The 109108-nt window shown below is 43.2% G+C and overlaps 4 protein-coding genes across 7 annotated transcripts; 2 read left to right on the top strand and 2 right to left on the bottom strand.

Annotated features, from left to right (window-relative positions):
• Window positions 1-4011: 4011 nt before the first annotated feature.
• On the bottom strand, window positions 4012-21085 carry snrnp48 (small nuclear ribonucleoprotein 48 (U11/U12)). 2 transcript variants are annotated; one of them, XM_056286271.1, is made up of 9 exons: window positions 20851-21085; window positions 19872-19985; window positions 18961-19021; window positions 10208-10288; window positions 8591-8776; window positions 8161-8282; window positions 7727-7824; window positions 5031-5177; window positions 4012-4595 (listed from the first exon to the last, which is right to left on the bottom strand). In XM_056286271.1, the coding sequence occupies exons 1-9, from the start codon at window positions 20995-20997 to the stop codon at window positions 4559-4561; spliced, it is 993 nt and encodes a 330-aa protein (XP_056142246.1). In that variant the 5' UTR covers window positions 20998-21085; the 3' UTR covers window positions 4012-4558. The 2 variants fall into 2 exon arrangements, 1 of the variants encoding a protein (XP_056142246.1); XR_008810731.1 differs by lacking the exon at window positions 4012-4595 and adding an exon at window positions 7250-7448 and having other exon boundaries at window positions 5048-5177.
• A 1336-nt stretch (window positions 21086-22421) lies between these two features.
• On the bottom strand, window positions 22422-29108 carry LOC130118635 (uncharacterized). 3 transcript variants are annotated; one of them, XM_056287075.1, is made up of 6 exons: window positions 28975-29108; window positions 28351-28601; window positions 27679-27786; window positions 26376-26693; window positions 23961-24042; window positions 22422-22564 (listed from the first exon to the last, which is right to left on the bottom strand). In XM_056287075.1, exons 2-6 carry the CDS (start codon window positions 28535-28537, stop codon window positions 22495-22497), a joined length of 765 nt encoding a protein of 254 aa, XP_056143050.1. In that variant the 5' UTR covers window positions 28538-28601; window positions 28975-29108; the 3' UTR covers window positions 22422-22494. The 3 variants fall into 3 exon arrangements, with proteins under 3 accessions (XP_056143050.1, XP_056143052.1, XP_056143051.1); XM_056287077.1 differs by lacking the exon at window positions 27679-27786; XM_056287076.1 differs by lacking the exon at window positions 28975-29108 and having other exon boundaries at window positions 28351-28659.
• A 186-nt stretch (window positions 29109-29294) lies between these two features.
• sri (sorcin) lies at window positions 29295-44763 on the top strand. The gene is made up of 8 exons (XM_056286034.1): window positions 29295-29530; window positions 34546-34611; window positions 38474-38543; window positions 39536-39579; window positions 40710-40857; window positions 42672-42785; window positions 43049-43107; window positions 44333-44763. The coding sequence occupies exons 1-8, from the start codon at window positions 29480-29482 to the stop codon at window positions 44357-44359; spliced, it is 579 nt and encodes a 192-aa protein (XP_056142009.1). The 5' UTR covers window positions 29295-29479; the 3' UTR covers window positions 44360-44763.
• Window positions 44764-50304: 5541 nt separating this feature from the next.
• LOC130117990 (uncharacterized) lies at window positions 50305-83551 on the top strand. The gene is made up of 10 exons (XM_056286279.1): window positions 50305-50805; window positions 57704-58066; window positions 58832-59200; window positions 63488-63505; window positions 64886-64949; window positions 70747-70790; window positions 71329-71479; window positions 72241-72354; window positions 77186-77253; window positions 82277-83551. The coding sequence occupies exons 1-10, from the start codon at window positions 50413-50415 to the stop codon at window positions 82298-82300; spliced, it is 1608 nt and encodes a 535-aa protein (XP_056142254.1). The 5' UTR covers window positions 50305-50412; the 3' UTR covers window positions 82301-83551.
• Window positions 83552-109108: the final 25557 nt, after the last annotated feature.

Here is a 109108-nt window from a genome sequence, read left to right as displayed (position 1 = left end):
GTTTTTTATTTCTATTTATTTCTATTGTTATCGTTAGTTTTTCTTTACTAGAGCATGAGTATCTGTAATAAGACCCAATTTCACCTTGGGGATGGCCCTATAAAGGGAGCGTACAAGTCTGAGTCAGCCCCCGCTCTCGGATCTTCCGATCGCAATACGGTGTATCTTCTGCCTGTATATAAGATTGTGTTGAGGAGAGAGAAAGTACATGTAAGGCAGGCAAAGGTCTGGAATACTGACTCTTCTCTCACCCTGCAGGGTTGCTTCGACTGTACAGACTGGTCGGTGTTTACTGAATCCTCAGACAATATTGACGAGCTAACGGACGTTGTGTGTAGCTATATCTCCTTTTGTAAAGATAATGTGATTCCGACCAAGGCTGTCAAGATTTTCCCTAACAACAAACCATGGGCTTCATCAGCCCTTAAGGGTCTGATTCATAAAAGGAAAAACGCTTTTGAAGAGGGCAATGATACTGTAGTTAAGGAAACAAAGAAGGAAATCAGGTCAGAAATCAAAACATCTAAACCCAGGCACAGAGATAAAATAGAAGCTGAGCTGAGCAGTAACAATTTAAGGGTATCTTGGAACGGTATGAAATTAATGACTGGGTGTAAAAACAAAGGCATCAGGAACACTGCTCTGGCTGGTTTTAATTCAGATAAACAGTTAGCTGATGAGTTAAACCCATTTTACTTAAGATTTGATAATCATGACTTCCCAGACAAACTGAATGCATTAAAGAACAGCACTAGAGCTCCCCCAGCTTTGACTACTGATAGCAAAAGTGTGGAAAAACACTTCAAAGTCACCAAGCCTAGCAAAAGCCCTGGATCTGATAATATCTGTGGCCAGGTTCTTAAAACCTGTGCTGAACAGTTGTGTGGAACTTTCACACCATTTTCACACTATCCCTTCAGCAAGAGGGTCCCTAAATTATGGAAACATTCCACAAATGTACCAGTTGCCAAGACTAAAACCCCTGTGACATTAAACGACTATAGGCCAGTAGCGTTGACTTCTCTAATCATGAGGAGATTTGAGAAGCTCATTAAAAACGAACTTTATCGCAGGTGGGGAAATCCCTTGATCCACTGCGATTTGCATACAGGCCCGATAGGGGTGTACAAGATGTCATGATAACACTTTTAAATGTTCTGTACCGCCATCTTGAGGGGACAAATGCTCATGCCAGGCTGTTGTTTATAGATTTTTCCTCAGCTTTTAACACAATCCAGCCACATCTGCAAGCAGAAAAGCTAATTTATCTTTTCAAACTGGATCTTAATCTAGTTGGCTGGATACTGGACTTCTTGACTGATAGGTCCCAGTGTGTGAGGGTTAATGGCTCTTTTTCCAATCAGCTGTACTCTTCAACCGGTTCCCTTCAGGGCTGTTGCCTCTCCCCATTACTCTACATCTTGTACACTAATGACTGGCGCAGCAACCACACCAATAGACACATATTCACATTTGCGGATGATTCGGTGATTGCAAGTCTTCTTGAAGGGGAGAAAGAACAACATGCACCTGTGGGCGATGATTTTGTATCTTGGTGTGATAAGTCCTTTCTCCACTTAAATTTGTCTAAAACTAAAGACATGATAATCCGTTTTAGAAAGACTCCTCCTAGTCCTGTACCAACCAGCATTAAAGGTGCTGACTTTGAGCTTGTGGATGACTACAAATATCTGGGGGCTGTTCTTGACATAAATTGTGCTTCGAAACTCATGTTGCTTCCACATCAAGGTCCAACAAAGACCGTTTTTCCTGAGGAAAATGTGTACATTTAATGTCTTCTCCCAGATGATGACTCTCTTTTCTAGACGTTTTATTGAAACAATTTTAATGTATGGTTGCTTGGTTTGGTAACTTGACTCTGGCCCATAAAAAACGGCTTGATAGACTCATCTAATGGGCTAGTAAGATCTCAGGGAGAAGCCAAGCCCAGCTTACTGACCTTTATAATAGGAGGGTATTCAGAAAGGCTACTTCCCTTCTGGAGTGCCAAGGTCACCCCCTTCAGCCAGAGTTTGAGCTGTTACCTTCAGGTCGTCGGTTGAGGATGCCTGTATTAAGACTAAGAGATATAGGACTTCCTTTGTCCCCACTGCCATCCAACTGTTAAACAGTAGATAGTATGCATCTGTTGTCTGCAGTTCGCTTGTTTCCTTGGTGAGTATATTTTATATTTGAACTACTTTGGTTTTCCTTGCCCACTATGTCCTGTTGTCAGTGCCACCTTGGTGTTTGTATGTTTTGTCTTTGTGTGAGAGTTTTTAATACTGGCTGCAAACTAATTTCTTTGCAAGGGGCAATAAAGATACTTGGACTTTAACTTAGAAAATAGGATGGGTTAAATGCAGAAAACAAATTTCATTGTAACTGAACTGTAAAATGACAAAATAAAGTCACTTTCTTCTTGTATATAAGGATGATTTTAAATTTGGTTTTAAAATTTCAACCGACATTTCAAATAGTGATGTTTTCTACTTTAATATATCGTATTTAGATATACAATATCTAAGAACATCAAACCATATACATAATATTTCCATGCTTGAACATTTCAATTCTGAAATTCCATGACTTTTTAAGGCTTTCTGTGACCATAGAAATCCTGCATAAAGGTTTGCACATTCATAGCACCAGGAAGCCCATTCTCTGGTCACCTTTTGACCTGGTGGTAAAACTGTGCCAGCTATGACACTCGTGTCCAACATTCCATACGGTCAATACCTGAAGACCGCCCTCTAGGGGAATTCAGCCAATCAGATGGATGCAGGAGAACACTGATCAAACCAAGCTGCAATACCTGGCTTTTGTGTGACTAAACAGGAAAGATGTAAGAATACAGGCTGAACATTAAATACTGAAATTATGTCAATTGGAAAAAAATAGATAAGGATTCGTGGTATTAATATTGACCTCAACATGTAAAAAAGTGTTGGAAAACAATCAATGAAAATTCTGGATTCATTTCAGATTGCTAATGGGAACTTTTATAAAGGAAATCACTGTGCATGGTCTGGAGCTATTTAAAACTGAATCTATTTACTCTGTTATCTGATGAGAAAACGAGAAGTAGCTATAAAGCATTATCTTACAATCAGTATTTGTACCAAGCAAAGACAACTGTCACTCAGTTCTAGCAAAGATGTAAATCAGATAGTGTTTGGTTGGTATTGGATTGGTCATCTGCCTGTTCCACTCGCCACAAGCTCCACAACACAATTAGATTATAGAGGCAAAGGGAGAATTGTATTGAAAGAAGGGAATAAAAGGTTGAAAAAGGAAATTGAAATGGTCTGAATTCAATGGCTTTTCCCCTCAATTGCAAGAGAGTTTATCTGTGCAGTCAATGAACTGTAAATGTTTATAGTGATGAATTAAAACAAAGATTTCTTATTTTTGTTTTTGTCATGGAGGCATTTCACAGCCCCCCCCAGACTTATCTACTTAAAAAAGATAAATAAAAAAAAAAGATCGTAAACTTGCTCAGGGACTAAGCTGAAAAAAACTTTATTAACATTTTTCTGTTTGCCATCCCTTTGAATACTACAATTTGCAAATTAAAATATCATTAATTTCCACAACATGATGGCTGAGACGTTTCAACGTCAGTCCCTCCAGGATTTCACAGGCTTTTTTTTAGGATTGTTGCGGCCTAAAACGCCGGATTTTGCGGCAGCTTTTCTGAAAAATTCCAATGCATGTTGCAATATTATTAGCCTTTTTTTTTGCAATGAAATTGCGGGAGCAAGTGAAAATTGCAAAAATAGTTGCGATTTTTTTGTGTGTACAAAATTCATTAAAAATCGAAGGCAACTTGTTCCAGTGAGAATAAAACCGCACTGTTCTGAGTGTTAGAAGTAACCTTACCAAAACCACCTTACTTGGCTCTTGCCAACTAGCCACATGCTGCTAGCTCTCTCCACCTAGACCAGCCCATTGTTTCAACACACACACACACACACACACACACACACACACACACACACACACACACACACACACACACACACACACACACAGTTTGTCATGCAAACAGGCAAGCACGCGTTACCACTAACCATGCATACTGAATCTAACTCAGCTTGATTCTTTCCACGCTTGCAATAGATGTGGATGCAACAGCCTCTGTCATGGTGATTTGTCTTGTCTGTTGTCCATGCATTTCAGCCATTCTCCAGGTGTGAATGTTTGCACGTGGTACAAAACAGTTTACCCCCGCTTTCGTGCAGAACATCGGGGAATTGCATTGCATGGTCTTTGACTGTAATTTTAGTTGGTAAATGTGAGACGTTTGCTGTGCACGTCTGCATCTTCATAACCCGAAACAAGGAAGTGAGTTTGGATGACTGGACGTATTGCTCAATGGTTTGCGCGGGGGACTGCTATGACTTTGCGTTAATTGTTGTGATCACGACATTGCGAAATCCTAGAGGGCCTGTAATGTTGTGAGGTATCATGACAACGTCTGACTTCATCTTAATCTATCGTCCAAGATACTGATCTGGGAGTTTCACTTCTCCTCATCTCTCTTCTTCTTTTTCTTTCACTCGTGATGATGGTCATCTGGGGAACGGGAATCCCTGGGGGGGGGGGGGGGTGGCCAAACACAAAACCAAACCATTATTCCAGTGAAAACAAGTCAACTGTGCCTTCCTGCTTTTTAAAACAATAGATCCTTTTGTGGACATGGTTTTGGTATCCAATAAATGTCTCTTCCACATCCATCAGCTCTACATATGCCTAAAGGCAGATTTAGATACACACTACATACATAAAGCCAGATAGACAGACAGATACACAGATTCAAATAATGGACAAAAATATGGAGAGTAATGAATAAACAGATTTTGTTATGGTCAGGAAGTGCTCTTATCTGAATCAGGATACAAGCAGCCAATAATAAGGGCAATAAAGGAAATAGCGGCAGAACCAAAAAAAGAACAGAACATTTTTTTTTTTTACCTGAAACATTTCTGAACCAAACTGAATCTCTTTGTCTCAACCAGATAACTCACCTTTTCTTCTTCTTTTTCTTTTTTCTGCTCTTCCTGTCCTGGCTGCGCTCGCGACTTCGGTGGGATCTGTTGTGAGAACCATGTCTGTCAAGGTGGTCGGAGCCATGGGACTCGGTCAAGGCTGAGTGCCGGTCATCTTGCCTCTGGCTGAGAGGAAAAACAACGTGAGACTTATAGCTGATGCTACTATCCAGAGCCCATTACTGTACTACAATTGCAACGGGTAGATTAGCTTATATCCCAAATGTTACAAGTGGGCGATACTACAGAGGTCAAGGGTCAGCAGCACAGAGCTCTGTTGACAAAATATGTGACAGGAGACATATATGCAGAAGAAATTAGTCTTGTTAAATTTCAAGACAGGAGCATTTTCAGAGCAAGAACAGAAGGAAACCTCGAAGAGAGATGTTATTCAGTTGCGCAGGCGGTCTGAAGATTTCTTGACCTACATTTGCTCAAATTAACAAACAAGGGTTTCTTTCCATTAGGAATTTTTGCTGTCAGCCAAAGTGACTGCAAACACTTTTATTTATTTTGGATTTTTCTCCCCAATTGTACTTGGCCAATTACCCCACTCTTCTGAGCCATCTTAGTCGTTGCTCCACCCCTTCTGCTGAGCCGGGGAGGGCTGCAGACTACCACATGCCTCCTCTGATACATGTGGAGTCACCAGCCGCTTCTTTTCACCTGACAGTGAGGAGTTTCGCCAGGGGGACATAGCACGTGGGAGGACCACACTATTCCCCCCAGTTCCCCCCGAACAGGTGCCCTGACCGACCAGAGGAGGCACTAGTGCAGCGACCAGGACACACAACCACATCCATCTTCCCACCCACAGACACGGCCAATGGTATCTGTAGGGACGCCTGACCAAGCCTGAGATAACATGGGGATTCGAACTGGTGAGCCCCGTGTTGGTAGTCAATGGCATAGATCACTACGCCACCCAGATGCCAACTGCAAACATTTTAAATTTACCAAACATTTAAGAAATTTACTGGACATCCATATACATTTTCTGCGTAACCCATTACGACATCTGTCCATAGTACTTGGAACAAAAGTCACATTGACATGATGGTAATTCATCTAAATACAACAGAAATTAGTGTGAAGCTGTAATAAAATGAAACTGAATGTTGTTTTTGATGGGACTTTACTGAAAAACAAAAGTTTGCAATATGCAACTTACTCGTGTGATCTTAATGCCACTTCTATTCTGTTTTAGAGAGAGAGAGAGAGAGAGAGAGCATCCTCTCTCAGCTGGCGCGCTGGAAACAGGGATAATGAGAGCAATCTTGGCCAATTTGCTCACTTTGGATTAACTTCACTGAAGTAAACGTATGAGGACCTCACGAGCTGGACTGAAATGTAATCGACCATGCCCATCATGGGCTCCACATATGTGCTTTGCGCATCAACCATTGACATGCTTTTAAAAATAGAAACACTCCCATCCCAAACAACAGTTTCTCATAAGTGTGAGGATGTATTAGCCTGCAAAGTACGACATTTGGCTTTAATGCTGGGGCACATGAATAAAAATATAAAATTCACAGCAGTGTTTTTTTTTCCTGTTAATTTTACCAGCAACAGTTGTAGTTACCTGCTTTCGAGTTTTAATTGGCCAAAAGCCAGCTATGGCCTGCTAACCAAAATGCTGCCACAAACATACAATTGATTTTTGTGGGGCTCATTTTAGAGCCCAGTACAGCTGGTTTTCTACTCTGCCAGGTTTTCCAGCATTTAATCAGGGATGTTTAAGACTGGAATGTAATGAAGTACCTGGCAGAACAGAAAGCCAGCAGTGCTATGTGGCCCTGAGGACTGGAGTTGAGCGCCACTGATCTGTACGCCATGACAAAAAGTCTTGAGTTGATAATGAGTAGACATGTCTAGTTTTCAGCTAGTGGATCCTCTCTGCTGGTCCTGCATGTCACATGACTTTTGGTCTGCGACATTAGGCTATGTTAGTTTGACAGGCCAAATAAGGCCTGGTAATGTCATGACGAGTCTGATCTTGACAAGGTACATCAGTAACTTATGCATTGTGCCAATAAATACTTTGCCCTCTTTTACCTGCTGTTATTTCTTCCAGAAGAAAGTGCACCATGTGAAACGATTCCAGCACAACTCAACATTGTTATTAGACGACAAATAAGAGAGACACGAAATGGTGAAGAGAGAAAGACATGCAGAAAGGGATCTAAGGGACGTACGGGTAGCATAGTGCCTATTCCGTTGCTTTCCAACATGGGGATTGCCAGTTCGAATCCCCGTGTTATGGTCGGGTGTCCCTACAGACACACTTTGCCATGTCTGCGGGCGGGAAGCCGGATGTGGGTATGTGTCCTGGTCGCTGCATTAGCGTCTCCTCAGGTCGGTCGGGGCGCTATGTTCCCCTGGTGAATCTCCTCACTGTCAGGTGAAAAGAAGCAGTTGGTGACTCCACATGTATCGGAGGAGGCATGTGGTAGTCTGCAGCCCTCCCCAGATCGGCAGAGGGGGTGGAGCAGCAACCGGGATGACTCGGAAAAGTGGGGTCATGTGGGGCCAAGTACAATTGGGGGAAAAAAAAGGGGGGGAAAGGGGGATCTAATCCAGGTTTGAACAAAGGATGCTGTAAATGGACCTGAGTCAGTCAAGAGCCATATACTTTTATTTTGATATGTGAAGAAGGGAAATGTTTCTCTTACCTGTGGGAGTGCAGTACAGCTCTCTTCTCTTCTCTCTCCTCCTCTTTCCACTGTTTGGCCAGCTCCTCAGAATGGACTTCAATCACCTCCCGAATCACCTGCGAGACAGAGAGGCAGTGAACAAATGTATAGGTGATAAAGCATCTGGTTGGTAAAAAGCTGATGTTTTGCTGAAATGTAAGCAATGACACAATCTGGCTAGTTCAAGTTTCACCTTCCAACATGGGACAGGTGTTCATGTGATTCTTACCTAATAAGTGAGACAGCACTGGAACACATAGAACTCAATGATTTTGGAGCTGTCTAAATCTAACACAGCGCTGCTTGTTGCAGATGTAGAGCCAGTTTAGTTTTCTGAGCCACAACCATTCTGATCATAAGCCACACGTACACAATCCTTAACCCCATCGAACTCGGTCCTAAACCCTACCCACCTCAGTGTAGGACTTCTTGGTGATATGGACGTTTTTGGCTCTGTAGGACTGGCGCCGCCTCTTATAGTCTCTCATCTCTGCCATCAGCTCCAGGTGAGACTTAGGCTCATTCTGCCCCTCTTCTGCAGCCACACAAACACAAACACACACACACACACACACACACACACACACACAGAAAGAAACCCAATATATATGAACATAGTTACAGACAAAAAATGTACAAAAATTCTCTGATATATTTGCAGATAATCTGACAACTCGTGCTTAGTCAATATTTGTTGGGTTCAGTCTAGTTGGCCTTTACGCCAAGGGTCATCAAACAGACTTAACTGTGGGCCAAATTCCCCCTGCGCAAACACTCTTTGGGCCACCCCCATGACCCAAACATCACTGTAAACAATAAATCAGTCATGCAAACAAGCCGTACCCTTTTTCAGTTTGGCCACCAGATCTACAAAAAGATCCTCATTACTAGTCGAAGCTACTTCTTCCTGCTGCTGGCTGATCACCTTGGTCACATGATTGTACAGAGCCAATCGGTCGGCCACGGTGAGGTCACAGACTGCTCGCTTGTGGTTTTGAGGAACTTCAGGTGGTTGGCTGGAGTACTGACCTGGAGGAGGACAGCGATGATAAACACTGGGGCAAATGGATTAACTTACACACACACACACACACACACACACCTCTTACAAAAGTATACATTCTCTCTCTCACACACACACACACAAACACACAACTGAATATAACCTGTCTCACCTTTATATATTCTGTTTTCCTCTTTCTCCCTTACGCACACACACTCACGCACGCACGCACGCACGCACGCACACACGCAATCTTAGGGAAATGACTGGCTGATTGTCTTGTTTTGTCAACAACTCTTTTCTTTGCCCCCATTAACCCACATAGAAACACTGGACGACTTAAAAACATTATGGTGTGGTTTTGAGATAATCAGAAAACAGTTGTCATCTTTTCAAATATCCCTGAATGTGAAGCCTTTCCCCAAGATGTAGTGGGAAAAGTCTGTGTTTCCGTGTAAGTGTGTGCCTTTGTGACTATGACTGAACCACAGGCCTGAGGTTTGAAAGGATATGGCGTTAAAGGATACTGCATGTAAGCAGAGCAGCAGAAATTTTTAGTGCTCTCCTCCTCTCTAAAACTCACCACAGTCGCTGTAAACAGAACAGACAACACATACATGGATCAAAAAGGTCAAAGGTAATCAGAGTGGGCTCATTTAAATGGGTTACATGAGCCGAGGTATGTCATATTTGGTTTGTATTTACAGGTGTTTGTGGCTTGTAGATATTATGCCTTGTAAAGGCAAATAAAACACATGATGTTGTCACACAAAAATAGCCAATCAGTGGGGGAGATGGAATGGTGCTAACTCTCACTGAAGAACACCCATGTCAATTTTTAAATGATGTACTGGAATTTCCACGGGGTTCAAAGCCATAGGGTTCATAAACCTCACCCTCCATATTAAAGGACTGTGCAAATTAAAAAGAGTAGCACTGTGGATTTTCAGAAAACCAATGTTTCACAAACAGCCTTGGACAAAGACTGTGCTTTACTGGCACCTATTGGACTAATTCGGTAACTGCACGTTATCGTCGTACCAGAATCAGAATCAATTTTATTGGCCAAGTGTGCCTATGCACACAAAGAATTTGACTCCAGTACACAGCAGCTTCTAGTATTTGCCTTTATAATTCACAAAAAAAAAAAACAAGAAATAAAAGGAACAACAACTGGACGTTGGAGGCTTGTTTATGTGTTGTTTACATTGTCAGTGGAACTCAATCATTTGCCATGGGGAGTGAAGTGTATCCAAGTTTTCATTTCAGCCCAACACTACACCATCCGATATTACTGATCGGCACACCTTCAACCTGTCAGGGGAGGACTATTTAGTGTAATCAGCTGGTGTAGTGTTGGGTTTGAATGAAACTAGGCATTCACATGGCATCTCCACAGCATATGATTGAGAACCACTGCTCTAAGTCAAACAAACTGGTCTGATATGGACAAATACCTTGCCAGAAAACTCCCTCCATTCTCATTAGTGGAGCAGCGGCTCTAGCCTGGAGAATCATCTGGTGCTGGGTGGCTTTATCTGGAAAAAAAGATTAGGACTCTGAGAATAGGGTAAATGACGAGGCTCCCGACGCCAAGGTTCACCATAGGGTACAAGCAAAGCATGAACGCAATGATACTTCACAGTGAATCATCAGTGTGATGGACCAACTTTATGTGAAGATAACTTTTCAGGAAATACATAACAACAATAATATACTCTTAATCATATTTAACTTCTTAAATAACGAACTTTTAATATCTTGCAGTACATCCAAATAAAGATTGCTTGATTTTAGGGTCCTGAAAGAGTTAAAATCACGATTCATTCATACATTTCCCCTCGGGGATGAATAAAGTATTCTGATTCCGATTCATATGTTTATCTTTCAGTTTCATTAAAGATTATTGTTGGTCTAGTTCTACAAGATCACTGTTGGCAAAGGTTGTGGATGGTAGGGCATCACAACCCATTATTATTCTATGTGCCACTTTGACACACAACTAAACATCCTTTTATTGTTCTTTCCTTTCGTATACATTTATTACATCCTTCCAAGGCAATGGAAAGAAGAAGTGGAGCTGGCCCCGGGCACTGCAGCTTCCCACTGCTCCTATACAACAGGATGGGTTAAATGCAGAAAACAAATTCATTATAATACAATTCGTTGTAAGAATACAATGACAAAATAAAGTGACTGGATGAACCAAAAATAATTTGCCTTGTTCACCTCGCTGCCACGCAGAAGTGCAATAGTGTCCAATGTTAAAACTCCACTATAAAAGTACAATTTGTAAAGAAGGATTAATCACAGTCACAGCTGGAAATCACCCCAGTAGTCACAATAACACATTTCCCATGGCTGAGCTGTTTTCTTACTGTTGTTTTATGAATGAAAGTCAATAAGTAGAGCAGTCGTTCGCCGTGATTCAGTTTATATCATGAAAACCGCGATGGTTAAACAAATTTGAAGTCTTTTCTTACTCTTGTTTTATTGCTTTAGAATGAATGAAAGTGTATCAGCAGTAGGGATGGGTATCGTTAAGATTTTAACGGTACTACTGCTCTTACTGATACTGCTTAACCAGCACTTTAATGGTACTCATCAGTTCTTTTTGTTATTTTTTTTAAGAAAAATTTTTTTTTTAAATTAAGAACAAAATTAACATTGCTTTATTCTCTAACGTCTGGTCAGAGCATTTCTTTGTATAATTGCATAATTTAGTTAGCTCTGTGTGGGCTCCAGGCTGCTAGCATACATAACATACCTGAGGTGAATGGGCCACTGAGAAATTAATTGCAAGCTAGGCAGACGAAAACTGCATTTCTCTGCCTGTATTTGATGCGCTTTCGCTAGATATTTTGAAAAGATCACTTGTGTTTCCGCCCTTATGTGGAAATGACTTTTTGCACTTGTGATGAGCATCGTCAGCATCGACTCTAGTGAAGTATAACCAGACTTTTGACTGTTTAGTTCTCTCTCCGCCATTGTCACTAAGAGTAGGCTCTGTGTGTGTGTGTGTGTGTGTGTGTGTGTGTGTGTGTGTGTGTGTGTGTGTGTGTGTGTGTGTGTGCGCGCGCGCAGAGAGGAGAGAGCTGGCCCCACCCCTCAGCTTGCACAAACAACAGGCTCAGAGAGACAGACCTCTCTTCTGGATTGGGAATAGCAAAAATGCATCATAGACAAATGTCTTAATCTTATTGCTAATTAGAAACAGAGTTGGTGAGATAAAAGGTGCAAGATAACATTTGTGTAGCCTAAATAAATGGGAAATTTATTTTCTTAATTTCTCCAATACCGGCAGCAGAACCGTTAACGCCGGCACTTATCAATACTACAGTCTTAATAATAATTTAGTACCGGTGCCCGTTTAATACCGGGTTTCGGTACCCATCCCTAATCAGCAGAGCAGCCATCCACCTTGATTCATTTTATATCATGAAAACGGCGATGGTTAAACAAATTTGAAGCCTTTTATTAAGGGCTTTGAAATTAAAATAGCCTGACCTCTGTCATTTAAGACTTGGTCACTTTTGTGTGAGGGTCCGCCTTGGAGGCTGTGCATTCACAGGCTGACAGGCAAAATGTTTTCATTATAACCACCAGATAGATACCCTGGAGAGGATAATAAAAAGATAATCCCCTCCAGGTGGATAGTCTGGGGGTATTATGCGTTTGGTCGTGTGTGTGGGTGTGTGTGTTTGTTGGGACGTGGCTAATCTCACAAACTACTGGACCTATCAGCCTAATTTTTTTTTGTTTTTTTGGTGCAGTTATGACTTTATGATGAAGAACCTCTTGTGGTTGTGGTGATTCAAAACCTTCGAAAAATGTTTGCTCTCACTATCAACTCAGAGAAAAACTAATGGAGGGCATTGCTGAGCCTTATTCTCTGTACCTGGACGAAAGCACTGACATATGTATCAGTGAACAAACTGCTCTGCATGTGTGTGAAATACCACACAAAAAACCACAAGTTTATCAGTACCTATCTTGGACTTGTGGATCTCATGGATGCCAATACTAATGGGATAGAAGATGTCATTGCTGCCGTTTTAGCCCAGAAAGGTCAGCAGATCAAAAACCTGGTGGACACTGCCACAGATGGTATTAGCGTTATGGTTGGGAAGAACTATTCTGTTTTCACCCTACTCAAGCAAAAGCAGCCAAGCATGCAGATTATTCAATGTGTTTGCCACTCACTCGATATTGTTGCAAATAAGGCAATGCAGCATCTCCCCAGCAATCAAGAAGACATGATTAGGGAACCATACAACTGGTTCGTCCATTCAGCCAAAAGCAAGTATGAATACAGGAATATCGATGAGACTATAAGCAATGGGGGCTGCCCATTGAAATTGCCTCTACATGCACTTTCTCCAGCCTGTTCTGATAGAAATCAAAACTGAATATGCCTCCAATTGGAAACAGGAGACTGAACATGTCCACTATGTGGCGAGTTGTCAAGCCAAAGGTGGAATTTACGAGGGTGCAGGGGGTGCTGTTGCACTCAGGCCGGGAAAAATTACAAGTAGAGCTTTGAACACGGTCCCCATGCACCAATTGTACAAGACACCATCCAAAGTCGAATTTATATAATCACCTAATGTGGGTGTAGTCTGGGACCTATACATTGCAGACATTATTTATACGTCATGGTTTCTCCGATGATTTCTTCACACCAACAGTGACCACATAGCCTAAGCCTTCATGAAAGATCCATTAAGTGAGAATAGAAATAATTCATTATGACTTTTAAATTCTTGTAGAAAATGTTATTTCTTTTCATTATGATGCCAGAGGCTGCTGGGAAAGTGGCATAACCAAATAGAATTATTTTATTGCTCACCAATTTTCACCAGATTCCTAGGTCCATGAGTGTTTATTCTATCCAGCTTTGAAAATTGGCTTTGAAAATTAGGTAGCGAGTGAAAAAGTACTGTATCTTCTGTAAGTTAGGGGGAGCAGGATGTCTTCTGGATATAAGTACAAAAGTGGTGCACAGAAAAGAAAAGAATGTGGATGAGAGAGATAACCTTCAAAAATTGGATGTTTTTTAGTTGACAGACAGACTGTCATTCAGAAGAAGCTGGAGCCAACTCTTACACTACTGCTAATTCATGGATCAAGTAAAACTTTCAGACAGTTAGTCAAATAAGTGATTAATTCAATTTGCATTCATATTTTAATCAATTTGATATTGATCATGGGCCTGTGACCAATTCATGCACCCAGGCATCACTCGCTTCTTCTGCAAGTGTGTCAAGCTAAGGGTCTTGCTCATTGATAGAGACAGTCAACTCAGGGAACTAGACCTGAAATCCTCCAGCGTATCCCTCTCACCTCTAGATGCAGACCTGGGTACCAAATTCCTGAAGAGATTGGAGGAAAGCATGTTGGAGTTTAAAATGAAGGAGAGAATTACACCACAGTGCATGAATTTCCTAAAAGAGGTACTCACACTGGAGCAAATGTGCTTACCTGTTTCTATGGAAATGTTGCACAAATTACAGCTCCTTAGCCCAAAGTCTATTATGTCTACTATCAATAGGCCAGGATAAATGACTTGTCCATGAAGCTTTTTTAATGCCTGATTGACAAATTAGAAGCCCACCTGACAAATTAGAATCCCAGTGGAAGAATGTGGCATCAGCTGGCTTCTCAAGTAATCAGCCAACAATTGAAAAATTTGGATGGAAGTCAAGGCATTCACAGATGCCGGAAGGAACAGGTGTTTTCAGGTCAGGGTGTCATCACACTTCTCACCCTGCCCGTATCCAATGTGCACATCGATTGAGCATTTTCCTTGGTGACATCACTCACTATTACTAAGATGATACAAGGAATCGAATAGGACTCCTGCTAGCATTATGTATGTATGCAATAGCCTGACCAGAAATTGATGGACTTCTGCAACTTTCAAACCTCCCCAGCAGCTGTTTGGAAATTCAACTCATTGATGTTATTAGTCAGTTGAGCTGGCTTCGACTTGAGTGTACAAACTACTGCAATATTGAAGACCTTCAAGCTCAACAAAGAGTTCAAGTTCAAATTCTTCATAAAGGTGAGCGTGTTTTTTAATGCATGCCTGTTTTGTGAGAGTATTGTATCATGTCAGCTCATTTAGCAAAAGACATTTTCTAGGGTATCTGGGTAGCGTGGCGGTCTATTCTGTTGCCACCATCACGGGGATCGCCGGTTCGAATCCCCGTGTTACCTCCGGCTTGGTCGGGTGTCCTTACAGACACAATTGGCCGTATCTGCAGGTGGGAAGCCGGACGTGGGTATGTGTCCTGGTTGCTGCACTACTTCCCCATGGCAAAACTCCTCAGTGTCAGGTTGGGCTGGTCGGTACATAAACTTTTTACATTATATCGATATATTTTCAAAAACGACCATGGGCGGTCAAATTGGCGGCCGGATTTTAAACTATATTCTGTCAAGATAAACGCCCAATTGAGATATTAATGCATTGCATATGTTAGTACGTCTGTTAGGAAATGACTGACACCAAAATGAACATTTTAACAACTAGAATACTCTTTTTAAACAATTTAAACTTCAGCGAGACATGGTTGAACTTGAATAGCAAAATTGAAAAAGTGAACATTTTACCTGAAAAACAAAACAGAAAATACATATTGCTAATCTAATAAACGTAACAAGGCCTATAAAATGTGAAATGTAAAAAAAGAACGGAAAATAAATATTGAAACAGTCCCAAACAACGACCGGAACTTAAAAACTACCAGAACGACTGTGGGCGGTCATTTTGACCGCCACGGTTTTTAAACTCTATATTCTGTCAAGATAAATACCCAATTGAGATAATAGTACATTACATATGTTAGTATGTCTGTTAAGAAACTAACTGATACCAAAATTTTAACAACTTATAATACTATTTTTCAAACAATTTAAAATGGCCGCTGTCCAATGCCTGTAAATACTGCAACGCCTCGGTGGTAGTCACGGTGCGTCTGAAACAGCGTGTGTAACTAGACATGTCAAGATAACACCAAGGGCAGTCTGGCGGCAGCCTCACCTAGCGTCGATTGTGCAGTGTTTTTGTCAGCGTCTGCGTTTGTGTCGTCGTGTCGAGTGTGGGGGAGGTGTGTCGAAGGTATCTGGCTGAGAGAGTTGGCGCTGGATTGGCTGAGGGCGCTTGGTCTGCTGTGTCCTGTGGGCCCAAAGACCACAGCCCTGACTGGGGCTGTGCCCAAAGAGGAAACACCGTGGGCGGTCTGACAGGACGCGGAAGTGGGGCAGGCTAAGCTAACTGCTGGTCAGTCATCCTGGCTGGCGTTCGTTCTCCGGACAGTGAAATGTTTGAAGTGTGTTGCAAATTTACTGAATGGACTGTGATGTTGACTGTGTTTTTTTGCTTTGTTCTCTCCCGTTTTGTATGTTTTTGATGGTGTCGTTTTTGGGAGGTTTTGGATATGTGTTTTTGTCTTTTGTGTTGCACTGCTGTGGGCTGAGAGAAAGGAAATTTTGTTTCTTTTGTGTACGCAAGTACACGAATGAGATGACAATAAATTATTCCTTATTCCTGATGTTGGAAATAAGCAAAAATCAAATTTAGACTATTTCTCTGCACTGGAGAATGCTAGTTTTTTTCTAGGACAGAGCAATGAACTTCGCAAAGTAAGCGATACGACCAAAATACATCATAAATAGTGACATGATGTGCATGATCACGCGCAAATTACGAGCAGCCATTTTGACCACTCATGGTCGTTTTAGGTAGATCTTATCATAACTTTTTTGTGCAATTGATCTAAAACTCACTTTAAATGCAAATATATGAAATTTTAGGAGGATTCGGTGAGTGGCAGGTCTGTGTCTTTTTCCCCCCCAAAGTTATTAAACTTTGAAAATCCAAAACGAATACGGTGTTCATCCTCAGAGATAGGCCTATTTTTATTTAATATACACAATTTATTTTAGGTAATTTTTCATTTACATGTTGATATATTGTGCAGCTGTATATTTTAAAACAGGGAAGGAAACCCTGTCTTTAAATTTTATTTTGATCGGTTTGATCCATTTTAATAAAAGTGCTTGTGACATCTCACATGTGCCTTTGACTTACAACTGAACATTTAGCCCACTTCGTAGAAAATAGCAAGATATATATCGTGTATCGCCATTCAGCCTAAAAATACCAGGATATAATTTTTGGTCCATATCGCCCAGCCCTACCGTCAGGTGAAAAGAAGCAGCTGGCGACTGACTCCACATGTATCGGAGGAGGCATGTGGTAGTCTGCAGCCCTCCCCGGATCAGCAGAGGGGGTGGCGCAGCGACCAGGACGGCTCGGAAGAGTGGGGTAATTGGACAAGTACAATTGGGGAGAAAAAGGGGTAAAAAAAAAAATCAGTCCAAAAAAAGAGACATTTTCTGTGGTTTTCATGGTGTGAGTGAGATTGATGAGAGAGAGAGAAAGCGAGAGAGAGCGTCATCAACTTTTATTTAGCCTATTAATGAAGTCTGCTAATTAATAATGAAATGATTATCTACTCATTTTTATGTTAGCCATATTGTTGCTGTTGGCACTTTGTTTGGAACTTGTTTCTGAGGGTTAAAGCTGTCTTAGCCGAATTTATTCTTTGTGGCATGCAATCGCAGTTTGTAAAAGTCACATTTTCATGGTTTATTAACGGAGGTTTTTTTTTTTAATCATATTCTTTTTTTGCATTTGTTTGATTTTATTACATTCCCCCATGTTTCAGCTTTTATATTTATTATTTGTATTAGATGTGTTGACTTACTTGTTTTTATGTAGATTATTGTGTGATGTCTTTGTTCTGCTTTTAATGAGCTGCACAAGGACATGGCAATGAAGCATTATATTTATCACACTTTTCAGCAGTACAAGTTTTGGGCTGGTTTTTGTTGGAGTAGGCAGTTTATAGACTGTGGTTGGGCTGGGAATCGTCAATCCAATCTGGCAACCCTGGACTCAGATTGGGCAACAATATGATCAAAAGTTATTTAAAGAATTCTGATAATCCAAAAAATGCCAAAAGTTATAAAAGGAACAACTTCCTCTAGGTTGCAGTCAAAAGAGGAAGTGTGGCATATTCTTGTTGCTGCCCAATCTGAGTCAACCGTAGATGCGAGTCCCACATGCACGACTGTAAACAAGTTTACTCAGCTTTATTATATTATGAAAATAAGGACAGGTTTAGGGCATAGCAAAACTTTTCTTTTTGGAAAGTGCAAGTTCATATTAGACTTGGTTGCTGTCATGCAAGGGTCCGCCTAAGAGGCTGCGCATCCACTGACTGACAGGCAAAACATTTTTATTCGGTAGATTTTTTTTTTAGCTTGAGCACTGCATATTAAAAACTTTTTTTGCCTATATTTCATGTTCAATCGACTTGGGTGCTACACAAAAGTCTTATAATGGTAGGAAGAACACTGGTTTTTCCGTCCGTGTGTGAGTCTATCTGTCCACTGCTAATCTCACATACTACTGGGCCTGTCAGCCAAATAATTTTTGTGCAGTTATGACTGTATGATCAAGGGCCTCTCGTGGTTGCGGTAATTGAAAACCTTTGAAAAACCAGTTTTATACTGCAATTGAGTACTAACTCCTCACCTGGGTTTTCGCCTGAGTCCAAGTACCGGAGAAGGGGAGATACTTAGTAGGCAGTGACTCCGTATTTTCCCTTCTCCCGGTAGGCGTAAAAAGGGGTGGTTTGTTACCAAGTCCGAGCATCAGAGAAGGGGAGATATGCCAGGCAGAGATCTGCACTCTTCTGAGTGCACTCTTCCAGTTAGGTAGATTTTTTTAGCTGGAGCGCAGCATAGCAGAAGCTTTTTTTCCCCATTCCATCGACTTGGGCACTGTGCAAAAGTCTTACAATTCAATGTGAAGCGCTTTGGGTGTCTAGAAAAGTGCTATATAAATGTAATGATTATTATTATTATTATTATAACGGCAGGAAAAACACTGGTTTTTCTGTCCGTGTGTGTGTTTATATGTATATTTCCCTTTCTCCGGTAGGCAAAAAAAGGGATGGTTTGTCACCAAGTTTGCCGAAGAAGGGGAGATACATACGCCTGGTGGAGATCTGCACTCTACTGAGTGCACTCCTCTAGCTATGATGGTAATACAGCAAATGTGGCTAGTAAACTTGGAAATCCACCAACCAAAGTAGCTAATGGAGAGCAAGAAAGCTAGCCTTGAATATTTACTCACCCATTGTGACGCTCCTGACACTGGTATTCTCATAGCACACTGTAGGGTCATACATCTCTGCCTGAAAGTGGAGTTACAGCTAATTTTGCTGGGTACTTATGATAAAGCTTGACAATTGCAATGAAATGTAGTAATGCTGATGTAAATCCTGTGTATAGCATTATACCAGTTTGTAAACACTGTAAGTACAACCTGTAAGAAACATGGTACTGGCGGAAGACTAATAAAAGGTTTCAGTTAATCATACAAAGTTGTAGAAAGTTGAATCAGTTCATCTGGACACATCGCTTATTGGAATAAACGTTTCATCACTCATCTAAGTGACTTCTTCAGTTTGCAGGTATCCCCACCCTTATAAACATCATAGTTGCATAACAACCAAACCAATGATCAGTTTCATATGCATATTGCCATGACCACTAACTAGAGTTACAATGGCCATGTGTCCAATTCACAAAGGATTGGGCAAGAGTTGCAAACACAGCATTATAAGATGGTGACAGATGTCTGTGAATGTTCTCATTCATCCAGGTCATGGTTATCCAAAGAGTTGAATCAAGTGCAACTGGACTTGGTATATATCCCTGAAATATATATATATATATATATATATATATATATATATGGCAATTTGCATATGAAACTGATAGCTGATTCAGTCGTTATGCAACTGTGCTGTTCATAAGGGCGGGGATACCGGCAGGCAGTTGAGACTGAAGAAGTCACTTAGATGAGTGATCAACGTTTCTCTCAATAAATGTTGTGTCCAGACGAACTGATTCAAGTTTCTGCGATTTCTTTCCCTGGATTGAGCATACATCAAGATGTTTCAGTTAATCTTCAAAATATTCATTGTGCTACTGAAATCTTCATAAGAAAAAAGTTTGTTCATGTGTGTCTGTGTCGGTTACCTGTTCCTCGTGCGAGTACCCCAGTTTTCTGAGCTGGCAGGAGGCTTTATGTTTCTCCATGGTCCTGGTGGGGACCCAGTGATTGGGGTCATAAGGGCACTGCTCCATCTCTTCCTGGGGAGCCGATAAACAGGACCAGAGTAATATCTTATAGGAACACTTAGCTACCAACGAACTATATAGTACTGTAACTTACTATCACCTTCATCAAGGTTTTAATGGTCATGGGAGTGTTCTCTTTACAGCAAAAGCAGAAACGTTTTAAAAAGTGCTATATAAATAAAGTTTTATTATTTTTATTGTTTTGTTCAAAAGGCACCATAGTTCAAAAACTTCCCTTTAAAAACGGTCCCCAAAACCCACAGTTAATTACTGTCAATGTATTTAAGGTCTCAGTGTGAAAACAAAGTGCCCCTGCCCCGTGTGTTATGTGGTGGTGCAAGTGTGAGCTGTCTCTCCACCTCTACAGTAGGTCTTTCCTGCCGCAACATTATTCCACATCATTTAAACAGACAATCAAGTGTCTAAAGGCATGTTATGGTGGGCGCTTTTACCGATGATGATATTAAGGCAAGATTTGTGGTTCCGCGTCGAATATGACCGTGGGCTCACAATGTGGGATTCACACTATCCACATCACTTTGAGAGGCACAAGGCAAGCTAACTCTTGATAGGACCACTTGATATGAAATTTTAGATCACCTCTATTCAGATGAGAACTGTAATCGACATATGTACAGTTTGGATTTATTATTTACTTTGGCTATATTTACTTAATTAGGTTTGCTATACTGGAACTGAGACCAGGAAGAACGGGAGTTGTGCACGAACCAGCGGCTGGTGGTATGCCTTGGATGAAATCGGACAGCCATTGCTCTAAACATACCGTCTGCTTAGCTATACAGAGGGACAACCGTGTCAACGCACTGGCAATGTATAAATAGAGGTAGTCACAAACCATCTAACCAACTCAGCTTACCTGCGAGGAGCCCTTGTAGTCCTGCGACCATCCTAACGTTTGGAAAATATCGTTCAATTTCTTCTGGCAATTCTCCGTAAATTCAGTCAACTCCTGGAGACGGTCCAGGCGGTCCTGGAGTGTTTGTGTTGCTAACGATTCCGTCATTTTGACTAATTGGCCAAATTAAGGAAGAATTTAGCACCAAATAAAGAGAAAATTCATTTCATCCTCGTGTCCCGCGTCAACAGCGCAGGAAAATGACGTACCGTAACTACCGGAAGTAATCTCTTCTTCTTTGTGAGGTTGAGTGCGGCTGGCATCCAACTTTGATGGCATTACCGCCCTCCGCGGTGTCTAACGTCTGAATACGTCCATGCTAATGGTCTTACTCATCAGACGGTCTTGTCCCGTCTCTCCTAATAGAAAAAAAGCTAATTGAATTCTACAACCTGTACTGCTGTCTGTAAGCTCAGTTCCCTCCACTTTTCTCCCTTATCATTTGCTCTCTCTCTCCCTCTAACTGCATGCTACGTTCCACTTATTCAACCTCTTAACATTAACCACATTTTCTTGTTGGATCTTTTCCAATTATATGTAAATTTGGTTGAGTCCACTCTGGTCTATTCTTTGAAATAATTGAGACTTTTTTTGGTTTCCTCTCTTTTTCTGCTTCTGCAGCAGGTTTTTTTTTGTTGCATGATGTACAAGTGTTTTCCATTGGTCTCAACCCCATTATTCCCACCATTTCCAGTTTGCTTCTCTCCAAATTATTCTTTTTGCCTCTGCCTTGCACAGTGCCATTGACACTTTCATTTCATTTGGCAGTATTCCTGGCATGTGCGTCTACTTACTCAATGTCCACTACCCCAGTATAACATAAACATTTATTCTGGTATGATCCAGTGTATTATATAATGTCCATGGGCTAATTCAAATAAAATGTCCTGACGATGACAAGCTCCAAATGATTCAATACTCATTAATACTGATCTTGAATCAATACAAACAAGATCCCTGGCCTAATCTCCTCCAGTCATGGAATGACATCTGGACAGTATCCATCTCCAAAGTACATATTCAAATATTCTGATGTACATTTTCATATGTCACTTTCAGTTTCAGTTGGGTAATAGTGCACAAGTCCCTGTAGGTTGACCAGTTAGTTGGCATTTAACTGCTTCCTTCCAGTAGACAATAGCGTTTCCTGTCTCTACCGCAGCGAATGAAGAAGTTTTAACAACTCCAGCATATGTTCTCAATGCTTCATGTACTTTGTCTAGACTCTCCAACAACATTCTGGCAGTAGATCCATAAACAAGACAACCATTTCACCAACAAACAAAAGAAAAGGGTTGCCATTCTGGACCTAGGCACTCTCTTGTTAGATATCCCTGATCTGAATCATACCTACTCTAATATACCCACCTTTCCCACAGCATTGTAATGCTCACTCTTCCTTCCAAGTTTTCCTCTCTATCTCCACTTTCGCATTCCAGAACAAGTATGCATTCACATGTTAACTGCTCTATTCTCATTTTGTGACCAAACATAATAAAGTTGATTAAACAGTTCAGATATAATCCTCCTTTATTACAAAATATAGACCACAAACACAAATCGAGACTAGTTTGTGAAAAAAAAGCCTTCAATGTTAGTTTTTGCTCACATTGGGAGCAAATGGCCATCATGCATCACAACATTCAGTAGATCTTGTGTGAATGATCCATCCGATCTGGAACAAGAAATGAACAAAGTCATGGGATATGTTCTCCAATCCAGCTGACATCAATTGGATTTCTATTAGAAAACATACTTTATTACCCTTTTTATGAAAATGTCATAAAAATATAAGTAATTATAATTTCTAAATTATTACTATTACTATTATTATTATTATTAGTTGTAGTAGTACTAGTATTATTATTATTAGTATTAGTAGTAGTAGTAGTAGTAGTAGCAGTAGTATTAGTAGCAGTAATAACAGTAGTAGTAGTTAAAAGTTAAAAGTAGCAAGAGTTAAAGGGAAGGTTTACAAGATGGTAGTGAGACCAGCTATGTTATATGGTTTGGAGACAGTGGCACTGACGAAAAGACAGGAGGCGGAGCTGGAGGTGGCAGAGTTGAAGATACTAAAATTTTCACTGGGAGTGATAAAGAAGGACAGGATTGGGAACGAGTATATTAGAGGGACAGCTCAGATTGGACAGTTTGGAGACAAAGCAAGAGAGGCAAGACTGAGATAGCTTGGACATGTGTGAAGGAGAGATGCTGGGTATATTGAGAGAAGGATGCTGAATTGGAGCTGCCAGCAAAGAGGAAAAGAGGAAGGCCAAAGAGGTTTATGGATGTCAAGTCAAGTCAAGTCAATTTTATTTGTATAGCCCAAGAGAGGACATGGCTGGTATGACAGAGAATGATGTAGAGGACGGGAAGAAATGGAAACAGATGATCAGGAATCAGGAACACTTTATTTGTCATTTCACCTCATGTACTTGCGCACATGAAGTGAAACGAAATTCTGTTTCCCCCAGCCCACAGCAGTGCAACATACAGACAAAAACACATTCAAGAACTACAAGAACACACATATTCAAACTAACACATATATCCAAAAAAAAAATCACCATCCAAAGGAACAAACGCCAGCCAGGATGACTGTCGGGAACCACCGGTCGGCATGGACTAGCAGTTAACCAAGCCTGCCCCGATTACGCGACCTGTCAGATCACCCTCCGTGATCTGCTGTGGTGACCCCTAACGGGAGCAGCCGAAAGTAGTAGCAGTGGTAGTAGCAGTAGTAGTGTTGGTAGTAGTAGTAGTAGTAGTAGCAGTAGTACTACTAGTAGTAGTAGCAGTAGTAGTAGTAATAGTAGCAGTAGTAGTAGTAGTCATAGTAGCAGTAGTAGTAGTAGCAGTAGTAGTAGTAGTAGTAGTAGTAGTAGTAGTAGTAGTAGCTGTAGCCATTACAGTAATAGAAGTCTTACTATTATTAGTATTATTACAAGCAGTAGTGATTGTAATAGGAGGCCAAGTAGACTCAGTGGTAGTGAAGTTTAAAAGGAGAATTACCATAATTTATCATTACCAGTATAATTATCAATATTATTTATAATCTAGCTTATACTTACATAACTTCAAGCATCTCAGTGTTTTCAATGGCTACCTCTTCTACTATGTCCACCTCTATCCCAACTATCATGGCCCTGCTCCCTGTGGGAACAGCACACAGTAAGTAGATATCACACTGACTGCCTTAAGAATACATCCTACTGAATGCTTGTAATACTGTCAATCAATCAACCAACCAACCAATCAACCAACCAATCAATCAATCAATCAATCAATCAATCAATCAATCAATCAATTATGTAGCAATTTTTATATATAAAAATGTAACACAATGAGCTTTGCATGTAAACAAATAACAAAATAAATACAGGCATCCTTTCTATCCATTTAATGAGTTTGTGTGTGTTTATAGAGGGTTGATATGGACCCTGGTTAGGGTAAGGATCAAGTATTAGTATGTATAACTGTATGCTGGTACAATATATGAGTGAGGTGTGTGTGAACACACACAATACAGCCAGTCCATCTCAGAACTCATCATCATCATCAGTGGTCATTCAGGGTCAAGTATGGTTGTCCTCCTTCTAGGTCCTTATGGCTCTTCAGGTGGGCATAGAGGCCGAAACTGGTGCCGCAAGGGTGTGAAGAAGCTGTTGAGGATGTGGTTTGGGCCTTTCTGGTAACTTGCTCCTTTCTGAGATTGCACTTGTTTTCAGCAGCACGGTGGAGGTCATGGTTGTAGCGCCCAGCACCCTAACGGACAGCCAGTCTCCAGGCCTCCCTGTTTTTTGCAGCTTGTTCCCAGGTGTTAAGGTCGATGCCAAACCTGTGGGCCTTGATGTTATCTTTATATCGTTCATTTTGTCCTCCTGGGGCACAGCGCCCTGTCACGAGCTGAGCATAAAGGACTTGTTTTGGGAGGCAAGAGTCAGACATGCGGCGGACATGGCTAGTCCATCTCAGCAAATGTTGTGCAATGATGGCAGTTATAGTAGTAGGCATATTGACCTCCTCGGGGACGCTGCTGTCGATGCACTTAGCTTCCCAGCTGATCTTAAAGATCTTCCTGAGGCATCGCTGTTGGTATGCCTTGAGTGCCTTCAGGTGCCTGCTATATGTGGTCCAGTTTTCTGACCCATACAGTAGGGTGGGCAGCACTGCCACTTTGTACACCAGAATTTTTGTTCTAGCCTGAAGGCCGCGGTTTTCAAAAACCCTTTCACTCAATCTTGAGAAGGCCTGGCTGGCACAACTGAGATGGTGGTGTATTTCAATATCAACGTTAGCGTTGGAGGCAAGAAGGTTGACAAGATATGGGAACTGTTCCATGTTTTCAAGTCTGGTGTTGTCTACAGAGATGGATGGGGCAGATCAGGCATATTACTGTTAGGTGGGGGTTGGTAGAGGATATGAGTCTATTTATGTTAATTGCCAGGCCAAACTGCTTGTATGCCTTTGCAATGGCACCCAGTATGCTCTGTAGTTCCACTTCTTTTTTCTTTTTCTTTTTTTTTTTGATTTCAACCCCCCCCCCCTCTTTTTTTTTCTCCCAATTATATCTGGCCAATTACCCCACTCTTCCAAGCCATCCCGGTCGCTGCTCCACCCCCTCTGCTGATCCGGGGAGGGCTGCAGACTACCACATGCCTCCTCCAATACATGTGGAGTCACCAGCCGCTTCTTTTCACCTGACAGTGAGGAGTTTCACCAGAGGGACGTAGCACGTGGGAGGGTCACGCAATTCCCCCAGTTCCCCCTCCCCCTCCCTCTTGCTGTGAGGGAACATATGTCAATCACTCACGCAATGTGTCGCCATATTGTATTATATTGTAATGCACTGTTTTGTATTGTATTGTATTGTATTGTACTGTATTGTATTATACATTTTCCTTTTCTATAGTTTTATGGTCTTCTGTAATGTTGGTTGTTGTTCTGCTGCTATTTTCATCCAACATGTTGAATGTTGGAGTTTTATACACAAGTATAATCTTCATCCACATCTTTTAATTAATGTATTCTTGTCACCATATTGTATTGTTTTGTTGTTGTGATGCCATCAGGTTGTATCGCTGCTTTTGTACATCATGCACACACAAGCTATTATTTAATTTATCCTCTTCCTCATTTCATTTATTATGAACTGTCTACTACTCTGATAGTTGGCTGCTCAATGTTGTTGTTATCTCCATTTCCATCTTTTCATGTTTTTCATATAGTCATGCCCTGCTCCAGGCCGTATCCCATTATACTGCCCCAGTGGGTCAGATTACCCAAAAGTGTCAGTAAAGTTCACAGTAATTCCAGTCATGTAAATCAGAAAGAAATCTGTACTGAGGATTGTATCTGTACATTTGTGAGGAACTTCTTTATGGTGAACTACATTTAATCCACTGTTGTAAAACAATAGCAAGTACTACGTATTACACGTCACAGTAACAGAAATTAAATAAATATATGAGCAGGTGTAAACTTACCTCCATCATAATAGAGTGGGGGTACGCCCCAGCAGTGACTCAATCTCCCTGTTCTGCCCTGCCCATAAACACACACACAACCCTGGGACTCGGTGCACGGATCCAATTGGTGACAACAGCCAATGAGATACTGTGATGAGTCGCCGCCATCTGTTCCTAGGGCTGTTACAGGCCGATGGACTGAGGGCCCGCCGACTGCCCACGGATCAGGACCCTCCGGCGCCGTGTAGTTGAAGGGACCTGGGATGTCTGTTTGGATCAGAGCAAGGGAAGGTCCCCAACTGCAATGCCGACTCTGGGAGGTGCAGTTATGACCACCTGTACAAAAAGATCAAATCAAACCATTTTTTTTCATATGGCTCTTTAAAACGCAAACAAACTTTGTGCAAAGTGCACAAGCAAGCAAACAAATAGAGACATTTACAAAAGAAGTTGAACAAGCAAGCTGATATGTAAAAGAAGAAAAGTGGGAAGAGCCGCTAAAACATGGGAGAGGTGTATATGAAATGCATCTAAAGGCTTGTGACTGAAAACAGGTTGTAAGTTTGCTTTCTAAAATGTCTTGGGTCATTTTAAACTCTCAGCACTGTGATGATGAAGGGGAGACCCCGTCGTCAAAAAGATCAAGCAAGGCCCCTGGCCAGGGGACCTGAGAGTGCAATGAAGAGCTGAGATATAACTTAGCGCATGGGATTGAAATCTTTATAGATAAAAATTTGATTTTAAAATGTGTCCTATATGGAACTGGTGGCCATTGTAAGGATGCCAGGACAGGGGTGATGTGTGGTCCCATTTTTAGTTTTGGTGAAAAGCTTAGCTGCAGTAACACGTTTAAAAAACAAACAAGGGCGTCCAGGTAGCGTAGCAGTCTATTCCTTTGCCGTACGCGCTACATCCCCCTGGTGAAACTCCTCACGGTCAGGTGAAAAGAAGCAGCTGGCGACTCCACATGTATCAGCATGTGGTAGTCTGCAGCACTCCCCAGATCGGCAGAGGGGTGGAGCAGCGACCGGAACGGCTCGGACGAGTGGTGTAAGTGGCCGGATACAATTGGAGAGAAAAAAGAGATTAAATTAAAAAAAAATCAAACTGTCGTCATTATTATTATTATTATTATTATTATTATTATTATCATTAACAATGGTTGTGTCATAATATCACTTAAAAAACAAAATGTATATTACCATTATCATGCTGAACATTGTTATTGTCATTTTAACACTGTTGTTAGAATATATTGCAATGGACAGAAGAAAGGACGTAGAGCAGCCATAAGGTATTAGATTTAGCACACATCACCAACCTTCACATGCTGTGTATGTGTGAAGGCAGGAAGAGCTTGGTGTTGAGTCACACTGAGAGTCTAGATCACGTGTGTGGTCCATCTGTGTCCTGCACCAGTCGATGGGCCCTGCAGGGTTTTGGGCAAGGTTTACAGTCAAAAGTCATCTGCGTGCATTGGCACACTTACGGAGAGGTGCAAGGCGTGAATAAGGCATACACAGAAACATACCGTGGTGATGCACCGTTTGCATTTTCTTTAGCAAATCCAATTTAAACAGTGTTGAGGGCAAACTGCAGAGAAAGCACCTCGCCCCGTTCTACCCCATTCTCCTACTATATTTTCTTTCTGTTGATTTTTATGCTTTTGCTCTTACATTACTTTGCTTTTTATGTGCTTTTACACGGCATCTAGCTTGTAGCCCCTTATTTGTTCTTAGTTAAAAGCGTGTTATACATAAAATGGGTTAATATTATTATTAGTTGTAGTAGTAGTAGCAGTAGTATTGGTATATAACAAGCCTTCATCAAAGGGCAGATGGATGGGCAGTTAAGGAAAACATATCTCTAAATTAGAATTTCATTCAAAACATCTTTTTAATTTTGAACTGGGAAAACAACTGCGTCTGTGCACTGTTACACTGCACCCACATAAGACCTACATCATGTTACACCCCTGATAGAGTTTACCTACCTGTTGTGTAGCAACCAACAGCAGGATGCCCTCCTGCCAGGGCACGCTGTCCCACGCCCACCCTTTCTTCCCTTACATTTTCCCAGCACCCCGGCAGCCCTGAGCCCAGGGTCCCCAGCTGTCCACAGGGACACAGAGGTGACCTGCTTTCCCACCAGCGCCGGGTAGAATCTTCTTGTCCATGCATTCCAGTCAACGCTTAGCCCACCTCCCCGCTTCCCCCTCAAGCGATTCCCTCCACAGCTTTACTTCTATAAATAAAAACACAACGTGAAACTATGGGAGCGATGTAAGCCCTGGTTTTGTATGAAGCAGGGTTGGACACAGAGGATACAGAGAGACTCAAACTCAGAGGAGATTGTGATTGGACCGGACAGGAGGTCCAGCTGAGTGGGCTGTACTCAATGATGTAATGGCTACTTTGTTTTAGCTGTTATTGTCAATAGCAAATTCATGAAAGGCCCTTTGAATGGGTGGGCTTAGACAAAAGCAAGGGAGGGAGGATACAGACACCCAGCCTGCACAGTGGGTGTCAGCAAGAAATGGGTAAACCAGCTCAGTTAGGATGACCCAGAGAAAGAAAAGAAAGCCTCTTAACCAAAACGACAAAGGTTCGAATCCTACCGTTGACATCCATCAAACAAGCGTCGCAGCCCAGTTGCTCTGGAGAGAAACACCTGCTAAATGTCTGATATAGAAATAATATGACAAATAACTGCATTTGAAAAATTAAAGACCCCCTAAAACATGGTATCTCGTCTGACTTTTTTTTGAGAAAAAAAAATAATTGACGTAGTAGACCATTGCACGCAGCGCTTTAGACTTAATTGGTCAAAACTCAGTCACGTGGTCAAACATCTCCAATCAAAGCTTAGCGCGCTGGCTCTCTCTAATAAGGTGATGATTAAAACTACAGCTCGGCTGGCTCCGTTAGGTCCCACCTCCTCTCTCTCTTCCTGTGTTTAGACATCTGCGGGGGAACTGCAACCTCGCTATGCACTAGTGTTCATAGGCTCTTCTAACGGTGTTTTGTATTGGTTTTATACCAAGCTTGCATACGCAGGAGCCCGTGGGAAAACGGACACACCCCGCTGCCGAACGATATAAAGCTTTCACTTCATTTAAGGAAATGGCTTTCCCGGGATACGGCGCCCCTCCCCCGGGCGGACATCCAGGAGGGGTAAGAAATTGTTTAAAAAAAGCGGTGGGTGCGCTATGTACGGTGGTATTACGTCTGGATTTTGGCGCTTTGACTCGTTAAATCTGGCAGGACGTTGCTTTGGTCACGTCATTAAAGCAATTCATTCTCAAATAGGCTAACTCTATAAGGGCCTGTCACTCAAATGTCCGTCCGTCAGTATTCCGAAGTCGCAGACTTTAAAGCCTACTTTCGATAAATCAAGATGATGATGATGATGGATTACATTTATACAGCGCTTTATCTTGACACCCAAAGTGCGTCATTGTGAAGGGGGAAACTCACCTCAGCCACCACCAACCAATGTGTAGCACCCACCTGGGTACACAGCAAAGCTCATCATCCAGTAACCGTCTCTGTGTCTGGTTCACACATTCACTAACGGCGGTCCATGAGCAGTTCTATTCTCTTGCTCGCTGTCTTTTAAGAGTAGCTATTAAAAAGGGGAATAGTTCGTTGCAGAATAAAATTCTCAACTTTCTTTGCTTCTCGCGCAGAGGCGGTAGCCAAGAATTTCTGTGTGGGTGTGTAGGGCTTTTACTGTAGGTGTTGTAGTTGCCCTAGATTACATTTTTCCGAAAACGATTTCTTTTTTTGACTCCTTACAATCACTCTGTGGCACTTAATTTGAAATGAACTTGATCAGTGTTGCGGGTTATCCCGTGGGGTACGTGAACCTCTGACCTGGGACACGTTCAGTCTGAAAAGGGCGTGCACCCGTTTTGCTACGGTTTCCGGGTTGAACGAGACGTTTCCTCGAAGCGGTGTGCAACGGGGCTTCTAGGTGCGTTTTCTCTCGTTTTTTTTTTGGGGGGGGGGATATCAGAGATGTTACCCAAACAAGCAGCGACGTGGTTGTAAACCCCCGCCGTATTAAAAAGGCAGCGCGCACAATGGATCCAGATAAAGTCCTTTACAAATGCGTCCACTGCAGCTTGGTGTATGCAACGGTTGAGGGCATTAGAAGACATGTGTCGTGAATATTTCATAGCATTAGACACGTATCTAAAGGAGTTGAATCAAGTGCAACTGGACTTGGTATAGGCGCCGAAAAGAACGCAAGGACTCAGCAGCTGCCATAGTTGCACCGTCTATGGTTACACAAAAGGGCTTTCAACGCACCATCGTTTCCGATTAGATAAACGCTTTGCAATGTTTTGTCGGGGCGCCCCTGTTTTTAATTGTCAATTGGCCTCCTTTTACTTTCTCAACCAATCATATCATAGCACCTTATAACGCGACCTGTGCCAAGTCTACCACCAGTAAGCACTGACTGGTTGAGTAAAGTACAAGCAAGGCTCACCGATGCAGCGTTACAATAAACTCTGCAGGACAAGGATCCCTGGGGACCGGGTTGGGCAGAGGGGACACGCAGGCCTATAGCACAAACTCTTGTGTCAGATCAAGACAACATCCGGTCCAACTGATTCCAACACTGCGTGTTGAGCTGAGCTCTCTGATGTGTGGAGTTATATGAAAAAGCAATAGACACACAACACCCTGAAGATACTTACATACTTTATTATTATTGCCACACAACACTGTTGGTGGTGATTGTTTCGGTACAGCATGATGGCTTAAGTTCCAGTGCAAAAAGAAAGAGTGGACAAACAAGCAGCACCATAAACCATTACAACAACAAAAAAAGAAACACATGAATGTGAGAATATGTACAGTGAAATATATATATTTAAATGACTTTGTTAAATGAAACACTCAACGGTAGGGAAAGTGCTCAGCAAATAAGGGGCAAAATAATCCAGTGAGTCGAGTAAATTCTTTAATGGACAGTGCAAGCCTGTTTCATGCCATAAGCAATTATCAGCTGTCAATTGACAGCTGATGCTTGACTATGGCATGAAGTAGGCCTGCACTGTCCACCAAAGAAACCACTTGAACCACTGGACTATATACACACACACATATACAATCCAGCGATTCAAACAAACTCCTCAATGGACAGCACAAGCCCATTTCATGCCACAAGCAACCATCAACTGTCAATAAAGCTACAGGGGAAAGAACATAACATATTAACTGCCTCGTCATGCACATCACGTGCACAAAGTCCAATGGGGAAGGGGCAGGTGCCTACATTAAAAAAAATGTGATCACTAACCGTCCGGTGGGGGGTGGGGTAGGTTGCACACAAGGTTACTGGTATGTGTCTATTGGCATTATTTATTTATAATTACAAAATAGGTGTTTATATCTGCGTCTGCAACTGCTGGCCAATTCATTCCTGTCATTCCATGTAGACATTTCTGGTTTGCAAATGATAAAATATTTTCCCCTACCTGGCATGTCCGTTTGTGATGAAGGTGTCTTTGAAACAACCGTGTGAACGACTCATGCCCCCTCGAAAGAAAATACCAGACGAAAGGAGTTATCTACCAAGCTACGGTGACGAGAAATGACAACGGCAAAATAGAGACATGCGTCGGTCTAACAGACGGAACATTCAAAAAGAGGTTTAATGCACACATGTAGCTTTAGAAACAACTGTTTAAAGATTGTAACATCTTTAAGCTGTTATATTTGGTCGTTGGTGGACAGAAACATAAATTATCCAACCACCTGGAAAATCCTCTCAAAAAACAAAGCATATTCAACCAGTAGTAAAATGTGCAATCTATGTCTAACTGAAAAATATTTGATCATTTGCAAACCAGAAATGTCTACATTGAATAGCAGGAATGAACTGGCCAGCAGTTGCAGACAGAGATATAAGCGCCTATTTTGTAATTATAAATAAATAATGCCAATAGACACATACCATTAACCTTGTTTGCAACCTACCCTTCCCCCCTTACTGGACAGTTACTGATCACATGTTTTTTAATTTTTGAAGTTAGGCATCTCCCCCATCCCAAGTGGACATTGTGCACGTGATGTGCATGACGAGGCGGTTAATATGTTCTGTCCCGTGTAGCCTTATTGACAGCTGATGATTGCTTATGACATGAAACAAGCTTGTACCGTCTCATAAAGAATTTACTTGAATCTCTAGATTATTTTGCTCCTTATTTGTTGAGCACTTTCCCTACCATTGAGTGTTTCTTTTAATGACGTTATAGATAGACACGTGTGTGTGTGTGTGTGTGTGTGTGTGTGTGTGTGTGTGTGTGTGTGTGTGTGTGTGTGTGTACACACACACACACACACACACACACAGTTCAGTTCAGTTCGGTTCCCCAGCATATCAAATAGCCCAATAGACAGAGAGTACAATGATTGTACTGCTGCCAACAAGTCCAGCCTGATACAACAACAATAGGGTCAGGCCATTGGTGTAATTCCATTACATTTTATTCGCTTCCAGAGCTTCACGATTTTGATTTATCCTTGTAATTTTGCTGGATATTGCAATCATGATAACGTTCACAGTAATTCAAGTCAAATATATTTAGGAACAACATTGTTCCACTTCACTTTTGGTCGTTGACTACAATATGGGCCAAACCCGTTACCCTGTCCCTAGGTTACCCTCGGTTGTTTTGTAAGCCATGTAAGTAAGTTAGTTTTATCTACAAAGTCAGCTTTTTTGTAAAAGAATTTGTCTATAAATATGGACTGCAAATCAATTAAATAACAGGACTCTTCTGTGGACCATGTAATTAGCCGATATGTCTGGTTTACAGTATCCACACTGAACTTTATTACGTATTCACACTGTTTATTATTTACACCCTGTATTATTTGCACTTAAGATTATCATGCTGGAAGATATATTATATCCAAAAATGTGTACCATACTTTGAATGATATTTACAGATAGTAAATATTGATCACTAAATGACTACAGAAGAGCTTTTTCTACCCATCTGTGATGAAGAAGGCCTGCCCCAGGCTGCATCCACACAGAGGTTTACACACTTTGTTATTCACATAAGGGGATATTTTCATCCCAGTTTGGCATGTCCAATACCCCATTCTCCCTAAGTTCAATGCCACTATCGCTCAGGTAGTGTGGCAGTCTAGTCAGTTGCCTACCAACACAGGGATCCCGGTTCGAATCCCTGTGTTACCTCCGGCTTAGTCAGGCGTCCCTACAGACACAATTGGCCATGTCTGTGGGGGAGAAGCTGGATGTAGGTCTGTGTCCTGTGTCCTGATCGCTGCACTAGCGCCTCCTCTGGTCAGTCAGGGTGCCTGTTCATGGGGGAGGGGGAACTGGGGGGAATAGCGCGATCCTCCCACACACTACGTCCCCCTGGTGAAACTCCTCACTGTCAGGTGAAAAGAAGCAACTGGTGACTCCACATGTATCGGAGGAGATATGTGGTAGTCTGCAGCCCTCCCTGGATCGGCACAGGGGGTGGAGCAGCGACCGGGACGGCTTGGAAGAGTGGAGTAATTGGCCAGATACAAGTGGGGAGATGGGGGGGTAAAAACAAAACAAAAAAAGTTCAATGCGATTGTTTGGGATCTCCTCACTGTAAACTTACTCTAAATGCACAAGAAGTAACTTTCACTCATGGCTGTGATACTATTATTTAGTGCACTGAGATACCTGTAGTTTATCTACTGACTCTCTTTGTAAGTCACTTTAGAGAAAAGCATCTGCTAAATGAGAAAATGTCTAAGTAAAATGTAACTCATCAGTTTATTTTCACTGTAGTCCTATAGGTCCAACTGTAGATTGTGTAGATGTCCGTCTAGAAAACAAGTAGACAGATGAATGGATTGGTTGATTGATTATTTCATACATAATTGAGTAATTATGGGATGTATTTATAACCTTGCAAAGATAATAAAAAAAGGTGTAACTCAAATAATAAAAAATGGTAACTCTTGAAATTTGAACAAATTAAAAGCGAAAATTAAACATGATATCTAACAGTTTACAGATAACAGCCATGTTAATAATCTCTCTCTCTCTCTCTCTCTCTCTCTCTCTCTCTCTCTCTCTCTCTCTCTCTCTCTCTCTCTCTCTCTCTCTCTCTCTCTCTCTCGCTCGCTCGCTCGCTCGCTCGCTCTCTCTCTCTTTCTCTCAGTACGGAGGTTTTCCTGGCCAACAGCAGGACCCACTCTATGGATATTTTGCAGCTGTAGCTGGACAGGTAGTAATAATGATAATAACACTAGATGTCACAATGTTAACATTTTTACAGCAGTTTTGCTGCTTTTTTAATATAGTTGCTAACTGGCATTACTTCCCATTGCCACAATAGGGGGTCATTGGCCTTCCTCATTTTGCATTGCAAATCCTCGGCCATCATGTTACATCTTAACTGTCAAAGTTTAGAAACACCTCTGCGAATGTGACACCGTGATTCAGCCAAGGTTACATTAAGAGTGTTGCCCAGTCTGATGTTGTTTTGTAGTAACATAAGGTAGTCACAAGATGGCGGATGGTTCACTGTCCTAAACCCAATTCACAGTCACCTCGAACAAGTTCTGTGATTAACACAGGGAAAAGCCACAGACCAATTTTTTTTTCTTCATTGAGTTAAATGCCATCTTTTGAGGGTGCACATATGAGTTTTGAAGCTGTAATTTACTCACAAGGAGCCTATTGCTAATGAGCATCGGTGGATTACTGAACGGGACTACTGGGCCCAGGCCCAGGGGCCCAAGGGCTCAGGGGGCCCCTAAGCGAGAGCCTCTGCATGGAGTCAGTTATTAACGTTGTATTTCTTGTCGCATAGTCAAAGGGCCTAGTTATTAATGTCAATAACAGAGCCCTAAAAGTTTTACTGAAAAACTGAAGGAAACTGCTTGCGCTTTTACTTTAGCACTGGTTTTGCCCTTAGATTCTTGTTTAGAGAGATGTACTTATGACCTCTGATGAGTAGTAGTTCTCCTGATTTCCTACATTAAATGCACTTATTGTAAGTTGCTTTGGATGAAAGCGTCAGCTAAATGACTGTATTGTAATGTAATGTCTTAGTTAATATGTCGTTGGCATTAATTGTGTATATGTGCGGGGGGGGGGCATTGTCTCATAATCCGCTGGGTTAACGTGATGCTAACTGTTGAGAAGCACATGTAACTTGGAACTACAGCGTAAAGTTATTTTGTTAGCAATATTGGTCTTGTGAGTAAATTACTGCTTCAGAATTCAGTAGTGCCGCCATAAGACTGCATGTGACTCAAACAAAATTGGCAAGTTACTTAACCCTGTGTGAAACACATATCTTATTTGGGCAGGTTTATTTTAATGGTAATTTTTGCTGTGCCAACCATCCGCCATCTTGCGACTAATTTTGCACTACAAAGTGTGTCATGGGGTGGCACGGTGGCACAGTGGTTAGCGCGGTCGCCTCACAGCAAGAAGGTCCTGGGTTCAAGCCCCAGGGTAGTCCAACCTTGGGGGTTGTCCTCTGTGTGGAGTTTGCATGTTCTCCCCGTGTCTGCGTGTGTTTCCTCCAGGTGCTCTGGTTTCCTCGCACAGTCGAGAGACATGTAGGTCAGATGAATCGGCCGTCCCAAGGTGTGTGTGTGCGCGTGTGCGCGCGCGTGTGTGTGTATACACTACCGTTCAAAAGTTTGGGATCACATTGAAATGTCCATATTTTTGAAGGAAAAGCACTGTACTTTTCAATGAAGATAACTTTAAACTAGTCTTAACTTTAAAGAAATACACTCTATACATTGCTAATGTGGTAAATGACTATTCTAGCTGCAAATGTCTGGTTTTTGGTGCAATATCTACATAGGTGTATAGAGGCCCATTTCAAGCAACTATCACTCCAGTGTTCTAATGGTACAATGTGTTTGCTCATTGGCTCAGAAGGCTAATTGATGATTAGAAAACCCTTGTGCAATCATGTTCACACATCTGAAAACAGTTTAGCTCGTTACAGAAGCTACAAAACTGACCTTCCTTTGAGCAGATTGAGTTTCTGGAGCATCACATTTGTGGGGTCAATTAAACGCTCAAAATGGCCAGAAAAAGAGAACTTTCATCTGAAACTCGACAGTCTATTCTTGTTCTTAGAAATGAAGGCTATTCCATGCGAGAAATTGCTAAGAAATTGAAGATTTCCTACACCGGTGTGTACTACTCCCTTCAGAGGACAGCACAAACAGGCTCTAACCAGAGTAGAAAAAGAAGTGGGAGGCCGCGTTGCACAACTGAGCAAGAAGATAAGTACATTAGAGTCTCTAGTTTGAGAAACAGACACCTCACAGGTCCCCAACTGGCATCTTCATTAAATAGTACCCGCAAAACACCAGTGTCAACATCTACAGTGAAGAGGCGGCTGCGGGATTCTGGGCTTCAGGGCAGAGTGGCAAAGAAAAAGCCATATCTGAGACTGACCAATAAAAGAAAAAGATTAAGATGGGCAAAAGAACACAGACATTGGACAGAGGAAGACTGGAAAAAAGTGTTGTGGACGGATGAATCCAAGTTTGAGGTGTTTGGATCACAAAGAAGAACGTTTGTGAGACGCAGAACAAATGAAAAGATGCTGGAAGAATGCCTGACGCCATCTGTTAAGCATGGTGGAGGTAATGTGATGGTCTGGGGTTGCTTTGGTGCTGGTAAGGTGGGAGATTTGTACAGGGTAAAAGGGATTCTGAATAAGGAAGGCTATCACTCCATTTTGCAACGCCATGCCATACCCAGTGGACAGCGCTTGATTGGAGCCAATTTCATCCTACAACAGGACAATGACCCTAAACACACCTCCAAATTGTGCAAGAACTATTTAGAGCAGAAGCAGGCAGCTGGTATTCTATCGGTAATGGAGTGGCCAGCGCAGTCACCAGATCTGAACCCCATTGAGCTGTTGTGGGAGCAGCTTGACCGTATGGTACGCAAGAAGTGCCCATCCAACCAATCCAACTTGTGGGAGCTGCTTCTGGAAGCGTGGGGTGCAATTTCTCCAGATTACCTCAACAAATTAACAGCTAGAATGCCAAAGGTCTGCAATGCTGTAATTGCTGCAAATGGAGGATTCTTTGACGAAAGCAAAGTTTGATGTAAAAAAAAATCTTATTTCAAATACAAATCATTATTTCTAACCTTGTTAATGTCTTGACTCTATTTTCTATTCATTTCACAACATATGGTGGTGAATAAGTGTGACTTTTCATGGAAAACACAAAATTGTTTGGGTGATCCCAAACTTTTGAACGGTAGTGTATATAGTATATATGTGATGGCCTGGCGGCCTGTCCAGGGTGTCTCCCCACCTGCCGCCCAATGACTGCTGGGATAGGCTCCACCATCCCTGTGATCCTGAGAGCAGTATAAGCGGTTTGGATAATGGATGGATGGATTGAAGTGTGTCATGGCTGGGCCACTTTATCTAACACCATAAAACAACATGCTGCAGCTGGCTGGGCAGAGACACCAACTCTTTTCAGTGGTATTGATGTGATCAGCACATTGAGTGCATTTATTTACTAAACCTTGTCTCGAAACATTAGTGCTGGAACACAAATATGCTATTTTTTATTTCAACAAGCGCAATCACAACATTCCTATAAAAACCATCCATCCATTCTATTCATTACCCAAGCCGCTTATCCCAATTGTGGTCACGGCATGCTAGAGTCTATCCCAGCAGTCATTGGTGGCAGGTGGGGAGACACCCTGGACAGGCTGCCAGTCCATCTATAGTATAAAACACTTAATTAATAGAGAGTTTCAGATTGACGAGGGCTAAGCAGTGTTACTACAACACTTTTTTTTCCTTTGCTTCCCAAACTTTAAACCAGTGCTGCCACCAGCATTGAGCTTTTTATAATAATAATAATAATAATAATAATGCAGTCTATTTTCCAGCACTTTTCAAAATACTCAAAGATGCTTTACATATGTTAAAATATACATAAAAGCAACACACCAATATACTGATTTAGATTATTTTATCAACTGGGATTCAGAATGATTAGACCTACTCATCTTTGTGTCTGTACAATGGTAATCTGCACAACACAAACCTGCTTCTTTCCTGCTGGATCGGACAGGATGGACATATCTCTGCAGAGGAGCTCCAGGCTGCCCTCTCACAGGCCGGCTTCGCTGGCAGCTACAAACGTAAGAGAACCACCCCACGCTGTGTCATGTCAGATATCTATCATTTGTCACTGTTATGTTTAAGTCTATCGACAGCAAGGCAAATTTGCACATATTTTGGGGGTATGCTTAAGATAAAGACACAAGGGCATGAAGAAAATATTTGAGAGTATAAAAAGAAAAATCTTGGAGCATCAAATGTAGTTTGCAAGTATGTAAGCACCATCAGGGGATGGATATAGTCCTGTACACAGTGCAAGAAAAATAAGAATTAACAATTGGTAACAGTTAAAATCTGTATTACTGCAGGACTCTAGTCAAGTCGAGCAAGGTTTATTTGTATAGCCCAAAATCACAAGGTAGTCCTGAAGGGCTTTACAATCAGTACAATATTCGACAATATGTGATACTATACTGTACAGTATTCACGTTTCATGATAAATGTACATCAAGATGAAAATGTGATGCATCCGTGAGTTGGTAGTATTTTCAAACTGGACAAGTGTATCCAGTGGCATGATGGAGATAGAAATGGTGAGCAAGGCCAACGCACCATCAAGGGTCATGTGCACGCAGGTTTTTGTATGCTGGTCATCCTCTCAGACTGAATTCAGTGTTTCCATGCAGATGCAGGGCTCCAAAGGTTTCTCCAGTGTTGTTTTTGGGATACTTAGAGAGCAGTAGATACAAAGTCATTAGTCACTAGAGTTCTCAATCTCAAGAATGACTTCTGTCGCTTAACTTCAGGTTTTAATCCTTTTCCTAAGGACTGTTAGTGTTTGAATGGTATTGTTTTATTTGTGATTGTCTTGTTGTACTGTCTTCTAAATGTGTTTTATCATTTAGAGTTATATGAGCTTGGATAGGAAACCCCACCCACCTGGGACTCCCCACAGTTTAAACTGTCATTAAATTTATTTCCAGCTGTCGATTGAATTGTTGTGATTCTTAATACTGTGACTGTAAACTCACCATGTGAAACTAGTTGTGTCTCTCTGTTTTCTGTTCAACAGCCTTCAGTCTGGAGACATGTAGACTGATGATCAACATGCTGGATGTATCCTTGGCTTATCATTTGTCTGTCTAGCTGCCTGTAGTTTGTCTGTCAGCCCGTCTTTCTACTGGTCTCTCTTTTGCCTTCCTGTCTGTCTGGGTTTCTGCATTGTACGTTTTATTTAACTGATAGGATTATGCTTTACAGTGGGTGCATTGGTGGAATAAACTGCAGTTCAAGGATTGCCAGAAGCAAGTTGGGTCAAGGCTGCAGAAACGTGACAAATATACTGCGAGGCCAGAATAACAGTCTAACAGGGCCCCCCCAAAGTCCGGACCTCAGACCACATCCGTACCGAACAGCAAGTCAGTCTGGACCCGGCCTATACCTCTGTTGCTGCCGGGTTCACGCATTAATGTTACACCAGAGAATTTGCTTTGGGGGGGATGCGAAGCTTTTATTGCACTTATAGTAATATAACGAGTGTAGTTGTCGTCCACTCGAGTAATGCCATCTTCACTCTACCTGGTTCACTGTCTCTCGTGTGTGCATGCGTGTGTGCGTGCGCACGCACACACATGCGTGCGCACGTGTGTGTAGGGGCTGAGCCCCACCCTTATTGAAAGAGACCAGAGGAGAGAAACCAGCGCAACCATGAATGACAGTAACGATGAGCCTACCGGTACTTGAGTTTTTGTTAGGGTTAGAGCCAATCAGAGGCAGAGTAGGGCGGGTCTTCGCAGAACAGTGTCAGTGTCTCTGGCTGGCAATCACACCTTTTGTGCCTCGGTTCAAGCAACTGATTGCAGGCAAACAATGCCATTTTCCCCACTGGGCTCGAATGTATTTTGACTGACTTGACTGTCTTGAACTATACTGTGTGTTGTTTAAAGGTCAAAAGCATATAGACAAATAAATGTTCCTGATTCATGATAAGCGAGTTGATTAAATGTTATTTTGTTATCGCTAATCATTCCAGAACTCTGACATTGAACAAAAATCAGATTCGGACCTTTGAGTAATAAGTGTGAGAGCCCCTGATCTAAGAGATCATATGCCAGAAAAAGAAATTGAATTGGAGGCAAAGTATAGAGATTAGGAAAGGAAAGAGGAGGAGAGGAAAGGAGAAAATGAAGTAGGGGAGAGGAGAGGATGGGTGATGTGATGAGTCCTTAACTAGAGCTGTTTCTCAGAGGGACATGTCCTGCACCATGGGCTTCGCTGAGTTTAAGGAACTGTGGTCGGTTCTAAACGGCTGGAAGCAGCACTTCATGTCCATTGACCGAGACCGCAGTGGGACTGTAGATGGTCAGGAGATGCAACAGGCGGTTATCTCCATGGGTAAGGGGAAATTGAAGGTCTATACTTGGACCTATGTATTCTGTCTGTTATTTTTGTTTTGTTTTCAAGCTTTGCTTATATAGAGTTGACAACAAAAAGCAGATTTGTACCAAGGTACTATAAAAAAAACCAATGAAATAAAAAGAAAAAAATGGAGAAGTGCAATAAAAATATTAAAAGCAAGAACAAGAAGCAAGAATATATATGCAATACAAAAGTCAATGACAGACTTATTGAAAGACCAGAGAATAAAAACATTTAAGAAAATAAAGGGGCATCCGGGTGGTGTAGCGGTCTATTCCGTTGTCTAACAACACAGGGATTGCTGGTTCGAATCCCCATGTTACCTCTGGCTTGGTCAGGCATCCCTACAGACACAACTGGCCATGTCTGCAGGTGGGAAGCCGGATGTGGGTATGTGTCCTGGTCGCTGCACTAGCGCCTCCTCTGGTCAGTCGGGGCGCCTGTTTGGGGGGGACGGGGAACTGGGGGGAATAGTGTGATCCTCCCACGCGCTACATCCCCCATGTGAAATTCCTCAGTCAGGTGAAAAGAAGCAGCTGTCAACTCCACATGTATCGGAGGAGACGTGGTAAACTGCAGCCCTCCCCAGATTGGCAGAATGGGTGGAGCAGCGACTGGGATGGCTTGGAGGAGTAGGGTAATTGGCCAGGTAAAATTGGGGAGAACCCCCCCCCCCCAAAAAAAGAAAGTTTCTTTTTATCCAGGGAATGTTAACTGAGCCTGCTTGCTGGTGTTCAGCCAAGCTGTGCTTCACATGTACAGAGTACTGTGCATTCATGTGTGAGTGCTTCCCAGTAAGACTAGTCCTCTGCTGTTGACTGCTGAGCTGCTCCATATATCTAAATGTGTGCTATCCAAAATATGGACACAAAGGAAGTTGGTCTCAGTTTGAGTATCGAGCTTAGAGAACATTCCTCGGATTGGCTTAGCAATTAATTGATTGAAGAATTAATTGATTGTTATTCCATTTACATTTTATTTATTCACAACACTGCAGCTGTGTACAATAAACATATTCCCAATCAAATTCCAGCCTTAGGTAAAAAAGACAATAGAAAAATGTAGTTAAACATCCAGTTTGTTATGTAAGAAGCCCCTGCTCTGTCAGTTAATGTTTCTCAGGTTAGCTCAAAGTCCTCAGCTGGCAAATGCAACAGTATAGTTTTTCAGTTCATTTATTTCAACATTTCTTGTGGGAACAACAATGGTTGGTGTGTCATGGAGTCTCAAGGCATCTGAATACATGCACAAAAAACAAAGAGAAATGGACGACTCTCAGATGCCTCTCCCTGGGTAATGTGAATGTGACACCAGGAAAACCAGTGATCTTGACCTCAGTACTGCTTTACAGCGAGAAGCCTAAATGGATGGCTCCTAGCCAAAAAGAAAGTTGAGCAAGAAGGGCTGGCCTTAATAAAACGATACTCCTTCTTTATGGTCAAGACTCAAAAATTATCTCGGGCGTATCGGCTGACGAAAACGTTTTTTGCTTGGCTTGTAAAACATGACCCAGCTGTCCCCCACTGTCATGCTTCATCATGCAACACCTGCACTAGTAACTGTTTGTAGGACTTCATCAATTAACCAGATCATTAAATATACATTTCTCAGATGAAATTTTGATGGAATGCACTTGACGTAAGAACGAGTTAAAAGTTTGGAAGAAAACATAAGCATGCAATTTAGCATCCTTTTGACTGCTCATTGCTTTAGCCGTTTATCTCTCTTAGATAACATAAATGTTCCCCACAGTAGTTTTTTTTTTCATGTTTTGTTGTGTTGGTGGACAGGTTACAGTCTGAGCCCCCAAACCATGAACTGCATTGTGAAGCGCTACAGCACGCATGGCAAGATCACCTTCGACGATTACGTGACCTGTTGCATCAAACTGAGGAGCCTGACTAGTGAGTGCCCTTTGAAACATCTGCACGTATTTTAACATTTACATTTCATTTCTAATTTTTGCTTTTCCATACAGCTCTACAGAGGGCATTATAGGTTTTATAATCAAAAGAAAAGATAAATAATGTGTGTTAAATGGGACTATGACAAGAAAAAGAAAGGTTGTCTGAGGAAGTTCCTCTGGCTTTGTGCGTGCGTGTGTGTGTGTGTGTGTGTGTGTGTGTGTTTGTGTGTGTGTGTGTGTGTGTGTGTGTGTGTGTTTCAGACTCATTCCAGAGGAGGGATACAAACAGACAAGGCACAGCCACGTTCCAGTATGATGACGTAAGTTCCTTCTTATCAGAATATTTCTTTAAAAATTGTCTCTTTGCTGTTGTGTTTCATATGTTGTCGGGTGATAATGCTTATGAATTTCATTTTGGCAGTTGTCATCTACAGGCCCCTCTACAAACACACACACAAACACACACCCACGGCTCTCGCTCTCTTCCGTCTTCTCAGCTCTCAGAAAGACTGTGGTAGATGTTTGATGTAAATTACAGTCATGATTTCTCCTACGAGAAGTGCAAAAGAGAAATCAATGTTCGAGTCACAAAATGTTCGCAACCACCAAGATTCATTCTTCCAAGTAACGGTGAACGCCATGCTTTTAAAAAAGACCACATAAGTACAACTGCCATGGAAAGGATCTAAAAAGAGTGTTACATGTTCAGAAATTAAAGTGCTGCCATCAGAACCGATATAAAGGAATAAAAATCTTTATCAGAAGGTTTTTATACTGTAACATTAATGAAGTTTCACCAGTTCCATTCATGACGGAGCACAGTGTGCAGTAGTTGTTTGTTTTAGATAGCTTTGCTTCAGTCCTTTTCGTGCTGTTTGCATTTGGACTTAATAATTGTTGGGCCTGCAAAACATTTTCTAACAACTGAAAAAAAGGAAAAGAATTGACCGATCCTGTGCTCCGTCAACCCTTAGTTAATATTGCTAAAGGTTATACCATTTAGCGAGCTACCACAAGTTATAACTGACAGTTTCTGGAGGTCAGGAAATCTTTTTATAAAAAGCCGGCAATAAACCCTTCAGTATACTAACTGAATGCTAACTTGATATAAAAATATATCAATGGCTCACTAGTGATGGCAAAGGGAAGAGAATCATTTAGGCTAAGTCATCCAGCTAACAACAAAAAAAAATGAACATTTCCATCAGTCGTTAGTTGACGCTGAAGACGGTGGTTGATGATTTCCTATTGCTAAAGTGGCATTGAAAAGACTCTCCTTTAGAGTAACAGAGGACTGCATCTCCACAGTGGGCTAAAGGAATTAGGCACAAAGCAAGGAGACACTGGGGACAGTTCGGGACTTGCAGGAATTGAACCTAGGACCACGTTGACGAGAAGAGGCGGGTTTTAACTCCTAACCCACGCTGTGACACTCACTCACCCCCGCTCTTATCCTCTCCCATCTGTCTGTCTGTCTGTCCTTTTTAAAGACAGCGTGTTGGGTGACAGAGTCTAACAGTATGCTGGTCTCCTCTCTCTTTGCAGTTCATTCAGTGCACCATGAGCACATAAAATGGAGGAGGCTGAAGAAGACAGACCCTGACCTTTTAAATGTGCTCATAATCATGAACAACTGTTCTTTGTCTTTAATACTTCTGACATTCTGTTGACATGTATTTTATACTGTTTTTAATCTTTTTAGTATATAAAATGATTAGTTAAAACCTAATAGTCATTCCATTTTGAGAGAGATATTAAAAAATGAATATGATAACCAAATGAATAGAAATATAACCAGCAAGCTTGGGTCTTACCAAATGATAACCACTACCATGCCTATTTATGGCAAGTTATTTGTTTAATAGATTTATTTCATTGTTGCACTTACTCGTGAGTATTATGAGATTTTTTTTTTTTGGTCTGAGGAGTCTGTTACATGTATGAAATGAATAAAAAAATGGCCACTGGAAACATTACACTTCTTAAAATATTGTTAGTTTGTTCATTTTAATCCCCTCAATAGATAATGTTAAAATTTTTGTGGAAATACTACTACTTTTGGCTGCTCCCATTAGGGGTCGCCACAGCGGATCATCCATTTTCATCTCTTCCTGTCCTCTGCCTCACCTTCTGTTACACCATCCACCTGCATGTCCTTCCTCACCACATGCATAAACCTCCTCTTTGGTCTTCCTCTTTTCCTCTTCCCTGGCAGCTCCATATTCAGCATCTTTCTCCCAATATACCCAGCATCTCTCCTCCACACATGTCGAACCATCTCAATCTTGTCTCTCTTGCTTTGTCTCCAAACTGTCCAACCTGAGCGGTCACTAATGTACCAGTTCCTAATCCTGTCCTTCTTCATCACTCCCAATTAAAATCTTAGTATCTTCAACTCTGTGCAAGAACAGATCATAGACTCGGGAGTGCCGCTAAGAGGGAAAAGACAGGGGCACTTTCACAACACAAAAGAACAATAAAGATGGCAAAAACAGAGGTTAAAGAATTAATAGACGAAACTATGAGAGCTCACATTAGGACCCAACATGCAACAATACAGAATATGCAGCAATACAAAACATGCAACAACACGGGGATGACTGGACACAAAAAACAATGAAGAAACACCTGTTTGTGTGTGCATGCTTGCGTGCAAAATACCCAAATTAATACCAGATGGAGCATTTCCAGCGACTAGGACAGACTTGTAAACATTCAGATATGAAAGTTACGCAAGAACCAGGCCAGTGAAATTTGAAGCAGCTGAGATCGGGAAAACAAGTCTTTCAACATGTCAAACCAGACCAAAACAGTGAATTGTCATATTACAGGCAAAATATTGGCAATCATGAATCATCCCCTCCGAGTGAAGATCGTACTGTGATCTGTCAATGTTCCTGTTTCATTTCCAAATGTTCAGTCACTTCGGGTGGTTTCACTTGATATTATCATAATGATGAGGGAAGTACCAACATTATTTTGGTGGTGTCACTAATCTTTTTTTTTTCTTCATGTAGGTTTCCAGGTGTTAGTTTTCTCATTTACTTTATGACCACACTCTGCAACTTCCCCTCTTTCAGCTCTCCCCTACTTGAATGTTTGCAAAGTTTGTGCTTCTCTTCCTCAGCATGTGGCCCTTTTGCATTTAAAAGATTTGTGTCCTGATGCAAAAGCTAAGGTTTTCAGATGTGCCAAGCTGTGTTCTGTGCTGCGTAGTAGGCTCATAGTGACACAAATAACAACCAGATGTTGAGCTCGAAAAAATAAATATATTGTACAGGCTTGATGGTGAAAGAACTACCAATCCAATAGACTTGGGCCTTTTGTCTTATTTAAGATCGTGTCGCCATGTTATCTTACCCATCAGAGCTGCATCTTTCCTTCTGGAAAGTTGTTCCAGCCCCAGGAGACTAATGGAGAGGAGAGGAAATATATATGCCAACACATGAAAGCAAAACATACTGCAGATATTGCAAGGCAGAAATCAGAGCACATCACAGTAACCTACACAAACCACTCGGTGTCTGCTGAGATATGAAGAGATGCACAAAACAACGCCGGCGAGATGCATTTTAAAGGCCCTGCGGGAGACAGGCGCATGTTGCCACAAGTTCAAACGAGAGGGCTGCGTTGGGGTTGTGGTGCCGACGCAAATCTCGCGGGAGCGGCGGTTTTAACGTTGCTGCGGGCGGGAGCGGCGGTTTTAATGTTGCTGCGGGCGGGAGCGGCGGTTAAAAAAACAAAACTTTCGGTTGCGTTTAATGGCGCAATGTTTTTGATACATCAGAGTGTCATGTATGAATACACCCGATCAGTGCGTTAAAAGGCACAGGGAGACGCAAAACAACCTCAGCAAAACAAATAACAGGTTCTAAAATAATAAATCGAATAAATAGTTTAATTTTGCCCTAGAATATGTGTACTTATTGCACTGGAAGATCCGTAATTATTGCATTAGTATCAATGTAATTATGCACTAGAACGTAATTTCGCTCCGTTACTACCGACAGGTATATACCGCTTTATTAATAGTACACAGCACAATGGGGCGTTTTCTCTGCGGGACGGGAGACGAAACAAGACCAGTGGAATTCTGCTGCTGTGTGGGCCTGAATGGTCAGAATGTGTGCGGGAGTGTAACAAGCACATTGCGGGAGTGTAACACGCACATTGCGGGAGCGGGACTACAAAAACAGTCCCGGGCAGGGCTCTTGCTCAAACCGCAAGCATGTTTCCCCTCCTCGCTGCAGACGTTCACTCAGCCATACACCACAAGCTGAATCAGATGAGACCGCTCACACCAGAGTATAGGAGGAAACCACTGTAAATAAATCAAGACCTTAACTGTTATCGCAAAAAAGACAAATAAGAAAAGATGGGTTTCACTTGCGGCAGTGTTCAAAAAGGAAGACGAAAAAGGATGAGTTTAGTTTTCTCAGAGAGGTGAATGTCATCTTTGTTTGCTCTTTTTATTAAGGTGACTTTATTAATCTGCACGTTGACTCCGGTTCTAAGGCCAGTGCCTTGGTCAAGGGCAATGGCAGGAGAATCAACCTAACACACATGTCTTTTCATTACACTTTCAAATTAATGCTATTCAAAATTAACGTGGTAAATAAAAAAAAAACGTATTTTCCTCTAATGGTCTTTTCAGACGGGGGGCAATTGGCGCGCCTGAGTAGTTCATTGTCAATGAGACGCCAGCTCGCAGGTAGGGAGGCACGGGCAATCCGTCAGGTGGCGCGACAAGCGGGCGCAGTCCCGTGAAACTGTCGCGGTAGTGCTCGTCTCACGCACACGCCCACCCGCTGCCAGCGTGGAATTGTCTTGAAGTTTTTCCTCGCGGCGCGCAGTGTGACGCCATACAGTGGCCCCCCACAAAATGGACGAGAGACTGATCCTCGCCGTGTGTGAGCTCCCTGAGCTATATAACTGTCCTGAGATATATATCTGTTTCCTAACAGTTATATCTTTCTTCAGCTCACTAGCCAACTGATTGACTGAACTAATTTGAAAGTTAGTAGTTATGTATTTCAGTTATAGATTCTTGCAATATTTCTATAAAGGTATATTTTGATATGTAGCTGAAGCCTATAAAGAAAATACAGTTGTACCGGCAAGGATACAGTGGCGCACAGAAGCCGTTTCCATAGTTACCACGCGTAGCCCGCCTGGCGTTTACTCGCGGAGCGCTTGTCTCCCTGTCATCGGGGGTACACTGAGACCCCGCGGATCCAAGCGGGTACGCAGGCGGAGTGTCACTTACTTTGAAAACACACACACACACACACGCACGCACGCACACACACACACACACAGTAGTGTAGTAGTACAAGAGTACGGGTACTGGACTGGCCTGCCTGCAGTCCAGACTTGTCTCCCATTGAAAATGTGTGGTGCATTATGAAACGCAAAATACGACAACGGAGACCCCGGACCGTTGAGCAACTGAAGTCGTACATCAAGCAAGAATGGGAAAGAATTCCACCTACAAAGCTTCAACAATTAGTGTCCTCAGTTCCCAAACGGTTATTGAGTGTTGTTAAAAGGAAAGGTGATGTAACACAGTGGTGAACATGCCCCTGTCCCTGCTTTTTCGGAACGTGTTGCAGACATCAATTCAAAACGAGTGAATATTTGCAAAAACAAAAACAAAAAACAATAAAGTTTATCAGTTTGAACATTAAATATCTTGTCTTTGTAGTGCATTTAATTGAATATATAGGTCGAAAAGGATTTGCAAATCATTGTATCCTGTTTTTATTTACGTTTTACACAACGTCCCAACTTCATTGGAATTGGGGTTTGTAGACGGGAGGTTGATCAGCTGGCCCTCTGGTGCGGCCATAACAACCTGTAGCTGAACATGCTCAAAACAATGGAGATGACAGTGGACTTCAGGAGGAGACCCTCAACACTGCCCCCCCACCACCACACTCACAGCACGGTGTCTATGGTGAAAACCTACAGATTTCTGGGTTTCACAATCTCCCAGGACCTAAGGTGGGCATCCAACAGAGACACAATCATCAAAAAGGCCCAGCAGAAGATGTACTTTTTCTGCCAGCTCAAAAAATTCAACCTGCCTCAGGAACTGCTGACTCAGTTCTACACTGCAATAACCCAGTCTGTCCTCTGCACATCAATCACTGTCTGGTTTGAATCAGCCACCAAACAGGACAGGGACAGATTATAACGTACAGTTAGGTCTGCAAAGAAAATCATTGGTACCAACCTGCCCTCCATTCAGGATTTATACACCTCCAGAGTCAGGAAACAGGCGGGCAACATCACTGCAGACCCATCACACCCTGGTCACAACCTGTTCCAACTCCTCCCGTCTGGTAGGCGCTACAGAGCACTGTACCCTAAAACAACCAGATATTTTAAAAAAAAGAGTTTATTTCCGCGGGCTGTCATTCAAATGAACGCTGAACACTGTCAATAAACCATTTTGTATATACTGTATTGACCATTGTATGTATACTGGTGTGCTCTGTCATGTCCATCTATATGTATAGTAACCTGCTAACATTTATTTCAGCATTTTTGATATATTCTCTGCACCATTGCACTTTATCATCTCTTATTTCACCTGTATAAGTCAAACCTTGTGTATATATTTGAAAATTGTTGTGTTGTAGTATTGTTATTCTATGTTAAGTACACAGAGAGAGAAATGAAACGGAGTCACATTCCATGTTTGTGCAAACCTACATGGCCAATAAACATGATTCTGATTCTGATTCAGACAATACAGACAGTGACTGTTTCTAAAGTGATGCATTATCAAAATTCACACAGGCACACTCCTTTCACCTCCCTACCCTCTGTATGCCAAATGACAAAATCCATGCAATATGCAGCAACAGAAAAGTATTCCTTTTTTTGTTTTGTTTTGGGGCATTTCGTTTTTTTCTTCAATGATCTGTAATTCTCCATTTGAGGAAGAAACTCTCCTTCTATGCTGGGTTGGGAGAATAATCTGTGAGTTAGTGTAGTACCCCTGGACAGAGTATGGCCTAAATATGTTGCTTAAGAGCACATTAACCAGTATGTCCACATGTGGGATTAAATGCTGCCCTTCTGTGTGGGAGGGTGACTTTATGAAACAGTGGCGCATCCTCTCTTCATGGCTGGTGGCGCTCCGTGTGTGTGTGTGTGTGTGTGTGTGTATGTGTGTGTGTGTGTGTGTGTGTGTGTGTGTGTGTGTGTGTGTGTGTGTGTGTGTGTGTGTGTGTGTGTACACACACACAAATGAATTTTATAGTAAAAAAACAATTTCATTCCAAGATAAACTGCGAACTAAAATGTAACATCAGCTGAGGGAGATGTTCCAGCTGATGCCTTTGATTCAATTGACACCACATGTATGCTGGAATGGTCTAGTTTGGTCTAGTTTGAGGACTGTTTGGGGCGGGTTTCAGGGGCTTTTGTGCTTTTTTCTTCTTCTTGACATCTGCCTGGATTATCCCCAGCCCCCTATAATAAAACGGCAGGAGCAGCAGCTCACACAACACAACACAACACAACACAACACAACACGAACACACGCTCCAAACAGCCAAGGGGGAAGATTTATTTCAAAAACAGCTCAGGACGGTTTCCCGAGATCACCGACAACTATGATCTTCTTGCTATCCTTGGGATTGCTACTGTCCTCTCCGCTCGTCGTTTGGGGAAGAAAAAACAAAGACGGGCAGCTGTCGTGCAGGCCGGTGACGGTGGACTTCTGCGTGGACGCGGGCTACAGCACGCCGCGCCCCGCCGGCCTCCGGGATCACGACCTGCGGCTCATGCGGCAAATCGTGATGACACACTGTTCCCCGGACATCGCCGCGTTTGCGTGCCGCGCGGTTGCACCGGAATGCGTCGCGGGGGCTGGGCGCGCCACTGGGCCGTGCCGCGCGCTCTGTGAGCGTGTGAAGCGCGACTGCGCGTCCGCCCTCGCGGAAAGACAACTGGGCTGGCCGGAAGCGGCCCGCTGTGATGTATTTCCGGACGACGACTGTTTCAGCGTAAGTAAAACATGATAATGTGCCGGCGGTGTGCGCCTTAAAGTGGTTTGCGATCCGCCAGTAAACCGAGAGAAGAAGCTGTCGGCAGGCGTTGAAAACATCTTCGGACTTGCGGCTTTTCATTTATTCTATCTCATTTTAGGCAGACAGCGTTTATTGAGCGACACGGCCCCCTTCTTCAACAAGTGTGCGAACGAACACTGACCGTAAATGACATTCTCCACTGCAGCATCCATCCAGCTGCTACCCCCAACGTCTCTGTAATAGACTTCTAATAATCTATTAGATATGGCTTTGCCCTTCTTGAAGAGAATTGAGCGGGGTTTTTTTGTTTTGCTTTTTTTGTTTTTTTACAAGTTGAGCATTACGATATGAAATATTAAAACAGAAATCCGGGATCTCCAATCTGTCCCTCCCTCCGGCTGCAAGAACTACAAACAATAAAAGGTCGTGTGCCGCTAAACTCGACGGTAGATACTTCCCGCCCTTGTAAAACTGGCATCCTCAGACCGAAGCTAACAGGCAATCGAACGTATTGTAACGTGCATGGATAAGTAGACACGTTGGTCCTTGACTAACAGGTGAGACCCTTTAGTCGACTGGTTAACGTTGTCGCTTGCGGAGTGGGAGACATGGGTTTGCGTCCCGGCTGTGCCGACTGTCTCCCAGATTGCTCCCTGAATTCTCGCTACATTGGTGTTAGAAGTGGGACGGTGAAACTGAGGTTATCGGAAGCGCGTGCGCCCAGAGCCGTGAGGGAACTGATATGCTTCCCGAAGGAGGGGGGTAGTGTAACGTGCATGGATAAGTAGACACGTTGGTCCTTGATTAACGGATTGGAGCCCTTAGTTGACTGGTTACCAATATCTTACGGAGTGGGAAATACGGGTTCGCGTCCCGGCTGTGACGATGGTTTCCGGACTGCCCCCTGATTTTGCTAGGTGCTGTTCAACTGTAATGTACGATTGTAGAATTGCTAGACTGTCTGACAAAAGTATCGTAATATCATCATCACATTTAATTCATGCCCGAGTAGGAACACGTTTACTGTTGCACCATTGTTCGCCCTACCCGGTCAACATTTCAACAGCGGACTATGGAGAGGGTCTCCAGCTATGATAAAGTAGCCAAATGGATAAAATAATATATTAATGGGTAAAACTCCCAGATTTCAGCTTTGCCGGCACATAGTACTTTAACAAAAAACACAATACAGTTAAAAATCACTAGAACTCCCGTTAAACCCACAGACATTAATATCCTGACATTTCTAGGCGTAGCACAGAACAATGTGGAACACAGTCTTTGGCTCAGTCCCAATGTCCACACTTACAGACTTGGACACGCGTTCCCGCTACATCTGTGAGGGTTCAGGGCTGTCGTGCTGTCAAATCGTCGTGTGTTGGCGTCAATAGCTTGTATGGCGGCAGCGATAGTGTTAGGCGGCAGCTCCTCAGAACATTCTCTCACTTGACTCTACATCCAGCAGCATTCTCGACAAAGCATCAGCGTTACTGTTCTCCCTCCCAGGTCTGTACTTAATCGTAAAGTGGAAATGAGTGAACTCAGCAACCCACCTGAAAGTGATCGCGTTCAGTTTTGCAGTCGACAGAATGTAGGTGAGCGGGTTGTTATCACTGTACACAGTAAAAGTTGGAGCATAGTACAGATAATCACGGAACTTGTCAATGATTGCCAATTTTAAAGCCATGAATTCTACCTTGCCTGCATGGAGATCATAGTGTAATCGGTTATTTTCTTGCCCGGTGCGGGATTCGATACGAGGTGTACTGCACCACAAGGCGACATCGCTAACCGCTCAGCTAAAGGGTCAGACCCGTTAGTTAGGGGCTAACGTGTCTTATTAGTAGTTTACAATAGTTCTTTTCGGCTGCCATTTATGTGCGAGAGCCATAAGCAATGACTCTAAGCTTGCCATCTTGTTTTTGATATAGTACTGCTCCCAAGCCGTGGTGTGAAGCATCAGTGTGTACAAGGAATGGCTGAGTGAATTCAGGGAGGCCCAACACTGGTGGATGGAGCAAACAGTCAATCAGATGTTCAAGTACCTGTTGGTGCTGGTCTGTCCAAATGATCGGCTTGTGTGAGGGCACCACATGGCATTTGCTCACTTTCTTTAACTGTGTTTTTGGTTTCCTGTTGTTGTCAGGAGCGCCATCCGAGTCAGCTTTCGTGAGTTCATATGTACTGCCTATAGTAGATGAGTAGACCCATAATTTTTCCGAATAGGCCCACAGGCTGAGGTCTGATGTCTTCTAGTGAGCTTCAAAATCGGCTGGATCAACTCTACTGCCCTCTGCAGAGACTATTCTGCCCAGATAGCGGACCTCGGGTTTGAATAGATCACACTTACTTGGCTTGAGTTTGATGCAATATTTTCTGAGGTGTTGTAGCACTTTCTGTACATCTTTCACATGGTTGTTGGAGGTTCGACTGAAGACTAGTGACATCCAGATAAGGAATGCGGATGTTGTCCCGAAGCCCTTCCAAGCATTCCTCCATACAACATTGGAAGGCCGCAGGGGCATTCATGAGGCCGAATGGGATGTGAATCCACTCATAAAGCCCCCATGGTGTAACAAAAGCTGTCAGTGGTCTGCTTTTTTCTGACATGAATCCCTAGTGGTAAGCTTTCCCCTGGTCTAGGAGAGAAAACCAGGGCTTACCACCTAGAGTGTCCACGATGTCTTGGAACTGGGGGATAGGCTGCTGGTCCGGATGGGTCTTGCTGTTCAGGTCTCTGTAATCTATTGCACAACCAAAGGGTGCCATCTTTTTTTTCTAATGCGCACAACAGGAGTATGAGAAGTTTGACTTTCTGACCCAGCCCTGTCCTATTAGGTCGTGGAGGTAACCCTTCATTTCCTGGTACAGGGGACCAGGCACTGATCTGTATGTGCGTTTGACTGGTTCAGTGTCTTTGAGGGAGATGGTCATATGCAGCTTTTCAATACAGCCAATATCATCGTCCGACTTTGAGAAGGACTGACACTGTTGCCTAAGCATCTGTTTCACTACCTGTCTCTGATCCTCACCAAGGTGACTTAAATCTACAGGTGGATCCCACTGTTCACATATATTACCTGTGGATTTCATGCTGGTGTGACTCACCAGAATGAAACTCACAGACTATAAACATCCCAGCAGTGCCTACAAAATGTTGTACCTCTGAAGAGGGGGAAGACAGGCATGAGTAACCGATCTCAGGTTAGCTGATTAAGGTTACTTTGCAGATCACTGATGGTATGATAGTTTGTCTTTTGACAACGATTTTTAACCATGAGGAATATGAGTTTTTACTGGGTTTTAAGCCATTTCAAATCATGAATCCACTGTGGCAGACCATTAGTGTGTTACCATTTTAACTTGTCACAAGTGCATGAGGGTTCTCGCAGACATTTTGAGCCCTTTATAAAAGACTTTGCCTGAGGGAATTGCCCACCGTTCATAGCGTTTTGACGTTAAACACAGAGCTACCAGGGGAAGCCCGAAAGCATTCAAAAAACTAAACAAACAAGCATGGAAGGACAAATGGGTGTTGAGCCTGGCAATTTGGGTGCGCTGATATGCCTAAATCTACAAAGAAACACCACATTAACATGGATATAAGATCCATCCATCCATTATCCAAACTGCTTATCCTGCTCTCAGGGTCACGGGATGCTGGAGCCTATCCCAGCAGTCACTGGGCGGCAGGCGGAGAGACACCCTGGACAGGCCGCCGGTCCATCACAGGGCCGACACACACATAGGGACAATTTAGTATGGCCGATTCACCTTACCTACATGTCTTTGGACTGTGGGAGGAAACCCACGGAGCACCCGGAGGAAACCCATGCAGACACGGGGAGAACATGCAAACTCCACACAGAGGACAACTTGGGACGACCCCCAAGTTTGGACTGCCCCCTAGGACCTTCTTGCTGTGAGGCGACAATGCTAACCACTGCGCCACTGTGCCACACAGATATGAGATGGTACATAAAAACATATGAAATCAGGAATGCAAGCATATGCTATATTACACACCTAGTTTATTCCTGAACAGTTTCTTTTATTTATGTATTTTGCTTAATGATGCTGTTTTGATAAAAATTAGTAAATTTATTATTTGACAATTATCTCTCATCCAACTCTGTAAGGCAAGAGCCCACAAGACGTTCAAATCATGAAGTCAGTCCCTTAAGTACCTTGGCCGTGAAGAAAGTAAAAAACTAATAATGAAATTTTTTATTTTACGTTTTTACCCACAATAGTACCAAACATGTTTTGGCGTCGTCACAGTAATTTGATATGTCGTAAAGTTCTGTCCCATTCCTATTTATACCATTTCGAGCCTGTGCAGCTGGGAATGGGCGATACCACTGATTTTCTTTTCGATCCAATACCAAGTAATACCAAGGCTAGTATACCGATACCAATACTTTAATGTCTTCTTGTGTACATAAAAGCAGTAAATATTTGTGATTTTTAGAGTGAAAATAGGTAAATGCAGACACCAAAATGTTATATCTGAAAGCCTTTGCAATAGTATTAAAGGTAGAACGAATAGGATTCTCCTACAACTCAATGTATAGACTCATACAGAAATAATCCCTCTCAATCATCACTTATGACCCAGTAGACGTGTGTGGCAGTGTCTGTATCTGCAGAGACCCTGTCCTCTGTATTTACGTATTTTGCTGTGTACGGGACGTTTCTGGGCGTTTACCTTTGGGCAGCGGGACTCTATAAAAACGTAGTGACCAGGTGCCAGATCAAAACCTTAATCACACATCCAAGAGGAAGCTGCAACAATGGCGGACACAGTACAGAAATGAGACAAATATAGTGGGGTGAACACTAAGTGGACAAAGCTCATTCCAAACTGAGAGTGAATTCGGAGGGGGGCATTGGGATTGGACATTTGTATGCACTCATTCATTTTTTCATTAATCTATCCAGGACTTTGAGATGCCATGAAAATTCCCAGATGAGGGGTTGTTCGCTACATGTTTGGCTAGCTTGCTGGCTATGTGCTGTCAGCTCTTGTGATTAGCTTCGAGGGTTTGTTTACAATAGTCTTTTGCTGCTCTAAAGACAAAGCCCACTTGATCTACACTAACTTGGAAACCGTGACATACTGAACAGCAAATGGTTAATTTTACGTCGTCATTTTCCATCAAACTGTTGTTTCCAGGATGGCAAAAATGTTTTTCTTGTCTTCACTTTGCATCATTCGTCCATGTTCTACTACTACTATTTTCGGCTGCTCTCATTAGGGGTCACCACAGTGGATCATCCATTTCCATTTCTTCCTGTCCTCTGCATCTTCCTCTGTCACTCTGCCCTTATTCTTAAAAATTGGTACCAGTATGTTTCTTCTCCCTTCCTCAGGCATCCTCTCACTTTCCAAGATTGTGTTGAACAATCTAGTTAGAAACTCCACTGCCATTGGGTGTGTAAGAAGTGGGGTTGTTGTGAAGCGTCTAGTGTGTTGGTGTAGTGTTCTGTGCCTGTCATGTCTCACTCTCAACCTTCACCGTTGGCTAGCAGAAATGCGAACAAGAGAGCTGAGCGTGTAAGTCTCTCCCTGCCAGTACATAGCCTCTCCAACAGCAAGCCCTATGTAGTGCCTCCTCATGGCGACACATGGTAACTGGGTACACCTTGACCCTGGCTGATCTACAAGGGACTCGGAGGAGGTCTGGCCCCTGGACGTGCAGTACGCAGGCCCACCGGTGTGTGGATATTCCCTGATGCCCACGAACCAGCCCCCAGCTATGGGTTAAATAGTGCCACTGGTAACCTCGGGGGAGGAATAGGCTACAGGAGTAAACCCCTACACAAAATCAACATCTGCAGTGCTGTTGTTTTTTGTTTTTCTTGCCCTTCTGTGTCTGTTTAATTCGGAGAGTACTGCAGGCATCGTGTGTGGCTGCTGCTTCTCCCTCTCGTAGCCCCCGCCCATCCACCCCTGTATGTCTGTGTCATGTTTATCTGTTGTCTTGTTTCACCCAGTTTATTGTAAAGCAACTTTGAGTGTTAGAAAAGCACTATATAAGATTGATTTATTATTATTACTGTTAGTGTTTTTCCCAGACCATGAGCTCACAATATATCCAAATCAACAAAGGAAAGGCTTCACCAAAAGAAGTTCAATGTTTTGGAATGGCCCAGCCAGAGCCCAGACCTGAAACCAATAGAAAATCTGTGGGGTGACCTGAAGAGGGTTGCTTGTGCACAAGAGATGCCCTTGAAATTTGATGGATATGCAAGGTTTTTGCAAAGAAGGGTGGGATTATATTACCAAATCAAGATGTGCTGAACTGATAGACTCTTACCCAAAAAGACTGAGTGCTGTAATGAAATTAAAAAAAAAAAAGCTCCAACAAAGTATTAGTTTAGGGGTGTGCACACTTATGCAACCACGTTATTCCAAGTTTTGTGTTTTTATTTTATTTCCTGAAAATGTTTTGTTTTTCACTTTATTTTTATGGGTTGCAATTTTACATTAAGGGAGTACAAAGTTGACATGATTTATCTTGGTATTTTTTTACATCAGAAAAACCTGCCATTTTAACAGGGATGTGTAGACTTTATATAGCCACTGTGCATAATAAGATAATCATTGTTTTTGATTATTTGTGGAACATTTTGTGGTAATTGTGTTTTATCATGGAAAAGGGTTAGTGGTGATCATTTTGCATTTAAGTTATCAGCAAAGTAATCAATGCCTGTGGTCTCCTTTTTCTTCTTTGATTTCACAATTCTATGGTGATACAGGGATTGGAGGTTAGGGAAAGTCATCATGGATGAATGTTTCATCTCAGTGCTGAAAATGTATACACAAAGATAAATGGATAATTTTCAAACTCATTGATCTCTTCTCACGCAGGGTCTGGGAAGCTCTCCTCCAACCCCCGCTGGGACATGTCAGCCGATCACTATTCCCCTTTGTTCGGACCTGCCTTACAAAGAAACGGTCATGCCCAGTCTATTGGGCCACAGAACTCAGGAAGATGCCGGTTTAGAAGTCCATCAGTTTTACCCGCTCGTCAAAGTGGAATGTTCCCCTCAGCTGAGGCCTTTCCTGTGCTCCGTGTACGCTCCTGAGTGTGTGTCAGGGAGAGCACGCCCGGTCTGCAAAGTGCTTTGTGAGCAGTCTCGGATGGGCTGTCAGAGTCTCATGGAGAAATTTGGCTTCACTTGGCCGCAGCAATTGAACTGTGAAGCATTCACAACAGAGTCATGTGAACATGTAAGTTCATGTCTGAGAGCAGTGAGATTACAAACAACAGTTCTCATCATTAAAGAACACAGGTGGGGAGGGGGGAGTGCTCCAATCCACTTGATGTTACGGCACTTATGAAACTGTTACTTGTACAGACCAAAAAGACATCACTTAAGACTTAATCATTAGTACATATTGTAATGACCTACTTTTCACTCTCACAGATGATAACACCGTTTCTGAATTAGCCGTGGAACTTCGGCATGTTTATTTCGCTCCATGCATAATGTGCACATAATCCGACTGACTCTCGTCTACCTTCCCGCTCCCATGGCTGCTCTGTTTACTATCCCATAACTCCCTGTGTCCTTAAAGGTGTATTCCCCTAATACTGAACATCACACATATATATTCAAGGAAATGTTAGTGGCTTATGTTTAGGAAAATAGTGACTAGTGTTGAATCTGTGGAACACTGGAAATGCCACAATAACTAAATTAACTGTGGCAATATAAGGAAAAAAATTATTTGAAATTATATTAATAAATAGATGAACAAATTTAATATTTTCACTTTTATTGGTTCATTTATTCCCCTCTGCATTGCCTGGTGGGCACAAATTGTCAATCAGCTTGTTTTGGTCCACTTATCACTCCAACTCTTCACTTCCAAATGTAATCTTTTCAGCTTTTCACGGTGTTCAATTCTGAGTCACACAAAGTCATATTTCTATACAGACTTCCTAAACATATTTTCAAATGGTGTTTTTGTGCTTTTGATTTATATTTCTAGTTTAACTTGACACAGTCTGAGGTGAGCAGTACTGGGGGGATGTGCCAGCCCATCACAATCCCAATGTGTGAGGGAATTTCCTACAACCAAACCGTAATGCCAAATGTCCTGGGACACAAGAGTCAAACAGAAGTTGCCACCAAGCTGTCTTTTTGGGACTCGCTGGTGAAATTGGTCTGCTCTGTGGATATCCGCTTCTTCCTGTGCTCGGTGTACGCCCCCCAGTGTGTGGGAGGGGAAATGCTGTGGCCCTGCAAGTCCCTGTGTGAGAGAGTCAAACAGGGCTGTGAGAGTTTAATGAGGAATTTTGGCTACTCATGGCCAAACGAGCTGAGCTGCGACTCTTTTCCAGAGGAGAAGTGCATAGAGGTGAGTCAGCAAACCTTTCTGAGGTGTAACGAGTTGGTGAAAATACGATTTACAGGTAGGAAATGCAATGCAAAGTCAATTCACTGCGTTATCCTCCAAAATGCCATAACAGGCAAAAATGTAAGTCAGAGGGAATAAGTGAACCTTCATTGATGTGTGATGTTCTTACATAAACCACATGTGTATCAGTTCCACTCCCATCAACTGGTTTTAAGAAAAATAATCTCTATGCTCGATAGTGACTGATAATATTCAAGATAAAAGTGGAAAAGGTTTGACAAGACCTAATGAAAAAAATTCTACTGCCTTTATATGTTTATTTAACCGCTTTAATTGGTAACTGCCAATTCAAACGAGTGTGAAAACTTATTTCTGCAATATCTAGGCTGTTTTTGTTATCTCAGTACAACATTTGTTATTCAAAGTTTGTTATTCAAGTTTTCCATTTACACCGATCAGCCAAAACATTAAGACCACTGACAGGTAAGTGAATAACATTGGTTATCTCATTACAGTTGGATCTGTCAAGGGGTGGACTATATTAGACAGAAACTGAACAGTCAGTTCTTGAAGTTGATGTGTTGGGAGCAGAAAAATGGGTAAGCGTAAGGATCTGACTGACTTTGACAAGGGCCAAATTGTGATAGCTACACGACTGGGTCAGAGCATCTCCAAAACGGCAGGTCTTGTGAGGTGTTGTTGGTAGGCAGTGGTCAGTACCCACCAAAAGTGGTCCAAGGAAGGCCAACCGGTGAACTGGCGATAGGGTCATGGGCACCCAAGGCTCATTGATGTACATGGGGAGCGGAGGCTAGCCCGTCTGGTCCGATCCCACAGGAGAGCTATTGTAGTTCAAATTTCTGAAAAAGTGAATGCTGGCTATGATAGACAGGTGTCAGAACACACAGTGCATCGCACCTTGCTGTGTATGGGGGCTGCGTAGCCGCAGACCGGTCAGAGTGCCTATGATATTCCCTGTCCACCGCTGAAAGCACCTACAATGGGCATGTTGAGTGTATGAACTGGACCATAGAGCAATGGAAGAAGGTGGCCTTGTCTGATCTACTACTACTACTACTACTACTACTATTACTACTACTACTACTACTTTCAGCTGCTCCCATTAGGGGTCGCCACAGCGGATCATCCATTTCCATTTCTTCCTGTCCTCTGCATCTTCCTCTGTCACACCAGCCAGCTGCATGTCTTCTGTCACCACATCCATAAACCTCCTCTTTGGCCTTCCTCTTTTCCTCTTCCCTGGCAGCTCCATATTCAGCATCCTTCTCCCAGTATACCCAGCATCTCTCCTCCACACATGTCTAAGCCATCTCAATCTTGCCTCTCTTGCTTTGTCTCCAAATCGTCCAACCTGGGTGGTTCCTCTAATATAATCGTTCCTAATCCTGTCCTTCTTCATTACTCCCAAAGAAAATCTTAGCATCTTCAACTCTGCCACCTCCAGCTCCACCTCCTGTCTTTTCTTCAGTGCCACTTTCTCCAAACCATATACATAGCTGGTCTCACAACCAACTTGTAAACCTTCCCTTTAACTCTTGCTGGTACCCTTCTGTCACAAACCACTCCTGACACTCTTCTCTATCCACTCCACTCTGCCTGCACTCTGTTCTTCATCTCTATTCTGCACTCCCTGTTACTTTGGACAGTTGACCCCAAGTATTTAAACTCATACTCTTTCGTCACCTCTACTCATTGCATCCTCACCATTCCACTGTCCTCCCTCTCATTCACATATAGGTATTCCGTCTTGCTCCTACTGACTTTAATTCCTCTTCTCTCCAGTGCATACCTACACCTCTCCAGGCTCTCCTCAACCTGCACCCTACTCTCGCTATAGATCACAATGTCATCCGCAAGCATCATAGTCCACGGAGACTCCTGTCTGATCTCATCTGTCAACCTGTCCATCACCATTGCAAACAAGAAGGGGCTTAGAGCATATCCTTGACATAATCCCACCTACACCTTGAACCCATCGGCCATTTCAATCGCACACCTCACCAGTGTCACACTTCCCTCATACATATCCTGCACCACTCCTACATACTTCTCTGCAACTCCCAACTTCCTCATACAATACCACACCTCCTCTCTCGGCACCCTGTCATATGCTTTCTCTAAATCCACAAAGACACAATGTAATTCCTTCTGACCTTCTCTATACTTCCCAATCAACACTCTCAAAGCAAACCTTATCTGTAGTGCTCTTTTGTGGCATGAAACTATACTGCTGCTCGCTAATTGTCACCTCTCCTCTTAACCTAGTTTCTATTACTCTTTTGCATATCTTCATGCTGTGGCTGATCAATTTTATACCTATGTAGTTGTTACAGTTCTGCATATCGCCCTTATTCTTGAAAATCGGTATCAGTATGCTTCTTCTCCCTTCCTCAGGCATCCTCTCACTTTCCAAGGTTATGTTAAACAATCTAGTTAAAAACTCCACTGCCATCTCTCCTAAACATCTCCATGCCTCCACAGGTATGTCATCAGGACCAATTGCCTTGCCACTCTTCATCCTTTTCATAGCTGCCCTCACTTCCTCCTTGCTAATTACATTACTTTACATTACAGTCATGTAGCCGACACTTTTATCCAAAGCAACTCACAGTAAGTGCGTTTAACGTGGGAAATCAAGAGAACTACTAGTCATCGGAGGTCATAAGTGCATCTTCTCTCTAAACAAGCATCTAAGAGCAAAACCAGTGCTAAAGTAAAAGCGCAAGAAAGGGATTTTTTTTAAAATTAGTGAATACAATAAGTGCTACAAGCAAGTAACAGGGTAGTAGTTCTTGAAGAGGTGAGTTTTCAACCTGCGCCGAAAGATGGGCAGTGACTCCACTGTCCTGACATCAGTGGGGAGTTCATTCCACCACTGTGGGGCCAGGACAGAAAAGAGACGTGACCGGTTTGATCTGCAGCAGGGGCCTCTGAGCGATGAGGCAACCAGGCGTCCCGAGGCAACAGAGCGAAGTGGTCGGGCGGGGGTGTAGGGCTTGACCATGGCCTGGAGATAGGAAGGAGCTGTTCCTTTCACTGCCCTGTAGGCTAGCACCAGAGTCTTAAACTGGATGCGAGTTGAATCCGGATCTGGGTTGAAAATCTTATCCATCATCGGCATATTTGATTTGGCAAAGATTTTATGCCAGATGCCCTTCCTGACACAACCCTCCCCATTCATCCTGGCTTGGGACCAGCACCAAGAATGCACTGGCTTATAAATCCTCAGTGGTTGGGTAGTGGCCTGGTCTGATGACTCACATTTTCTTTTACATCATGTGGAATGCCAGGTCCGTGTGCATTGTTTACCTGGGGAAGAGATTGTACCAGGATGCACTATGGGAAGAAGGCAAGCTGGCAGAGCCAGTGTGATGCTCTGGGCAATGTTCTGCTGGGAAACCTTGGGTCCTGGCATTCATGTGGATGTTACTTTGACATGTACCACCTACCTAAACATCATTGCAGACCAGGTACACCCCTTCATGGCAACAGTATTCTTTGATGGCATTGGCCTCTTTCAGCAGGATAATGCTCCCTGCCACATTGCACACATTGTTCAGGAATGGTTTGAGGAACATGACAAAGAGTTCAAGGTGTTACCTTGGCTGCTAAATTCCCCAGATCTCAATCTGATCGAGCAGCTGTGGGATCTGCTGGAAAAACAAGTCTGATCCATGGAGGCCCCACCTCACAACTTACAGGAATTAAAGGATCTGCTGCTAATGTCTTGTTACCAGATACCAGAGGACACCTCCAGAGGTCTTGTTGAGTCCATGCCTCGATGGGTCAGAGCTGTTTTGGTGGCACGAGGGGGACCTACACAGTTTTAGGCAGGTGGTTTTAATGTTTTGGCTGATTGGTGTAAACAGCTTGATAAAAACCCTAGTGAAATTCAGCCAAAATATTCTGTCGTCTGTTCAGTTTGCAACCAGCTGAGAAAGGCGGTGTAGTCTTTAACACATCATTCATTTCATCACATAGATATTTGATATATCATCCCAAGTAAATAGGGGCGATATATCACAATTCTATAAAATGGAAAATTCTCGTTGACCTTTGATTTATGGAGGTTGTTTCTGACTTAAGTTATGAATCAAATAAGTGCCTGTAAACATTGGTAAAATGTGTGTTATCACCTGCAACAATGTGTTTTACATTGTTACCTTAAACTATTATCATAATTGAATTTGCTGTAGATCTCCTCACAATTGCCTTTGTATAAATACATGTCTGACATCATCTTTGTTCTTTCCTCTTCCTCCACAGGAAGACAGTGCTCATGAGGTGTGTTTCATCATTTAAACCACTTTATTTTAATTTAAAGATACAATCCTACAGTTCATCAATTTTTTGAACTAACTGACACCACCTATGGTGATATAAGATCACTAATAATTAGTTTGACCACACTGAACCCCAAAGATCCCCCCTGAAATTAAACAGAGACATCGGTGCTGTTACGTTGGCACCTTCCCCATTGTCGAACAGACACATAAAACCTTGTTCTGCCATATCTGTGTTTTCACAACTTCACCTCTTCCTCAAATGTTGTCCCTAACTGCCTGATTCTACTGCATTTGGCTGCCATATTGAAGATATAAAAATAGACAGTGCCATATAATTTTTCTCTGGGAAGTCCGATTCAAGAGTAACCATTAAAATGAGCCAATGTGGGGGCGTCCGGGTGCCATAGCAGTCTATTCCGTTGCCTACCAACATGTGGATCGCCAGTTCAAATCCCTGTGTTACCTCCAGCTTGGTCAGGCATCCCTACAGACACAATTGGCCGTGTCTGCGGGTGGGAAGCCGGATATGGGTATGTGTCCTGGTTACTGCACTAGCACCTCCCCTAGTTGGTCAGGGCGCCTGTCCAGAGGGGAGGGGGAACTGGAGGGAATAGCGTGATCCCCCCACACACTACGTCCCCCTGGCGAAACTCTTCACTGTCAGATGAAAAGAAACGGCTGGTGACTTTACATGTATCGGAGGGGGCATGTGGTAGTCTGAGGCCCTCCCCAGATCAGCAGAGGGGGTAGAGCAGCGACTGGGATGGCTTGGAAGAGTGGGGTAATTGGCCAGATACAATTGGGGGGGGGGTGAGCCAGTGCAAAAATGCTCATGATTTGGATATTTTTGGATTAGCTATTGTCATTAACAGCCCAGAGGCTTCTTTGCGTGATGATCTTTAGGACTGTTAACTTGATGAGAATTCAAATGTTCTCCAAAAGTTAAGTTCAGAGATTGCATCAACAGCTGGAACTGTGGTTTAATTTCAAGAGTGTAAGACTTTTTTTTGTTTGTTTAAAAAATCTCACTAGGTGCTGAGCTAAATTCTTGTTGTTGACTTCAGAGAGTTTTGACTCTTACATTACTATGCACTGTTGTTTTCTTTTATGCTAGCAACCATTTTGCCCGAGCAGTTGTCTTATATTTTCCAGCATATATTCAGATTTCTTTCTTATGTGGGTTTGTTTGGGTAATTATTTTGGGACAACACTGTAGGCACGTCTTAAGACATTACATTAATTTGTCGATGAATAAAGATCTTGTGTCATCTGTTTAAAATATCTGGTTTACTGCGAAGACAGTAAAATGTCCTGGGTGTGAACAGTGGAGAGGTGTTCTCTGATTTTCTCTAACCATATTTGTTCTTATTCCCAACAGGAACTGGATGTAGAGGGTATTCTGGCCAAGCTGAAGAACAACCGTTACACTGTTCGTGATCAATGTAAGATAATGTTTGACTATTTCTACCCACGTGCCATCTCAGTTTAAAATGTTGCATTTGACTCATTCTAGGGGCTCAATTTATACACTGGTTTTGCTACACGTTAATGTTCTCAGTAGCCAGCATTACTCACTTTCACTACTGGTTTGAGTAGCTGGTTTTGCGTTCTGTGATGGAGTGATTTTGATATGAGAAAGCAACTTCATATTTGGACAGTGAAAACCAACTTTTATGCTGTCACCTGAAGACAGCGTTTGTTTCATGCATTAATTCAAATTCACATTCACGTTTATTGGCATAACGAATAGGTGCTTGTATTGCCAAAGCAGTCATTACAAACCGAACAAAAAAACTCAGAAAGAACATATACCGAACATGTACTTATACATAGACAGATACAAGGAATCAGAACATATACAGGTGCAGTATAAAAACCAGATTGGTAATTAGTTACCAGTAGTACTTATTAATTATTATCTAACTATTGTTATTATTATTATTATTAATTTTATTTTATTTATAGCAGTAGGATAGTTAGGACAACTATCTGTGCCCATGCATGTGCATTTATGAGTCTCTGTGAACTTGAGTGTGTGCATGTGTGTGTGTGTGTGCATGTGTGTCTGAGGTGGTCTTGGGCTTCTTTGTGTAAAAATTAGGAAATATGTGTGTGAATATGTGTATCATTCATTGTCCCTCAGATGGTGGCAAGTGAAAAGATATTGTGCAGCTATAGTACAGTTCTCTTTGTCTTCACCCAATAAGTAGGGTAGTTTACTGTGGTTTGGTACAGTGTCAAATTCGGGGTGTTTTTCTTCAAATTTTGGGAAGAAGCAATCACGGATTGATTAAAATGTTTTGCACTATGTTAAAAAGTGCAGCTCTATCTCAACTACGCTGTCTTTGCACTGCTGACACAGATGTTTGTCTCTTGGCAGCCAAGTTTTTTTTTGAGTCTGCCAGTTTCTATTGCTAAGTGGTGCTCACTGAGCCTGTATTTCATCAGTGTATTTCTCAAATTTGTTGCTTTTATTTTAGTTAGGTAATCTGCTAATGTATATTCTCTGTCTAGGGGCAAATAGTATTGCATCTTGCTTTGCGATTTTGTTTTGGATTGCCAATATTTGTAATAATTGTCTTTCAGGTTTGAGGAAATTTGTTTAAGCCAAATATGTTGTGTAGTCTGGACCTGGTCTTGTGCCTTTAAGATGTTAGTATATGTTAGTGGAACAAGGTGGCTGAAGACCAGGTTGGTACGAGAGTTCTTATCTTTGCTCAACTCTTGCCATTGCAAGGCTTTATAATGGAAAGAGTGTGGGTCACTGAATTTTAGGCGTTTCCAGAATTTGATTGCCCTTTTTTGAATTTTAATCAGAAGAGGATATTGGCCTAATTCTGCCCTGCATGCATTGTTTGTTGTGTGCCGATGGACTTTTGGGATGTTTTTGCAAAACTCAACATGCAGGATCTCAATTTGATGTTTTTCCCATTTATCTAGATCCTGACTTGCAAGTGGGCCACACAATTCACTGCCATAAAGGGCAGTTGGTTCTATCACTGGTGCAAATATTTTTCGTCAAATTCGGATTGGAATTTTAAAAGGAATCTGTCTTTTTATGGCAAGTAAAGCTCTGCATGCCTTGTCTCTTAGTTCATTCACTGCCATGTTGAATTTTCCTTTACAAATGATTCTAAAACCTAGGTAGGTGTAATCTAGTGTATGTTCAATTTCGTTTGGTCCTAATCTAAATATGTGCGGTCTAACCTGATATCTGGATCTTTTCTGAAAGATTAATATTTCAGTTTTGTTCATGTTAACTGCCAGGGCCCAGGTCTGGCAAAACTTTTGAAGAAGGTCTATTTGAATCTGAAGTCCTTCCTCCGTTGGTGAAAGAAGGACTAGGTCATCTGCATAGAGTAGGAATTTGACATCACTGTTGTGCAGAGTGAATCCAATTGCCATCAGTACTTATAAAGTCATTTTGGGTGCCTGTCTGTGCGTTTAGGTCTCCATAAACAAGAAAATTTCCCTGGGCCTGGAAATGGCTCATTTCTGTCTCTAATAATTGAATGTGTCTTCAGTGTAATAAGGAGATTCATAAGGGGGGACATACACTGCTCAAAAAAATAAAGGGAACACATAAGCAATGCAATGTAGCTCCAAGTCAATCACACTTTTGAGATATCAACCTGTCCAGTTAGGAAGCAACACTGATTTGTGAATCAATTTCACCTGTTGGTAAATTGTCTAATTTCCACCAGGTGGAAATTAGACAATTTGCAAGACAACCCCTATAAAAGGAATGAATTTGCAGGTGGTGGCCACAGACCATTTGCCTGTCCTCATCTTTTCTGGCCGATCTTTGGTTAGTTTTTCATTTTGCTAGTGCCCTCACCACTAGAGGTGGCATGAGGCGGTATCTGCAACCTACAGAAGTTGCTCAGGTAGTGCAGCTCATCCAGGATGGCACATCAATGCGTGCTGTGGCAAGAAGATTTGATGTGTCTCCCAGCACAGTGTCCAGAGCATGGAGGAGGTACCAGGAGACAGGCCAGTACACCAGGAGACATGGAGGGGGCCGCAGGAGGACAACAACCCCGCAGCAGGACCGCTATCTGGTCCTTTGTGCAAGGAGGAACAGGAGGAGCACTGCCGGAGCCCTACAAAACGACCTTCAACAGGCCACTAATGTGCAGGTTTCTGCTCAAACAGTGAGAAACAGAATTCATGGGGATGGTATGAGGGCCCGACGTCCACAATTGGGGCCTGTGCTCACAGCCCAACACCGTGCAGCCCGATTGACCTTTGCCAGAGAACATCTTGGTTGGCAGATTCGCCATTGGCGCCCTGTGCTCTTCACAGATGAGAGCAGGTTCACACTCAACACATGTGACGGATGTGAGAGAGTCTGGAGACGCTGTGGAGAACGTTCTGCTGCCTGCAACATCCTCCAGCATGACCGGTTTGGCAGTGGGTCAGTGATGGTCTGGGGAGGCATATCCTTGGAGGGCCGCACAGACCTCTACGTGCTAGCCAGAGGTACCATGACTGCCATTAGGTACCGGGATGAGATCCTCAGACCCATTGTCAGACCATATGCTGGTGCAGTGGGCCCTGGGTTCCTGCTCATGCATGACAATGCTCGTCCTCATGTGGCCAGAGTGTGTCAGCAGTTCCTGTATGTCAAGGGCATTGATGCTATGGACTGGCCTGCACGTTCCCCAGACCTGAATCCAATCGAGCACCTCTGGGACATCATGTCTCGTACCATCCGCCAACGCGATGTCACACCACAGACTGTCCAGGAGTTGACCGATGCCCTGATCCAGGTCTGGGAGGAGATCCCTCAGGAGACCATCCGTCGTCTCATCAGGAGCATGCCCAGACGTTGTAGGGAGTGCATACAGGCACGTGGAGGCCACACACACTACTGAGCCTCATTTTGAATCGTCTTGAAGAATTTCCACAGAAGTTGGATCAGCCTATGTTCTCATTTTCCACTTTGATTTTGAGTATGATTCTGAATCCAGACCTTAATGGGCTAATGATTTTGATTTCCATTGATCATGCTTAGGTTATTTTGCTCTAAACACATTCCTCTGTCTAATAAATAAAGATTTTCAGCTGAAATATTTCATTCATCGAGGTCTATATTGTGTTTTTAGGTGTTCCCTTTATTTTTTTGAGCAGTGTATATTGCACAGAGGAAGAGATCTTTTTGTGAGTTGGAGATTTCTTTCCTAATTTTTAGCCAGATATGATATTTGCTTGTTTTCATGACGCCGATGTGTCTGTCCAATTTTGATTTGTACCACATTACCAAACTTCCTGAGTTTCTTCCCTGCTGTACAGTGCTGAGTTTTTGTGAAGATACTACTATTTCTTTATAGTCTGGGGGACAGTGAGTTATTTTATCTTCTTGATGCCATGTTTCTAGTCATATCAGTATATCAATACCTTTAATGCTGGCCTGAAACTCTCCATTTGTACATTTCAGGCCAAAAGCTGATGAGCTCAGGCCCTGAATATTCCAAGTACTAATGGAAAGGGAGGCCATAGTAACAAATATTAACAATTAAATGTTCACAATGAGATAAACCTTTCAGAACATAAAACAGTAACAATACATTGTAAATAGATACATTAATCAAAAAATTTTTTTTTTTTGTTATAGTCTTAAATGAATTTAGAGCAGATGTACTGGAGCAGCTGTTTGATCTCGCCCATCTATAGTGATTCTTGTTCTTTCAGCGCCTCTGCATAGCTGTGCTCCAGTTTGGGGGTCTCTTTGTTGGGCTGAGTTGCGATGGGCTGAGTTGGTACCTGGAGATGGTGGTCCAGCCAGGTGGAGGAGGGGTGGTGGGTTGGAGGGTGGTGGTGGTGGGGTGTTTTGTATGGAGGGTAGCTGTCTAGTCTGGCAGGGGGGTGGGGGCGGTGATGGGCAGGTCCTGAGGGCCAGTGGACTGGTCTAGAGGGGGTGTGGACTGGTCTGGTTTGAAAGGGGGGTGGTGGGCTGGTCCTAGTGGATGGGGGTCTTGGCCTGCTCTGAATGTGGCAGGCTTGTGGACTCTTTTTGACTGAGGTGCTGGGTATTGGGGGTGATGTGTTGGTCCTGATGAATGGTGGACTGGGTGTTTTGGCCTGGTTGGTCTGTTGATTATGGTGCTGAACCTGATATATGTGGATGTCTCTTTTTCTGGGTGGTTATACACTGGTGTATTCCTATGGGGGGGGGGGCATGGCTGGGGGCTAGGGTGTTCATCTGTTGTTATCCTGCTGGAGCCTATCCCAGCAGTCATTGGGCAGCAGGCGGGGAGACACCCTGGACAGGCCGCCAGGCCATCACAGGGCCAGTAGTAATGATGATGTTATTTTGTTAGCTAGCTACCAGAGTTCCACAGTTCTTGAAAGGTCCGTTCTTGCCGTAAAAAGTAAGTTACACTGCTAGTTATGATGTATGAGGGTTCTCTTCTTCCTAACAGAGAACATAATAATAAAAAGTTTTCCTTACCCGTTTGAATTGTGTCTTTTCTTGTTAGCTCGTTAGCTAAGTTGCAAGCAGTTAGCGTTAGCTATCCTTTCTTTGGTGGTTTTGCCTGTTTTCCGGTTCCAAATTTGTACTCCTTTATTTTTTATTGATTTATTTTAGTCATGTAGTGCAGTTTGCTCTCGTTTTGGCCGTTTGAATCCTTGATCTGATCTCTTTGGCGTCATCTTGTGGATGGTAGTTCTGTAAATGCACTGAAGTTAGCTAGCTAGTGTAACCGGTTATTTTCTTGCCCGGTGCGGGATTCGATATGGGGTGTACTGCACCACAAAGTGACATCACAAACCGCTCGGCTGAAGGATCAGACCCGTGAGCGAGGGACTAACGTGTCTTATTAGTAGTTTACACTAGCTAGCTTGCCAAGTTATAAAATTGGTTTGTAGTGTAATTAATAAAATTAACGTTAGAAATACTAATTACTAATTCACCTTTTGGAGTTGTTACATTTGGTGGATTTTGAAAGGTTTAGCTAATTTTAAAACCAAAAAATAAAAAAATTGTCAAGATTTCAGGAGCTCATGTAATCCGTGCTCTCTGTCTGTCTGTCTCTGTCTGTCCATTATTCCTTTAACCTTATGGCCAATCATTAGAGCTGGAACAATAATATACACTGTTGTTTTAAAATTACAAAAAGTAGTTGAACATGGTGTTATGTTTGCTCTAATGTTGGAAGCCATCTTAAAATGTCTGTTTTACAAAATCTATGTGAGATTCAAACTCACAGTCACGTTTTCTTTCCCCCCATCTAGCCCTGAGTCTTCAGACAGCACAAATATTGTTGACTTTCAAGGATGTATCCTTTTTGAGTATGAGAAGCTTACTTTAAGGGGCGTCCGGGTAGTGTAGCGGTCTATTCTGTTGCCTACCAACACGGTTACCTCTGGCTTGGTCGTACGCCGTGTCTGCGGGTGGGAAGCGGGATGTGGGTATGTGTCCTGGTCGCTGCACTAGCGCCTCCTCTGGTCGATCGGGGCCCCATGCGCTCCGTCCCTCGGGCGAAACTCCTCACTGTCAGGTGAAAAGAAGTGGCTGGTGACTCCACTTGTATCGGAGGAGGCATATGGTAGTCTGCAGCCAGCAGAAGGGGTGGAGCAGCGACCGGGGTGGCTCGGAAGAGTGGGGTAATTGGCCGGGTACAATTGAGGAGAAAAAAAGGGGCGGGGGGAAGCCACAAAAAAAAAGCTTACTTTGGTCCTGCTCTGACCCTCTTTCGGGTTGTAGCTTTTAAAGTGTACAGTGTGTGAGCTTTTTACCTGTTGTGAAAGACACTTTGATACCAGGAACAATAAAACACACCACCCAAAGTTCCTATGTCTTAACTGTGTCTTCAGGCAGACCAGTCAGGTAAACTAGATGTGGTGGAGTTCCTCTCACTCAGTCACTACTTGGATGTTACCAGAAGGGAATATGTGGAGAGCTACGAGTGGAAGAATCATGGCCATGTCACCGAAGACCAGATGAAAACTGCTCTTCGTGTCCGCAGTAATAATATCCCATTTCTCAATAATCTGTGACAAATAATTGAGCAGTAATCGCACAGTTGTATTTATTGGATAATCAAATTATCTTTCCAATTTCTAGTAATGTAGAATGGCTGAAACTGTGTTATCTTAAACTTCATTTCTAATATCACTAATGGTGTGTAAAAATCAGTCTTGAAACTCAACATGTATAAAGCCATTCATTGTAACTTTGAAGTCCCATATTAGCTTTCCAATAACTTTAATGTATGAGCATTTCTACATTTAGCAGCATTTACAGATGGATAACTGTCTATGTGACAGATGTGGGTTGCTGGTGAAGCTCTAGGGGCTGTGCAGCAATTGAAACTGGAAGGCAGAAGTCTGGAGGTCTCCTCAGGTCACAGGCCTGGAATATTCATTAAAAGTAAAATTCGAAGTGGTAAAATTCATCACAGAAACATACCCCTTTCTGGCGTTCTTAGCCATTGGAAGTAAAAGACAATTAAAGGAGACCTCACTCCCAAACTACCTATTGATATTTCCTTTGTCTATCCAGTCCACAGAGCTCCTCACTATAGCTCTGTCCCCAACAAACCTGTGGATGGTTTTTTTCTTCTCCTCTTTCCCTCTAATGAGCTAACTGGCCTCACTTGTGTCCGGTTTGTCTTGAAAAAGACTGTTGTCCTCTTGGTGGGCTCTGAGTGGAGCTGACAGGAAGGTTTGTAGACACACTTCAGCACCAGTTCAGCTCCTCAATTAATTATTCTCTCTGTCCTGCAGAACTCAGCTTAGATGACGACGCTTTCTTAGTTCTGTGGCGCAGGTATGCCTCCCAAGGTGGGATCAAGTACGATGACTTCATTGCGGTCCTAACAAAGCTGAAGATCTTGAAAGGTAATATTTAGTAGACATAGATCAAAGAGAAGAGTTTCTTTTAATCAGAGTGTAGCTTGTTAATTATGTACAATTAAGTACAATGTGGCCATAGGCAGGCAGACTGCAACATCACACGTTGTGACAAGTAATCAGGCATTTGATGGTAAAATATCAAAAATGATTATTTAATAAAGCTACTACTACTACTACTACTACTACTGCTGTTACTTCTTTTGGCTGCTCCCTTTAGGGGTCCCCACAGTGGATCACCCGTTTCCATTTCTTCGTGTCCTCTGTATCTTCCTGTCACACCAGCTACCTACATGTCCTCTCTCACCACATCCATAAACCTCCTCTTTGGCCCCCCTCTTTTCCTCTTCTCTGGTAGCTCCATATTCAGCATCCTTCTCCCAATATACCCAGCATCTCTCCTCCACACATGTCCAAACCATCTCAATATTGCCTCTCTTGTGTTGTCTCCAGACCATCCAACCTGAGCTGTCCCTCTAATATACTCATTCCTAATCCTGTCCTTCTTTGTCACTCCCAGTGAAAATCTTAGCATCTTCAACTCTGTCCAATCCAGCTCCGCCTCCTGTCTTTTCATCAGTGCCGCCATCTCCAAACCATATAATATAGCTGGTCTCACAACCATATTGTCAACCTTCGCTTTAACTCTTGCTGGTACCGTTCTGTTGCAAATCACTCCTGACACTCTTCTCCACCCACTCCACCCTGCCTGTACTCTCTTCTTCACCTCTCTTCCGCACTCCCTGTTGCTTTGGACAGTTGACCCCAAGTATTTAAACTCATACTCTTTCATCACCTCTACTCCTTGCATCCTCACCATTCCACTGTCCTCCCTCTCATTCACGCATATGTGTTCCGTCTTGCTCCTACTGACTTTCATTCCTCTTTTCTCCAGTGCATACCTCCACCTCTCCAGGCTCTCTTCAACCTGCAACCTACTCTTGCCACAGATCACAATGTCATACGCAAACATCATCGTCCATGGAGACTCCTGCCTGATCTTGTCCGTCAACCTGTCCATCACCATTGCAAACAAGAAAGGGCTCAGAGCCGATCCTTGATGTAATCCCACTTCCACTTTGAACCCATCGGTCATTCCAACCATCACTCACCACTGTCACACTTCCCTCATACATATCCTGCACCACTCCTACATACTTCTCTGCAACTCCTGACTTCCTCATACAATACCACACCTCGTCTCTCGGTACCCTGTCATATGCTTTCTCTAAATCCACAAGTCTGGTTCGGTCCCAAGCCCGGATAAATGGGGAGGGTTGCATCAGGAAGAGCATCCGGTGTAAAATCTTTGCCAAATCAAATATAATAATGATAATAATAATAAATCAATCTTATGTAGTGCTTTTCTAACATTCAAAGTCACTTTACAACAATAAACAGGGTGAAACAACACAGCAGATAAACATAGCACAAACATACAGGGGTGGATGGGGGGGGTCTACGAGAGGGAGAAATGGCAGCTACACACAATTCCAGCAGTATTCTCTGACTTAAACGGATACAAAAGGACAAGAAAGAAAAAAAAACAACAGCACTGTGGATGTTGATTTTGTGTATGGGTTTACTCCCGTAGCCTATTCCTCCCCCGAGGTAACCAGTGGCACTATTTAACCCATAGCTGGGGGGCTGGTTCATGGGCATCAGGGAATATCCACACACCGGTGGGCCTGCGTATGGCATGTCTAGGGGCCAAACCTCCTCCGAGTCCCTTGTAGTTCAGCCAGGGTCCAAGGTGTACCCAGTTACCGTGTGTCACCACGAGGAGGCACTACATAGGGCTTGCTGTTGGAGAGGCTATGTACTGGCAGGGAGAGACTTGCGTGCTCCACTCTCCTATTCACATTTCTGCTAGCCAGCAGTGAAGGTTGAGAGTGAGAAGTGACAGGCACAGAACATTACACCAACACATTAGACGCTTCACAACAACCTGACTCCTTACAGAAGAATGTCAGACACACAAATATGCGGATCATAAATCAGATTGGTTAATATAGCAATAATTGATAATTACTTCTCTGTATTTGGCTGTGGGATTTGAGCCAAGGTATCCCATATGAAGTTCTGGAAGTGCAAATGTCTCCTTCTCAGGTGCTGTTTGGATCAGAAATTATTAATTATCAACTATACATTTTTTTTTCTGGATCCTGGTTGTATGTATGCAATATAATTCCACATAAAGTTGGGTAAATCTCTCCTCATTGAATTTGATTATTTCCTGATGACTGTATTTATTTTTCGCCAGCTCACCAAGGTCAGATTCATTGGTTATCACCACACCTTAAAACAATACTTGAACAAGAAAAAAAATTAATATTCTGAATGACATTTGTACTTTGGTTCACCTGAATTGTAAGTTCAGTGTACTTATATAAGGAGCTTGGAGTGAAATGTGACACCAACAGCCCTCTCCATTCTAGGAAATTCGAAAAAGTCATCTCTATGGGAAAAGTTTTGCCTAAAGTACTTTCATTCATTCATTCATTCATTCATTCATTCATTCATTCATTCATTCATTCATTCATTCATTCATTCATTCATTCATCAGCTGCTTCTCCAGGGTCGGGTCGCAGTGGCAGCAAGCTAAGCAGGGTACTCAAGATGTCCCTCTCCCCATCAATGCCCTCCAGCTCCTCCTGGGGGATCCCAAGGCATTCCCAGGCCAGATTTTACATTACACTTCCATTATTAAATTTCTGCTGATTCAAATCTCAACTAACCTCCTTGTGAGCCAGGACCCACCGCCCAAGAACAATCAGTGCGATCTTCTCACAAGACTTCTCTGGCTAAACTAGTGGAAAAACTCTAAAAGAGCAGACTCATTCTGTTAGTTCATTCATTCATTCATTCATTCATTCATTCATTCATTCATTCATTCATTCATTCATTCATCTTCAGCCGCTTCGCCGGGGTAGGGTCGCAGTTGCAGCAAGCTAAGTAGGGCACTCCAGATGTCCCTCTCCCCAGCAACACCCTCCTGCTCCTCCTGGGAGATCCCAAGGTGTTCCCAGGCCAGATTGGACATGTAGTCCCTCCAGCGAGTTCTGAGTCTACCCCGGGGTCTCCTCCCAGTTGGCTGTGCCCAGTAAACCTCCAACCTCCAACCACCTCAACTGGCTCCTTTCGACACGAAGGAGCAGCGGCTCTATTCTGAGCTCCCTCCGGATCTCCGAGCTCCTCACCCTATCTCTAAGGCTGAGCGCAGATACTGTACGGAGGAAACTTATTTCAGCCGCTTGTAGTTGCGATCTTACCCTTTCGGCTACAAAAATCTCATGATCATAGATGAGGGTTTAAATGAAGATTGACTGGTAAATTGAGAGCTTTGCCTTCAGGCTAGGCTCCCTCTTCACCACAAGGGTCCGGTACAACATCCACATTACTGCTGATGCTGCACCAATCTGCCTGTCAATTTCCCGCTCCACCCTACCCTCACTCATGAACAAGACCCCGAATTATTTGAACTCTTTCACTTGAAGCAACAACTCATCCCCAACCTGGAGGGAGCCATCCACCATTTTCCGGTAGAGAACCATGGCCTCAGACTTGGAGGTGCTGACTCTCATCCCAGCCATTTCACACTCAGCTGCAAACCGCTCCAGTGCACGCTGGAGGTCGCGTTCTGATGAAGCCAACAAAACCACATCATCTGCGAAGAGCAGAGATGCAATTCTGAGGTTCCCAAGATGGACACACTCCTCACCTTAGCTATGCCTTGAGATCCTGTCCATGAATATCACAAACAGAATCGGAGACAAGGGACAACCTTGGTGGAGTCCAACACCCACCAAAAACGTGTTTGACTTTGTGCTAAGAATGTGGACACAGCTCTCACTTTGGTAAAACAAAGACTGGATGGCTTGTAGCAAATGCCCCGGTACCCCATACTTCCGCAGTATCCCCCACAGAGTGCCCCGGGGTACATGGTCGTAAGCCTTCTCCAAGTCCACAAAACACATGTAGACTGGCTGGTCAAACTCCCATGCCCCCTTCAGCACTTCCGCAAGGGTAAAGAGTTGGTCCGTTGTTCCACGACCAGGACAGATTCCACATTGTTCCTCCTGGATCCGAGGTTCAGCAATCGATCGGAGCCTCCTTTCGAGCACCCTAAAGTAGACTTTCCCATGGAGGCTGAGCAATGTGATGCCCCGATAATTTGAGCACACCCTCCGGTCCCCCTTTTTGAATATGGGAACCACCACCCCAGTCTGCCACTCCACAGGTATTGTCCCCGACCTCCACACGACACTGAAGAGGCGTGTCAACCAAGACAGCCCAACAATGTCCAGAGCCTTCAGCATCTCAGGGCGAATCTCATCCACACCCGGCGCCTTGCCACTGAGGAGCTTTTTAACTACCTCAGAGACCTCTGCCAGGGATATGGACGGGGCTTCCCCTGAGTCTTCAGACTCTACCTCCTTCACTGAGGACGTGTTAGTCGGGTTCAGGAGCTCCTCAAAGTGTTCTTTCCACCGCTCGACAACATCCCCAGTCCGGGTCAACAATTCCCCTCCCCGGCTGAACGCAGCCTGAGTCAAGCCCTGCTTCCCCTTCCTGGGTCGCCGGAAAATTTGCCAGAACTTGCCTAAAGTCCTTAATCTCAAAAGTACAACTGGCATCAAAAATGTTAGTTAAAGCATAAATACACCTAAAATGTAAAAGTCAAATGGTTGAAACTCAGTCCGACTGTTTAAGTGCCAAAAAAGGACAAGGAATAATAATAGAGAAGTAAGACTAATTTTCAGACACTTAGTCTTAGTTTCTGACTTCCTGATTTTGACTATTGGGTTTCCTGTTCTAGAGCGTTTCCAGGACAACCAGATGAGTCTGCCCTGTGACTGTGAGGTTGCCAGCTTCTCCTTTAGCAAGGTGAGTGAACTGATCACATTGATCTTTCCCAGTATATATATAGTTTGACCTCTCTCTCAGTGAGAGCCATTTTAGGATGGTGGACCTGTCTAGAGAGTGAACGGTCCTATCACAGCTTTGAAATAAAAAGATACAAAAGAGACTACCTATTACAGATGTGATGCAGTGGATCTGTAAACAATAATGGCAGCAGTTTTAAGCTAACTGAAATAAAACAACGTGATACACTTTTAAACTATAATTTAATCTTCTTTGATGTGTTTAACGCAATAAAACTATCATTTACTACTGCTGTGGTGTAAAGTTGTAATGCCTGGAAAGCATGTCCTGTTCCCTGGTAGTACATGTGGCGATTATTGTTAAAATGAGGTTTAGATGCAATATTTTGATAAGGCAAGATTTTCAGCTTTACGTTTTGGTTAAGATAAGGTTTTGCTGCTGTGTGCTCTTTAGGTAAGGGTTACGGTTGACTTATAGTGTACATTGCAGAAGTGCAAGTGATGATGCTGTTGTCTACTAGCCAGAGATGGGACAATTGTTCCATCAATTAAATTTTACATTACACTTCCATTATTAAATTTCTGCTGATTCAAATCTCAACTAACCTCCTTGTGAGCCAGGACCCACCGCCCAAGAACAATCAGTGCGATCTTCTCACAAGACTTCTCTGGCTAAACTAGTGGAAAAACTCTAAAAGAGCAGACTCATTCTGTTAGTTCATTCATTCATTCATTCATTCATTCATTCATTCATTCATTCATTCATTCATTCATTCATTCATTCATTCATTCATTCATTCATCTTCAGCCGCTTCGCTGGGGTAGGGTCGCAGTGGCAGCAAGCTAAGTAGGGCACTCCAGATGTCCCTCTCCCCAGCAACACCCTCCTGCTCCTCCTGGGAGATCCCAAGGTGTTCCCAGGCCAGATTGGACATGTAGTCCCTCCAGCGAGTTCTGAGTCTACCCCAGGGTCTCCTCCCAGTTGGCTGTGCCCAGTAAACCTCCAACCTCCAACCACCTCAACTGGCTCCTTTCGACACGAAGGAGCAGCGGCTCTATTCTGAGCTCCCTCCGGATCTCCGAGCTCCTCACCCTATCTCTAAGGCTGAGCGCAGATACTATACGGAGGAAACTTATTTCAGCTGCTTGTAGTTGCGATCTTACCCTTTCGGCTACAAAAATCTCATGATCATAGATGAGGGTTTAAATGAAGATTGACAGGTAAATTGAGAGCTTTGCCTTCAGGCTCAGCTCCCTCTTCACCACAAGGGTCCGGTACAACATCCACATTACTGCTGATGCTGCACCAATCTGCCTGTCAATTTCCCGCTCCACCCTACCCTCACTCATGAACAAGACCCCGAATTACTTGAACTCTTTCACTTGAAGCAACAACTCATCCCCAACCCGGAGGGAGCCATCCACCATTTTCCGGTAGAGAACCATGGCCTCAGACTTGGAGGTGCTGACTCTCATCTTAGCCATTTCACACTCAGCTGTAAATCACCCCAGTGTGCGTTGGAGGTCGCATTCTGATGAAGCCAACAAAACCACATCATCTGTGAAGAGCCGAAATGCAATTCTGAGGTTCCCAAAATGGACACACTCCTCACCTTGGCTGCGCCTTGAGATCCTGTCCATGAATATCACAAACAGAATCGGAGACAAGGGACAACCTTGCCGGAGTCTAACACCCACCGAAAATGTATTTGACTTTGTGCTGAGAATGCAGACACAGCTCTCACTTTGGTTATACAAGGACCGGATGGCTTGTAGCAAATGCCCCGGTACCCCATACTCCCAGAGTACCCTCCACAGAGTGCCCCAGGGTACACAGATGTAAGCCTTCTTCAAGTCCATAAAACACATGTAGATGCTTCCGCGACTGCCAAAGCGGCAGCCCTTCTGGCCTCCCGGTACCTATTTGCTGCTTCAGGAGACCCCTGGGCCAACCAAGTCCGAAAGGCCTCCTTCTTCAGCCTGACAGCTTCCCTCACCGCTGGTGTCCACCAATGGGTTCTTAGGTTGCTGCCTCGACAGGCACCGATGACCTTATGACCACAGCTCCTGCCTGCCGCATCTGCAATAGAGGCTATGAACATGGCCCACTCAGACTCCATTTCCACAGCCTTCCTCGGAATACAGGAGAACTTCTTCCGGAGGTGGGAGTTTCAGACCTCACAGACAGGGGCCTCTGCCAGACGTTCCCAGTTCACCCTCACTACACGTTTGGGTTTGCTGGGTCTGTCCAGCAGCCTTCCCTGCCATCTGATCCAACTCATCACCAGGTGGTGATCAGTTGACAGCTCTGTTCCTCTCTTCACCCGAGTGTCCAAAACATATGGCCGCAGATCTGATGACACGACCACAAAGTCTATCATCAATCTTTGGCCTAAGTCGTTCTGGTACCAAGTACACTTATGAACTACCTTATGTTCGAACATGGTGTTTGTTGTGGCCAATCCATGACTCGCACAGAAGTCCAATAACAAGGCACCGCTCGAGTTCAGATCGGGAGGCTGTTCCTCCCAATCATGCTCCTCCAGGTTTCTCCATCATTGCCCACGTGAGCGTTGAAGTCCCCCAGCAGAACTACAGAGTCTCAAGGCAGAGCCCTATCCAGGACACCACCCAAAGACTCCAAGAAGGCGAGATACTCCAAACTGCTATTTGGCGCATAAGCACACACAACAATCAGAGCCTTCCCCCCAGTGACTCGCAGTCATATAGAGGTGACTCTCTCATTCCCCGGGGAGAACTCCAACATGGCAGTGCTCAACCGGGGACTTGTCAGTATCCCCACACCTGCCCGGCACCTGTCACCAGGAGTTTGGTACTAGATCCCATGCTATGTGTGTAGGTGAGCCCAACTATATCTAGTTGGTACCTCTCCACCTCCCATACCAGCTCAGGCTCTTTCCCTGCCTTAGAGGTGACATTTCATGTCGTGAGAACAAATCTGCGATGCCAGAAGTCAGCACGCCCCAGTCCCCGCCTTTGCCTGCCGCCCGACCTGTATCACACCCTACCCCAATGCTCATCCCCGCGTTTGGTGGGTCCACGTGGTGGTGGCTCCATGTTGTTTTTTTCGGGCTGGGCCCGACCAGGCCCCATGGGCCAAGGCCTGGCCACCAGATGCTTGTCGGCGAGCTTTCTTCCCAGGTCTGGCTCCAGGAAGGGACCCCGGTTTCCCTTTTCTGGGTGAGGTGCTGTAACTCTGCTGGTGTAATTTCATTGGGTTTTTTAGGAATCGCTCTTAGTCTGGCCCCTCCCCTGGGACCAATTATCCTTGGGAGACTCTACCAGGGGCTAATGCCCCTGACAACACAGCTCCCAGGATTACTGAGACACAGAAACCCCTCCACCACGTTAAGGTGGCGATTCTCGGGGGGGGGGGGGGCGTTCTCCATTCTGTTAGTATATCTAATAAAAGCCTCCTGTTACAAGTTATACCAATGTTAGAAAAACTTGTGAAAATTATTCCTTTTGTATTTAAATTATGCCGCTACACTGTCAGTATTTAACAGTGGCTGTCTACTTATGGTACTGTCCCCAATCCTAAAATCAAGTTTAAGCGATGGCCAAGCCCTCAAACTCTGTTTTAGTACACCTGAGGAAACAGACAGGCTATCTCTCTATCTTATATGTTAAAGAGTAACTTAACCCTAGACCATTTTGAGTGAGGTTGCTGACATCTGCAGGTTAATAACATGGCAGGCTGGGCTTGGTACTCTGTGATGTTAGCATAGCAGGATAAACATAGCTGCAGGTAATAACATTAATAATGGGTTTGTTGGATGTAGCTGTATTAAAGAACCAACACTGACAGTACTATTGCCAATTGTTAGTGCTGGCTCTGTCTGTCTCTCTGTCTGTCAATGCTGATAGATGTGCTGTCACAACCAAATAGGGTTAAGTTACTCTTTAAAATATCAATCTCAGGGGCGTCCATGTGGCATGGCCGTTGCCTACCAACACAGGGATCGCGAGTTCGAATCCCCGTGTTGCCTCCGGATTGGTCGGGCATCTCTACAGACACAATTGGCCGTGCCTGCAGGTGGGAAGTTAGATGTGGGTCTGTTTCCTGGGTGCTGCACTAGTGCCTCCTCTGGTCGGCCGGGGCGCCTCTTCGAAGGGGGGGGGGGCTGGGGGGAATAGCGTGATCCTCCCACACACTATGTCCCCCTGGTGAAACTCCTCACTGTCAGGTGAAAAGAAGCGGCTGGCGACTCCACATGTATTGGAGGAAGCATGTGGTAGTCTGCAGCGCTCCCCCGGATTGGCAGAGGGGGTGGAGCAGCGACCGGGATGGCCTGGAAGAGTGGGGTAATTGGGCAGTTGCAGTTGGGGAGAAAAAGGGGGGGGGGTAAAAAAAATCATGCAAGGAGGTCCTGGGTTCGAACCCCGGGGTTGTCCAAACTTTGGGGGGGAGGTCATCCCAGGTCGTCCTCTGTGTGGAGTTAGAGGGCATTTCCAGTCGCTGTTTTACTGTGTATCTACTTCGTGTCTCCCGGTTTTTGGACTGTCTTTGCCTTAAACAACTGCTTTTGGATTTTGGATCTTGCTTACCTAATTGTTTGGCTTTGACCTATGCCTGGCTTGAGACGAGCTAAGAACACAGACTTCAAATAGAGAGACGATGAAACCGGCAAGCTTGCTAAGCCTAGCTAGTTTCAATATTGAGTTTGCATGTTCTCTCCATGTCTGTGGTAGGGTGCTCCCGTTTCCCCCACCATCAAAAGAAACATGCATGTTAGGGTTTATACTGCAGTGTGTGCCTCTGACCAAGGCAATGGGAAAAGAACTGGAGTTGGTCTCCAGGCATTGCATGAAGGCTGCAGCCCACTGCTCCTAGCTACACAGATCACAGCTAGGATGGCTTAATTTGCAGTAACTGAATTTCCCCAAGGGGATTAATAAAGGAAACTTAAATCTTAATCTTAAACTTAATTGGTCGTTCTGTTGTAGTTGTTGTTTATTGTTGTTTTTATTTTTTATGTTGATGTAATTTTTCTGTTTTTCAGTTTATCAAATCAACTATAATGTGACACCATCATGTGCCCCTCAAGAAGTGAAGTACGCTGGAACACAGGAAGCATATCATTTTATAAAATAGGCTAAACATCATCAGCAGTGCCTTCAGCACAAACTTTGGAAACCACTATATGGTTAAATTTACTCACTTTCTTTATTGTCAAACTTTTATTATTTTACATACTTTCAGCGCTGAAAATGGTTGCGGGTATGGTCAGATGGAATATTGTATGCATGTCTAATTTTAGTTATGATGTTCTTTTCTCAAGTGTTTTCTGGTCTTGTGTACTGTCCTCAGTTTACTAAATCTACTAAGTGTATTAGGACTCTGTCTTTTCTGCCTCTGTCATCAGCATCATCAGTTGGCTCAATTTACGATCACCCTTTTATACATTTTATGTGACATTAAGTGTTTTAATTTCTATGGGGCGTCCGGGTAGCGTAGCAGTCTATTCCGCTGCCTGCCAACATGGGGATCCCGGTTCGAATCCCCGTGTTGCCTCCGGCTTGGTCAGACTTCCCTACAGACAAAATTAGCCGTGTTTGCGGGTGGGAAGCCGAATGTGGGTATGTCTCCTGGTCACTGCACTAGTGCCTCCTCTGGTCGGTTGGGGCGCCTGTTCGGGGGGGAGGGGGAACTGGGGGGAATAGCGTGATCCTCCCATGCGCTACGTTCCCCTGGCGAAACTCCTCACTTTCAGGTGAAAAGAAACGGCTGGCGACTCCACATGTATCGGAGGAGGCATGGGGTAGTCTGCAGCCCAGCCCTCCCCAGATCGGCAGAGGGGGTGGAGCAGTGACTGGGACAGCCCAGGAGAGTGGGGTAATTGGCCGGATACAGTTGGGGAGAAAAGGGTCTGTTTTAATTTGTGGTAGAAGAATGATTGGTTGACCACGTTCTAAACAATTTGATGATTCCCACACTAGACTTGATGTATTGGCTGCTGTGCAATCTCTTGTTGGAACCATGAGGTTATGTTCTTAGGCATCTTGCTTTCTTTTCATTGTTTTTATTTTATTTTCAAATATGTTTTGTAATTTTGTGTTCTTTTGAAGAAAACTTCTCCGACTAAGTCACATTGGAGCGACCTGATGGTCAAGTGTTTTGTGATGCTGTCCAGGAGGGTCTCGAGCAAGACACTTAGATATGTTGCACACTGAGATAACTGCTCCAAGGATACTGTGATTAGTTGGTTGGCCCTGCTGCCCCCCAACCTGAGGGTGAACAGTTTTCCACTTGGGGAATAAAAAAAAATTTGCATTAATTCAAATAAACTGAGTGTTTTTGCTTGTGTGTATTCTTACGTCGACTACACCAAAATAACAAATTCAGACTGTAACGTGCATGGATAAGTAGACACGTTGGTCCTTGACTAACGGGTCGGACCCTTTAGTCGACTGGTTAACGTTGTCGCTTGCGGTGCAGGAGATACGGTTTCGCGTCCCGGCTGTGGTGACGGTATCTCGGACTGTCCCCCGAATTCGCTACATTGGTGTCAGACGTGGGATGGAGCGACCGTAAGGCCATCGGAAGCGTAGGCGCCCTGAGGCGTGAAGAAGCTGATATGCTTAAGCGCGGGGACGCGCTTCCCGAAGGAGGGGGGTAGTGTAACGTGCATGGATAAGTAGACACGTTGGTCCTTGACTAACGGGGCGGACCCTTTAGTCGACTGGTTAACGTTGTCGCTTGCGGTGCAGGAGGTACGGGTTCGCGTCCCGGCTGTGGTGACGGTATCTCGGACTACCCCCCGAATTCGCTACAAGACTAAAAATTGATACAAATCCAAAATATAGCAAGAGAAAGATATAGGTCAATATGCCAACAATATGCGCAACAAGTACTGTAGTAGACATTTGGCCATTAGGCATGCTTTACTAGGGCAGTGGTTTTCAAACTAGTCCTCATCGACCCACAGTAACCTTCTGCTGGGCTATTCCTCCATGGCTCTATGATTCTATGACATGGTCCATGATTCTATGGCTTCATCAGTAGGGTTTGGCACCGAGAACCGGTTCCAAAGGAATCGTTAAGAATTTCAAATGTCGATTCTGCCTATCGGTTCCCAAATCAATGTAACTCGCGCTAAAGTTGATTTCATTTTCCGTGGTGGCGGCATGCAGCTTCCGTAGTTTCCGCTTCCGCAAGTTAAATGTGCGCCATCATGGACCAGGGCAAGCGGCGGTCGAAAGTGCGGCTTCATGGTTGTATACTATTTTTGTTCACTTGAAAACGAGGGCCAAGATGGCGCTCTGAGCGGTGACGTTTTCGTGAGCTCTGCAAACCTAATTGTTTTTTTAACTAAATACGGTGAACAAGGACTTTATTTGCGCCTATTGGACAATTACTACTCACCCGCAACTTTTGCTGACACCAACAAACCAAAATGAGCAAACTTGAGAAAAGAAAGAACGAACCTAGGAAGTCTACAGCTAACATCAGCCCCGCTAGCAAGCCTGCTAACGTTAGCCAACCCAAGAAGTCAACTTGGACACCTGATAAGCCTGCTGACGGTAAACATACTTTTCTCGACTCCATGCATGACTATCTCGAAGCGGTACCCGAACCACCACAATTTGCCCTGATGGAAGAAGACTTTCCTTCGCTTCCTCTCACACCATGTTGCTCTCCTGCCGGTAAGCTAAGAAAAGTTGGGGACGCGGAGACAACTACTGTTCTCTCCCAGCTCTCGTCTCTTACTAGCCTGATTAACTCGAGGTCGGATACGCTGGAAAAAATGTTCAGTGGCAACACCACAGTGATCTCCGAGGTGAAAATGGCAGTTCCAAGAGAACACTAAACAAATCACAGCCGTGAAAGATTCATTTGATGCTGTATGTGCTGAGATAAATGATATGAAGGACAGAGTTGTCAACGTTGAATCACAGCTTGAAAAATACAAGGCATACGCTGAAACACAGGAGAAGCGGATCTCTCACCTGGAGAGCTATTCACGTCGTTGGCATTTAAAACTATACGGCTTGGCCGAGAAGGAGAAGCAAGACTTGCGGCAAGAGGTTAGCCAGGTGTGCCAGTCTGTTTTACCGGAGGCGAAGGATAAACTACCAGACGTGGTGGATACGGTGCACCGCCTCGGTCCTAAGAAACCCAGCACCAACCAACCCAGAGGCGTCATCATGCAGTTCACATCCAGGGTCCACCGTGATGCTGTCTGGCGGGCCGCAAAGAAGTCAGCCTTCCTGAAAGACAACAACTTAAAGCTGGCAGAGGATCTGTCAGCTGATGACCGCGACCGGAGAAACCGACTCTGGCCAGCCGTGGATAAAGCACGCAAGGAAAATAAGTTAGCGTTTTTCGTCGGGGGACGCGCGTTCGTGAATGGGAAAGACATATTTCCACCTCAGTGACGTTTTCTGAGGCAGCACAAGGTACAAACTGAAGTAATAAACGGTTCAACTGCCTTCTATTCATCTCTTACATTGACTGCTCTTTTTTCTTGTTACTTGATATTAGGTGCAATTGCACTCAAAAGCTAACCAGGTTTAAGCTGCCATATATTTCTCAGTTATTTATAATTTGAATATGCGCTTTATTTTAAGCACTCATGCATACATTGAGTATTGTGTGAGTTGAACAGCAGCTATTTTTGTTGGACTATTTAAAACGAGTGAGAGATTTCACTTTTTGCCTTCAAAACACACACACTCACATGAAGTGAGCTATATGTTACTTTGGCTGTATTTTATTATAAATACGTTTTGTTATGGCTCAAGTTCACTGGTCCTTCATCCAGGGTTTGCAGTTCTCACCTTCAACAGTACTCTCACAAGTGACCACAAGTTCTCAATTTAACCACTTCTTCACTTATTTCGTCTAAGCTTTCACTTATTTGTCCTTTTTTCTTTTTTCTTTCCTTGCTCTATCCTTATGTCGTTGTCTATTATCTCTTTAAATGTGAGAGGTTTAAGAAGTAATGTGAAACGTAAAGCCATATTTTTATATTGTAAGCAGTTTGGCACAGATTTTTGCTTTATACAAGAGTCCCACTCAATTGAGCAAGACAAGTGTTTCTGGAGGTCGCAGTGGGGAAATGATTTGTGGTTGTCCCATGGTACAGAGCGTTCTGCTGGTGTTTGTATACTGAAAAACAGATTTAATGGAAAAATCTTAATCTCTGACTGTGATAAAGACGGTCATTATATTATTCTGATACTTGAGGTTGGACACTCTATCTATATTTTAGGCAATGTATATGGATTTAACAGTCAAACAGAGAATAATCTTTATTTTGACAGGTTGGAAGAGCGTTTACTGCACTGGCTGTCCAAATATCCAGGTTCTTTTATAATCTTTGGTGGAGACTTTAATGTTGTATTTGATAATTGCATGGATAGGTGGCCTTCTAGGGGTTTAGACTTCTCTAACTCGCATGTAAAGTTGTTTGCACAAAGATTTGATTTATTAGATTCATGGAGGGATTCTCATCCAGCTCAAAGAGCATACACATGGTGCAATAAGACACAAACCAGTCACTCACGGATTGATTATTGGCGTATTTCAAAAGACTTGAAAGAAGTTAAAACTGACATTTTTCCTACGCCGCTTTCAGATCACAAAACAATTCACTTAAATATCTCTTTGTCATCGTCTTCTGATGCTAAAGCGTCATATTGGAAGCTTAACAATACTATCATTGAGCATAAGGAAGTAATTACTGAAGTTCATAGTTTAATGAGGCTTCACTGGAGCAAAGCTCGGGCTGAAAATATGTTTTGTAACAACTGGGAGCTTTTGAAATATGAACTTGGCAAATTTTTTCGTAAATATAGCATTTGTTTGGCAAAGAAAAGAAGGGCTGACGAGAATGAAACAATACATAAGATCACATCTTTAACATCCAAACCAAAAGAGGCTCTCAACGACTATAATAAGGCAGAACTAATTGACTTGCAGCATAGGTTGGATGAGATTTATAAGCGCAAAGCTGAAGGAGCATTTGTTAGGTCTCGCAAAAAGTGGCTTGAAGAAGGAGAGCAAAACTCTGCATATTTTTTTCAGACTCGAGAAACACCAATCCAGCATTAACTCTATTCTACAACTAAATATTAATGGGACAATTTCTAACGATAAGAATACCATAGCAAAGTATTGTGCTGATTTTTATAGTAAACCATACTCTTCCAGTTATTGCCCTCAAGCTGCTTCTGATTTTTTTAACTCCATAGATAATATTACTCAGCTGAGTGAGGCTGACAGTGAACTCTGTGATAGGTCAATTTCTCTGAATGAGGTCGCAGATGCTATAAAGTGTCTAAAAGTTAATAAGTCTCCTGGTACAGATGGCCTTACTGCCGAACTTTATAAGCAGTTCTGTGACAGCTTAGCCCCATTTCTTATGGAAGTCTTTAAGGAAAGTATTGATAGGGGTGCGCTCCCTCCCACTTTATCTCAAGGCCTAATCACCCTGATTCCCAAACCTAGAAAGGACCCCTTATTCTTAGATAATTGGCGACCAATTTCCTTATTGAACAATGATTACAAGATACTAGCGTTGATTCTTGCAAATAGAGTAAAACCTGTTTTAGATACTGTTATTGATGAGTGTCAGTCCGGGTTTATGCAGAATCGTCATATTTCAAATAACATAAGACTAATCTTAGATATAATAGACTACCCAGAATTTGTGCAGGATGAGAGTTTTATTCTTCTTTTGGATTTTTATAAGGCCTTTGACTCCTTAGAACATGATTTTATTATTACTGCTTTGAAGAAATTTGGTTTTGGTCAATCCTTTTGCAATGCAGTTCATACTTTATATTTCAATAGTAATAGTTCCATAAAACTTGTTAGTGGTACTTCCCCGAGATTTTCTTTGAAACGTGGAGTGAGGCAGGGGTGCCCCCTTTCAGTGTATCTGTTTCTTCTTTCTGTACAACTCCTTAATTTACATATTAAACTCAGTTCATTAAAGGGTATGGTCGTAGCTGACAGAGAAATATTTATAAGTCAACTTGCAGATGACACGGCTCTCTTTCTCAGAGATGCCTCGCAAGTTTCTGTCGCTATCAACAGTATCCAGTCCTTCTCGAAAGCCTCTGGACTTTTCCTTAATCTTAATAAATGTGAACTTTTTCATGTTAAAGACTGTTTGGCGACCTCAATTCATGGGATTCCTGTGAAAGACTCTGTAACATACCTCGGTATTCAAATCACTAAAGATAGGCATTCCAGAAGCTCTGTAAACTTCAGCCCTATTATAGAAAAGTCCCAAAAAATCTTTAATCACTGGCTGCAGAGAGACTTGTCTCTAAGGGGTAGAGTTCTGCTTTCGAAGGCAGAAGGAATCGTCTAACCTATGCTGCTCAGTCCTTACATGTCGATAACACAATCTGCAAATCAATTGATAAAATGTTAAACAATTTTTTATGGAAAAACAAAACCCACTATTTACGAAAATCTGTTACTTTAAGCGCATATGACAAAGGTGGTTTGAATTTTATTGATTTTGGTGCACTCAACAATACCTTCAAGATAAACTGGATAAAAAATATTTGAAAAATCCCACATCTATCTGAAATTTCATTTCACATCATGTGTTCTCAAACTTAGGCGGCCTTAATTTCCTGCTGCTATGTAATTATAGCATTCCAAAAATACCTCTGAAACTTTCTCACTTCCATCAACAGGTCCTTTTAGCGTGGGCATTGATATACAAATACAATTTCTCTCCACAGAATTGTTTCATCTGGAACAACTGTAATATTGTTTATAAGAACAAAACATTGTTTTTGGACAGATGGTTTAACAATGGTATTGTTTTAGTTGGTCAATTGTTCAAAAAAGATGGGCTGCTATATAATTACTCTGAATTTCTAATGAGATATAATGTACCAGTAACGCCTAGAGAATTTTCGGTGGTATTTGATGCTATCCCTTCTGGTTTGTGCATGTTATTCAGGTCCTCTGGCAGCTCTCCTCTCATATCATTCAACCCTCCTGATGTGTCACAGTCTCCTCTTGGTACTGTCTGCTTCTCATCATGTAAACTTCTGAACTCCAGAATAAGAGCCATGTTTCAGGATAGCCTAGTTTCCGTCCCACCAGCAAAAAATTTTTGGAACAACTTTGTGAATGATGTTGAATGGAAGAAAGTTTGGTCGTTACCACAAAGATTTTTTTAACAAACAAAGTCAAAGAGATTTAATTTAAATTGCTACACAAATTCTACCCTGCAAAACAATATTTATCAAAGTTTAAAAATGATATAGATGTTGGATTTTCTTTTTGCCAAATGCATCCTGAAACATGTGTCCACTTATTCTGGTCATGTCAGTTCACTTATAAATTCTGGAGAGACTTCCACAAGTTTATCGCTGATTTTGTCTTTTCTGATTTTCACCTTTACTATAAGAATGATCTTTTTGGTTTTCATAATTTTAATCACAAAGATGGTGATGCATTCTTTTTTATAAATATGCTTTTATTTTTAGCCAAGTTTCATATACATAAATGTAAATTCTCCAACAGAAAGCCTCAACTCTTTGCACTTAAAAAAGAAGTTGAACAATATATAAGGACAATCTCTACTTCAAAAAACACAAAGGCTTTAAAAACTATCAACATTTGCAAATCTCTGAATCTGTTTACGTAAAATATGATCTCACCTTTATTTACTTATTTTTTCTGTTATTTTTTATAATTTACTTTCTCTTTTGTGTCTTTATTTTTTTTAATCTTCAATCTATTGTTTTTGTGGTGTCTCGTGTGTCTATTTTGCTCTGTTTGAATGTATTTGAAGTATCAATAAAGTAAGAAAAAAAAGAAAAAGTGTGGCTTCATTTTGCCTTGAAAAACGAAGAGTTGGCACAGTGCAACGCCTGTGGTGAAATTACTTCGTGCAAGGGAGGATGCACAACAAACATGGCCGAACACCTTCGCCTACACGGTGTACGAATTAACCAGTGTACCGTCTGTGTTTGCCACGTTGCGTCGGTCTCCACCTCCTGCCTCGGCGTCGTCTTCAGCCAACCCTGAGCGAAGAGCAAGCAGCACCTCGTCGCAATTGGGTAAGTGAAAATTAATAACGTTTGTCTTATTCGCAACAGCGAGACAACTAACAAAATACATGAGCGAACTGCTATAAACTATGCAAGTACTGAAACGTGACATTATGTCAGCCAGTCAGCAATAAAATATGGGGATCCTCGTCGCCAATTTGCGGTATCATAGCAGATTTCAATAACGACAGTAGGTAATGTTAAGAAAAGGTTTACGGAGATCGCTAAGCATTCAACGTTACAGGCGTGGCCACCATCTTATATTCGCTTCTTCTTACTGTATTAACGTAGAACACACATTTCATTACCCAGCAGTGCCTCCTAGCGGCGGTACCAGATAAACGGGAGGTGGCGGGTATTGGGCCAGATGTCCTACGAAGCGGTGCGGTGGCCTCTCGCTTCCCGGTGTAGTGATCGCCGCGGGTCCATTAGGACCTTAGCATATGGCCGCTCCTACGCAAATGTGTCCGCAGCAGCACCTTCTCGTGGTACCTCCTGTTTTCACAAAGTCTGATAGGGGGGGAGCGGGTTCCCGGGGGTATAACCGGGTGGGTCGATTGGACTCGTTAGCCTTGGTTGGCAGTTCACCAGTGTTTCTCAACCGGGGGTCCGCGGATCCCTAGTGGTCCGTGGTGTAATTGCAAGGGGTCCGTGAAAATAAAATATCTTTAAAAAAAAGATCCTATGACATTTATAGAAATAGGATTATTTTACTCAAATGTGACTGAGACCTTTATCTACCTAAACTATAAAGGGCTTTTTTCTCTAATTACATCTGTTTCACAAGCGTAATTTATTGTATTTTAATAAGAGATCTCGCTCCCGTTTGCATTGTTAAAAGTTACTGCATAAAAATTCTGTTGTTACATATATCTGAAAGTTACTGAATACATATTCTGTTTTGTTACATATATCTGAAAGTTACTGCATAAGAATTCTGTTTTGTTAACTATATCTAAGTTACAACTGAAAGCTCTTATCTTTGCCCCAAAGAGTGAATAAATGCTATAATGCAATTTGAAATGCAGTTTCTACTGTTTCTATCAAATTGCAACCCCCCTCCCCCAAGATCAGGTGGAGGGGTCCTCAGGGTAGATCAAAAATACGCAGGGGGTCCAGGACCCCAAAAAGGTTGAGAACCACCGATCTAGGAGAAGGAAAACTCTGATTTAAAACCTCCACTGCCTAGCGGGTAAACTCTACGGGAAAGGCTTCGGGAAGAAACCCTGAGGAAAAATCTGCATCCGTCTCCATTGCCAGTCGTCTCGCTAGTCTTGCCACTGGTAGTAGGTGGTCTCGGACGAGAGAGTGGGGTTGATGATGTGCAACTCTTCCTCACTTTAATCACTGCGCAAGTCATCAGTCATCCATCACGGGATGACTAGATGGTCCTCGTCGCTGCGACGGACGAATAACACCAGATAAACATTACAGGACACAACACTGAGCGCTCGCGTATACAGCCTGAGAAGGCAGATATGCTCATTTTTCTAAACAAGAACTGTTTCCAATTTAACGAGTTTAATACCTGGTAGTCCGGACCAGGGTGGGACTGTGTCTTTATTTCTTCATCTTCGTGTATGAAGACAGTTGTTGTAAATATAAATATAAGAATGAGGCATTCACATTGATGACCCGTTCTTAAAACAGAATGGCTTGTATGAAGTTTTTTTAGATAACATTTTCTTCTGTGAAATAAGCATGTGACCTGTTTTGACCCCGCCTCTCAAAGAACCGGAATCGAGAATCGTTAAGAACCGGAACCGAAAAGCAGAATCGGAATCGTTAAAATCCAAACGATGCCCAACCCTGTTCATCAGTGTATGAATGTGTGTGTGAATGGGTGAATGTGAGGCATACATTGTAAAAAAGCGCTTTGAGTGGTCGGTAGACTAGAAAAGCACTTTAAAAAATGCAGCCCATTTACCATTTTACCACTCCAGGTCATTAAAACTACATTCACCTGTTTCGCCAAGTCTACAAACCGCCTGATCAGATGGCTGGAATATCTGACACAGCAGGTCATGGAGCCAAACTGATGACAAAAGGTGTACCCGTAGTTTTGTTTGTACTCAAAATTCCAGATTCTGTGACTGTGCAAATTTAATACACTTGCAGTGATAAGTTCTGTACTTCCAATATGCGTTGTGGGCAGAGCAAGTTCAATTAGGGAACTTTTTTTGTGGATTTTTCTGCCCCCCCCCCCACCCCAGTTTTATCCGGCCAATTACCCCACTCTTCCGAGCCGTCCCGGTCGCTGCTGCATCCCCTCTGCTGATCCGGGGAGGGCAGCAGACTACCACATGTCTCCTCCGATACATGTGGAGTTGCTAGCCGCTTCTTTTCACCTGACAGTGAGGAGTTGATAGCGTGATCCTCCCACGCGCTACGTCCCGCTGGTGAAACTCCTCACTGTCAGGTGAAAAGAAGCAGCTGGCGACTCCACATGCATCAGAGGAGGCGTGTGGTAGTCTGCAACCCTCCCTGGATCGGCGGGGGGTGTGGGGGTGTGGGGGTGTGGAGGGGTGACCGGGACAGCTCAGAGAGCAGGGTGATTGGCCAGGTACAATAAGAGAGGGAAAAAAAGGGGGTGGGGTGCTGTGACGAGAGTATATCGCAGTTTAGTCCTCTGACAAATATGTTAGTTATACCAACATTCACCGTAATTAATAAATTGGTTTCTAGATTCAGCTTTATCCAGGTGCTATGACTTTTTTAAATTTGTGCCTGAGATCATTTCATGAATGAGGCCCATTGTTCCTATGAAGTAGTTTTTCTTCTTAAAGCCTATAAGTTATACTAGTTGAAGTAGATTGCCATCGTCATTTGGCCAAGTGAGACGAGCCAAACATAAATGGGGCTTCATCTGAGAACAGCTGAGCATGTGTTAAATTGCATGCACAAAGTTGATTGACAGCCACGAGGTAACGCCCCTTCCCTTTGAGCTTCTCTGATTGGTTAGAAGGGAGAGGCTCGCCCTGTAATGTCAGAATGGAGCGTCTCTGCACTGCTGCTGCTCTGGTCAATGACAGCTGCGCACAGTAAACCCACGACATGGAGATCCCTGTCTTAAAGGAAATGCCATTGCTTTAAGAACGATGCTGTGCGTTTACAATATACGCGTGTTCCTCTGCAGTGTATGACTTGCCCACAAACTGGATCACCGTGGGTGGCATGGTGGCCCAATGGTTAGCACTGTTGCCTCACAGCAAGGAGGTCCTGGGTTTGAACCCCAGGCCATCCCAGGTCTTTTCTGTGTGGAGTTTGCATGTTCTCCCTGTGTCTGCGTGGGTTTCCTCTGGGTGCTCTGGTTTCCTCATGTTAGGGTTTAATACACCTGTTTGTGCCCCTGACCAAGGCAATAGGAAGAAATAATTGGAGTTGGTCCCCGGGGGCAGCATAGCAGCTGCCCAGTGCTCCTTGCTACACAGCTAGGATGGGTTAAATGCAGAAAATGAATTTCGTTGTGTGTATGTGCAATGACAAAGTGTCTACTTCTATTTCTCTAAAGGTCTAAAAAAAGTAGAATTGTCCACAGTAGATTTGAATTGATATTAATCATTGGCACTCGGGTAAAGTGTATGTTGTTGACGGAATTGTATTGCACATGCAATGGGCTTTCACAGACATTTAGATGAAGAATTTATATCTACGTAGCCTCACTCTGACCATAAAGCACAGCGCTTAACTTCCAACTGCTATACATAGGATGACCAGCAGATGGAGACAGAGACTTCATCTCGATGTGTCTACACATTTGCCTAGTCCCGCAGGGTTGGTTGACTTGTATAGTGTTGACAAGGGTCAGCTGGGATATATCCAATAAAAACTATCTATTAGACCCTCTTCATTTCCTCCCTTTTCAGTACATACACACAGTTTTCACAGAGTATAGAACAATCTTAAAAGCTTAGTTAGCCTACATATTATTTAATGAAAATGTCGTGTTCAAGGGGTGTTAATGGTCTCCATTCGTTTTTATCTAAGCACATTTGCATGAAGAGGTTCAGTCCAAAACGACATGTTCCTTAACCACTCTCATAAACCGACTCACAGCACAAACCTGAGTAAAATGATGATTGATACTTATTTTTAAAGGGCACAAGGTAACACTGGTCAAATGAGGCAACTTTTGTAAAATGAGAACACTTAGATAAACTGGAGCCACTAAATGTTTTCAGTGATGAACCTATTTTTTTCCTCCAAAATGGACATATTGCCATTTTTTGCAAATATTACGAAGTCGCCTTCATTCTTCTGAGTATCAGTGTGCGTTACGGGCCGACATTTTTATATCATGTGTCTCCTGTGGTTTGATGTCTTGGTGGATGTGATTTGTTTCAGGTTACCCGTAATTAGATTACACAGACTTGACTGTATAGTCTTAGTCAAACACATTATATAGGAGTTTTATTTGCGTGCCCCACTGAGGCAGTGTTTACAGACAGAATTGACAGGAAGTGTGCTGTATATATCTTATTTAACTCACAGTGAAGACCGTCTGGAGATTCATTAGCCTAACGTCATGTTTTGAGTCTTACTCATTGGAAAGTATACACGCGTAAAAGTGTTTGGGGTGAGTGTACCTTTTCAGACATTACAGTGTAATAAAGTGTTGTTTGGCGAGTCGTATCTCAAACTGAGGCTCTACCTCACCAAACATGGACAGTGTCATAAACACACAGTACAAACCAATGTCCATTTAATGTGTGTGTGTGTGTGTGTGTGTGTGTGTGTGTGTGTGTGTGTGTGTGTGTGTGTGTGTGTGTGTGTGTGTGTGTGTGTGTGTGTGTGTGTGTGTGTGTGTGTGTGTGTGTGTTCAGTGTGCTTTAGTGCAGTGGTTCTCAACCTTTTTGGGGTCCTGGACCCCATGCGTATTTTCGATCTACCCTGAGGACCCCTAAACCTGATCTTGGGGGAGGGGGGTTGCAATTTGATAGAAACAGTAGAAACTGCATTTCAAATTGCATTATAGCATTTATTCACTCTTTGGGGCAAAGATAAGAGCTTTCAGTTGTAACTTAGATATAGTTAACAAAACAGAATTCTTATGCAGTAACTTTCAGATATATGTAACAAAACAGAATATGTATTCAGTAACTTTCAGATATATGTAACAACAGAATTTTTATGCAGTAACTTTTAACAATGCAAACGGGAGCGAGATCTCTTATTAAAATACAATAAATTACACTTGTGAAACAGATGTAATTAGAGAAAAAAAGTCCTGTTACCCTTTATAGTTTAGGTAGATAAAGGTCTCAGTCACATTTGAGTAAAATAATCCTATTTCTATAAATGTCATAGGATCTTTTTTTTAAAGATATTTTATTTTCACGGACCCCTTGCAATTACACCACGGACCACTAGGGGTCCGCCGACCCCCGGTTGAGAAACACTGCTTTAGCGGTTGCATATATTTCAGTTGTAACCTTTAACACGTGCTGTTTGTTTCAGAGTCAGAATCAGAATAAAGTATTCTGATTCTCAGAATAAAGTATTCTGGTTCTGCTTCTGATTCTTTTAACAGTGACTTATTCTATCATGGTTACAAGCTGAATGATGAAAAATAAAGGTGTCAGTAGGTCACTAGGCTTCATCCCGATCTCAATGTGCTTGTGTGTGATTTTTATCTCTGTTATTTCTGTTATGGAGTGTGTTGGGGTCACACTGTGGTTCCACCATGAAACATTGTGACCCCAAGTTGAGATGAGGTCACCAGGATGGGCTCCAGCAACTTTTTCAATAGCAAAAAAACAAGGAAAGAAAGAAAAGCTTTTTGACCTATCTCTTTAACTCAAATTTGCGCTCATTCCTCGACCACATTTTATTTCTCTTGTCAATGTCGATAGATAGAAGTGTGAAATACAAATTATACGACTTATTTCTTATTTGACTTTTTTGTTTCTTAACAGATTGTTGAGGACTCGGAGGTCATTGTTTGAATAGGGGAAGTCAAATGATGTTATTGCTAAGTGATATGATATTGTTAAAATAATCTCTGTTGGGTCTTAAAGGTTCAGTTAGTAAAAGTTCTTGTAATGTGTAGCGAATTCGGGGGGCAGCCCAGGTACCGCCGCAGCCAGGAGGCGAACCCGGATCTTCCGCACCACGGGCGACAACGTTAACAAGTCGACTAAAGGGTTCGACCCGTTAGACAAGGGCTAGCGAGTTTATTCATCTGTAATCGTTACACTATCGCATTTATTGACCACTATCACTGACCAATGGGCATTAGCCACCGTCCCTTCGATCCCTTCGAGTGACGGTGGCCAACAAGGGACGTAACTAACTCTACCAACATCTCACAAATTGGTAAGCTAACAGAAATCCCACAGAAACGTCAGGTGAATAGGAAATCATGTTGAAGACACTGCAATTTATATAACTGATCATGTAATAAAACAGTACAATTTTATAATACATGGCTATATATTTTAAAGCTGCCTACCTGTTGTACAGTCGCATGGCTAGCTCGGCATCGTTTTTTTTCCCCATGCCTTTATAATCGTGAAGTTTTTGCCACCTCCCAAACGGCATGTATTCTACTTTTTGAGCAGCAGTTGTGTTATTTTACCTGGCAGATGAAGAGGGCTTTTTGATTCAATGGAGTCGTATTATGCAGCGAGACGAATGTGTGAGGACTCCCATCGTTTTGTGGGAGAACATTGGCTTTTTACAGGGCAGTGCGCCCTCTAGGCGGCACAGTGGCGCAGTGGTTAGCACGGTCACCTCAAGGCAAGAAGGTCCTGGGTTCGAGCCACGGGGTAGTCCAACGTTGATGGGTCATCCCGGGTCGTCCTCTGTGTGGAGTTTGCATGTTCTCGCCGTGTCTGTGTGGGTTTCCTCTGGGGCCTCCGGTTTCCTCCCACAGTCCAAAGACATGTAGTTCAGGTGAATTGGCCGTACTAAAATTGTCCCGAGGTATGAATGTGTGTGGGGTGGGGTGGGGGCCTGTGATGGCCTGTCCAGGGTGTCCCCTTTCCTGCCACCCAATAACTGCTGGAATAGGCTCCAGCATCCCCGCGACCCTGAGAGCAGGATAAGCGGTTCTGATGATGGATGGATGGATGGATGGATGGATGATGAAGTCAAGATTTTACTGATAGTTCATTTAACAAGCAGAGAGTTGTCAAACCATCTTGAGTGGAAAATCACTGTAATACGCTGCTCTGGAGTGGTTGCTCCGTTCGCTGGTCTCCTCGACCACCTGTTTGTCCAGAAGGCACATGTGTGTGTTTATGTCTGTGTGTGTGCACGTCCACAGTCATGTCCCCCGTGCATGTGTGCCTTTGTGAGTTTGTGTGCACATGCATGCCATTCCGTGTTTACATACATGTGTTTGCATGGAGTGGGCGTAGAGAGGAAGAGTGTGTGTCTACATGTGTACCAAGTCAGTTAGCCATTAACAAGGCTGGTCATCTTGTTTCACTCTGCCATCTTTTGTTTGATTTCTGTTTCAATCTTCCCTTCATGTTTTACAGTCCCTCCTTTAACCATCCCATCTGTCTTTATGCTAGCAGTCTCACTGGGAAATTAAGCTGTGCACTTGGGATGACTTAACGCTGATGCTGGCATCTAATGCTGTGACAATACCGGGCTAAAATTGATTGTAGTGTCAAAGAATTTTCCCAAGGCTTAAACAAATGGACCCCAAAAGCCAAGTTTTTCACGCAAAGAGGGGTGAGAGATCTCTGTTAAGGAGGAAAGTAAATAATGTCAATGTTTGTCCTGTGACTCCAACAGCAATTGCCCAAGATATGGCCGTTCAGCAAAAGCAATGGAATGGCTCAATGCTCGGTATCGAACGATGCGAAGTATCATCAGTGAAAGAGTGTTAATCAGTTCACGACCAGTGTTTGCATAGTCTCTCCAGTTAAAGATGGACGCGGACAAGCAGCGATAGGACTTGGTCAATGTTTACCTCTCACCTTCCTTATCGTCCGGTGAGTTTGCCCTCCACCCAAAGAGGCCCCAGCTTCCCATTCACATTGCCTCTCTTCTTCTCATCTTGGTATGCGTTATCGTTTGGCTGCAGGTAAGTTAGAAAGTCAGTCCAGTATGCTGTGGGAAACACTGCAACACTCTGCATAATGCTGCTGCTGCAGCTGCTTTTAACCACACAGGTTTTTCATTGTATGTTTATGTTTGATATCATGTCAATGCCAGGACAACTACAAGCATACCTTAAAAAGTTCAGCTGTCATCACCTGAAGCCTGAAACAAATATATATTATATAAACCTAGCACAAAAAGTAAAGATATGTGTGTTTGATAGATTATTTCTTTGTTGTAACAATGCTTCTTGGTGACAAATCTGATATCAGGCACCTGATTGTCAGCACCTGGGGTACCAGAAGCTCAGAACAAGAGTCAATAGCAACAGCAAAATAAGCTGTTTGGCATTGGCAGAGAAGATTTGGCAAATTTTTCATGGGCGCAACCCACATACTCAGCTCTGCTGCTCATCCCACAAATGCATGTTCCTTACAAATGTGGCCCCATTTAAAAGGGAAATAAACAGGCTTTCCAACGGTATAAGATTTATTGCCAAGAAGCACTGTTACAACAAAGAAATAATCTACCAAACACAAATGTCCTTACTTTTGGTGCTTAGTGTGTGTGTGTGTGTGTGTGTGTGTGTGTGTGTGTGTGTGTATACATGTATAACAATACACACATGTGGCTGACATTTGAGTGTTGGTTTGGAGACAGGAAGATTGAGGAGTGGCCCAGCTGGACAATAAGAGTCACCTGTACCAAATTAACTGGTAAAGATGGAGGGCAGCAATGACGTACTGTGAGTCAGAGCTAAGAGTCATTTGTTGCAGTTCGTTTGCACATATGGTGATGGAAGTCTGCTCTAAGTGACATTGTATCTAGGTTACTTTAATGAAAAATGAATGTGAACATCAAGTAAAAAAAAAAACAGATCTCTGTTAAGTTCGGAACTAAGCATTTAACGCTTGAGATGTGAATGTAATTTCGGTTTTTCCTTCCAACAGTGTGTGAAGATACACAATTCAGAAAGGCCAGATCAATCCCAAAATTGTCTTGCTTTGATCCAACATATGCTGTCTTTCTCCTCCGTTTCTTTCAACAATAGCTGTAGTTCTTAAGCTACATGTGTATAGCAGACCAGAGAGGAATTATCGCCAACAATTATGTTGCAATAACAAGAACATAAGTCTTCAAGCCGACAAACGTTTTTTGTTTTTTTGTGGTCAGTACAACTTTCCTCATATAATGAAAGAATGAAATAGTTAAAGAACAAATCTATTTCATAATACTTTGTTTTGTAGTTATCTTGTCCAGCATGCAGTATCTAGCATAAAACGATTGAGTTGATGGTGTTTTGGTACCAAATGAGTCTGTAACTGCTCCTTGCAGCACCATGGAACATAAGTCATCAGTTCTGGTAGAGGGTGTGATGAGTCATTATGATGAGAAAACAGATTTTCATTGTGATAACAAGGTATTGTTTTATTATATCAACATAGAAAATTGTACACGATGCAGAAAAAATAATCGTTTTTTTTTCCTCTCTAATTGTACCCGGCCAATTACCCCACTCTTACCAGGTGTCCCAGTCGCTGCTCCGCCCCCTCTGCCGATCCAGGGAGGGCTGCAGACTACCACATTTCTCCTCCGATACACGTGGTGTCGCCGGCTGCTCCTTTTCACCTGACAGTGAGGAGTTTTGCCAGGAGGACGTAGCGCGTGGGAGGGTCACGCTATTCCCCCCCAGTCCTCTCCCCCCGAACAGATGCCCCAACTGAAAAGAGGAGGTGCTAGTGCAGCGACCAGTACACATACTCATATCCGGCTTCCCACCTGCAAACAGCCAGCCGACCTGTGATGGCCTGGTGGCCTGTCCAGGGTGTATCCCTGCCTGCCGCCTAATGACTGCTGGGTATAATGGATGGATGGGACGCCTGACCAAGCCACATGTAACATGGGGATTTGAACCGGCGATCCCCATGGAATAGACCAACACGCCACCCGGATGCCTGAAAATAAGTGTTTTTGACTAGTCTCCTCTGGACTACTGTAACAGGCGAGTTCTCATTGTAACAAAGTATGCTGTGGGCAAAAAAAGGGAAAATCTGTCTGTTGATAATGTTTCTTTAAGGCACATACTTGTCATTTGTGGCATATACTATACAAACGTTAACAAGTCATTGTGAGTCAATTATAGAGCCGTGGGTCTAAAGAGAGACCTTTCCATAGAGCATGCAGCGACCTGACCTGTCTTTAGGGCTCAGCACCTGTTTTCTACAGTGTTATTCAAGCACTCCCATCCAGTGTTGGCAATGTTTCCCTGAGAGAGGCCTGTGGTGGACACATGGCCGGTGAGCGTGTTTGGTACCACTGTGAAGTGTGGCACTGCTCAGTAGGAGGCTTGGGCACACACTGCTTCCTCATCTGCCCACAGGTCAGAGGTCATGCGGCATGGTCAGTCTTACTCCTAATCTTACTTGGTCTGATGACTTCTCTCTCTCTCTTTCGCTCGCTCTCGCTCTCTCTCCCAGTGCATTCATCTATCCTTCATCACTTCTCTGTGTGAATCCCTTTTCTTCCACCCTGCTTTTCTCTGTCATCACTGACATCCCCCATGTCCCTGACTGACCCCCCCCACCCCCAACACACAAACAAACACATGCATGCTCACACACACACACACACAGAGGCTGTGGCGCGTGCACATGTCCATGTGCGCACACACACAAACACACCATAAACAGAGGCTATCTGTGCCTTTACCGTGCTCTGTCAGCACCTCCATCCATCAAGTGATGGTGCCTGTCTCCACCAATCACAAATCCTCATTCATTGTGTCCCGCCTCCCACCTCTCTCTGCATCAATCAGGTTTCTGCACTGAGCGGATCATGACCTCAGAAAAGTCACTAAAACCAATTATGAATCTCAGCTCAGAAGGGGGTGGCTTACATGGTTTTAAAACCACTTCTTTAAACTGTATTGGCAGGGGTCAACCACCATACCCACGCTAGGCAGACATAGTTATTTTTATTGATTTCAAATAATTTTAGATTGTGCAATTTTCAATCACTTAAGCCACCAGGTACAATAAAATGAACAGGATACTTGTCTTGGTGACATTGTTACAATCACTGACAATTACTATTGTACCATTACCACTGGTCCTTAGTCTTCTCTGCCCTCTCTGAAATCAAAGTCTCCAAACGTCTCTCTAACCATCCTTTAAACCATACCTTATCCAATCCATTTAAACCTTCTTTCAGTCCATCACCCCCACCCTTACCACCTCTCTAACCCACACCTTCAACTCATCACTCTTTTCTAGTGGCTTCCCATTCAAATTTAAGATGGCTCATCACCCTCCTGAGAAAATCAATCGCTTGATCCAACTCTGGTCCAAAACTATTGACCGGTTTGGTGTGCCTATTCCTAGCCAAAACTTTTGGATGAGCAGGATGCCATCAGCTCTCCATCTAACTCCTTTGGCATTTGCAGCATTGTACTAAAGTGGATACAGTTGTATCTGACAGAGAGATCCTGCCAAGTATCATGGAGGGGTCAGATGCCTGCCTGCCTACAATGGCTGTGCCTCAAGACCCAGTACTCAACCCACTCCTTTTCACTTACACTACACCACCTTGTTTCATCCAATCATCTTGGCACACAGTTTCTCCTACTTTCCTGGCAAAGTTCTGCAGGAAAGTAAACATTGATAAAAAAAAATACAAAAGCATTCATGGACTAAATATTCAAGGTTTAGCTGTTGTCATAAAAATGTCAAAGAGGAAATTTGTTTCTGTGTAAATTCTAAAGATTAAAGCTTTAAGATAAAAAAAACTTCCATAATCATACAAGGAAAAGGGACATTACATGTTGTTCGTCTGTCGCAGCAATGAAGACCATCTAGTCATCATTTAGGGGGCGAATTCTGTGGGTACGGAGATGGCTGATTAGTCCAATCTGCACCCTGAATGTTCTTTGGCAGTGGGGGCATGGGATAGTGGGAGTAGCTGGAGGGTTGCTGGCACGGTCTTTCCTGGCCTGCCTGCAGCTCTCAGCTGCAGCAATCCTGGCAGCCTCATATGTGTTTGCACCATTTCGGACAGCTGCACACCACTCTCCTCTGTTCAAAGCTTTCTGTTCCCATGTATCGTAGTTGATGGTGAAGGCCTTTAACGAAACCTTCAAGGTGTCTTTGAAATGCTTGTTTTGACCACCATGGGAGCGTTTGCCTTGCTTGAGTTCACCATATAACAGTTTCTTTGGGAGCCGGTGGTCTGGCATGCGAACTACGTGGCCCACCCAACGAAGCTGTGATTGCATGAGGATGGTGTGTCTACTCGGCAGTCTTGAGTGAGTGAGGACCTCTGTGTCAAGGATCTTGTCATACCACTTTATGTCCATGTTTCGCAGCTGTAAAGCAGTGTGGTGAGAACTATGCCCCGATACACTTTAATTTTTGTCTCCTGGGTGATGCCTCTCCTGTTCCACACATTCTTGTGGAGTCTGCCAAAAGCAGTACTTGCTTTCGCAAGTCGTGCAGTCATCTCCTCATCAGTGGTGACATATCTGGAGAGAGAACTGCCCAGGTAAGTGAATTTGTCAGCTGCTATTAATCGATACCCATTTATGGTGATGTTGGGTACATTGTATGGCTTGCCTGGAGCTGGCTGATGAAGCACTTCAGTCTTTTTTATGTTGACGGTGAGGCCAAAGTTGTTGCAAGCCTCTGAGAACTTATTGATACTTTGTTGCATGTTGGCTTCAGATGTAGCGTTGAGGGCGCAGTCATCGGCAAACAGAAGATCGTCGATGGTTGCTGTTTTAACTAAGGTTTTTTTCTTTAAGCCACTGAAGGTTGAAGAGAGCCATCAAAACAGTAATTGAGAACAATGCCAGCGTCCCCCTCTCTGAAGGCATCTGACAGCATGGCTGAGAACACAAGACTGAATAGGGTTGGGGCAAGGACACAGCCTTGCTTTAGTCCGTTAGAGACAGGGAACGGCTCAGATGCAACTCTATTGTCTTGGACTCTGGCTAGCATGCCATCGTGTAGTTGTTGTATGATGGTGATGAACTTTTTTGGACATCTGTATTTTGCCATGATTCTCCAAAGGCCATCTCTGCAAACAGTATCAAAGGCCTTGGTCAGATCGACAAAAGTGGAGTACAGGTCAACATTTTGTTCCCGGCATTTTTCTTGAAGCTGCTGGGCATCAAACACCATGTCTATGGTCCTGCGTTCTTTCCGAAATCCACATTGACTCTCAGGTAGAAGTCCTCTCTCAAGGTGTGCGCTGAGGCGATTTAATAAAACTCTTGCAAGCAGCTTGCCTGCAATGGACTGCAGGGAAATTCCACGGTGGTTATCACATGATTGGTAATTTCCCTTGCGCTTATAGAGGTGCATAGTTGAGGCATCTTTAAAGTCCTGAGGTACTGTTTCAGTTTGCCACATGAGATGAAACAACTACTGAAGTTTCTTAGCAATCACAGGCCCTCCTTCTTTATAAATTTCAGCTGGGATGGAGTCTGAGCCAGGCGCTTTTCCACTTGACAACCGTTCAATTGCCTTAAGCGTCTCTTCCATTGTTGGAAGGGTGCTCAGCATCTCATCAGATGGAATTTGGGGGTAGTCGATCGATGGCTTCATAGTTGATGATAGAAGGGCGATTCAAAACATTGTGAAGTGTTCAGCCCATTTTCAAGAGCCTCCCCTTTGTCTGTGATTAGTGTTGTCCCATCTGCGCTAAGGAGCGGGGATGAGCCAGCGATGGTAGGACCGTAGAATTCTTTCAGGCCATTGTAGAAGTTTTTCATGTCATTTCTGCCTGCAAAGCCTTGTATCTCATCAGCTTTGTTGCCCAGCCATGAATCCTGCATTTGGCGTAATTTTCTTTGGATAGAGCTGTGGATGTTCCTAAGTGCATCTGTCTTGGCCGTTGACTGGGGGTCTTCAATATGAAGTTTGTAGGCACAACGTTTCTCTTCTAACAGCTGGTTTATCTCAGTGCAGTTTTCATCAAACCAGTATTTGTGTTTCCTTGTGGAGGGGCCTATACACTCCAAGGCTGTGTTATACACTGTGTCATGAAGTGCGGTCCAAGCAGCCTCCACATTCTGGCTATCCAGCACAGTAACCTCCAGTTGTTCTTCCAGAGTGTCTGTAAAGGACTTCTTGATGTCATTATTCTTTAGTTTACTGACATTTAGACGTTTTTGTGCTTTCATGCCTTGTGGGTGTCTCTTGGGCTGGATGTGGAGATTGACTTTAGAAACAATGAGATGGTGATCCGTCCAGCACTCTGCCCCACACATAGCCTTTGTAACTCTTATGTCCTGCCGGTCTCTTTTCCTGACAATGACATAGTCAATCAGGTGCCAGTGTTTGGACCTCAGGTGTATCCAGGACGTTCTGTTGCAGATGGGGAGCTGAAATACTGTGTTTGTGATCAGAAGCCCATGTTCTGCGCAGGTCTGAAGAAGTAGCAATCCATTGTTGTTGCAGCTTCCAACTCCGTGCTTTCCGATCACGCCTTCCCAGGAGATGCTGTCTGTGCCAACTCTTGCGTTAAAATCACCAAAAATTATGAGTTTTTCAGCGCTGGGAACATCGGCAATGACAGTATTCAGGTCTTCATGAAATGTATCCTTGATCTCGTCCGGGTTAGCCATTGTGGGTGCATAGGCGCTGACAATGGTGACAAATTTCTTTCCCTGAGAAAGGGGGAGTCTCATCGTCATTAGGCAATCATTCACGCCTTTTGGAGGCATGGCCAGTTTGCTTACGAGAGTTGACTTGACTGCGAAGCCAACTCCAGCTTCACATTTCTCCTCAGGTCCACGCCCACTCTAGAAGAAAGTGTAGTCTGCGCTTCTTTCGCGAATTTCACCCTGACCTGCCAACCTGGTCTCACTCAAGGCAACAATGTAGATGGGTGTACCTGTTTAGTTCATTTGCAATAAGTGATGTGCATCTCTTGGGTCTTTCTGCATTTTCCCTGTCAAGAAGAGTACGAATGTTCCATGTGGCAATTTTCAAAGGTGTTGTTTTCGTCTTTTTTCTGTTGTTTCGACCGCAAAAATAGGACCCCTCCGACCGTGGTTTGCTGGATGGGGTGATGTGGAGCAGATCATTTTTAGGTCCCCTTTTCTAGACCCTTCCTCATGCCAGGGAGGTGAGCAGTGCAGTCGCTCAGAGGGCTGCTGGACTCCACTTCTGCTCCTTTCAGTGACGAACGACCATATGGTCTAAGCCGCCTGTGTGCAGGTTTGTGGCTACGACTTCCAGTGTACCCACACCTGTCGCTTCATCACACCCCTATCGCCACAGGACTTTGAGAATAAAAATGGGGTGATGGATGGATGACTGATGACTTGCGCAATGATTTTGTATAAAGTGGGGAAGAGTTTCGCATCATCAACCCCACTGTCTCATCCAAGACCACCTACTACCAGTGGCAAGACTAAGCGAGAGGACTGGCAATGGAGACGGATGCAGATTTTCCCTCAGGTTTCTTCCCAAAGCCTTTCCCGTAGATGAGTATACCCGCAAGGCAGTGAAGATTTTAAATCAGAGTTTTCCTTCTCCTAGATGAACTGCCTGACAAGGCTAACGAGCTTCATCTGCCTGGGTTTGAAATCAGAGTTGTCCTTCTCCTAGATTGGCTGCCAAGCAAGACTAACGAGTCCAATTGACCCACCCGGTTATACCACCGGGAACCCGGTTGCCCCCGCAGCAGGCTTTGTGAAAACAGGAGGTACTATGAGAAGGTGCTACTGCGGTCACAGTTGCGTAGGAGCATATGTATAGCATATGTAACAGGAAACCATATGCAAGGTTCTACTTAGCAAGCTACGTGATGGACCTGCGGCGATCACTACACCAGGAAGCGAGAGGCCACCGTACCGCTTTGCATTCCTTTTGGCAAGTAGGACATCTGGCCCAATACTTGCCACCTCCCAGGACATTACATACATACCTTACATAAAACGTGTAATGGGACTAAAACATGCACAGGCCAAACCATGTACATGCACACTCATGGGTGGGCACGCACACGCACACACATACATTACTGTTACGATTCAGTTCAGCCACTCGTTTTACTTTTTTTTTTTGTCGCCTTGCTGTTTTATTTTGAAATCCTTACCTGTCCTGTAGTTTCAGTTCCTCCCCCTGCTTTTGCCTCCAGTCAGCACCATGTCTTCCACACCTGTTCCCCATTCCCTTAGTTGCTCTGCATTTATACTCCCCTGGTTTCCCTGTGTCCTTGCCAGATTGTCTTGTGTGTTTTGCCACCTAGTAGTCCAGCATGTTTCTCCCCGTGAACTTTTGTCTTAACCTGCCCGAGTTTTACTCTGCTGCCTGAACCCTGAACTTTGGACTCTGTGTTTACCGTCTACCCTTTGCTTGCTCTGTTGCCTACTTTTGGACTAACTTCCCAGTAAACTGAACTGTCCCTGAAATGGTTTATCCACCTACCTGCCCCTTGGCTGTTTGTTCGCACATTGTACTAATCCCCTGATGTTCTGACTTCTGCCTGCCTCTGCTCATTAAACCAACTTTTACGATAAGCTCCTGTCTGTGTGTCCTGCGTTTTGAGTCCTCTCAGAGTTAGCAACGGAACAATCTGGCCAACATGGACCCAGCGGAAACAAACGAACTCTCCCAGGCTCTTGCCAAACAAAGCCCTCTCATTGGCTGACACGATCAGACCCTCAAGGTAGTGGGGACACTCCAGAACCCGACAACCAATGTCGTCCGCATCAGAGCCCACATCAACCACATTTACACTCGGTTCTTCCCACCACAGCCTGGTACTCAACCCAATCCTCCCGCTCCGGCACCTGTTCTGGCCCCACCAGTTCCCCAGTCCATAGATCTCCACATTCCCAGCATTTCACTGGGAAACTGGGTACCTGCGGGGCATTCTTGATGCAGTGCCAGCTGGCTTTCGAGCAGCAACCACTCACCTACAGCTCAGATAAGTCTAAAATGGTAGATATTGTGGGCTTATTTAAAGGCAGTGCTCTACACTGGGCATCAGCAGTACAGGAGTCAGTCTGCCATAAATTCCTCTTGACAATTTTGTTGCTTAAATGAGTTTTTGACCACCCTGTTCAGGGAAAGGATGCTGCCAAGCGCCTCCTTGCCCCCCCACAGTACAGCCGAATCTTGTTCTTCTTTTGGCTGCTCTTGTTCGGGGTCGCAACAGCGCATCATCTGTTTCCATCTCTTCCTGCTCTCTGCAACTTCCTGTCATGCCAGCCATCTGCATGTACTCCCTCACCACATCCATAAACCTTGGCCTTCTTCTTGCCTGGCAGCTCCATCTTTAGCGTTGTCCACCACATTTATTCACGGATATTTTGACAATGTACTGTTGCTATTTAACGTCTGATACAGGCTACCTATCACCTATCTATCTACCTGTGTTACCTCTATCTACCTGTTACCCTGTTGATGCTGATGTCTCTTTTTGTCTTTGCCACTATCTATACCTGAATTTCCCCCATGGGGATCAATAAAGGTTCTTATGTTATTTCTTCTTACTTGATGATAAACAACTGCATATTATTTGTCACTACCATGGTAAAGTCATCTTCGATCATGCCCCCACATCCATAGAGATCAGCTTTCCCCATGGCAGACCACTCTAAATTTTGGAGCTTTTACCTCAAACTTATCTGAACCTAAATTTAAAGATTTTATTACACATTCAAATTTTCCTTGACATAAACAACACACCAGATATTGGTAGAGATATACTTTGGGAGTCCTTCAAGTCTTGTCTCTGCGGACAGTTTATTTCTTTTATCTCCCATTTTAAGAAAAATGAACATTCCAAATTGAAAAACATCAAATGACATCTGAAAACTAGACAGCCAATATTTGGCTAATCCCTCCACCACTCTTTATAATAAAACAGTTTGTATTTCTCAATAAATTTATCCAGCCTTTCAGCATAGAGTTTTTCCAAAATCTTAGAAAACTGTGAAATTAATGATACAGGCCTGTAATTGGTAAACTGATGTCCATCACCCTCTTTATAAAGTGGGATGACTTTGGCAACGTTCATTTTTGCATGGAAATGTACCAGTTATGAAAGAGAGGTTGCAGATGTAAGTTAGTGGGTTTACAATCCCATCAACAACTTTCTTAATTAGAGCCATATCAATTCCACTCCAATTGGTTGTTGATTGGTTCTTACTCTTTTTAACGGTATCAAAGATTTCCTTTCCTCCGACGGCTTTCGGAAAGATTGAGTTTTGAATTCTGTCTCCATGATCCTCAATGGCCCCACATCATTAGGATATGAGTCATTAATTTCTGCTGCAAGCTTTGGTCTCACATTTACAAAGAAGTTGTTAAACCCAGTTACCACATCATTCATATTGTTTATGGTTTGATCATTGTCCATGAAATACTGAGGGTAATTTGTGCTTGTTGGTCCATTCCTAATAATGCTATTTAATACTTTCCATTTCCCTTGATGTTATGTTTGTTATCCTCTAATTTCTTATGATGTTCCTTCTTGCTCAATGTAAGAATATTATTTAGCTTATTTTTATATCTTTTGTATCTGTTTTCTGCCTCCGCTGTTCTACATTTCAAGAACTGTCTATAAAGAGTTCTTTTTTTACAGGCATTTTGCGGTCCTTTTGTAACTCATGGTTTGTTCTCATAGTTTTGCTTCCTGTTGTATTGTTTTCTGGGGCAGTTTTTGTCATATAGTGTTAAAAATATACTGAGAAATGTGTCATAGGTTCTGTCAATGTTCTTTTCCTCATGTATATGCTC

Source organism: Lampris incognitus, chromosome 9, assembly GCF_029633865.1.
Source record: "Lampris incognitus isolate fLamInc1 chromosome 9, fLamInc1.hap2, whole genome shotgun sequence".
NCBI classification, from domain to species: Eukaryota; Metazoa; Chordata; class Actinopteri; order Lampriformes; family Lampridae; genus Lampris; species Lampris incognitus.
The sequence above is the reverse complement of the archived record's forward strand: the minus strand, read 5'-3'. Positions and strand labels throughout refer to the sequence as shown.

Excerpts from the sequence above, each read along its gene's own strand:
- LOC130118635 (XM_056287075.1), bottom strand. The coding sequence starts at position 28,537 with ATGCATGGACAAGAAGATTCTACCCGGCGCTGGTGGGAAAGCAGGTCA. Across the intron at positions 27,787-28,350 it reads TGTTGGTTGCTACACAACAG|GGCCCATCGACTGGTGCAGG; the intron begins GTAGGTAAACTC and ends AAAACCCTGCAG. Across the intron at positions 22,565-23,960 it reads ACTGAGATGCTTGAAGTTAT|ATCGGATGGATCATTCACAC; the intron begins GTAAGTATAAGC and ends TTCTTGTTCCAG.
- LOC130117990 (XM_056286279.1), top strand. The coding sequence starts at position 50,413 with ATGATCTTCTTGCTATCCTTGGGATTGCTACTGTCCTCTCCGCTCGTC. Across the intron at positions 71,480-72,240 it reads AACTGCTCTTCGTGTCCGCA|AACTCAGCTTAGATGACGAC; the intron begins GTAATAATATCC and ends TCTGTCCTGCAG. Across the intron at positions 72,355-77,185 it reads AAAGCTGAAGATCTTGAAAG|AGCGTTTCCAGGACAACCAG; the intron begins GTAATATTTAGT and ends TTCCTGTTCTAG.
- snrnp48 (XM_056286271.1), bottom strand. The coding sequence starts at position 20,997 with ATGACGGAATCGTTAGCAACACAAACACTCCAGGACCGCCTGGACCGT. Across the intron at positions 10,289-18,960 it reads TGTCAGGAGCGTCACAATGG|ATAAAGCCACCCAGCACCAG; the intron begins GTGAGTAAATAT and ends CTTTTTTTCCAG. Across the intron at positions 7,825-8,160 it reads CCAAGAAGTCCTACACTGAG|GTGATTCGGGAGGTGATTGA; the intron begins GTGGGTAGGGTT and ends TCTGTCTCGCAG.
- sri (XM_056286034.1), top strand. The coding sequence starts at position 29,480 with ATGGCTTTCCCGGGATACGGCGCCCCTCCCCCGGGCGGACATCCAGGA. Across the intron at positions 38,544-39,535 it reads CTTCGCTGGCAGCTACAAAC|CCTTCAGTCTGGAGACATGT; the intron begins GTAAGAGAACCA and ends TCTGTTCAACAG. Across the intron at positions 40,858-42,671 it reads ACAGGCGGTTATCTCCATGG|GTTACAGTCTGAGCCCCCAA; the intron begins GTAAGGGGAAAT and ends GTTGGTGGACAG.